The sequence below is a fragment of the Acinonyx jubatus genome, chromosome D3, assembly GCF_027475565.1.
Source record: "Acinonyx jubatus isolate Ajub_Pintada_27869175 chromosome D3, VMU_Ajub_asm_v1.0, whole genome shotgun sequence".
NCBI classification, from domain to species: Eukaryota; Metazoa; Chordata; class Mammalia; order Carnivora; family Felidae; genus Acinonyx; species Acinonyx jubatus.
Genome location: NC_069392.1, coordinates 50,883,991 through 51,028,169, shown reverse-complemented (window position 1 = coordinate 51,028,169; position 144,179 = coordinate 50,883,991). Strand labels below are relative to the sequence as shown.

Genomic DNA, 144,179 nt, shown 5'->3' with positions numbered 1-144,179 from the left:
GATCTATCTGGATCAGTCTGTGTTTCATTCTCAAGAAGGTGTAATGCATACAAAATAACCACAGATCTAGAAGTTATTTGGTGCTTGAACAGTCAGTTTAAAGAGAGTTTGCTGTAGACCCGTGTATACTGGCACCATATAAACCCAATTTTCGACAATGGGCCTTATAGCCATTTGGGAAAATAAAATTGAACTAGGCCAACATAAAACAGTTATTCCAGAAGTTCAAGTCCACTGTGGATGCTTTGAAATGCTTCCAATATTAGCAAATTGCATGCTTTTTGTTGACCTATTTTGAGATGGAAAGATTCAGCTCCTAAAATGCAGGAAAATACTGTTCCTCCACCTTCAAAGTAGGATTGTACCAGAAGCAAAACAGCAATGTGGATTGTTCTTAGAGATCCTCGGGGAAGTTTTTACAGATCACTTTAATAATACATTCAGGTATTGTGTAAGGCCCAAGGTCAGGAAACATTGAAATCTAACGACTAAAAGTATTAAACGAAAAACCCAGATACTTGAATTTCAGTTCCGAGACTCTGCTAAAGCCTTTCTGATACCATAACACTTCTGTGTGTTTTACTTTCTCCATCTGTAAAACAAGCATAATTGCATCCTCATTACGATGCTGCGCAAATGCATGAGGCAATCTGTAAGAAAACACTTCAGACTCTATAGTCAAAAAGTCCCCTAAACTCTACCATAGTGCCACATTTCTGCTATTCTTCTATTTAACCCAAATATCTTTTGTAATTTAAACCCATTTCCTGCTAGACGGTGTTTGGGGGAACCAGAAGACTGGTTTGCCACAGCTTATTTGCAATAAATTTCATCCCAGTGTTTTGGCCACATGTTTTCCTTTCGAACACCAATCGTCTCTACATGGTCCTATGTTAATTTCTTTTTGCATCGTAACTCAAGCCGTGAGTCACCTACGTGACCTCAAGTATTCCCCAAGGGCAAACAGCTCACCACCGCTGATTTACCCCTGTTAAAAAAGAGTGATTTCGCTTTAAGTCGTATCAGCTTTGGCTCTTCCAGCTCTAAATTCTGTGATTCTAATGGTGTGTGTAAAAATTCGAAATGGATTTAGTTTCCTCATTATAAGGGTCTCTGACTCCACCACACACGAAATAAAGGGAAGTTGGAGAAAATCATAGGAAGAGCCTTTATTTTGGGTTTTGATGATGAGCTACTTAGTTGGATGGCTTTCTCTATTAGTTCCTCTGAAGGGCTTCATTTAGTGGAGAATGAGGTAAGATGTTGGAATACGGGAAGTACTTCTGGGCTCCAAAAATAAGCTTCTTAATTTTTTTTGGTGACATATTTTTACGTGTTCTCTGAAGGTAGGTCTCGACTCAGAACATTTGAATGCTCTTTCTCTGTGGGTAAAGATGGTGACACACAGATGGAACTCATTACCTGCAGTGCCACACACAGATCATGAGAAAGTTTAAGGAAGGGCAGGGAAAGTGCTTCCAACTGTTACCATGGTCTTTTTCGCACCCATCATTCAGGCATCCAGACTACTTAGGAATGGCGGTGTATGCAAAGGCAGATTCAGCAGACTTGCATTTAAGGACAGGGTCGGATTGTGGTTTTTATACCAAGAAAAGCAAACTGTAAAAACACATGGGACAATCATGCCATGAATTGTGGTTTCACGAATAACCCTGGCTTCTCAGAAGCCTGTGTGCTAAAGGAGCTTTTAAAACTAGCGGGTACCTGGCTAATCTTCGAGGAGGAAGAAAATTGTCATGAAGCAACCCTACAATGGGATTTGGAAGATGTGGTCATCTGAGCACTGATACAATAGGGGCAAAAGAATCTCAGCGTTCTATATCTGAAAAGACACTAGAGATTTTTCTTTTTCGGTGAACAATGGATTTCTTTTTAGAGAGTAACTGTAAAACAAACTATGACTGTGCCTTCATCCGATACTTTTGCAAGTGTTAAACTACTGTCAGGCACTTCTGTGATGCCTCATACTTTGCACCGTCCTATCCATGTGCCCAAAATACACCCAGCTTTTTCAGCCACAGTTATCTCTTCTACCTACACCCACTCCTCACCGTATAAAGCTTTGGATAATAGGCAGAAATGGACTCACCTAATCCATTTTCTGTGGGACAAATCAGAAGGTGAAGCTCGAATCAAAAGGAAAAGTAGAGGCTTTCTACTCCCTTGAAAACCTCATCTTGGGGTTTAACTAGACGTGGCTCACAATTGAGACTTTAGTTCTGAGGTACACCAGGCAGCAGTGGAGGGAGTGGAGACACTTTCCTCACAGACTTTCTTTCCCTTGGTGCTTTGGTACGATGCAGAGCAACTCGGGGGAAAGCTGAGGAACTTGTGCCTAGGTCATGTCTTACCTCTGCCACTCACTACCTTTCTAACTTTGGAAGGACCAGTCGGATTGCTCAGAACATGAATCCAGAGGGCTAGCGTGAGAACTGATGAAATCGGGTCATATGTGTTCCGGATAGAAAGTAGGCACTCAATAAATAGTAATGATCATCTTATTGTACTGTTCATAAATAATATATGTTATCCAAAGATGTCAATAAGAGTTCTAAATAAACTATACAATACCTAAACCCACATTGCCAAATAATTAAACCCTTGATTTCTAGCTTTGATTATTGTGCCACCTAATTGCTGGGTCCCCAATTGCGCTCCCCAGATCACTCGGGCAGGCTTTCCCTGGTTTTCAGGATAAATAACAAAGTTCTCGGGCAGCCCTAATGTCTTGCACGATGTGGCTTCTTCTCTCTAGCCTCATCTTACCCCACTCTTCCTTCCATCTTGACACTCCAGCCCCACTGTGTTCATCTCTGCGTTGTCTTTAAGAAAGATATTTCTTCTTCTGAAATGGCCACCCTTCTCCTCCTCTCCATAGCCAGAGTTAGTTTCAGCTCACCCTTTGGGATGGTACTCAAATAACATTTCCCCAGGGAAACTCTCCCTGACTTTCCAGGCTCCCCAGAATCATCAGGTCTATAGTCTGTGGTGCATTCCTAGTGTATCAGGTCTGGTCATAGCACTTATCACTACACTTTTTTGACTTACTTTGTTACTAGTTATTTAATAATTATCTCCATTGCTAGAATTTAGCTTCAAGGGGGCAAGGACAAGTTATCTTTCTTCAGCACTTGTAAAATTGTTATAATAGAAGCCTCTACTATGGGAATAAATAGACGATGCAGGAAAAGTGCTTAGTAAGGTGACTTGTACACAGTGTATTCTCACTAAAATAATGTTTCTATGATTGCTGGGATGTGTGATGCAAGTGGGGGCTGAGGGAAGAACCATAAGGATGAGACAACAGAGCCTGGTCATTTACTGACTAGTAATGCCTTATCAGAAGGAAGAGCAGGTGAACTTAATTTTAGAACAAGAATCGCACATAGATTTGAGGAGCAACATCAGAAAAGTACTAGGAGCATGGGTGATCGTCTCATTTATATATCCAGAATAGTGTAATGGAACAATTTTAAAACCTGACACCCGAGGACTGAATGTCAGAGCCACAGACCCAAGTCTGCACCCAGAACCACGTGGACTTTTCTATAGAGAAGATGACCACCCAAAGGGGATCAGTTAACTATGAAAAAAATCCTGTGCTGAAACATACATTCTGAAGTTAACTCAGGTGCTGTGGAATGTTCTCTGAAGAGCTTCACACTTTTCCTGAAGTGGCTTCCAAGTTGCCATTTTCTCTGTTGATGGTGAACTGCCATCAGGAAAAGCTTTTTGCTTTATAGCAAATACTGGTCAAGAAAAGATGTAATGGGCGAAACCCAAAAGGACAAAACACTAAAGAGACATGATGCTCACCCTCTGACCTTAAGCAAAGGCAAATTTTGTCTGATGAAGAAGAGTCAGAGAACTTTACTTTTTCTACTAAAGTTTCTTTTCAGCCGAGGCCATTGAAGAATTCCAAAAACAATCAGCAACAACAAAGAAAAAAAATCTGTAAATACTTTTAAGACTCTAAAAGTGTTTCTAAACATCCTCAGTCTATCATTTCTGAATGGAGATAAAGGTAGAAGAAAACTAACATATCTTTGTAATTATTTATTTATTTTTTAATTTGTTTTAATGTTTATTTATTTTTGAGGGAGAGAAAGAGACAGAGCATGAGTGGGGGAGGGGCAGAAAGAGAGGGAGACACAAAATCTGAAGCAGTCTCCAGGTTCCGAGCTGTCAGCACAGCCCAGCCCTATGTGGGCTCGAACTCACAAGCTGTGTGATCATGACCTGAGCCAAAGTAGGATGTTCAACCGACTGAGCCAACCCAGGTGCCCTATTTTTGAGACAGAGAGCAAACAGGGGAAGGGCAGAGAGAAGGGAAGACAGAGAATCCCAAACAGGCAGCACAGAGCCTGATGCTGGGGCTCAAACTCATGAACCGTGAGATCATGACCTCAGCCAAATCAAGAGTCAGAAGGTTAACCAACTGAGCCACCCAGGCACCCTGAAAACTGACATCTCTTAAACACAAATTATGTGCCTGGTTCTATATAGGTGCTTTCTTTATATTTTTCTTCTTTGTCTTATAATTTTAAATTACTTTGCAAAAATTGTTATTGTTTCTACATCTACTATTTTAAATGACCTCAGTAATTGCTAAGTCTAAAAATAGATGTACCTGGCATTTGGAAACAAGTTCACCCAGCTCCAAAACTTGTGTTCTGAATTTTTTTCCTCCCAAAGGTAATAAAAAATTTCTAAAGTTTCTTCCAAGCCTAAAAGTCTAAAAATATATTTAAGTCATAGCATTAACAATCTTCCTTCTAGCAAAATTTCAACATGGTTAATTGCAACTCTACACATATTGCTTGCTTGCACCTGAAAACCAGAAAGTGGATTGAGAAAAGCCATAAAGATGCTGACTGGACTCACTTTAAATTCATGATTACAAACCTCAAAGGGACTTTGGTTCTGCCAGGCACTCCTGCTCTATATATCTGCTATAGATCTGCTCTATCATTCAATGTTTTCTCATAGGCTCCTCTTTCCTCAAAACTGCACAACCTCTTCTCTTCCTCTCAGTTGTTAATCATGCTTTTCATTAATAGAGAAATTGGAAAACTTCCAGATGCTTCCAATTATATGGTCTACCAAGTCAACTTTGTATGTACGTATTTTGTCTGTCCTCATGATACAATGGATGGGCTGACTGGCATAATCTAATGACAGCACCTCAATTTATGCAATGGATTCCAATATCTCATTAATTTACAGAGTGTGTATGTGTATATATTTCAATTCCCATTATTTAATCTAGTTATGTTCTCTAAATCTGCTGGGAATACTGAATGACAGATATGGAACTATCATTCCAGGCAGATTACAGAGTTAGGCTCCTGAGAGCCTCAGGTCACAAATTTTTATTTTACATGTGTTCCTATTTAAATACACCAGATTTTATATATATATATATATATATATATATATATATATATACATATTTTTTTTTACATATAATTAATTGCATGGTCTTTGAATATATAAAGGAGCTTTGGAGTTCTTTGTGTTATACAGGTTTGTTTGCCAGGGTCCTTGTAAAACAAGCCATTCTCATCAGTGTTGAAACCCTATTCTTCCATGCAACCCTTTTCCCATATGACACTTAGCAGGTATTTTCATTAACTTCTCCCACAGTCTCCTGATCTGTGGACTCTGCCTTGCCTTCCAGTTTAACAGTGTCGTGCCCCATCTCCTTTGGAAATGTGTGAGCCCGCCAGCACTAGCTGAGATGGGTCTCACATTTTCCTGAACCTGGATGTGACTGTAAATTTCTTTGCCTTTCAGCCTCACAATAATATAGTGTACTGCACCTTTTTGAATTAGCTGTCATCTCATGAATCCACAAATTTAGGCATTTTTCCATCTTTACCATAGCTCTAACGTGCACTATGGATGCCATTTCATCACTTTCTAGAGTGCCTCACATACAGTTCCTTGAATTTCCTCTTCCTTTTTTCTGATTGTACCATATTGTTGAGTCATTAACACTGAACTCAGAGCCAATGGCATTATAACTCATGATCAAATAAAACTTAATCTAACACACATATCCATAAGGCATATCATGGCCCTCTTATGCCAAGGAGTTCTAGATAAATGCACTTCAATATTGCACTTGGGGGAATTTTCAACAGGGAAATCATTAACAAAAAGCACAAAAATGCAAAAATGTGGCTCTCAGAAGATGATGAAATGAACGCTTATTTTACAGTATAAGAGCTAAAACAAGAAGGCAGAGTGCTGCCTTGTTTGATCTCAACTGGAAATGTGCACATTAAGTTAGTCAAATTTTTCATCACTCTGCAAGTCTGCAAATGGCTGGGAAGGCATGGATGTTGATATGGAGCTTATAAATAAATTTTAGCAAGTAGGTGAATTTGCAAACACAGAATCTGTGAACAATGAGTATTGACGATATGCATGTACATGTACGTGTACGTATATGTGTGTATGCTCTGAATGTATATATGCTATAGTTATGCATTATAATTAAAATCACAAATATGTGTGTGTATATATATATATATATATATATATATATATATATGCTATAATTAGATAATAATGAAAACAAAAAGTTTGCTTCTGGTTTCCCGCAATTTATTGTCTTATATCTCTGCTCCCTTTGAAATTTTACAGTTTCACTAGCCCTAGTAACTTTTATTTTATTCTTTCTTAAACTATAATATCAAAACTCCACCATCAAGTTCATGCATAGCCTATGTGTTGTGTCCTATAGTCAACACTTAATCCTCATTTTACTCAAACAAGCAGTCTCATTTGATACAGTTGACCATCTCCGCCTTCTTAAAACTCTCTCTTGAAATCACTTTCTGGAGAATATTCTTAGTGGATTCTCCTTCTCTGAGGCCTTCTCCTCTCTAGCAGTGATTTTAAAATTTATGAGTACATACAAATTGAGGTACACAAAGGCTTTTGGGGGTGCCTGAGTGGCTTAGTCAGTTAACCAACTGGCTCTCGATTTCGGTTCAGGTCATTACCTCCTGGTTTGTGAGATGGATCCCTGCAGCGGGCTCTGCACTGACAGCATGGAGCCTGCTTGGGATTCTCTGTCTCCCTCTCTTTCTGCCCCTCTGCTGTTCTCTCCCTCTCTCAAAATAAATAAGTAAATATTAAAAATTAAATTTAAATTAAAATTAAAAAAAGACTTTTCTAAAAGGGTTACAGGCAAATAGTTTTAAGGGAATCATTGCATCCATTCTATCTTTGTCAAGGCCATTTCATGCTGGGCCTGTTTTGTCCCCTTCCACACTCACCTTTCTGTCACTTTGCAAAAGAAAAATGCACCTTTACCTTTCCTGAAATTTGCCTTCGTGTGCTGCCCTAAAAACATCAAGGGTCCATATGGATGCAAATGTTGGTGCTAAGAAAATGAAAAAGTATAATGATTGAGTGACTAATACTTGTGCAAATCAGGGTTCACCAGGTCTCTCCAATCTTTATTTTTAATAAGATTGAAGGAGAACCTACTGAGTTGTTTGCTTAAATCTTATGAGTACCAGGAACCACACACCAACCACATATGGCTTGGACATTGGGGATCAAAATTACCTACTTTATCTCCAGCCTTATCACCAATGTACCAATCTTATGGCTTACATTAACATGGCTTTCTATGCCAATGTTCAAGGAGTTAAAGTCACGTGAAGTTATAGGTTTATTATTTCAAGAGAAACTATTAACAGAGGCAAATAACTTAATTGTTCAATACAGGAATTTCTAGAAGGACTTATCAACTCTTCAACAGAAAACATCAAAAGAAAGTTTAACCTTTATATTCTGGTACCAGTAACTATAAACCTACTACAGGCGTGACCCTTACTCAATGCTAACCAAGTCCCTCTACCATCCTCCTGCCTGAACTAAAACTCTTGCCTTAAATCAAAGTTCAAATTTTCAATAAACTCTGGCCCTATTTTTTTTGCCATGACTGTGAGACACTACTGACATTCTGACTAGGTGGTATTCCCTCTTACCAGGCTAAGCAAGAACGTCAGCTTTGCCTTATCAATAGGTTATGTCGCTGATATTTGGGCATCTGGCATCTAACCATTAAAAACAATCTTTGATTATAGATCACTATTTATTTTTAATTACTTTTTAATCTTAATTCCAGTATAGTTAACATATAGGGTTATATTAGTTTCAGGTGTACGATATAGTGATTCAAAAATTCTATGTTTTTGGCATAAAACTTAGGAGTTTTAAACCCAAGTGGCCCCACTGATTCCCATGCATTTATGTGAGCAAGTCTTTTGGGTGCTTTTATGCACACACACACACACACACACACAATGACAAATATTAATAAAATTGATACTAAACTCTATCTCATTAATAGCTTTATAATCAAAATTTATATTTCTGTTTTTATGTATAATATACTACTAATAATTATAACAATAATTTAATCAGAAAATAATTTTAACATCTAGAACTTTACGGAAATTTTTCAAGTCTTATCTCCCAATGGCTTTAAGACATTACAAACTTACATTTAAAAATACACAAAGATCTTTTTTTGTCAGAGAAATGTTATAGTGGATGACCTTTAAAATTTTTTTAGCATAATACTATATAATATTTGATATATTTTGCAAAAAAAGTAGAATAGAAATAATGAGTTCAAAAAATAAAAATTTCAATTTGTTAAAGAAGCCTCGGTCAGGTATTTTTAGATCAACAAAGTAACCATCAAATTATGTGGTCTTAAAATTACTAAGTATATTTAAAAGGTGACAGAACAGTGTTATTTTAAACTTTTAAAATATCAATATTTATAATACACTAAAATTATATTCTTTATAACAACTTGGGATCATAATGAAAAATTGTGGTGTCAATTTTAAAATATGCAAGGGATACCTAGTTGTTTTGAAATCATTTTATGAAACAGGGCAACAGTTTGAAGCCACTGCTCTGTTCTGCCTCTAAACCTGTTTCCTTCCTGTCTCTTGAGTCTCCTCTGGGAAATCTTATTGAGTCTCATGACATTAAGTAATATTGCTTCATTGAGTAATGCCAGATGTATATCTCCACTCTCCACCCCCAGATTAATATACCAAACCTTACATCTGAAATATCTAATTAGGTGTCAAATGTGCGTCTCTAAACTGAACATATCCCCCAAGCAACCCTTGACTTCTACTCCCAACCTACTGTAATATTTTCCTCTCCATTATTTCCCATCTCTGTAAGTACTAATTAAAAAAAAAAAAAACTGAAGAAAAAAATAACTTGGAGTTGTCATAGATCCATCTTTTTTCCCTTTTTTTGACATCACACATCCAATTCAACGGCTTGCCCTGTGGGCTCTGCTGTGAAAATATATCTGGAATCTGTCCACATCTTCCCATCTTCACCTCCAAAATCTAAGGACGTCCCAATCATTTGCTTCCCTTCCTGATTTCTCTCCAGCCTGATCTTAGCAAATGAATGTGAACTAGTCTCTCTGTTGCTACAATAGTCTTCTCTAGAAAATAGGAACAAAAATCTTTGCCACGTAAGTGAAGTTTTATTATTTTTGTGTTCAAACCCATGAATGCCTTCCCCCTGTACCTCAAGGTCCCAGTTGATGGAGGCTCCCGTATTTTATATCTTATTTCCAATCCTCTGCACCTCTTCCTGTCATTCTAGTCGCACGGTTCTCCCCTGTTTCTGGACCAATCACACTCCACCTTTGCATTGTACCTTTCCTTCTTTCTAAAATGAAAATTCCCCAGCCAGCCGCATGATGTCAGTCTCTCCAGTCATTCAGGTCATCCTGTCACTGACTTCCTGATACATTAGCACAGAGAGGCCCTCCATCTACCACCATCCCTTACCCTGCTATATTGTTCCTTCGTAACACCCATCACTGCCTGGCACAGAAATATTTATTTGCTACTATTTTATTATCTTCTTTTACCTCACACTGGAATATAACCTCCATGAGACCATGACATTTTTTTTGTTTGTTTGTTTAGCAGTCCAGTAAATTCTCAGAATTTGGAACAGTGATCAACAAAGAATGGTACTCAGTAAATATTTGGGTAATACATAAATGGTTATCTTTGTGGCTAAAGCCAAATAAGTAAGAAAATTGATTTCATTTAGGCTAGTACAATAGGGAGGTATGAAAGTCAATATCTGAGCAGTGTGGTTTTACCTTAGATTTTTGTAGAGGAGGAGAAGACAAGCTAAAAGTGGGAATGCTCTTGCAATCAGGAGATGTCTCAGTCAGGTAGCTGAACAGGAAAGGTTTATTCCAGTGTCTAGCTAGCTGCAAGGGAACAAACAGTTCTAATGTCAGCTAATCCTTCTTGAAACACAAAACTGGAAGTGGAAGATCTGTATCTGACATTGCAGGAGGTTCAGGCAAAAGGGGAAAGGTTTATATTTGATGTTGTCACAGGTAAATAAGGGAATTATCTGTGAGTTTCATGGGAATCATGAGAAAGGGTGGACAGAGTGTTACCTATGATATGGAACAAAGGTTCTTTGTGGGAAGGCTTTTCTGGAACACAAAAGCGTAGAGGATCTTTTAATCATCACTGTTCTCTGGGCTCAAATGAAGTGCAATATTGTCACCTATATTATTTTAGTTCCTCCTAAAAATGTTCCGATAAAATAATCTTTATTTGGACATATGGGTATTTTGTTCTGTTGTTCTTCTTGTTTTGTAACTAGTGAAGTTACTTTAATTTTTTTTAATGTTTTTTATTTATTTTTGAGACAGGGGAGACAGAGCATGAACAGGGGAGGGTCAGAGAAAGGGAGACACAGAATCTGAAACAGGCGCCAGGCTCTGAGCCGTCAGCACAGAGCCCGACGCGGGTCTCAAACTCACGGACCGCGAGATCATGACCTGAGCCGAAGTCGGACGCTTAACCCACTGAGCCACCCAGGCGCCCCATGAAGTTACTTTATAACATGCAATATTTTAAATTTCTTTGGGTTTCATAACTTACTACACTTTGGAATAACTCCATGTGTTAGCTTGCTGCTGATACTTTGTATAATTGAAATTTGTATAACCTAAAGAATGCTATGAAAGATGGAGAGTAGGCAGAAACTGAGGCTCAAAGGGATTGTATAACTCCCCAAGGTCATTGAACATGTAAATACTGGATCAAATAAAATCATTCATGTTTGTAGTGATGTAGTTCTTATTACTTCTCTCTTATAGAACAGTCATCATTGGGAAAACAAACAGTAACATGTTTCCGATTCTTGACTTTATAATATATTACTACAATTCCTCTTTTGTGTAAGTGTTAAATAATGATTATACATTATAATATTTATTATAACCTATGTGATCAAATAATATTAGCATTTTGAGACTGCCACAGTTTCCGATATCATTTCCTCCCTCCTATTTTCACCACCATTCTACTACTGTTGTCACTCGGGCAGGAATATGTACTTGGACTTTTAGAATAGGTGACTTTTAATATTTATGGTGTTTGCTGCTGTCCCACACACCCAATAAATAGCAGCTAAATATATCACCGCAGACATCCTACACAGAGTGGTCCAAAGAGCATATGACTAAAATGAATACTAATTGATCTGCTGAACAAAGTGCTGTTTATAATTTGGAGCATTTCTCATAGTGATATTCACCAACTTATTGAATACTTAGTACTATATACCAGTCATAGTGGGAAATAAAACTGGAATGATCCCAAATTACAACATAGGGGAAATAAGTATTTTAGGAATTGCTTGTAGATCATTCTCGGATTTTTCATTGAAAGAAGGAAGAAGGAAAGAAAGAAAGAAAGAAAGAAAGAAAGAAAGAAAGAAAGAAAGAAAGAAAGAAAAAGAAAGGAAGAAAGAAAAAAAGAAAGGAAGGAAGAAAGGAAGAAAGAGAAAAAGCAAGGAAGGAAGGAAGCAAAGGAAGAAAAAAGAGAGAAAGAAAGATAAGGAGGACAGAAATCTTGTTTTGCCTGGTGTTCATTTATTAAGGATTAAGCCAGCCATCACCTTGAATTGTTTTCTTCAGAGATTTATGATGTTTTGGAGCAAACATTTGCTTTTAAGTCTGTCTCCTACTAACTTCTATGGTTACTTAGTGTAGATGCCATGTATTATGCTTTTTTGTTTTATCTCTAAACAGTTGAAGGAAAAGTGAATAAAAAAATATAATAGAGTGGTTCGTTTCTGAGCTTTCAGGTCATTACTATTTCTTTTAGCAATACTATTAAGCTTTTGAAGTATACATTATTTCATTTGTTCCTCCATTTATTTAGTAACACTTAATGAATAATTACTATATGCCAAGTACTGTGTTATATGCCAAATGTAAATAGTTAACAAAATGGTTGTAATGTATATTTTCATGAATTTATAATGTAGAAAAGAAGATTGATATTAAATCAGTGTATCCGCCTACAATAAGCTAGTAAGCATTTGATAGAGTCTCTAATTAATATATATAATATATAATATAATATAATATAATATAATATAATATAATATAATTAAAGCTGTGATAAAATTATATGATTAGAATTAATTTGTGAATATAATTTAAAATTCTGGACAAGGAAGGAGTGCTAAGAACAGAATACCATTAAATCAAAAATAGTTTCTAGTACTATTATAACAATTCTCTCTATAACAAAATACCATTGTATGGGGCGGAAAAATAATTTTACCTTTACCCTTCTAGCTTCTTGGTTGACATCCCCTGTATAAAAGACAGATTAACAAGAGAAAAACAAACAGAAGTTTAAAAACAGTTATACTTCCTGTATACATAGGAGATACCCAGGTAACTTCCTGAAATGGCCCAAACCATCACCTTAAATACCATCTCTAGACAGAGACAAAAGAAGAAGTTGGGGGTGGGGAGAGCTGGTTGTAAGAGGCTATCAGACAAAGAACAGTAAATAAAAGTATGGTTGTTATGCAGGTTGAAATCCATGCTTTCTCCACTGACAAGTTTCTGAAGATTTAGTCCAGATACTCCTTTATGCCAAACAGGCATATTTTGAGGTGGCAAATCCTGTTCCCCTTCACCATCGTTTAGAGTTAAAATCTTTAAGATACTGTTTTCCTTGTACTGAAAATTCTCTGCTTTTATTTACCTTGAAGACTCTTAAAACTAATGTGTATTTGTATATATAATGACTAAAGTAATTTGCCGGAAATATTTAAGTACCTTCGTCTACTTTTTTTCCTCACTGAAAAGTAGAACAGGTGAAATGTCCAGTAGGGTAAGTGCTTGAAGCATAAAATAAATTCACTAAATGGTTATTTAATGACCTTCTCATTCTATTTTAATGTACATTCCTGAAATTTGTTAGATATCACTTTGTTTATATTTCATCTTATATGCCTAGAGAAATTACTTTTGTAATACTTTCAGATTGTGATAATGATTTTTTAATGATAATTCTTTAATGCCAAGACAATGTACCAAAGTAAACACTTTTCAAACCATCTATGCACCAAACATTTTGTCTCTCTTTTATTCCATTGAAAGAATATTAAATGGTCTGAATGGGCATGTGGCAGAATTATATTCCTTTCCTACTATAATAATAACATGCTCAGTTAATGTAATATTAAAGAATCAAGTTTATTCATATATAAGTTTTCTTCCTCAGGTACTTTAACTTTTAATTTTAATGAAATTCCAATCACCTTATGCAGTCGCATTTTAAGATGATCATCACTGTCCAAATATTGCTTCTCATGTATGTTTGTTTATAGCAATTAGTCTGATTTTCTTAAATGCAGTGTAAGATAAACGTATGCAAATAAAGTCTAGAGGGAATAGAATCAAAATTAGTGTTCTTGATTCAGAATGGTCTGTTCAGGGACAGCTTCAGACAAATTGAAAAGTATACATACTCACTTATATCATACCCTTTTAGTATTTGTCCTTCTTCCAAATTATGCAGCATAATTTCTTGTTTTCACCATCATTTGCAATCAGATCAAGGCTCGTAGATATTGTAATTCCTTCCCCAAATAAATGCACTCATGTGTTTTTCCCAGCATAAAAATTAATCAAATTGAAAACTAAATATACTCTAGTTGATTCTGGTAATAGAGTTTCATCTAAATTAGTATACATGCAGGGCGTTTCTTTGCTTTTGTAATCAGGGATATTGAAGTATAATTTACACAATAAAATGTATAATTTAAAGTGTATAAGTCAATGAATATTGACAATGAGAAAATATAGAAACTGGCTCGTCTATTGCACATTATACAATAATCTTTCAGTAAGTAGTAGATATTCACCATCTCAATGTCAATCCAGTTCATATTTCTAACCACTATACTACAAGACTAATGAACATCATGAATCATTTTTCTTCACATTCTCTCTCTAATACTTGCTCCAACCTGTGAAAGAGATACAGCATAACTATGTTAATGGATACATGGGAATCTCTCCTGTGGTCCTATTCTTGAGCTGAATTTTTTCCCATTCCTTTGTTTTCCAGTTTTTGATCTTTAGAACTATATATGAGACTCCAAATCCCATTCTAAATGTATCTATTCTACCCCAGGAGCTAAGTTCCCGTGCTCTTGTGGTATCTCTGTTCTTCCAGAACAGATTCCTGAACATCATCCACACTGTCATTTCATAAGCTTCCATCACTTCATCTTAAGTGAAATCTAGCTTCTCCCGCAATGCACATTCCTGGAAACATTTCTTATTATTGTAGATATGTCAGAGGTGAATAATTAAAGACCTAGATGAAGCCCGGTGATGAGTCTCAACCCATCAGGCACCAATCTGCTGGCCTAGGTGGATTGTATTTGCCAGATTTCCTTTCAGGAGAAGTAATACATATATTTGTAAGGTAGTCTTCCATAAGTCATCTGGGCCAAGAGACACATGCCAGAGCAATGATACCGAGTTGCTTTTCATAGCACATATTGTTATAAGATACTAGTTTTATAAGACATACCCCATTGACTATCCTGAGATAAAGTAGGTAGATAGCATAACCTAACTAGACACAAAATTCCCTCCAAGTTACATATATTTCCTCACTGCAACATAAAGGCAAATAAAAGAGTAATCGATAACAAAATACTGCTTTTCAATGTCAGTTACTTGCACCTTATTAAACAAGAAGACATAATGAAACATCTTGATGCTGGAACTCCCTTATAATGAATACATGCTGGTTTAAAGAAAGTAAAAAAATCAAAAGCTATCTATATAAACAGTAAAGAAAAATCCTGAATAAAAATTGCTATTAGGATGAGTAAAAATTGGCCGGGTTTTGGTTTTCTTTTGTTTTTGTATTTGATGAGAGAAATAAGGAAATGACAGTAGTGGGCATAGGAACGATATATGCCAAGACAAATGACAGTCTGTGAAGGTGGACACAATGAGGAAAAAGCATTCTCTCAAATAAGCTGCCTTTAGACATAAGTTAACGTCAAAATAATTCTGTGGAATGACATAGAATGGGGTGGTAACAAGTGTCACAGAAAAGAAACCATATCTTAAAATATGTATTATTAAGAAATTGGCTAACAGAAAGTTTCCAATTTGGTGGCTTATGTACAATATACTTTACTTGTGGTACAGTCTCGAAGGACATCTTGAAGGATACATCCAGGACAGAGTGGATGGCTTGACCAATGTGAAAAGTGGCTTTCAAGGTGGCAGCAGCATCATTATTTCCCAGCCACCAGCAAGTGGGGAAGGAACATCCAGGATACGGGGCTCCATTATTAAGGAGATAATTCAGAATTGCAGGCACTCTCTCCTCTTCACACCATTGACTCAGACTTAGCCACACGACCCATCTGAGTGAGAATGTGACCACGTGACCAGCTAAGCTATAGGGGGATCTCTTACTCAAAGGAGGGCTTTGTCCCCAAAGCCCACCCTCTGTTGAGACAAACATTCAGTTTCCATTATTTAAAAAGATCTTAGAGAAGGAGAAGAAAAGTAGGAAATTAAAACAACCAAAACAAAAACAAAAAAAAGAATACTGCAAAAACTTTAGAGACATAGATTAGACCCTCTGGGACTATGTCAGTATAGGACTGAAAAGAACCAAAATACCTCTAACAAACAAATAATGTTAATGTGTAATTTTCTCAAATAGTAGTAAGTGACTATAACACATGGTTTAAATCACCTTTAGATCAATGCATTTCATGCACCTCTGCTAAATAAACAGAATTTGTTCTTCTGTTAAAAAAAAAACACTCTTAAGTTTCTTTCTTATACATTTGTGATCGGTTTGGTTGCATTCTGGTATCTATATAATGCATGCAGATGCCCACTTTAATTGAAATATGTAGTTGGAAATGCTCTCATAACAAATTTAGTTCTCTTCAAGGAGTGAGTTATGTAAGTTTTAATTGTGTTTAAAACTTATCATAATTAGATATATTAGATCTTGCTTTGGCTTTCAAAATCATTTTTAATTAATTCTTCCTGAATTATTGGCTAACATGTTTCACCTTCATTTCAAACAGATTAATCATCCGATCTAGTATTGCATGTTCATACAGATTTTTAAATTTAAACATAACTTTTTAAATAGAACACAAATGAGAGCAGTATAGTTCCATTTTTGTATGCTTGATCTTATCCTTATTTAACTGCTGCAAAGATAGAAACTGAAAGTTCTTGGCAAGCAAAGAGTTTTAAAATCGTATATGATTGTTTCTAAATTTACTAATACTCTTTTTATTTTACTTCATAAGAAGGACCTCATTTATCTTTTCACGTACATATTAAAATATGTCACATCATCTCATAATATTTTAACATTGGTATTCAATTTTTATTTGATTAACTAAAACAATTCTACAACGGAATCAATTAGCGAGCAAAATCCTTTTAGGATAATTTTAGGATCAATTGTTCTTTTCTTCATTATCTTTTCACAGTTTATGAAATTTATCATTCAATAGATTACATTAATTATATGAATATCGCTGATAGCAATGTTCTTCAGTTTGTAAACTCTTTAAAATTCTTGGTGACTAGGTGTGATTGACGAAGAGTGAAGCAAATGCTAATGAACTTCACTCCATTTTTAAAATGAGATGTTGAACCCACCTTGCTGACTAACCATACCTGCGGCTCCGTCTGCTTCATCGGCAATGATATTGGAGGCAGGAAATTTTTCACGCAAACCTTAGTACATAAAGGTTATGAAATTTGTCATTTTCGTTATGCTTCTTCTTGTTGGTGTGACAATTCCAGTTCTCCAAGAAGTGAACACCAAAGTAAGATTAGACATTCAAACATTTACTGGGGGAAATGCCTGTGACGAACAAATGGACAGAAACAGAAGGAGGCAGGGAATATCTTCAGAGTGGAGCACAGAGGTCTGACACCTGTGAAGGGGGAAGAAGAAACTTGGACTAGAGAACAGCTTTAACAGAAATTTGAAAGAGCAGGTGCGAGATCCTCAAGATAAGGTCACGCATCGAAAAAGCCCAGTGCCCTGTTGGAATGGATTTGGACCGCTACCCACGCAGTACTTGGCGATGGGACTGCAGCCAGAAACACAGCCTCGGTGTGAACACCACGGTAAATCCAGGGGCTAATGGATTCTGCTGAGGCTGTCGGTGACCGGTGCCCCCTGCAGCAGATCTGAGCAGCACGTTTCCCTGGCCGCCACGTTAGTAATTCTGAAAATCACATTTCTTCTGTGACTTTTTAATTGGTGATAAAGCATACATCTCTAAGCAGCAGGACTTTATTTTTATGCAGGCTGCTTTCATTCACTTCTAAAGAAAAGATGCTTATCCGCTGTTCATTACATAAATGGATCTTTTTTTAACTTTCACCATCTCATTGATTTTTCTTCAATCAGGTTCACTGCTTAATTCAATAGAAGAAAGTAATTTGATTTAGATTTTTCTCCTTTCTTGAACTAATGACCTGCTGCCACTGATAAATTTATTTTTCTCTAATGTTTTTTAGCTTTTGATGCTTTGCTATCATTTTGCTATTCTTTAAGAAATGAGTGTTTTATCATTTTGATTAGAATATGTATAAGCATAGCAGGGACAATATTACAGTTCTCAGACATTACTTTAAATACTGGAAGTATAACTTTGTCAAATACAATGGTGTGTTTCTTTGTAAAATGTACACTTAATCTTAGCCATCCCATAGTTTAATTGGAAAAAGAAAAAAGTGCCAGCAGAGAAAAAGTATCAGCAGAGTAAGTAATTGGTAACCGTGGACTTGTGGGCAAAGCTACAAAACCCAACTTTAAATACTCAACTGAATATTGTCAACATTTTTCCTTCATTTGACGTTATGAAATGAGGCCTAACTAAACACCCACACTCATACACACTCATGTGTATATAATTACCTCGTGTACGTAAAGGTTATGTCACCATGAATACAATGGTCACAAATTATAGATATGTTTAAGTGTGAATTGAACACCACCATTGGTATGTAATTTTTTGGAATGTTAAACAACCCTTGGTAATTTCTAAATAGAAGGAGAGTGTTAAAGTTTTCCCTAACTCACCAGTTATATGATTAAAGAATTTAGTGCCTTTTAAAATCTTGCAAAAACAACTTCAGAAAGTCACAAATACATTTTTTTTTACCCGTAAAGACATTTAAAACTCAGTAGGACAAGGAGTACGTGCTCATTGGGTGACAATCTATCCCATACATTGCAAATTACTATTCATGGCTCCTTCAATCAATTTCAGCAATTCCCTTCAGACTGTGATAGTCAAAAGAATCCTCACCTATGTCCCAAATGCCCCAGAAAATGCCTTCTGAGGAAAGATTCCTCTGAAATACAGAAACTTTTTTCTACATTAGATGATATGCCATGAAGCATGGCCTCAACATTTCTCCCTCCACTTTATTCCAGTCTATTCAACTGCTTTTGTAAAATCATGGTAAATAATTATTTCTAAGGATTCTGTTTGAAGGGACATCTACTTATTGTCCTGTCAAAATACAGAACCTTTTTTGGGGGGTCTGGTTTGTTGTCTATATTGCCTGAAACAAAGAGTGAAGGAAATTGCTCAGTGTATACCCTGGACCCCAGAATTTCAAGTTCATAAACGACTTTAAGAGAGTTGATCCTATGAGGAAGAAATAGCAGATTTTGCTACCCTGAATTCTTGTGGTTTATAGCATAAGGGTTTCTAACTCCAACAGGCTTTTCAGGGTTTTCACTGTAGGACTCCGCCTGGAACAATGGGCTTGGCCACTGGATTTCTCATGTTTTATAGCCTTGCCTGACCAAGAGTGGATAATTATTTCCTTGTCATTATTTCAACATTTATTCCTGAAAACAAAATACAGCCAAGTACAAATGCAATCACGAAAAGAACATAACTAAGAAAACAGAGCAAATAAATATTTTTTTAAGTCTGCTATTTTCCCCAGAGATCAGATCCCAGCTTATATCCTCTCACTGAACAGGAAACACTAATTGTCTTAGCTATAGTTTGTTGCAAACCCCGGACGATCCATTTGGTATGGTTCTAGGAAGCCTCACACCTACCCTGTCCTCAATTCAATGCACTGTTGATCAATCCTCTTGGGCCATGCGAATCTTCTCTGTATCATTCCATTTTTAGGATATGTGCTGTGGAAGTAAGAACCACCTATCCTTTTGGGGAGAACTTCTTTCAGATCCCTCCTTCAGGATGTTTGCTGTTAAAGTCTCTTCTCTGTCAATGAAATATTAAAGTCTCTTCTCTACCTGTGAAAGAGACAGTCTTTTTCAGATTAGCAGTTTATTTTTTCCCTTTAAATGTTTATTTATTTTGAGAGAGAGAGAGAGCAGGAGCAAGTGGAGAGGGGCAGACAGAGATGGAGAGAGAGAATCCCAAGCAGGGTCTGTGCTGTCAGCACAAAGCATAACGTAGGGGCCGATCTCATGAAATGTGAGAGCATGACCCAAACTGAAATCAAGAGTCAGATGCCTAATCGACTGAGCTACCCAGACACCCCTCAGATGATCAGTTTAAATATGTGTCTATAGACACAACAAATCATAAATTTTCCATGGAAATGCATGCAAATATTTTTTTTCCTGAATTTATAGTGGTTAGAGCAGAAATCTCAATGGACACATCTGGATTAGAATCCTATCTGAGTAAGCAGAAGCCAGTTATGTGTCCTCTTTATGCCTTCAGTAGCCTTATGGTAAAATGAGGAAAATACATGTCATAACATGAGCTTGTTTAGATAATGAAATGAAAATGATGTTTAAAGCAATAACTTAGTGCTTGGCCTATATTACAAGTTCAATAAGATTAATTACCATGAAAGTATTATAATACTAGCATTTTCCTTTATATTTTGTATAATAGTATAGCTAATAAGTAATTCAAAAACATTTTAGAGGTTTTAAAACATAAGACTTGATTTCTCTCTTGCTCAACAGTCCAGGGATGGTGATCTACAACAGTGGGCAGTCATTTTGGGGATAGGCTGATGGTAGCTCTTTCAACTTTAAAACGTGACTTTTAAGTTATCTCTGATCATCACCATTCTATTCTCAAGAAGAAGGGCAGGAGTATAGAATTATGACACTATTTTTAAATTCACTTAGCAGAAAGAGGACATATCACTCCCATTCATGTTCTATAGGTGAGAGCTTATCACGTGATTCATCTGTCTGAAAATGTGGCTGACTGGACAATCATGTCACAGCTATAGTTTGTATGAATACAGAGGAGAATAGATTTTGGCGGACATCTGGCCTCCCTGCCATGCCTTTCCTGAAGTTACCAGTGCAATAGAGGTCTTTTCTCCATATTTCAAAAGGGCCTGAGGATTCTCTATCACGAGGGAGTGAAAATAAGGTGATTGGGTTTTTACTTAAGTCTCTAGAATACTGTTTCTTAAATTGAGAGCCAATATGCAAGTGTATCCCAACCTCCTAGAGAACTTATTTAAATTACAGTTTCCAGGCCTCCAGCTCATCCACTGAATCAATGTCTCCAGGGTATGACCTGAACATTTAACTTTTATCAAGAAGACAGGTGATTCCTGGATGCATCCAATTTGAGAATTACTGCCACAAAAATCTAAGGTGGCGCTCAGTTTTAAAGCTGTAGGCAGTTGTGAGTATCAGTTCTCCAAAGACTATTCATTCTTTAACATGATAGGAGTAAGAATTTAAAACAAAAATGAAAACAAAAACTCATGGTGGACCTCTCTCCATGATGCATCTTTATCTTCTAAATGACATTGCTATCCTTCAGATCAAAGACAGTCACTGATGAATTAGCTGTCATAGAGATTTTCTCATTTGGTATCTTAACCTTCTGTATCCATCCCAACTCAGAATTTTAATGTGGTGAATGAGATAAATGTAATAAACAGTCAATTATGGTTAAGAACTATAAGTTAGCTACCACTAAGGGTAACTTTGATTTTACTTAATTATCATATATTTTTCAGTGATCAAAATGTATTTCATTCCTTGATTTAAATCTTTATTAAATATCTTGGTTTGAACAATTCAACTTCATAAAAGCCCTTTTAAGTAAAAGTCTAACTGATAAAATATTATACATATTTATATTTTATTCAGCAGGGTATTTTTTCATCACCGAAATCTTCCAATATAGTTGTTAAATTTGTTTTTTTCCCGTTGCTGTTATATGTTCACATTGAAGATATAACTATTTTAGTAGTGTAGTTTCATGTGTTCCTTGATATCCTGAATAATTTTATTTCGTTACGTTTAGTTTCATGTTTTCAAAGATGCTATTTTTGTTTTTGAAAGCATTTTCTTAACATTGGAGATTTGTCTGGAAATCTCTTCTTGTACTGAGCTAGCAAAAGATTAGGCTTTACCCCCCTCCCCACTTTTTTTTTTTTAGCATAAAGATCAAGCCTTGCTGAAACTTGGTGTGATCTTTTTCACTTTTGATGCTTTTTAGACGCCTAAGGCTAGTGAGCTTCATATCTCAGTTTCCACAGAGAACTCAGATCTGTGAGAATTAGCAAGGGATTAAAGTGATATTTCCCCCTCTGTGCCCTTGCTTCTAGCTACTGTGCTCTTTTACTGCTTAATGTTTCCAGGAGATTTTTAAAATTCACTATTCTCTATTAGGTCCTCAATTTTTCAAATATTCTTATTTGATTTTCTTGACATCAGTTTGGCCAACAATGCCATCAATGTTGGCTTTATTTCCCTCTCTATATATTTGAATGATGTTAAAAGAATAGATGCAATGTGAATCTGTAAACCAAATTCATGTTTATCTGTCAAAAAAACATTGAAATAAGAATGAATTTCTCACCTTCCATTAAAGAAAGCAAATAAATTGTAGCTTACCCAATATTGAGGTTGATTACTCAGTTCTGAGTTTGTTAGGAAGTGATCATTGATTTTACATGGTATAGGTTAAGTAAATTTCCCCATTTGTTATTTACAGGTGCAAAGCACAATCACATACTCAGATGTATGTGCCCATGCTCAAATAAGAAAAGTCAAACTTTCATATTCTGAATAGAATATAATACGTAACTATAAATACTTGATTACAATATTTATATTTAACAGCCACATTTATAATTAAAGCAGAAACAGTCCTAGTGAGAGAATGCATTTTAAGTCTTGAAAGATCTCATTTTTGAAATTTTTAAGAAGTCTTGCCTACTACAAACTATAAGATTTTGCGTATTCAATTCAGTATAGATAAAGGAAATAACAATCTATCCTTATAAATAAATGAATGGGTAATCATGAAAATTCCTTTGCATTTTTGATTCTAGAGGTTATAGGCAAGACAAAACATTAACCAAAGGGTAGACTCATGACCAATGTGATAGAGAAGAAAAGAATTGTGACAATGTTGTTGTGCTTTTGCTGAAATTTATTTGGATTTTAACTCTACAACTTTTTTTTTTTCTTAGAGAGAGAGAGAGAGCAGGGGCGTGAGCAGGGGAGGTATAGAGACAAAGGGAAAGAAAGAATCCCAAGCAGACTCCATGCGCAGCGAGAAGCTGGATTCAGGGCTCTATTTCATGATCCTGGGATTGTGACTTGAGCCAAAATCAAGAGTCAGACACTCAACCAACTGAGCCACCCAGGTGCCCCAACTTTTGACATTGTGTTGATTTTAAGACCAAATCTGATCTATAACTCTGACAGGAAGTATGATCCCATTTTTCATCATTTGCAGTAAATGTGGGAAAACAACTAAGTTCTCGTCCTCCATGCCTTGAGAGGCAAAAGAATGCAAGCTACTGTCCTAAGGCTGTGTACACTATTTCATTTAATTATATTGCCGTTTTAACTCTCTTTAACCAATGAGGATCCTGACTCAAAGGTGACATCATCTGTCTAAGAGCACTTAGTAAATAGAGGAACCAGGAGATGCAAACATACATCCGACCCTGACAGAGGAGACTAAATTTTAGACCTGCTGAGTTACAGCCCAGGGACTCTTGGGATTTATCTCACATTAAACCCAGTGACGACTGGAAAGTCTTATTTACATAGATGATAGGAATGATGAGAATGAAGATTCCAAGGGTGAGATATCTTTACGTTTCTAAATTAAGTGCCCGGTATTGTTTATGGTTCCCTTTTGGCTACAGGTAAGCCCAACACACATACCAGAATTGTTACGTAGGTATCCCTCGCTTTTCGAAAGTTCACATTATTCCACTTTGCTTTCGTGAGAGGCCTACATTAGTATCTGTTTTTGCTAACAGAAAGAAATGCCTAGAGGATTTCTGTTTTTTTCGAAAAGGTGAAAGGCGAAAATAGGCATTCAGGCTTTGTTTTGCAAGGCAGTTCACCCCAAGCAACGAGAGTGGTCCCAACAAGCCCCTTCCTAGGAGCTACACTCAGCATTTCATTCAAGCCTCACAGTTTTGAACTGTGTCTGTGAGCATCTGTGCTTTATATCCATTTGTGTGTGTGTGTGTGTGTGTGTGTGCACCCTCTAGCAAAATGTGACCTAAGGTATTAGAAAAGGCCTAACAGAGGTTATTTTCTGGGTCTAAGAATGCTTAAAAATGCTCAAAAATGTTTCCACATAAATTAATGGTAATTGCTTCTTCACTTCACCCTATTTTGACTTACCAAAGTTTCCATAGGAAAGCTTTTGGATAGCAGAGAAAACTGTATGCCTTTAGGAACAGTTGGATGGGGACACCGGATTATAAAAATAACTTGAGAAAGGGACCCAGTCGGGTGTCTCAAAGGATCTGACAAGATCTTCATTGTCAGCGTGTTGAAGGCTGTGAATTATGCCTTGTGATTCAGGGCCAAAAAGGCTTGCTTATCTGAATGCGTGCTGTCCACAACCTGGTCTTTGGGAAAAAAGAGTTATTGTAGACTTTACTTGCATTTAGGGAAGTGGTTCCTTCTTGATGATGTCTTTCTGCCAATCAGACTCTCTTGTGATAATTGCTAAGACACCAACACCGATGCTCTTTCCAATCAGTCTACTTCTCATTTAGGCCTGCTTGTGTGAGGGTATGCGAGTGTTAATTTACTTACTTAGGCACAAGCCAATTTCTACCTGACTTTCCCATTCTGAGATGACAGAATATATTGATTGAAGTAAATTGCCAACCAAAAGGTAGGTGTGTGCAATTCATAAATACTCTTTGAATGCAGGCAAATTATTCTTACCCTAATTATCATTAAATGATCATAATTATCAGCATCAACCACAGACATACACATTGAACACTTTTTCTGAGTATGGCAGAGCAATTACATGTTCTTACTTTAAAATTAACATATAATCTCTGTTATGGGGGTCTACAATCAATTTGGGGAGATAGTACATACATAAAAATACATTAAACTCTAAAAATAATACTTGTAAGCCTAGTATAGACCCAAAGAAAGATAGGAGTTTAGGGGTGTATTATATTTTTCTAATATAAAGCATTGCCAATCATAAAGTCAGGTGGTCTGGATAGACTTCAGTTTTCTAAAAAAGTGTAAACACGATGGTGTTTAATGAATTGTCAGAGATGTTAGCACAATTTCTCTCTTTAGCTCTAACATATGTGTTGAACAGTAGACAAAAGCAATTAATTGGAAAAAATCAGTCTTATCCCTTTAAAATTTCAATTCTGACAGTTTTAAAGATAATAGTTCCCTTGGATCTAATGAATATTATCCCCATATGTTTTAGGCACTTATTTGCTAGCAAAATCTCATTAGGCAGTGTGAAAAAATTAGCCCCTTATAAAATTACACATCTAAGAGAATTGACAGCTCTTTTGATCCTGCCTGCATTTGCCAGAAACAAAGAAGCAGATCCTGAGTCACAAAACATTATGTGTTTTGAATTACAACAGTGCCGATTTACTCAGGCAGTCTGTAAATTTGGAAAGTCCAGGACCTTAATATAACAGAATCTCCTCTTAGGGCTAACTAGATGAAAAAAAATGGACATTCTTTTAAATTTGGGAATATTTTAGTCACCCAGTGGAATGCTCGGTAGCATGATTTCAGCTGAATGGGCTTGACAGGAATCTGACAAAATCTTGTTATTAAAGAAATGTTAATTTTAAGATTTTGAATCATAAAAAGTTCATAGTAAATTGACATGAAAATTATCAGCGCATCTTAGGTCTGTAGGTTAGGTCTAGTTTATTCCATATTATTTCATGATATATATTTTTGTGTATTTCTGTAGGCATGTTTACAATTTACATTCATCATGTATGTCCAATTAGACTTTAAAAACAGAGGAACTAGGGGGCACCTGAGGGGTTCAGTTGGTTAATCGTCTGACTCTCGATTTAGGCTCAGGTCATGATGTCACCATGCGTCATGAAATAGAACTCCTTGGGGGGGATCTGTGCTGGGTGTGGAGCCTGCTTGAGATTCCCTCTCTCCCTCTCCTTCTGCCCCCTCCCTCCCCTGTGTGCACGTTCTCTCTCAAAACAAAACAGAATAACTGGAACATGTTATATTTTTATCTCAAAAAAACACACAATGAAACTAACTAGTAATACACTCAGCAGTTAACCAGAAAAAAACTCATTGAACAAATGAGGATTAAATTTTCCCACCTAACCAGTAGTCTTAAGGGAGGTGTGGCACAACCAGCCACGCAGAGGCAAACAATGTCATCAGCAACCCAGTCCTCTGAAATTTCTCCTTCACTGACAGTTGTACTCCTTTATACTCATGCTTGTTTCCTCATGTATCAAAATTGTTCCTATAGCCCAGACATCATGTCCACATTCAAAGCAGGACCAAGGGAAAGTTAGGAAACTGCATCTGCCAAATACATACAGATTGTTTTAAAAAAAGGCAAGGAAAAAAAAACTATTTATTAAAGATGGAAAGTTCTTTCCATTCAAATCCAGAATAAAGCCTTATGGTTTTAATTTAAATAAAAAATATTTTCAAGCTTCTTTTATATATTAAAATTACATATGTATTACATATATTTTTTAATGTTTATTTATTTTTGAGAGAGAGAGAGAGAGAGAGAGCTGGGGAGGGGCAGAGAGAGAGGGAGACACAGAATCTGAAGCAGGCTCCAGACTCTGAGCTGTCAGCACAGAGCCCAACGCGGGGCTCGAACCCATGAACTGTAAGATCATGACCTGAGCCGAAGTCAGACGCTTAACCGACTGAGCCACCCAGGCACCCCATATATATACATACATATATATATATATATATATATATATTTTTTTTTTTTTTTTTTTTTAAGAGAGAGAAAGAACAAGCATGAGTGGCCCAGAGCCTGACACAGGGCTTGATCCCATGACGTTGTGATCATGACCTGAACTGAAATCAAGAGTTGGACTCTCAATCAACTGAGTCAACCAGGTGCTTAATATTTTACATTTTTTATATATTTTTGCTCTTTGTTTTTTTGGTTGCTCTAGGGGCCACCACTACAATTTGTACTTGCTGGTTCTGAGCTTAGAGTTTCTCCAAGGCTCAGTAAGAGGAAGGACATATAGATGGGTACCAACTTTTTTCTATACCTGCTATTGGTTTGTGGTTTTTTTGGGTACATCGCCAACATCATTTTAAAACTGTTTTTTTTTAATAGAAATGTCCCTTTTCCAAGATGACTTTGACTATTTGAGGTATTTTGTGGTTCCAAACAAATTTTAGCATAGTTCGTTCTAGTTTGGTGAAAAACGCTGTTGGTATTTTGATAGGGATTGCATTAAATCTATAGATTGCTTTAGGGAATATGGACGTTTTAACAATATTTGTTTTTCCAGTCCATAGGCCTGGACTATCTTTTCATTTGTTTGTGTCATCTTCAATTTTTTTAATCAGTGGCCTATAGTTTTCAGAGTACAAGTCTTTCATCTCTTTGGTTTAAGTTTATTCCTAAGTGTTTTGCTATTTTTGGCACACCCCATGTTTATTGCAGCATTTTTTACAATAGTCAACTTATGGAAGCAGCCTCAGTGTCCATCAATAAATGAATGGATAAAAGAGATGAGGTATATGTATGCAATGAAATATTATTTGGCTATAAAAAAGAATGAAATCTTGCCCTTCACAACAACACGGATGGGGCTAAAGAGCATAATGCTATGCGATCCGAGCCCCTCGGAGAAAGACAAATACCATATGATTTCACTCATATGTGGAATTTAAGAAACAAAACAAACAAAGGGAAAAAAAAGAGATAAACCAAAAACCAGATTCTTAAGCAGAGGGGAGGGGGGCAGGCGATGGAGAAATAGGTGAAGGGGATTAAGAGTGCACTTACCTTGATGAGCCCTGAGTAACGTATGGAATTGTTGAATCACATTATTTTGTACACCTGACACTGATGTAACACTGTATGTTAACTGCACCGAATTAAAACTAAAAAAAGAAATATCCTCAGGTTTTTAATGTGCTAAAGGAATTCTTTCTTATTTTCCAGAGTTGCCATATATTAATTCTTTAACAAGTATCATTTTGTCACTTCACTGGTATATGGGGAGGACAGGTGATAAATATATGCATTTATCATTGGAAATAGAAGTTCCTTCCGTAATTTTCCACATCTCTTAATTCAGTTGAACTTCACAAGTTTATTGAGTACCTATCAAGACCAAAGCACCATATTGGCTTCTAAGGCAAACATACAGATGACTAAGACACGGTCTTTGACAAAAGAGGAACTTTCAATCTAGAAAAGGTTAGAGGAAGGAATCAGTCTCATGCACTATTTACAGTGTTATTAAGGCAACTATTTATGGAACACTAAGGTTGAGAGGAAAATCTTACGTGACCAAAAAGGTCACAATCAAAAAAAAGGGTACAATTTTGAGAGGCAGAATGCTCCAGAGGGACTGTGAGGCATATTTGCTGGGTATGGAAAGTAGGGCAGATGCCAAATACAAAAAACAATACTGGAGGATTAGACAGTAAAATGGCCTAATCTAATGGACTCTGGCAACAAAGTCAAATCTGTATAAAAATTTAGGGAGGTTTAACAAATTTTCTATGTGAGTGCAAAAGTCACTGACAAGGATACAGGAGGGAGGTGAAAATCAACATTTTAATCAGGAAGTAGAGGGGACTTCTGAGTTGCAGTAGGCTATAAAAAATAGTGGTTGAACAGAAATGAGCATTAGCTTCAAAACGTAAAGGCAGAAGACTGGGAGGAATAAAACTAGTCCAATGGGGCGGAGTCTGTTATCGAATCCACAGAAGGAAAGATGGTCCAGACTATTCTCCCAGGTAGCCAAGTGCCATTAACTGTGCACTAGGAAAACCCAAATCAATTTTCATCTATTTCAAGCATAAATCTCAATATGCAAATGTAGTTGAATAACTGAATCTGTAGCATTGATGCCAGGCAAAATATCTTAACTGCTTCCAAAATCTTCTAAAAGTCACGCATTAAAATTCTTTGCCTAAAGCTGTACATCATGTCAGCAACAGATCCAAGGTGAAAATTCACCAGTAGGTCTGCTATACAAGGCTATAAAGTATACATATGTGGTGGTGTTTGTGCATTTGTGTATATGTGCATGTAATTGGTATGTGTGTTTTTCTGCATTTGGTTTTACATATGTTACTTAATGTATATCATGCTGAAAAATATTATTATGCTAATGAATGGTAAATATGTGCAAACAAAATAGGAGCGATAGTAAAATGAGTCTGTCTCCATTGCTGAAAATGCATTTCATCACCTGAGACTCACTTTTAATTGATCCCTTAGGGAGAGTATAATAAGCAGTTATTTACCTGGCTGAAATGAATACTGTGGCAAATCATAGTTTCCGCTATTTCCTCTACAGCTAACACTTCCTTTGTGTTCATTAATGTCTCCCAATTTCATTTACTTATTAGATTTGGTTGTTGACTCACTGCAAGCAATCATTTCTAAACGGATGAATACTGAATTGAAATTGCTCAATTACTAAAGTTTTATCTTTGCTATATTTATAAATGTTTGACTATGGCTGAAAGTAAAATGACTTGTGGATTTCGTACAGGTGAAGAGCTTTATTGGGTTATTGCTGCACAGAATATTTTGCGGTGTCGTGTGGAAAACACTGCAAGTCTATCGGCCAGCAGAGTAAAGACAGCGTAGAAAATAGCAATCGCGGGGAAGGCATACTGTCCAGACCAACCTCTCCCCTGGTCATTTCTAGCTCACGGCTCTGGCTGGGAGATTTATAGTGACAACGCTGTTAATTGTTTTGAATTCTGCAGAGGAAAATGAGCATAATTGCTAATGTTAGTCGTATATGATGCAAATTTATAGATATATCTAGTCACCTTGAATTTTCTATTTCTAGACATTCATTTATCAATGCAATTTCAGAAGGTATGGGGCCCTCTCTATACAGAAGCTTCTTTGTGATTCTTTTGATGTTATACAAGGAGCTCAATCATCGCTACCATGTTTTCCCAACAGAGTGTGCATCTAAGCAAATAACTGACAAAGTCAGGAATTTCAGACACTTCGAGAAAGGAATTAAAAAAATCCCCATTAATAAAAATAGTTCCTGATTTCTTAAATGATAGTTACTGTGAAAATTCAACTCAACACCTAAGTAGAAAAGGGGAAAAAAGCTGTTTACGTGTCCAGAAAAAAAAAGTGTGGTTATTTTTCAATCAACATGTACAAAATGTCTGGAGAATACTGACATATACCTTATTGAGAACAACAGAAATATGTGCCAACTATAAAAAATACCAAGTACCTGCAAAAAATAGACTTCTTGGCAAATGTACTAGAAGTGCAAAGATGGACAGAATGAGGAGAAACGTGAAGTTCATAGATGTAAACTACAAGCAAGTTGGGGAAAGAATACCTCATGAGACAATCAAAAGCCAATAAAAAGTATTTCCGTGTTATCTAATGCAGAACTCCATGTAGGATACACCACTGGGATCTTTGGGTGACTTTGGATAAAAATGTGATACCTGATAGACTGAATTAGAGCTTTGCTTTAGACTTTAATTAGGCGGATATTAGGGAGATCCCCAAATCCAGATTGTTCCAGGAAATGAGCAGCTTGGATATGCAAGATCAAATAGTGGTCAATACTCAGGATGTTTTCACAAAATTGACAAAGTAAATGTGGATTAATCACCAGGACCAGATGGTAATAATCAGAGGGTTTTAAGGAACTCTAGGGTAAAACTGAGGAACAGCTGGCCACGCGCAGCCAATCATTTCAAAGAAACATTGTGCCAGAAGACTATTTGTTTGCAAATATAACTCTTTTAGGGGAAGGCTCAGGGAACTGTAGTTGGCGAGTTTATTTTAGGAAAAGGCAAACATAGTAGATCTATAACAAAGAACAATTGTCACATACTTTCAACCTGTTTATTCTTATTTTAAAAGATCCAAAACTCACACATCTTTAAAATTACTGTCCCTGAACTTTACATTCCGTTATGTAATATTTGTCTGTGTTTGAATATTGAATTACCATTATAAACATAGGTATGTATGCACACCTGTATTTATACTGTGCATAATCTGTTTAGGATCACCAGACATGCTATTGCAGTTGCTGTAACTCAACAAGACGGTCATTATTTCTCTGTGCTTTTGCATCCATCAACCTGGGTAATTGGCATCAAGAATGAAACAGTGACTATGGGGACTAAATAAATAGAAAAATGTGTGAAAATTTAATCCATGGAGTCTAATACATTTTTATTGTCTTTTAATACTCTCATGCTCCTGTTCTCTCCTGTCTACTCCTTACTTGCAATGGAGCGGTTATAATGAGGGATGTACCAGAGAAACATACAATGTACGGAGGGTCCCACTTTCAATTTGTGATCACAAACCTCCAGCAGGGCCCTCAGCCATACCTGGAAACTCTACCTATTTCCTTTCTTAGCATATTTCCTAAATCTCCATAATCCCTTACACACCCTAACCCCAACTGATGGACTTGCCTCTTCTTTTACTGAACAAATAGAACAATGAAAAGAGAATGTATACATTTTTTTTCACTAAAAATCTACCAATTTATCTCTGTGTTTTTTATATGCTCTTTTCCCTCTGTTACAATGGATAAAATATCCCCGTTTCCATTTATGGTTATTTTCTCCACTGCTGTAGTGTACTCTCTCCTTTCTCTCCCATTCCTCGATTTTGCTCCCACAATTACACCTCCCTTGTCTTGCAGCATTCGTATTTTCCTCTCTGTTGGATCAAATGCCTGTCTGGATAAAAATGTACTACAGTGCATCCCATAAAACAAAACAAAAAACTCTTGGGACCATATGCCCCTTTCTGGAAAAATTCCTTAAAAGTATTGTTCTCTATCTGAACTCTCATTTTTCTTGAACTTACCTCAATTAGAATTCATCTTCCTTAGTCTCACTCAACTAAAAATTACTCTTGTCAAGAGATCCAATGATCCCCATGTTGCTAAATCTACTTGTCATCTCCATTCTCTTCTAAAATTCAGTACCATTTTTAGAATACTGGATCACTCCCTCTGTCATGGAAACCTCTCTTCCTTGCATTTGGAGCACTTCATTTTTCCGGTTATCCTTTTGCCTCACTGGTCACTTCTCATCTTCTTTTTCCAAGACCTTCTTTTTCCCTATCTCTAAATAGTGGAGTGACCCAGGGCTCAGGACTCAGATTGATTTTATTTTCTATCTTTGGTTTTTTTACTTCATGACACTCAGTTTTATCTTTTAAGAAATGATGATTATGCTGGTATCTTCAAGATTTATGATTACAGCGTGAGCTTTTCCTCTGAAGCCATACTCACTTGTCCAGTTGCCTATCTGACATTTCCAGATGGGGCCACAACATGCATGTCCAGTGTGAAACTCAGGATTCGTCTCCACAAATCCACACTTCTTAGCCTCTCCTATCTCTGTAAAGGAGATGTCATTTGCTGAGATGCTCAGAACTAAAATTCTGGAGGAAACTTTGGAGGCACCCTCAATTTTTCTTTTTCTCTCATATCCCATTTCTAACCCATCAGCAAGAGCTAGAAGCTCCATTTTCAGAATGCTAAACCCTATAGCCCTCACCAGCTACATCACTGCTAGTTGAGTCAAAGTCACTATGGGTTTTTTAGTCTTTTTTTTTTGCCTAAACTTCTCCTATAATTTACTCTTCCTCTTCTATCTCTGCCCCCCACCTTTTCCAAACTATTCTTCACACAGCAGTCAGGGTGATCTTTAAAAATATATGAATTAAGTTGTGTATCTCTTCTGCTCAAAGCCCTCAAATAGCTTCCTACCACATTTAAAATGAAATCCAACATATAGCCTAACCCCCCCTCTATGACCACCTTTTTGGTTGACTTCTTATGCTTTTTCCCTTGCATATACTGTTCCATTGGCACTGGATATCTTACCGTCTCTAACCTACATCAAGGATTTTGTCTTTGCTTTTCAATCTGTCATAATGTTCATCTCCCAATATCCACCTAGCAAACTGTTTCACTCCACTTCTATATCCGGCTTCCACTAATTCTGGTATTTCTGAGTTATCCAAGTGTCAAAATCAGTATCCCCTCTGTCCCCCCCCCAAAAAAAACCCCTTATAATCATTTTCATTTGTGATGGGGTGATTTTACTAAAGTATTGCTTCAAATCTAATTTGTAAAATTCCTTATGGAAGCAATAAATTTATGATAAATACATGCATATTAATAACAGCACTTGTGGGGGGGGGTCCCTGGGTGGCTCGGGCGGTTGAGCATCTGACTCTTGATCTCAGGTCAAGTCATGATCTCATGGTTCATGAGATTGAGCCTTGCATCTGTATTGTCAGCAGAAAGACAGCTTGGGATTCTGTCTGCATCTCTTTCTCTCTTTCTCAAAATAAATAAATAAACTTTTAAAAAATTAAGAAAAATGTTAAAAAAGTAAAACGGGATTTTTTTTGTAGTGCCCAGAAGCTGGAAGCAACCACATGTTGGTCAGCAGTTGGACAGAAAAACAAAATGCATTATACATATAATGGAATATTATTTGGCCTTGAAAAAGAAGGAAATTCTGACACATGCAACAACATGGATGAATCTTTAGGACATTAAACTAAGTGAAATAAAATAGTCACCAAAAAGACAAATACTGTATGATTTCACTTAGATGAAGTACCTTGAGTAAGTTAGATGTCTAGAAACAGAAAGTAGAATTGTAGTTGCTAGAAGCTAGGGTTGGGCTTGGGGTGAGGAGTTATTTAAAAGATACAGAGTTCTGCCAGATAAAAAATGAATTAATGATGGGACTGTAACAAAACGACGAGTATATCTAATGCCACTGAATTGTACATTTAAACATGGTGAGATGGTAAATTTTATGTTAAGTGTATTTTGTCACAATTAAAACTTAAAGAAAGAAATTTCTAATAAAATAATAGATAATAATTTACATATAGGAGAACTTACAAGTAAACTGCAGCACATGTAAGAACAAACCAAGTAGAGGCTGGGAGTAATGGTGTAATATTTTTCAGCTACATAATATTAGAAAATAACATTACTCAGTTTCATGTGTCTTTCCAAAGATGCCATGAACTCTATATTGGTTTGTGGATGAAGGTGAGAAGGACCATTCCTTCAAGAAGTTCATTTGGTTGTTTCAAGTCTTTGATAAAGGATAGGTCTAAGGCAAAACTGAATCAACCTGAAGGCAGGAAACCTGGTTTCAGTGTGCTTCCTCCCAGTGCAATAATGTTGGGGGAACACATATGTATTATTTTAATAAACTGATGCTTGAGATCCCCCTTGCCTGACATTGATGTCTCTGAATCTGGAGGAAGGCTCATGTTCTGATGGTTACCGGGTCAGGAAATAAAACACAGGGTTCCAACAGTTAAAAAGAGGCTGGACGAGATACATGGGAGACTCAAAGTTGATTCCAACTGCAGTAACTATTAACCAGGTAACAGTCATTTGTTCATAAGTCAATCATGGAGACAAAGAAATGTCAAAGGCAAAAGATGAAAGGTATGGAATGAGGACTTAGTTTTCAAAATGTGCAGAAGGTGAGTGAAATTTATACAATGAGTGTAAATGTAAAGGGAAACCTGGAAACTATTTTCTGTTGCAAGTATTCTTCTGCAATATTTACCTTACATGAGGAGCACCTAAGACATGGTGTATACTTCAGGCTTTTCTTCCTGAGATCTAGAAATCAAAGTTGCAGGAACGTTTTCTATACATAGTTCCCTAACCACAGAAATACTTAGTTTGTATACTTCTTGGCCCAGAAGGGGACACAATTAATTAGAAACATGATGAAGTTGTTAACAAAGGGTGATACATTAAGAAATGTTTCAGGGAACTTCAAAAAGAAAAATTGATAGCCCTAAGATAAGTTTGTTTATTCAGGTATTTAAATGCTGTTCATCATGACAGCATCTGGGTGTTTCACATCTCAGACAAACATCATTACTGGAAAAAAAAAAGGTAATTTCAACAACATAAAGCAAAATAATTGAACAGAATTGTTGCCTGCAGGACTGAATGACCCAAAAACAACAAAAACCTTGAATAATCACAGTGAGGAATAAAAGCAGAAGGTAAACATTTTAAGCAAAATAGAGAAACACTGGATTTAATGGACTTAACTGGTTCCCGATTTAGAGTTCTGACAGATGACTTCAAAATATGATTCCCAAATACTTGGTAAACTTGACTAAATAAAAAATACTACTGTCTCAGTTTATTTCAAATTTGCCATTATCCTGTTATTTATGAGTGCCTCATATCTGGATCACAGCATAAGATATTTAAAATTTTTTTTAATGTTCATTTACTTTTGAGAGACAAAGAGAGACAGAGTGTGAGTGGGCGAGGGGCAGAAAGAGAGGGAGACACAGAATCCGAAGCAGGCTCCAGGCTCCAAGCTGTCAGCACAGAGCCCGACGCGGGGCTCAAACTCACAAACTGTGAGATCATGACCTGAGCGAAGTCGGATACTTAACCAACTGAGCCACCCAGGTGCCCCCAGCACAAGATTATTTTAAAACAGAGTTTCTTTCCCCTTGAATCTGTCTTTTAAGACATTGCCATACTAATCTGCCAAGGAATACCTTTCCATTAATGGAATTAAATTTGGTCAACCTTCCTTAAAGAACCTGACCCAAATTTCCTTGTCCTATGTTTTAGAATTGTAATCCATGTTAACTAAGGCCCTCACTTTGTATAAAAACCATTCTGGGTCTAAAATTTTGTCCACTTTTGGAGCTCTAATCCATCTCTCTCTGTCTCTCTCTCTCTCTCTCTCCCCCCTTCTCTCACCCTCTCTCCCTCCCTTTCTCTCTCTCTCTCTCATCAATTTGTTTAAACTAAAAAAAACTTACAAAAACAGTTCACCCCTTTTTTACCCTCTTCCCCAACCCATGTCTCTGGCAACCAGCAATCTGTTCTCTGAATTTGTGGGCTTGGTTTTTGTTTATCTGTTTATTTTTAGATTCCACATATAATAGAGCTCAGGCAGTACTTATCTTATTTCTGTCTGACTTATTTCACTTCACATGATACCTTCAAGGCCCATCCATACTATTGCAAATGATAAGATTTTATTCTTTTTAAATAAATTTTTAAATGTTTATTTATTTTGAGAGAGAGAGAGAGAGAGAGAGAGAGAGAGAGAGAGAGAGAGAGAAATCAGGGGAGGGGCAGAGAGAGAGGGAGACAACAGAATCTGAAGCAGGCTCCAGGATCTGAGGTGTCAGCACACATGCCTATGCTCAAATTCACAAACCGTGAGATCATGACCTGAGCTGAAGTTGGACACTTAAGCAATTGAGCCACCCAGGCGCCCCAATTTTATTCTTTTCTATGGTCAAACAATGTTCCACTGTACATATACCCCACAATTTCTTTATCCTTCCATCCAATGATGATACTTAGGTTGTTTTCATATCTTGACTACAATACATAATGTTACAATGAATATGAAATGCATATATCTTTTCAAGTTAGTGTTTTTATCATCTTCACATAAATACCCAGATAAGGAATTGCTGGATCGTATGGTGTTTCTGTTTTTAATTCTTTGAGGACCCTCCACACTGATTTCCAAAGTGGCTGTACCAATTTACATTCTCACATCAACAGTGTACAAGGATTTCCTTTTCCCTACATCCTTGCCAACACTTATTATTTCTAGTCTTTTTGGTAATAGCTATTCTAACAGGTGTGAGGTGATATCTCATTGTGATTTTGACTCATATTCCCTGATGATTAATGATACAGAGAATCTTTTCATGTACCTGTTGGCCATCTGTTTGTCTTCTTTGAAAAAATGTCTATTCAGACCTTCTGCCCATTTTTTAGTAAGATTGTTTTGCTATTGAGCTGTTTGAAGTTTTTAATATATATTTTGGATTTAGCCCATTATCAGGTATACTATTTGCAAATATTTTCTTCCAGTCAGTAGGTCACCATTTCATTTTGCTGATGGTTTCCTTTGCTGTGTAGAGCTTTTTGGTTTGATTCAGTCCCACTTGTTTATCTTTGCTTTTTTTTTTTTTTTTTTTTTTTTTGCTTTTGGTGTCAGATTCAAAAGTCATGTCAAGGAGCTTACTGTTTATGTTTCCTTCTCAGAGCTTGATATCATGTTTGTGCTCAAGTCTTTAATCTATTTTGAGTTAATTTTTGTATATGGTGTAAGATGGTGGGCCAGTTCCATTCTTTTGTATGTCACAGTCCAATTTTCCCAACAGCATTTGTTGAAGAGACTGTCCTTTCCTCATTGTATGTTCTTGGCTCCTTTGTCATAAATTAGCTGTCGTATATGTGTGGGTTTATTTCTGGGCTCTCTATTCTGTTCCACTGATCTACATGTCTGTTTTTATGCCAAAAGCATACTGTTTTAGTTACTACAGCTTTGTAACATAGTTTGAAATCTAGGTGCATGATGCCTCCAGCTTTGTTCTTCCTTCTCAAGAACAAAAGCCTAGATTATTCAGGGTTTTTTTAATGGTTCCATACAAATTTGAGGAGTGTTCTGTTTCCGTGAAAAATGTCATTGAGACTTTGATATGAATTGCACAGATTCTGTAGATTGTTTTGAGTAGTATGGACATTTTAACAAAGTTAACTTTTCCAATCCATGAGCATAGAATATCTGTCCATTGATTTGTGTCTTCTTCAATATCTTGCATTAATTTCTTGTGGTTTTCAATATACATCTTTTACATCCTTGGTTAAATTTATTCCCAGGTATTTTACTCTTTTTGATGCAATTGCAAATGGGATTATTTTCTTAATTTCTCTTTCTTATATTTCATAATTAGTGTATAGAAATGCCACAGATTTTTGTGTATTGATTTTGTATCCTGCAACTTTTTCGAGTTCATCTGTTAGTTCTAACATATTTTGATGGAGTCTTAAGATTTTTCTCTATATAACATGTCATCTGTAAATAGTTACAGTTTTACTTCTTCCTTTCCAATCAGAGGTCTTTTTTGTTTTCTTCTTGTCTGATTGCTCTGGCTAGGACTTCCAATACCTTGTTGAATAAAAGTGTTTAGAATGAGCATTTTTTCCCGATCTTACAAAACAAAACAAAACAAAACAAAACAAAACAAACCTTCAGTTTTTCACCATTGAGTATGATATTAGCTATGGGGTTGTCATATATGGCCTTTATTATGTTGAGGTATACTCCCTCTGTACGTGTTTTGTTGAGAGTTTTTATCATGAATGGGACGTTGAATTTTGTCAATGCTTTTTCTGCATCTGTTGAGATGCTCATATGATTTTTATCCTTCATTTTGTTAATGGGGTTTATTAAATTGATTTCTAAATGTTGAAATATTCTTGAATCCTTGGAATAAATCCCACTTATTATAGTGTATGATCCTTTTAATGTATTGTTGAACTTGATTTCCTAATATTATTTTAGGTTTATTGTTTTATTTTAGGAGAGAGAGAAAGTGCCTGTGTGTGTGAGCAGAGTAGGGTCAGTGGGGACAGAGAGAGGGAGAATCCCAAGCAGGCTTGACAGGGCGAACTCACGAACCACGAGATCATGACCTGGGCTAAAATCAAGAGTCAATGCTTAACCAACAGCCACTTAGGTGCCCCTGATTTGCTATTATTTTGTAGAGAATTTTTGCATCTATTTTCATAGGGATATTGGCCTGTAATTTCCTTTTCTCGTGGCATCCTTGTCTGGTGTTGGTGTCAGGGTAATGCTGGCCTCCTGAATTGAGTTTGGAAGAGTCTCCTCAGCTTCTATTTTTTGGAAGAAGAGTTTGAGAAGGAATGGTGTAAATGTTTGATAGAATTCACCAGTGAAGTTATCTGTTCACAGTCTTTGATGTGAGGTTTTTAGTTACTGATTCAAAGCCTTTAGTTTAAAAGCTGTTAGTTCACTACTTTGCAGAGACATTTTTCTCTTGATTGCTTTATAATAACACATTCCAATTGCTTAAATATTGTTGTCTCCACTTCTCCTTTTCTTGTCCTCCAATCCCTCCTTTGGCACACACACAAAGCTCTCTTGTAACTGTTCAGTTTAACACTTCTATAATTTTTTTCGTTTTCCTTTCTTAGTGTTTGTTTTGTTTTATTTTGGTAATCACCTTAACCTGTAGTTCTGCTTTCCCGATACTGTTCTAATTTAAGACATACTTGGATGATAAACATTTTCCATAACATTTCCATGTCTTCATCTTTCTGAACACCTCCTCTTGGCTGATCCCAACCTAACCTTTATTACAAAAACGAGTTTAAGGTGCAGTTGTTCATAATCCTCCAACAATTTTGACCCCCGCTGAATTTATGTTATATTTATTTGTGAAATGCTGCTTTTTTTATTATTATTATAAGTGTTTCCTTCTCATTGTCTACAGTGAAAAACTTCCATTTCAGGAAGGAAGGAAAAAAGAAAGAAAGAAGGAAAAAAAGAAAGAAAGAAAGAAAGAAAGAAAGAAAAGAAAACATTTAGATCTTAAGGCCAAAATACTATCTTTTATACTTTTTAACATGGCAAAGCACAACAAATGTGATGATATCATAGATTCTCAAATATTTGCTAAATTATGAATTAGTATAATCTCTGTATATAATATTAATTCTATTTTTTATAAACAAATATGCTTCTAATAAATTCCCTGGATCAGTGTTAGTATAAGACATTCTGTGAACTTCTCTCTACAGATACTATTTTCTATCTGTAATGTAAAACCTAAATGGAGTGAGGTGAAGTAGTGTTTGATTGTTACCTACTTATGTTTATGCTTATATTTTACTTCATATTTTTATTTATGCCTGCATAGACATGGAAATATCAAATAATATGGCACTAATATTAAGTAAACTGAAGAAGTAACTATTATCCAGCTATGAATATAAGAATATTCATTGAAAGTTCCTTAAAGACCAAAATACCTCAAAGTAGAAAAATCATTCAACTGACTTCCAAGAAGCAAGAATATGGTGTGTTTCAGAAAACAGCAACGAGGGCAACAACAACAAAAAATGTGTCTACACACACACACACACACACACACACACACACGTGCGCGTGCAACTTGTTTTTTGAGGCCAACAAAGTTTTACAGTTTACAGCACATGGATTACTATGTCATACCATTTCATTGTTTTTCCTCTACACTGATCCAAAATACCAGTATTTCTCACAACACAGATGAGAAGATTCTACCTTAAATATTTTTAGCATTTTGTTTTAAGAACTATATATATATATATATATATATATATATATATACACACATATAGTATATATATATGTGTGTGTGTATGTGTATGTGTGTGTGTGTGTGTATATGCACATATCACCATGAACTCAAGCAGCTGAAGTGCCTTTATTTTCAGATGATTTTTTAATTTCAAAGAAGCATTAGGATCATATATAAAAGTATTTTCTTCACCAAGTTAATTGTAAGTGACTTATATCTGGAAAGGGGGTGTGGTGCACTCCCATTAGTTCAGTCTTAAAGAGCTGTTTTGTTGTTGTTGTTTTTAATGTGGCAGATTAAAACCATTATGTGCCATCAAAGCAAATTGATCTCTTTTCCTTTTTATAGGATGTAATAGTGAGGCACATTTCTGAGTGTGAAAATAGAACAAACTTTCCTCACTCATGTTTCATAAACTCTGCTTGGAGCCATGTAATGCCTGCTGTTTTTTCATAACCATGGATTTGTAGATTCAAAAGTTCAAAATGGTTTATTCTTTTATCAGAAAAATCAATCATACAATTTATTTGCTGCCAGAAGTTTGCAATTAGATCTCATTCACTACCACATGGTTGAAGAAGTCGATAGATGGGTGTGTTAGAAACTGTGTTCAACAAACATTAAAAAGATATCAGCTCATCGCCAAGCAGTGAGTCTTAAACTGAATTGAACAAATACTCTGAACAAAGAAGTTAAAAAAATCTATTTCTCTTTTCGATTCTTAAAACAAACTGCTAAAAGTATTTAAGGTAGAATCCTCTCAGCTATGTGGTGAGAAATACTGATATTTTGGATCAGTGGTAGAGAAAAGAAAAAGTGGAATCATATGACACAGTACTCAATGTGCTATAGTCTTTAAAATTTTGTTGGCCTAGGAAAACAAGTTGCATGTAAGAAGGTACATAATGAGATGATTTTGATTGCAAAGAGATTCAGAATCATAATAATAAGGTATATTTTACATATTTTCCCTGTGGGGTTTGCTTTACTTATAAACTCATCCAAACTATAACCTCAAGAGTTTTAAGTCCTTTTCCTTTTCTTTTCTGATTAGGAAAGTAACAGCAGCAACAACAACAACAACAAAACTCTGAAATGATGTTCCCCAAGTTTCAACCATCTTAGTGGTACTTAGTACTCTTTTGGTGATGGAGTGTTGAATAATACTTATTTTTTTCCTTTTGCTCTTTTGTATTTGCCACATTTCCTCATATTTGTTTTAAGTCTATTTTAATGAAGTAAAACATTGTAGATAAAGCTAAAGTTACCAGTGTCCTTCCCTTGTACCCTGTTGTGCTAGAAACAATGCTTAACACACATTGTATAAATTTCCAGTACATCTCCTGGTTTTGTGTGTGTATATGTGTGTGTGCGTGTGTGCGTGTGTGCGTGTGCGTGTGTGTGAGAGAGTGCAATATATAATATTACTTTATGTGAGTTTCATTCAAATATTGAGCATAATATTGCAATTTCCTTTTTTCATCATTTTGCCCTCTATGATAACGGTATATGCTATGCAGTTCATTCCTTTCCTTCTATATATAGTATTGCACCATAGAGTAGATAACACATCTTATCTATCTGTAAGTGTGTTGATGGACATATAAAATTATTTACAATTATTTCTTATTATAGAAAGAACTAAAATGGAAATCCTTGTACACATATTTTAGTGCACCTGTGCACCAATGTTTAAAATATTTTATATGTAGAATAGAATGGCTGGTTTGAAAGACATATAATTAATTCACAACTGGCTTTTGCCAAATTTTTCCCAAATTATTGTAACATTTTATACTCTCATAAATATGCATGACAATTTGCCCCAAACTCCTTCCAATATGTAATATCAAATTTAAAGGATTTGATCAATATAAGTAATATTATTTTCTTTGTAAACTGGCACTTCTCAGATTATTTAAAAAATGTTTGGGGCTTATTATATTTTTATTGGGCTCTTGGAATCCTCTTCAGTGAATTGCTTTACATTAAATCTTGTCATTTTTTTCCTATTGGGATTTATGTTTTTTTCTTATTGAACACAAAAATGCTAATGGATAAAAATCATTTATCTGTTACAGAGCAGCATTATTGTGTCTTAGTCTGCCTTAGCTTACTTTTTGACTTTTTCTTATGGTGACTTTATTCATGCAGAAGTTCATAGTTTTGATATAACCAAATTAATCAAACTGTATTTTATAAAATTTATTTATGTATTGGATTTAAGAAATCTTTCACTACCATATATGGGGCATATTCTCCTACATTCTCTTCTAATATTAAAAAATTTTTTTCTATGTTTATTTATTTTTGAGAGAGAGAGACAGAGCGTGAGCGGGGAAGGGGCAGAGAGAGGAGACACAAAATCCAAAGCAGGCTCCCGGCTGTCAGCACAGAGCCCGACACGGAGTTTGAACTCACAAACTGTGAGATCATGACCGAGCTAAAGCCGGATGCTTAACTGACTGAGCCACCCAGGCACCTCATTCTCTTGTAATATTTTTAAGTTGTATTTTTCCCAAGTTATTTCCACCATCTGGAATTATTTTATATAATATAAGGACCAAATGTTTTGTGCATCTTTTATGCCAAGACAATCATTCTAACATCGTTTACTTAATAGTGTTACCTTAGCCACTGATTTGTAAAGTTCTCTCTACCAAAATCCTGTAGTTGCTTGGGCCTATTTCTAGGTTTCTATTCTATTCCACTTGTGTATTTTCTTTCTAATCCTGAATCACATTTATAACAAGCTGTGATATCTGACAAAAAGGAACCTTTTATTCTTCTGTTTTACTCTTTACCCCAGAATTATCTTGCTATTTTTGCTCATTCTCATAAAGTTGAAAATGTTTGTCCAAGATCCACAAGGCACCCCTTTTGAGATTTTCATTGTAATTGCATTGCACTGATAAATTTGACTTCTGTGCCACATAAAGTCTGCCATTCGTGAACTTGTTATACACTTTCATCTATTCAGAGCATCTTTTGTTCTGCGACAGGTCATAATCTTTGATTCCATAAAGAACTTGTACATGTGTGCCAACTATCTCCCCCTAAATATTTTAGTTTATGTTGGAATTGCAAATAGATAATTTTTACTACCACATTTTTTTAGTTATTTGGTAATTGCTGATCTAATATACAACAAATTTGCTGAATATTCTAGTTAGCTCTAATAATTGATAGATTCTCTTTGGTTTTCCTGGAGACAAACAGAGTCCACAAATAACTGTGTATTGTGTTCCTTTAAGATATTTTGCCTCGTGTTTCTGTCAAGTTCAATGTGAAACAATTGGGATTTAGAAGTCATCTTTGTCTTTGTTCAAATTTGTGACTCTTTTATGTGATTTTTTTTAAGTTTGGTATATAACTTTCATCAGGTTAAGAGAACTCCCTGCTGTTTGTAATTTGATGAGAATTTAAAAGATGGATTAATTACTAATCCCATTAAACATTTTGATGGACCTCTCTGGTGGTCATCAGATCAACCAGAATTTGAAATTCAGTTTTTGATTCATATTCTGATTGGAACATCAACATTACATTATCATTAGAATTGTTTTAAAAATACACTTCCCAGTTGAATAAAATATAAGTTTATTTTTACGAGGTTATGACAAATAGAAAATTTTAAATACCCGTAGAGGAGCACAGTAAATATCAACTGGAGTCAGTTCCCCATGGTTGTGCATTATCTTGAATTTTCCCCAGAAATAGAAATTTTTAAAAAAAGCAGTTGCCAAATACATCAAAGAACACCAATCTTCTGCAACTAGCTGCATGACTTGAAGTCTTAATACTGTATTGGTCATAATTGATGCAATGGGGCTATTACTTTATTAGGATCTCTATAATTGTCTATCAATCACCAGTAGTCGTTAGCCTTTCTCACACACCAGACTACACTGTTAAAGAAGGAATTTGTGGGCATAAATACCTCGATGTCTAACATATTCTTAATTAAACCTGAAATTTCTTGATGGCTCCAAGTATTCTACATTGTTTTAGATTAATTCTAATTAGTCTTTAATTCTAAAGTTTTCAATCTTAATGCCCATTTAAAACATGACGATGAATAGGTTTGTGTGAGGTTCTGTTCCTCAGCAGTTTGGCTTCTCATTCTTACGTAGTATCTCAATAAGCACCCTGGTAGGCTGAAGCAACAAATATTCGTAGCTTTTGAAAACAAATTCCTCGGGGCGCCTGGGGGTCTTAGTTGGTTAAGCGTCTGACTTTGGCTCCAGTCATGATCTCACAATTCGTGGGTTTGAGCCCCTCGTCAGGCTCTGTGCTGACAGCTCAGAGCTTGGAGCCTTCTTCAGATTCTGTGTGTCTGTCTCTGTCCCTCCCCCCATTCATGCTGTCTGTCTCTTTCCCTCTCAAAAATAAATAAGCATTAAAAGTAATAATAAAAAATAAAATAAAATCCTTTTCTGAAACATACTTTCACTTGTAAACCTGAATAATCATGTCATAATCATAATCATATCTAATTTAGTTACATTGACCTTTAACCTTTTTTAATTCTTTGATGTTTTAATTTTATTTTTGGGAGAGAGCGACAGAGTACAAACAGGGAGGGGCAGAGAGAGAGGGAGACACAATCTGAAGCAGGCGCCAGGCTCTGAGCTGTCGGTGCAGAGCTTGACCGGCTCGAACCCAGGGACTGTGAGGTCATGACCTGAGCTGAAGTTGGACAGCCACCGACTGAGCCACCCAGGCGCCCGACCTTTAACTGTTTATCAGTATATTTAGATTATGACAACATGTTGTGCGCTGATGTCCAGCAATCCCTGTAGATGTATCTTCACCACCCTGGGTGACTTTTCTTAAACCTATACACATGACCATGATTTCCCTAGCATTTGCACGGAAAACATGGCTATTGTATTTCTCCGAATCATAGTTCTCTCCTTAATCTCACGCATTTTTAATCAGCATTGGTCCCAGAGACTCTAGATTTCTCTTTGGGTCATTACTAGATTATTAATAGTCATAAAACCTAGGATAATTTGAAAGAATTTGATATGGTCCTTTTCTAGTTTGATTTGAGGGCTTGATGAAGTAGCCAGAAAATCTACTCACTTATATTGATCCATTAAAATGTTAGTGGCTACCCCAGCTATCACCTTCTTTTTGGGGGTAATTTGTAAATGAATTATCTGAACATTTCCATCCAGTTTAATCATCCATAGGTTTTCTTCATCCTTCTTATTTTAATTGTTTCTTTTTTTTTTTTTTTATGAATAATGCTAACCTTTTTTCCTTCACTTAACCTCATTTGTGGGAGCTGAGTTGGTAGATTCCCATAAACCTTCCTCATTTAATTGTGCTCACAGTACCAGCTGCTACGGTAACAGGGTGGGATCATTGACAGGACCTAGAGAACTTCAGTGAACATGCTCACATAGGTTTTTATTAAAGGTACCATATAGCAGGTAAACAGAGAGAGGTCCAGAAACTCCAGGCACAGCTCCCAGCATCCTTTCTCAGTTGCACAGGATGCTTTGTCTCCAGATTGTTAACCAACAAGATACACAGAAAGATACCTTAGCCTCAAGGAAGCTATGGTGCAAAGCCAAGGAGAGTCTTCTATACCTCCCTGGTCCTAAAACTAGACTGGGGAACTGGTTAAACTAGGTGCAAAGAATCAGTCATAGCCCTGTATCAGACACGAGCCACAAGTTCATCATGTCCTTATACAAGTTGTCTATGATTTATGTTATCTCTTCTTATTTCATTTGAAAAATAATTACAATAGAATAAAAGAACATGGTCTATATGATTGATTTTTTGAAAGATTTTCAGACTTGTCTTAAAGCCTGAAGATTGTTTTATTTTCTCATAAATGTGTGCTTGAGAAGGAAATGGATTCTATAATTGCTAGAAGTAGGTAGCATAGAAATATGTCTTTTCAACCAATTTGTCAATTAAGTTTTTCAAGCCTTTTAAAACCCTATTAATTATTTTGTCCATGTCACCTATCAGTTAGTGAGGTAGGGATATTAGAGGGATTTTATCGTGTTAGATTGGTCGATACCTACATGCATTTATGTCAAGTTTTCCTTATATATTTGAAGATGCATTATTATGTTCACCCATGTTATACAGTTTTTAATCACACCGGTGAATTTAGGTTTCTCTTAAAACTATACTGTTACTACTTTTCTCTAAAGTATATTTTATATGATATTAGCACCAGTACAATTTTTAAGTTGTTCTTATCTTGGCATATTTTTTCTAACATTTTATTTTCAATATTTCTGTGGTTTTTATATTTATTTTTTATAAAATTATATAACTATATTTTTAAAAAGTTAATATTAGAATATCTATCGTCTAACTGACAATATAGATTATTTATTTGAATTATTTCCTCTATCTTCTGCTTTTTATTTACCATGACTTTTTCTGTTTTCTTTAACTTTCTTTCACTGCATTCTTTCCCCCACCCCCTTACTGTTTTGAAAGTTACATACATAGTGCTTATTCTTTTTTCAGAAGCACAGTCCTGCAAAAAATAAAGCTAATCAAAGTTTCTACTTTCCTCAGATCACTTTAAATCTGACCACTTTCTCCTGTTATAAATGCTGTTTTGAGGAGCTACTTTCCAAAGGGATGTATGCGCCATTGTCTGGAAGGACCTCTTCTCTTAATGGTTATAGAATCCAATTCTATTCAGATTTAATTTTCAATGAATACTTCATGAGATCCCACCTGTGTAAACCTGAATATAAAATGGTCACATTAATGACCCGAGTGTTCGTTGTTATGTAAGTAGCTTTTGATGACGATTCACTGTGCCTTTATCTGTTCTGTACTCTAATATACACATCTCATATCACTCTATCTGTGTGTATATTTCTCATAAGAATGTCCCTTTCTTTTCTCCTCTATCAGCTCCTTTATAGTTTGTGAGACAGTGCAATAACTTCGTATGCAATATAAGTTTTTTTTTTCAAATTTTTCACTTTTAAACATTGCTGTATATAGTAGGTAATAATACATTTAAAAAGTTGAAATAAAATTTGTATACCAAGATGCTAATATTACCTTCTAGTTAGTAGTCATATTGCCTTCATTTCATTGATTTGTTTATTCACGGTAACCTATTGAATTATGATACATATAGTGATAAGCTCGCAACAGTATTTTAACACTAAAATGTATTCAACATGAGCTATTTCAGGAAAAAATAAAATGCAAACCTGTAAGCAGAAGTCTATGTTTTTAATAATTAAAATGTAAATGAAATATATTTGAAGGTATGTTCTCATAAATCAATAAAAACACTATGCTAACAGCTATAGTTTTGAAATGAATATAGTTTTTCCCAGTTTTGAAACAAATGCTTTAAAAATGATATTTATCAGTAGTGTATCAAGAATCCTTTTTTTCAAAGATCAATTTTGTTTTGCACTATTTTGGTTTACTTGATAAACAATTAATATTCTTCGCATGAATAACATTCTTTCTCAAGAAAAGTCAGAATTGAATTTTTTAGCTCAAATGTAATTTGAAGTCTAAATTATTCTTTAAAAAACAAATGCATTAACTTATTGCTATACTTTATTTCAGGACTCATGAAACTTAATTTTGCCTTTGAGGATTACCTTGTTTTTGCTCAGGGTTCTGAAAATCTGAAATTTGGTAAAAACCCTCTCTAATTGTGGCTTTTAAATCAAAATTTATTTTTCACAATATTTGTGAAATTTTATGTCTTTTCCATTTCTAGATTTCTAGATTATAATATTGAGCCCTCAATTGTATTTTTGAAGTACCTCACTGATAAGAACCATCCTATATTAACTTGAATTTTTGAAACAGGTTTACTCATAAGAGAGTCAAATGATTCTATCATTCCTAATTGGCAGTTTATGACCTAACTTATTGCCTCTATGGTCTAAAATCTGACTAATCATGTAGGATATGTTCTACTTAAGAAGTTGAAGATTGATACCTCAATTCATTATAAGTAAAAGCAAAATAAAGAATTTTCAAAAATATTAATTGTGTCGTGTACAATATTAAAATCAAAGAAATGTATATCTCTGCCTTTGCCTTCAATATATTTACAATTTTGCCAGGAAGGTAAGTACTAAGTATATAAAAAGTTAAATAATAATAGAAAGATAAAAAAAATAAAACACTTAACAGCAGTAAATGTCATTTGATTAGTCAACAAGGGAGTGATATAGACAAAACTGGCATTAGTTCAAAGGAAGAAAAAACTTAAAAACAAAATCCTTTAAGGATGATTATGCCCTGAAACTAAAAGTTATTTGCATGTCTAGATACTTTGAGGATAATGAAAGGCAATTTAGTCTAGCTAAAAGATAATACTAGCCTTTGTCTGGTAACTGGTAATGAAACAACTTAGCTTGAAATGTACAACTCATCAATTATTGATGTATGAATATTCCCATCTTTCAACTTGTGAACTGAATTAGTTTTGGTTCATTAACACTACCCAAAAGTCATCTATTTTAATATGCATTTGGGTGATCATATTTGAATTGTAAATACTTCCATTCATTTTTTTCCTTTCCTATCTTAGCTTTTGTGTAAATCAATTTACTAGCAAAATAAAGAGAAGTTTCTTCTGCACCACACAGCCATGAGAGAGGTAGGCTCAAATCATAACCACTTTATATGAGTGCTTTAAAAATATTACAACAGTTATATCTCCTGAAAAACATAAGGAATTAGTTAAACTCTTACATAGTTGTATATATGTAAACACAGTTAAAGAGGATGTTTTAATATACTTGAGCATAAGTGCAGTACTTGAGATTTAATCCAAAATATAAGATACTCCAGACAATCCTTCCTATACTAATCTAATCTATGCATAGATTAGATCTATTGTTTTGTTTTAGGAAAAGCTATATGAAAGAGAGGGGTACATGTAGAAATCAAGATCTACAAGGGTTAGGTAACTAGTCTACAGGTATGGAGCTATTGGATTACAAACTCAGCTCTCTATGACTCCAAATTGTATGGTCTGATTATTGTACAATACAACATTATTATAGTATGTTGGTCTCTCTTGGAAGTAGATTCCCAGGTGGAGTTAAGTTTGCAGGGAATATCTTTAAGATCAACATTTGCGAAAAGGAAGCAGGGTTGGATAGATAAAGAAATCAATCGGCAATGCAAACCCAACAATAATTTTTTTCCAAGATCCTGGGGAACTCTGGAGTTGAAATGCACTATCAGAATCATTCCATGTTGGGAAGAAACGGATGGGCCTTTAGAACCACATCTATCAGCTCTGGGCCACTCAGCAAAGGTGTGATGTGACAGAAATTTGGGTACTTGCAGTGAGAGATGAAGTGGAGGAGAAAGCTGTTCTTTGCCACTGAGATGATGCCTGAAGTTATTGACAGCTGAAGACTCTCTGTCAGCACTTTATCCATCTGAAGCAATCTTTCCTGAAAGAGGATCTAGATTAAATATTTCTGTATCCACTACAATCTCTGTCTTGCACGGCCCAGCTCCATATCTTTGTGGTCAGAATGCCCATCCTCTGCTGGTCTTGATGCCTTATCTAGTAGCATGACTTCGACACTTATTTCTGAGGAATCTGAGCCTCTGAGTATCTTTGCTGTTTTCAGGCACCTGCCAGCCAAAATTAAATGAGGAAGTATGTCATTTAAGAGTCATTTAGGAGTCACCCAACTGGATTACCTGGCTGCACGTGTATTCTTTCCTGACCTCATTGTGGAAAAGTATCCTGATGATAAAGGTTTAGTGCTTCTGCCAAAATAGTGACTGCGTTCTTACTGGTCCATGGATTCAGGAAGCCTGAAATACCCAGATGGTAGCATTAGCTTATAGTTCAAGGACTCATGCTGTGGGGTATGAGTGCCAAATTAGCTCCCCTCTTGCATAATAATATCTTTAACCCAGAGTTACAAGATTGGGAAACACAAATTCACCCAATTCACCCACTGAGAATAAATTGTTATTATTTTATTGTATTTTATTATTTTATTTTAATTTTTAAATTTTATTTAATAATCTTTATACCCAACGTGGGGATTAAACACATGACCCCAAGATCAAGAGTCGCATGCTCTTCTGACTGAGCCAGCCAGGTGTCTATGGATGATGGCGTTTTAAACTCGTGCTTCTCCTCTGAGCTAGGATTTTGATTATTTGTTTAACAGACTATTCCAAGCAGATTTTGGGTGGCATAGTGTGTGATATGACAGTAAACAGAAAGATCATCAGCCCACTCTCATGTCTCCTTTACTGTAAAATGAGGTCCTGCAGCCAGAAAAGGAAGGGGTTCCAATACAGGCAACCTTCCACCAAGTGAATAATTATTATCAAGGAATGGTACCTTATCAGGGTACAGCATTGATCTCAGTTGTTGGCAGGTTGAACCTTTGCCATCCTCGGGAGCTATATCAGCCATGGGTAAGCAAGACCTCTTGCCTATGTGTCTGTACATAATCTCCATCTCTGCCAACATGGCCACTTTGTCCATAAACCCATTGTATTAGCAATAGGGTGGACAATGACAAAAGATGAATGATTTCAACTAATTGAGTGATTTTGTCTATATGGTTGATCGGTGCCTCTTCCATGAAAAATTATTTCTGATAGGCATTAACATATGGTACAAAGATCCCTATTCTCCCATTTTCACTTGTACCTCTATGATCCTCTACCCCAGACCTTTTTATCTCTTTTTATCTCAGGTTTCTGACCAAGCCATTCCCCACTGCCGATAAATCAGGGTACTTCTCATTCTACATAAAATGGCTAACAGTTGTACCTCCCAAAGATGTTTGGGAGCTTTTGGTAAGATTTTTCACAAGTTTGTTTTACAGCCACTAATGTGTGAGGTTATAGCACAGCTAGTGTTCATTTTCTGCTTGAACCCATATACCAGGTCAATCCCTCTACAAGCCAAGCTTGGATTTTTTTTTTCCTTTTTCATTATCTGTATCAAAAGATTGTTGATATGGCTTTAAGATGAGCTGAGGTTGAAGCACAGTCAAAGCAAGGACAGAAGGCATGGGCTTCCTGCTCGTGTTTGTGCCCTTTAAGAGGGAACAAACTGGCTTGTATCCTCTTAGAACCCTCTTGGAACCTATCTCATGAAAGGTAGTTCTATATCCATGGTCATGTGTCCTATCTCTATTAGGACACAATAGCATGTCAGGACTTGTTTTAAACAATAAAGAATAAAATTCTCCACTGGAGGTGACATAGTTTTTATCCTAATACCAGAAGTTGACCTTTTGATTTTCTTACTGGGACTTGCCAGACTTGCCATAAACTCCACACAACAGTTTTTCTCAACACTGGTATTTATTTTTTTAATTTTTTTAAAATTTATTTTTGAGAGAGAGACAGAGTCTGAGCAGGGGAAGGTTAGAGAGAGACGGAGATACAGAATCCAAAGCAGGCTCCAGGCTCTGAGCTGTCAGCACAGATCGCCACACAGGGCTTTAACTCAGGAACCATGAGATCATGACCTGAGTTGAAGTTGGATGCTCAACTGACTGAGTTGCCCAGGTGCCCCAACACTGATATTTCTAATTGCTCAGGATCTGTTGGGGTATATCACTTAAGTGGCTGGACATGTTCTCCAATCCATTTCTGTTCTAAGACCTATCAAAGCTCGTAGCCTTTCACATCACACAGTGTATGGCAGGTGTGGTATTCCTAGGTATGGCAAATACCAGCTGTGGAACACAAAGAAACATAATGGGGGTTATGTTTCTTTTGTCATGGTGTGAGGTGCAAGATGAAATTATTTATATTTGGTTCTGAATGGGGTATTCTGGCCTCCCCTTAACCACTAAAAACTTTGCTGTTATGGCAGACACATAAAAATTTGCAGTGGTTACACTCTACTTTCATTTTTCTTTTCTTTTCCTTTTTTTTTTTTTTTGACAGGAAGCAGGATTTATTGGTAGGCATGAATGGGGAGATGCAGTGCTGAGGTTCTCATGAGTGCGGAGCCCACCATTTGTCCAAGGGGTCACTGATTAGGGATGTATTTGACCCCACAACCATCTGGGATGAGCTGCTTTTCAGCCACCATGTCTTCAAATTTGTCTGCATTAAACTTAGTAAAGCCCCATTTCATGGAAATGTGGATCTTCTGGCAGCCAGGGAACTTGAACTTGGCCCTCTGTAGGGCCTCAATCGCATGCTCCTTGTTCTGCAACTTGGTACAGATGGACATGATGACTTGGCCAGTGTGGACCCTGGCCATTGTGCACTGGGGCTTTCCAAAAGCACCCCACATACCTGTCTGGAGCCTGTCCACTCCAGCACAGGATAGTATCTTTTTGATACAGATGGCATGGAAGGGGTGGAGTTGCACTCGGATGTGAAACCATCTTTGCCACAGATTTTCACCATGTACTTTTTGGCGCAAATATAGGCAGCATCCAGGGCTTCAGAGGAAATCTACGCATTCATTTGACACCATGTGGCCACATAGTGGGAACTCATCCACTTTGGCCTTCTTCCACCCCCGGTCAAAAATGTGGGTCTTGGCATCAGGGAGGCCTCTGCCGAAGCAAGACATTGGATACAACTTGTTCTTACAATACCAGTAACACTGGGTGGGGCAGTGGCCCGTGGCAACACCGAGATCTTCAGTGGTGCATGGAAGGAAAAGAGCTTACTCTCCTTTCTAGATATTTTTCCAAGGTCTCCAACATACTATATCTTTCTTGATCACAGACCTAGTTAACGTGATGTCATTATTATAGATACGTATAATGTTCTGTGGAACATCCAAACTATATTATATTCTGACTATAGTACGACAAAGGTAAGGAGAATAAATGTATAATGTTGTTTGTTTATAAATGTAGTTTCTGATCCTTTATGAAAAAAATAACAAACAATACAATCACCAAACTCATAGCCACATACTAATTGAGCGATAGTGCTCCATGAATACTTTCATGTTTCAATACCTTCTGGGCTTCATAAAGCAGACATGTTTAGGAAGCTAGAGATTCTATTTTACTCCTGTGATTTAGAGACGTATCTCTCCCAAGCAGATTTATTTGTTTATATTCAAAGGGTTGTACAAATCTAGGTATCTTTCACTTCCTTTTCCTCAATGTTCAATAATCTATATAATTGTCTATAGAAGCCTTTTGGATAAGACTGGTGGTATCGTTACCACATGGCTTCTAATGTTTCAACCATTCCCATTCTTATCTGGGAATCCACTTATAGAATCTCCTCTACTATCAGCTGTGGCTTATAGAAAACAGCCAACACTGAGTTTCTTAGTAAATGCCCCTTATAGTTCATTCTCTTTGACCTTAGGAAATGGTCCATTCCTTTATGTGGTGATTAATTATTTTTCTGGTTTTCTAGCCTTACATACTGAAAACCCTCAGTGAATCCATTAAAAAGACAACTTTCAAAAGAAACCAAACAGCTTTGGATCCCTTCTTCCACCCTTTGCCATGGTAATTATGGCATTTGTAAGTATTTTTAAAATTTATTTTATTTATTTTGGAAGAGAGAGTAAGACTACAATTGGGGGAGGGGCAGACAGAGAGGGAGAGAGAGCGAATCCCAAGCAGGCCCTACACTGTCAGGAGGGAGCCCAACGCAGGGCTTGAACCCACAAACCACAAGATCATGACCTGAGCTGAAACCAAAAGCTGGATGCTTAACTGACTGAGCCACCCAAGTGCCCCAATTATATATTTCTACCTTACTCTGCATGGGTATTTTCTTTTTTTCTGCTTCTAGCAACCATCTTAATAGATCATCCCCACCATCTCTTTGATTTCTTGCCAGGTAGTTAAATCCTGTATATCAGAAGAATGCTCCCAATAGTTTCACTTGTCCAATCTCTTGTTTTTGCCCCCTTAATCAATTAGAACATAATTATGAGGGAGCATATCCTGCCAGGACATGTTGGCTTGATCTTGCAGCTTCTTTGGAATAGTCCTTTTCCTGTGTTACAGAACCAACACATTTTGGATTGGGTCATGCTGCTCTAAATTAGTCTTAGTAAATACTAGATCCATATGTAGTAAACAGGAGGAGTGATGGCAGATCCCAAGGGAGGATTGTGTTGCCTTTTGTTGTAGTGGTAGAGGTAGCAATCAGGGGAAGGAGAGAGAGTTCTGAATTAACTTCCCAGAAGTCTGGAGAGCAAACTGAAGGTTGACGGAGGGGAGGTGAGTGGGGGGGATGGGCTAAATAGGTGATGAGCATTAAAGAGGGTACTTGTTGGGATGAGCACTGGGCATTATATGTAAATGATGAACCACTAAATTCTCCTGAAACCAATACTACACTATATGTTAACTAAATTTAATCTAAATAAAAATAAACCAGTAAACAAACAAACAAAAAACTAAAGAAATTTAAAAAATAAGGAAGAGAGAACAGGTCACTTCCATAGGCTCAGAGAGTTCAAGAAAATCTAAGGATTCAACATTGTGGTAGAGATTGATCCAGATAATCCTATCCCACATATTTGCTGTCCATTCTTTCTCAACCAAGACCATGGTTTTGGCATAACTCATCTGTTTTACATTTCTTGGACCTTGGTAGTTCTTGCTGGTAAGCAGCTTCCTCTGCTTTTCTCTTGAAGATTATGCTACCAAGGAGACCCTCTGGATTCCATAGGTGGCTTTCAGTTGCCTACTAATCAGTTAGCTTTTTGTTATCTTTTTTTTTAATCTAGAATATCAATGGAATTTAATAAAAATCATACAATTTCATTGTCTTTATAATTACTGTTTTATTCATACTTTCCAAACCTGATATATCACACCCATTATTTCAATCTTCCACCAGTATATGATGCCAATTCAGCGAAGAAAGTATTAAGCATTCTATTGTGATACCTAAGTCAATAAGGTAGCACACCTCCATCACCAACATAATAAAGAAATTCCCCTCTGTTGGCTTAAAATACATCAGTTTCCCCGTAAAGAGAAGGTTACAATAGAAACATTACTTTCCTAGTTGTGAAAAATCAAGTAATTGCTCTCTACTCCCACTTTAGTCTGTCATGGGCCTTTTGCTTTATAAGTGCCATGTGAAACTCTTAGCTAACAATTGTTAACATGGCCTATAATTCTTTTCTGAATTATCCAGATACTTGTCTTAATTCCCCTATCCCCTCCCAGAATGTGGAGATGCAAAGTAGAACATGGACAGTATCCTAGATATTTGCAAACAATATCCCATAGTTCATTTGCAAATTGGTTTGTATGGGAATTGCCTCAATAGTTTAAGCCTTTGTCCTACTTAGAAAGATTCCAAATAATAGGTTTATTGTATTTGCTTATTTGTTTTTAACTTGAATTATGCAAACAGTTGTTTCAATTTTTCTTCTCACCTATTGAAAAACCACAGGAGACCTTATTACAAATAATCATTTATTAACTATCTGTTTACTATGGGAATTGAAGTCTTGGGCTTTGAAAATATGTCATAAATTATAACTGCTAATATGAAAATGAACATAAAAGTACACTTAAATTTTTTTTTAATTTTGTTTTACATTTATTTCTTTTTGAAAGAGAGACAGAATGTGAGTGTGGGAGGGGCAGAGAGGGAAGGAGACACAGAATCGGAAGCAGGTTCCAGGCTCTGAGCTGTCAGCACAGAGCCCGATGCAAGGCTAGAACCCATGAACTGTGAGATCATAACCTGAGCCGAAGTTGGTTGCTTAACCAACTGAACCACCCAGGAACCCGTCACTTTTAAAAATATTTCAATAAAAATAAAAATGGTGCCCATATATTATTTCCATTAAGGTGTTTTGTTATAATAGCATGGATAAAAAATTGGCTAATTACAAAACAGTCATCATTTGTCCATGGCACGGAGTCACTTTAAATACATGATACAGGGTCAATATAAGGAAAAGATTTATTTTGCTTTGTTCTTTTTTGAAGGATGACAAGTTAGGAAACAGAAAACTTCCTTAAATACAAAAATAAATTCCAAGAGCTTTTATTAAGTTTAAAACACAAAACAACATATGCACATGATATGTATAAGTTTTGCCTTCAATTGTATGTTTTTCAGATGACAATGCTACATCTTCTCAAATACATAGCTCAAATTGCCCTAATGTAAAAATTTTAAAGTGGCCTCACAAAGACTTCCAGTTCAATCCGAGATGGAGTAAGAGGAACCACATTGCATGAAACAACGAAAAATCATGGCACTTATGTATGTTACAATGACTTTCAAGATATTCTACGTCATACAAAATGGCTAATGATCTCTAAAATGTGAGAAACGAGGTGAGCTCTGTGATTGTCACATCTTACTGCTGGAGGAATTTTTCAGACTGTTGTTCTTTTCAGACTGTTGTTTTTCAGACTGTTGTTGGACCCTCAGCCAGAGTCCAGGGTCTCCCTAGGTTGAGAGTCCAGGGAAATCAAGGTGGCTGTAATTTGCAGCTCAGGGTAACTGCCAAGAAAGACCTACATAAAGAGGGAAAACCTAGAGACCTTCAGAAGATCCATCTGAAATATTGGGTTGAGAAGAGATCAACTAATGCATATGAGGAAAATACTAAAGACAAGAAAGAGAGAATTTAGTAAAAGGTACTTGGGACATCAAAATAACAGGGAATATTGCCTGTTCCAAGCAGTCAGAGTAGAAAGATTTATAATTTGTGAAGCATTATTTAGCATACTAATAGTGTTTAAATATTGGTTTGATCTTACATAACAAAACTTATAGGAAAAACCTGAAGGGAACAAACTGATTTCAAATCACATGACTTTGTCAAAGAACACAGTTCAATAAAATTTTTAATAATATGAAAAGATTCAGCATCCATCATACACAATGTTGAGCTGTCAAACAAAAATTTTCACATATGCAAAGAAATAAGTAAATGCTATCCATAATGAGAAAGGTTAATTAATCTCTCTAAACTGAATTAGACATGATAAAGATGATAAAATTAGTGAAAAAAGACATTAAAACAGTTATTATGCTTGTTTTCCATAGGTTAAAGAAGGTAGAGAAAAAATGGTGCATGTAAAATCAATAAATAGAAGATATAGAAAAAGGCGCAAACTGAACTTCTAGAGATTCAGATATGATATTTAAGATGAAAATGATCTGGATGTCATTAGTAGTAGATTAGACCATGCAGAAAAATGTTTAATGAACTTGAAGTAATGGCAATAAGGCCTATTCAAAATGAAGAGAGACAGAAAGAACAGAGTTTCAGTGAACTATGGGGCAAATCGAGAAGTTAAATTTATATTAAATTGAAATGCCTGAATCAGAAGTGGAAAAATTATTTGAAGAGGTAAAGACTGACATTTCCCCCCAAACTTGGTGACAACTATCAGCCCACAGATCCAAGAAATTAAATGAACCTAAGCACAAAGAATATACCAGTGCACATAATAAAATTATTTACCACCAGAGATAAAGAAATATTAAAATTCCAAGAGAAATGACACACATTACATACCAATGAACAAAGATAAAGATAAGAGTAGATTTTTTTTTATTTTGTCAGAAACAATACAAGCTAGAAGAAAAATGGGAGAAAAAAAAGCTTTAAAGTATTTAAAGAAAAGAATTTTCAATGTAGGTAACTTTACAAACCAAAAATATCTTTCAAAGTTAAAGGCTTTTTCAGATATACATAAGTGAAATTATTTGACATTTATAGACCTACACTGTAAGAGATGTTAACAAAAGTTCTTCGGGGCACCTGGCTGGCTCAGTGTGTTAAGTATCTGACTCCTGGTTTCGGCTCAAGTCATGATCTCACAGCTTTGTGTGTTCAAGCCCCACACCAGGTTCTGTGCTGGCAGTAGGGAGCCTGCTTGGGGTTCTCTCTCTCTCCCCTTCTCACACTGCCCCTCCCCCACTCATGCTGTCTCTGTCTCTCTCAAAACAAATAACTAAACTTAAAAAAAAAAAGTTCTTCAAGCAAAAGGGATGGATGGCAGATGAAAAGCTGGATGGACAAAACAGGATAAACAGAACTAGAAATGGTAGGCATGAATTTTTCTTATTTTTTAAAATATCTAAAAACAGAATCAATTTTTTAAAGCAAACATAGCAACATATTGTGGTGTTTATAGGCTAGAGGGAAGTAAAATGTAAGAAAATAATAGCACAAATTTGAGGAGGATGAAATAGGAAAATACTATTATAAGACTCTATATACATTAAACAGTATAGTATAATCTAAAGGTGTATTGTGATATGGTAAAGATGTATACTATAAATCCTAAAGAAACCACTAATGTAACAAATAAAGAGCTGTAGCTCACACATGAAAGAAAGAGATCAGATAAAAATAATAACTATATAATTAATTTGATGGAAAGCAGAAAAAGAAAAGAGAAACAAAGAAGACATAAGAGGAAAATAGCAAGATGGTAATTTTACACCAAGACATATCAACAATAACGTTAAAGATAAATGATCTAAACACATCAATTAAAAAGCAAAAATTCTCAGACTGCCCCCCCCTTCCTCTCTCCCTCTCTCTGGAGCCTGCTTCAGCTCCTCTGCCCTCCGTTCTGTCTGTCCCTCCCTCTCTCTTTCTCTCTCTCTTTGTCTCTCTCTCAAAGATAAAAAAAAAAAAAAAAACATTTAAAAATCACTATCTCGTTGCAGCACAAAATCCACCAGTGTGTTTCACATTATGATTCTCAATCATCTACTAAAATTCTCATGTTTTAGAAATATTACTTAAGACCAAATGCTTAAAAGAACTCCCCCATTACTAAAAATATAAATAAGATTGATTACATGGCTATCCAAGCTCTGCATACACTTTGACCTATATTGCTAAAATCATAGAGGCCAAGAAGTGAAAATGGTTTAACTTCTAACATTGGCCTCAGTGTTCCTCTTCAGTTCATTATAGAGTTGTCCAAGTATGGTCTGCTTAATTTCCTCCATACTTTGCCAGGCTGAATACATTTAATTAAAATCCTTTTACTTAATAAATGAAGACAGTATGGTGACTCATCTAAGAAATAAAGCCCTTGTACAAATTTGATCATTAGGAGCAAGCTCTGGGCTCTGAATTCATCTGGTTTCTGTCTCAACTTCATTTTGCCTGCCTTCCTTAAGTTTTAGTTTATTTTCACAGCAAGAATATGTCTATACAGAGAAATGTTAAGTATATTTCTGTGATGATTTTTCCTTTTCCCCCAATTCCAGTATCTATATGGGGGGAAAAATCACTAAATCAATAACAATCAAGTAAGACGATACATCTGAAAGTATACAAAGGCAGGCATTATCAATAGTATTAGTATTCGTTGCTACTGTTACTGTTACTATTATTTCTGAGAAATGGAGAATAGAAAAAAAAGGGCGGAAGGGAAATAAGAAAAGAGAGAAAAGGAAGAAAAGGAAGAAAAAGTATCATTGGCTACCTTCACTATCCTAATTTTTGTGTTGAGGGATTTTAATCTTCTATTCTAGAAACCAAGGTAGCATTATGAGTACTCAAACAGCCTTCCCTCTTTCTGGAGTTGCCAGATTTAACAAAGAAAAATCCAGGACATCTAGGTAAATTTGAAATTAAGAGAAACAATAAGTGATTGTTTTCATAAAAGTGTTTCATGTCTCATGCAATATTTGAGACTTATAGTGAAAATTATTTGTTGTTTATCTAAAATTCAATTTAATTATGCATCCTGCATTTTATCTGGCAACTCTAGCCTTTACTCCTATATGTTTCACCTTCAAATGATATGTGCCCCTAGTAAAGCATGTAAGAGTAACTTTCGTGACACATATAATCCAGTTTCATAGGGGTGCAAACTTCCTCTCACCAGCTAAGTATGGAAGCAAAACTTCCTACATTTTTTTGTTTGGCAAATAGCCAACTTGAAGGGATAAAAGACTAAAGAGGAACAGAAGCATAAGGAGCTGAGCAGGGGAGTGTCTTCGCAGAGATCATAAAAACAAAGTGAACTGGGTGAAAATTAAGAAAGTATATGGCTTGGGATATAAGAAGGCAGAACATGGACCAAGGGGCTGTAGCAATGGCTCAAACTCGTCCCATTACACACAGGACTGTATGCGAGCAAGTGGGTGAAATCAATAAATTGAAAAACTACCTCTGCTGAATCAAACATTCTATTGAGTCATAACATGTGTTTACTAACATTAGCATGGGTAAATGCACCCCTCTTTTAAAATAGCCAATTTGGACTCCAACATCTTTTTCAATCTTCTAATGTTACCAAATGTAAATATTTAAGAAATGAAAAGTGTACTGATAATTCTGCTTGTGCTACCAGATATAATTCATGCACCAGAGCCTGAATGGTTGAGAATTCTCTTTTCTTTGTTCTTTAAGTATAGCTTTTATCTCAGATCTGCACAAGTCCTACTCATTCAGCCAATTATTTCCAAATGTTATACGTGTTACTTGATCTTTAGTAGAAAGAGCAGCGAACTAAAAAATCAGGAATCAGGATACTCATCTTCTCTTCTACCTTAAACTTGGTCAACAGTCACTCAGCTCCTCTGTGACTCATTTTCGTACTCGGATAATGCAAATTAATAAGACCTCTGCCTTACCGCATAAGATTCTTAAGGAACTTAATGATCTTTTAATGTGTTGGAGTATAGAATAAAAACTAGTATTCCAGACTCATCTCAGACAGCAAGAGGCTATAGGAAGTTAGTAGCCATTTTATGTCAGCTAGTGAAATAGTAGGTTTGCCAACAATTTAGTTGAAATGAAGACTAGGTAGGGTAACCCTGTAATTTATTGTTCAAACTGGAAGATTTGGGTAGTAAAAGGGCTATTCATAATAATCCTGGTCAGCAGAAATAAATGGGGATTATCACAAGCAATTGAGCTACATGGTCACTCTAGGTCTGGGGGCCTAGTCTTACATTTACATTTACAAAGACTCTGCAGCATTTTTACTGAGATTGCATTTTTGTTTTGTGTGATGGAGAAGAGTGGAGTGATAGAGATTTGGAGGTACACAGGGATTCCCAAAGAAAGGAAAACTGTTCAGGGATTGGTATGTAAATTTAATTACAGAAGAATGGATTTCAAAAACCTAGTAAAGATCTGAAGAATTACATACCTGTAACTCTAAAAGAGAAGAAATATTGTAAAACACATAATTATCATATTCCGGCAACATCTAAAACTAATGAAGAAGTAAAAAAGCGTGAGTAATTTTGTAGTCATTTTAAAAATGATATTTAAGATGGAAATAAGTGATTTTATTTATTTGTTTGTTTATTTATTTATTTATTTATTTAATTTTTATTTCATTTTTGAGAGTGAGAGAGACAGAAGATGAGCAGGGGAGGGCAGAGAGGGAGACACAGAACATGAAGTAGGCTCCAGACTCTGAGCTTGTCCGCACAGAGCCTGATGCAGGGCTCGAACTGACAAACCACGAGATCGTGACCTGAGCTGAAGTCAGACATTCAACCCACTGAGTCACCCAGGCACCCCCTTGATGATTATATTTATATTCCAGACTGCCTTATGAACCAAACATCATAATATGGACATACATATTTTTAAAGTTCGATAAGGAGAAAAACTTGCAAAAATCTTCAAAAGATAATACACTTTGTAAGCTGGTAAAGGAAAATGCTACACTATAATAATGAAAAAGAAGATTATCTTACATTATGTTATCGTATTTAATCAGTCTGACTAATGAAATATATATTTTATGCAATAGCTTAGAAAAATTAAGTAACCAATTAAACTCAAAAAACTAGTAAGTGACAAAACTAAGAATCAGCTTAATTCTCCTTGACACAAAACAGATGCTATGAATAAGCCCCAAAACCAAACCTCACATTGTGATATTTGATGGATATATATATTGTGCAAAATCATACAATATAATCCTATATAGAATTGAGAATTAATGAAATACTGTGAAATACTCCAGCACCCAAAATATGGTTGAATCTCTCAAAACCAATATTGAACAAAAGAAGCCAGAGATAAACATAGTGTATGATCCTATTTATATAAAGTTCAAATATAGGCATCACTAAGCTATAATGATGAACAATTCTTAATTAGGTGGTAAGAGTATATGGGGAAAAATAAGTGATAATCACAAAATTTAGAGTAATAAACTTTTTGAGGAAGGAGGATTCATAGTTGTAAGCCTCTGAGGTGCTGGAAATGTTCCTTATCTTCATGTAGGTTTTGAATATACAGTGTGTGCTTTGGGAAATTATTAAACTATATTTATGCTTTATGTACTTTTCTGTATGTATAGTATATAATAATTCAAAGTTACATAGTTAATAATTTATGGATATTTCTATGTCAATAAATTTTTTTAAGTTCCTTGGAGAATTACATTTGTAGAAATATATAATGTCAGAGCTGACTCTAAAAGAAATAGAAAACCCAAAAAAATCATAACCATTTAAGCAAAATACATCTAAATTTTAGTTGTCCCTAAATGGCTATATAGGATGTTCTCCTAAGTATTTAACAGGCAGATAAATTAAATTTATACAAACTCCTTTAGAATAGAGAAAAATAGAAAATCACTTCCAAAGTACTTTATGAGAATAATAAAAACCTAATTTCAAAACCAAGTAAGGACCAATAAAGAGGGAGGGGATTACATGGTTACCCCACTCCTGAACATAGAATACCCCAAACAAAGAATTAGCAAATACAGATTTTTAAAAAGATAATATACCATGATAAAGTTGTTTATTCCAGGAATGCAAGCTTAACCAAATATGCAGATATAAAATTTCACAAAATCCAACATTTTATAGCTGAAAATATTTAACAAACTAGAAATAATATAGAACTTCTTAACAAAATTCAACAAGCAAGGCATACAAAAGAATTTTAAAACTAAGAAATAGACAGGAATTCCTTATAGGAAGTCAACAATAACATTAGAAATAATAATAAAATGCCGAAACTATTAGTAAAAAAGCAATCAAGACGTGAATGCTTGCTATTATCAATTCTTTTAAACAGTTTAACTGTATTGGTGCCTACATATTTTAGCTAGGTAGGAAAAAATAGAGAGGAGTATAAAAATAGGAAAAGAATAGTGTAAAAATTGGAAAGACAAAAAAACCTGTCAATATTTGCAGATGAACAGATTGTTTACACAGAAAATTTCCCCCCCAATTATTTAAACATTATTTGAATTAGAAAATTTAGCAAGCTTGATGGATTAAACAATCAGTAGTCAAAATAAATTGCATATATATATATATATACATATATATATGAAAATCAGATAAAATACTCAATTACAGAAGAATGTTCACAAACCACAAAACACATGCAAGAATCAATTTTATATCTATATACTAACAATGAAAGTAAAAACACAGTACTACCTTCATTCACTTTAGAGAAAATGGAGAATTTATAATAGACAACAAAATGTGGAATCCAGATGCTGAAAATTACAAAATATTGATGACAGAAATCAAATAGACTTAAATAAATGGAGTCACTTATCAAGTCCACAGAATGGAAGAGTCAGTATAGTAAAGATATTGAGTATCCTCAAATTGTTCTATAGATTGAATGCAATTCCATTACAATTTTTACAGAGGTATTTTGCAAATATAAACACTTACTCTAAAGTGCATGTGGCAAAGTATAGGTCCTAGAATAATTAAAATAATCTTGAAAAAGAGGGGTAAAATGGAAGGATTACTCTACTTTACATGAAGCTCTACTATGTGCCTAAAGAGGTCAGGGGACTGTGACACTGGTGTCGAAATGAAAACATAAAGAAATGACACAAAATAGGAAATTCAATAATAAATCCGCACAGATGTGTCCAACTAGTTTTTGACTAAGATGAAAAGTAGTAAAAGAATAGCCTTTTGAATAAATGGTGTGGGAGCAACGGAACACACATAGGTCAGAAAGTGAATCTCATGCTTAATACAAAAATAACCCAAAATGAACCATAAGGCTAAATGTCAAGCTATAAAATTTTGTTAAAGTTCCTCATACGTAAACATAGGAACCTTTGTACTTTTGTAGTAGCCAGAGTTTTCCTGAGACATAGAACAAATAGAGGTGGGGGACAGAGCAAGAGGAATGGAGAGAGAGAAAGAGATGTATTTTAAGGAATTAGCTCACATGGTTGTGGAGGCTGGCAAGTCCAAGATCTGTAGGACAAGTCCACAGGCTGCAGGCATGAGTTGTAGCTTGAGGTTGAAGGTAGTGTGCCATCTGAGTAGCCTCCTCCTTAGGGGAGATCAGTTTTTTACTGAAGTCTTTCAACTAATCGGTTGACGATGCCCACATGCACTGTGGATAGTAACCTTCTTTACTGAAAATCTATTGATTAAATTGGAATGTCATAGAAAAAAATAAACCACACATGCCTTCTCAGCAATATCCAGACGAATTTGACCAAATATCTGGGTACTGTGACCGAGCCAGGTTGACACATAATATAAGCCACTACAATTTCCCTCCTTAAATGTAGTTTAGATGTCAAGACTAATGATGCTACATACATGCATAAAGAAATTATAAAGTTTTATACTCACATAATGAGGCTTTCTGTGCATTTCAGGGAAGGCTTCCATGCAGGACTAAAATGGCTAGAAGTGACAAGGAGGGACTACTCACTCGGGATGTATTATGTTAGCAAATTGTTCTGGGGTGCAGATTCTCACACATGGGCCAGGCAAGGTGATGTTTGATTTGAAATTTCAGTGCCAAAGGAGGGAACATGTGGTCTTTTTAAATGGCTCATCCAGACGTGGGGCGTAGGGAGAAAGGGATGTTGTGGGGTCTCAAAATTGTCAACATTCAAACATCAAAAATGGAGCCATCCTCTTTATTACAAATTTGTTAGGGGGAGAAAAAAAACAGGAGAAACTCATCAAGATCAAGAGTTCAGACACAGAGTTCTTAGACTTGACACCAAAATCATGATCCATAACAAGAAAAATTGATAAATTGGGCTACATCAAAATTAAAAACTTTTGCTCTTCAAAGCCCTGTTATCAGAGTAAAAGGATAAGCTATAACTGGGAGGAAAAAATTGCAAACCACGTATCTGACAGAGGACTAGTATTTAAAATATATACACTCTCTCAAAACTCAATAAAGACAAAAATCCAACTATAAAATAGATAGGAGATACGAAGAGACATTTCAGTGGAGAGACTATGCAGATGATAAGAAGTGCATGAAAAGATGTTCAACTCTTAGCCGTTCAGGGAATGAAAATTAAAACCACACTGAGACGTCACTAGATTCCTATCAGAATGGCTAAAATAAAAAATGGTGCCAGCTGCAAATGTTGGTGAGGGTGTAGAGATACTGGAATCACTCATACTTTGCTACTGGGAATGTAAAATGGTACAGTCCCTGGGAAAGTTTTGGCAGTTTCTTATAAAATTAAACATGCAACTATTATAACTCCAGAGATTTATATACTATATGATTCTATTTATATAATATTTTGAAGTTACAAAATTATAAAAATGGAAGAACATGTTAGTGGTTGGCCAAAGTTATGAGTTAGATGTGGCTGCGAAATGCTGACACGGGGATCCTTTATGGTGAGGTATCTTGACTGCTCTGTATTGTGACTTTATCAATGTCAATATCCTGGTTATAATATCATATTATAGTTTTCTATAGGATGTTCCCATCAGGGATAATTTGGCAAAAACCACATGAAATCTTTATTATTTCATACAAGAGCATGTGAGTCCGTAATCATCTCAATAGAAAATGTGTAATTAAAAACAAGTACATTTACAGTAGCTAAAAACAATAATAAGTCTTAGATGAAGTTCAAAATCTTGACAGGAAAAAAATAACATATTATTCAAAATTTCAAAGTACAACAAGTGGACAGTTACGTCACATTTTAAACAGGAAGACTCAATATTATAAACATTGGATACAAAATTACTTCCAAGATGACTTTAATAGACTTATTTTTATAAGATATGACAAGCTGATTCTCAAATATGTATGCAATGCAAAGGGTAAACCTTGTATTTCTCAAGATAATATATTTGGAAGGATTTAGCTCTGCCATTTACCAGTTAATACATACAGATAATGTTTCTATTTTTAAGCTTAGTGATAGGCACATAAGAATTTTTTTCATTATTCTTCCTTAAACTATGTTTACGTTATATCTTTTCATATATATGTACTACACAATAATTTTAAAGCATGTAACAAAGTAAAAAATATATTGTACACAAATGTGTGTGCATACACGTAGCTGCATAGGTACACACATGAAAATAAATATCTCTGTATATAAGGATTGCTTGTGAATTTATTTTTGTTTGGATTTTCAATTTTTCTACAGAAATTGTGTATTAGTTGTGTCATAAATGAATACTTTGCATTGAAAGAAGAAGTTAAAATTAGAAATTTCTGTAATTGCTTCAAGAGAAAGAACCAAATTATTGGTTTGCCTAGGTCTTGAACTGCATTTGCATCTCCTTTTTAATGCGTTTATTTTTCTGCCAGTGAGCATTTAGCCTACTCACAGTAGTGTCATTGAATGACAAGTTTGTTGAGGGACAAGATTGCTGGGGCTTGCCTTGCCTAAGGTCACATAGCAGATCTGTGTTCTAATGAGAATGAAACTCCAATTCTTTAGATCTGACATGCAGAACCCTCGCTTCAAGCATCTTTTAAGAATTTTCTGATGGTTATTACTAACATAGAACAAAAATTTATTAGTGGAGTGAAGTCCTCATTGCCCTTCTGCGTATAACACTGGATTTATCCCCTATCTCTGCCTCCGGGAGTTGGTAACTCACCTCAACTCTTTTCCCTTTTCACCCATTCTGCCATTCCCCATACCCATCTACCCAAGCAAATCGCTGAATTCATTGTTTCTTCTTAGTTGGGGGCAGGAGATAATTAAACTGCTCTGTCTATTGAATTTAATTTGTTCTTCAGTTTATTCAATTTGGTTTAAAATATAGTAAGACATAGTGTAGACTTACAATCTGAGTAATTATTGTGATATAGATGATTATAATTTTCTATTGTAAATACTTAGCATTCTGTGAATACCTGGTTTTAAAGTATGCCAATTGATATTGATTTAAATAAAGTCATTTTAAAAAATTTCTCTATACATTTTCCCACACAACTATACATACATATTTTTAAATTTTTCATTATATAATACAGTAATTCATATTATTTTATTAGGAACACTGTTTTTAAGTACATTTTTTGTGTTATTATTTATTTTTTAATTTTCTTTACAAAAGTCATCAATATCTTTTCAGTTAGTGGTTATTTAGAAATGAATTTAGTCCTGAATTATGCTGAGAGATCTTCCATTGTTATTTCACTTTATCTGAGTACATCCCATCCTAGCTTGCTTGGGGGAAAATCAAACTGAGGCTCCAATCACCAGAGGCAGCCCTAAAATTATGAACAAACAATAAAATTGGCATTCCTGATTCCCATCAACATCATGCAGCTGTGTAGATAAATAAATCATATGGGGTAAATGTTTCCGTTCCATCTATTTGGAGTATACTCTTATAGACTAGCCTTACTATGCAAAAATAGTTATTGCTGTCTTATGTCTTCATTTTCATCAACATCATCATCATCATCATCACCATCATCATCATATCTTATTCAGATGAGTTGATTAGAAAAACTCTAATGAGTTACAGGATTTGATATCATGCAAATGTACTTTTTCACTAGTTGATGAGTTTATTCTCATCTTTCGCTTAAGAATACAAACTCATAACAAGGGTGAATCAAGCCAATGCATATGTAATGATGTAGAAATAGTTCCATTCTATGTATGTGTGTATGTGTGCCTGCAGTTGTCTTTTTTTTTCTATAACTCTCTTTTCAATAAAATATGCTGTGAGCTTTTTCTACTCATAGCCCAAAAAACAAAAAACAAAAAACAAAAAAAACCAAATCTGTAGCCTGATTATTGAAGAATCTTGACATTGTTTTAATCCTGGTTTAAAATGATACTTGGAATGGATTTTGAAGAAATAATTTAAGAAACATTTTATGCCTATGTAATCATCAAATTCGGTAAGAATTTCCATTTGGCAGGTTAAAGAACTAATATGACATCAATATAAACAGATTGTTGTATATCTCATACCTTGATGTCTTCAGAATAATCAAAATTCCTTTGAATACAAAAATCCTCTTATTAAAAGCATTAATATTACATATACTGCACACAGATAAAATTTACATCAAAGCACTTCACAATGGAGGTGGTAGAGAGTCTGAATTAAATATATGGAGGAAGTTATCTTAAATAATAATCATTTCAAAGTAATAACCTGTCTAAAAATGACAGCTTCGTGCTTTTGCATTTGGTATTCAGCAAGCAGTTTGCCTGTCAAAACTGCCAATGCTGACTGATAAATGTTCAAAATACTCTACTGGAATATTGACAAACCCTCAACTTGTGTGCATTATGGAGATAAGAAGACTGAATTTATATTTACTCTAACTCATAGCCCAGCCCTGAACTTCACAAAACAGAAAAGCTTTGTTAATAATTTCTCAGGATGATGAGCATTATGTTTGTGAATGAGGATACATGCACATACACACACACGCATGCACACACCCAGACACCACTCCATCATTTTTATCACAAAAGCATGTGGCGCTGTATCAGTCAGGGCTCTATCAGAGAAACAGAAGCTGCAAGATATTTACAGGAAGAGATTTATTGCGGGGGATAAACTTATGAGATTGTAGGGGCTGGAGAAGCAAGTCTGAAATCCATAGGGCAAGCCTCCAGGAAGGGCGGGCAGGAACACTTAGACCCAAGAATGGCTATCCACAGGTCAAATTTCTTAAGGAAAACTGCGGTTTTACTTGTAACTGATTGAATCAGGCCCATGCAGTTTATCTAGGATAATCTCCCTTACTTGAAGCCAACTAATTATTTAATCATGTCTACAAAATCTCTAGGTTAGCATTTGATTAAATAACTGGGTATTGAAACATAAAACTAACCATTAGGTGCAGAGTTCAATGATACGGTGTGTCTTACTGCCCTGAACACTGTCAGAAATTCAAATATTTAAGGTAATTTCATTATAAATACATCCTCATGTTGGCTTCAAATGCTAAATGTGTGAGTGTGCTGGCCATTTAAAATTTTATTAGTGTCCAGTGAATACCACATTCTCTGCGTTAAAACCATTGCAGTCAAAACTCTTGAATTTTCTCAATTTCCTTGCTGTACGGTGAGAATCTGTAACGCTATTTACAATATTATTTGCATACTGTGTTCATAAAGCACTAAGTTTATACCATGATGTCTTTTCACTTTATCTCCCCTGGTCTGTACGCTTTACCATCATGCTTTCCATATTGCTCTACTCTGATGTGTTTAAAGCATTAAATATAATAATTATTAACTAGCACATGAAGTAGCTTTTATCATTTTTAAAGTTTATTTATTTATTTTGGGAGAGTGTGAGCAGGGGAGGCAGGGGACAGGCAGAGAGAGAGGGAAAGGGAGAATCCCAAGCAGGCTCCATACTGTCAGTGAAGAGCCCAACACAGGACTTGGTCTCACGAACTGTGAGATCATGACCTGAGCCAAAATCAGGAGTCGGACGCTTAACCAACTGAGCCACCTAGGCTCTCCAGAACTAGTTTCTATCTTATTTGTCTTAATATAATCAGATTATTGTGCATTCTTAGAGTGCCACATAGGTCTCCATATCTTCATTTCTTCATTTACTTTATAAAAACATTCATTAAACAAGGAAACATGAAGGATTTAAGTGAGAGAATGATTAAAGTAATGAGATCATGGTTAGATACAGAAGGAAATGTAGGTACAAGTGGATTTATTAAGTTTAGAAACAGAAGGTGGTAAGATGAGAGAAAAGTAATGTATCATAGTATTCAAGAGTGAAATATAGAATCAGAACTACTTTGCTTTGAATTACCAATTTGCCACCTAGCAACTGGTTTTGAGCAAGTTATGTAACGTATTTGTGCCTCTATTTCTTCATCTGTGAATGGGCTTAATAATACCTGCAACTCATTTATTCAAAAAATATTTAATAGAGCGTAATATGTGAGTAAGGTACTACCTTATTCATTGGATACACAATAGTGAATGAGTTGGATAATGGATACAAGGAGCTCATACTTTGCTCCACAGGGTTAATACCTAAGGAAATAGTGTCTGTAAAGTACTTTATTATGCCTGACACACAGAAAATAACCAAAGAATGAAAATTTTTGTTATTGTAATTATATTTAATAGTGGTATCATGTATGCAATAGGGTACTCCAGAAAAACAGAACCAATAGGGGATCCTATATACTTATAATATACACAAAGAGATTTATTATTTATTATCACATAGTTATGGAGACTGAGAAGTTCCATGATCCGTCATCTGCAAGCTGGAGATCCAAGAGAGCTGACAGTATAGTTTGAAAGGCTGCAAGCCAGAGAGCCAATGGTACAGCCACTGGTCTGAATCTGACGGCTGAAAACCAGAAGCTCCAAGGGCAGAAGATTGATGTTATAGCTCATGCAGTTAGGCAAAGCGTGAATTCAACCTTCCCTCACATTTTTGTTCTACTTAAATCCTGAATGGATTGTTTGATTCCCACCCACATGGAGGAGGACCTTCTGCTTTATTCAGTCCACTGATTCAAATGCTAATCTCTTCTGGAATCACTCTCAGAGACACATTAAGAAGCATTGTTTAATCAACTACCTGGGCATCCCCTGGCTCAGGCAAGTTGACATATAAAATTAACCAACCCAATATATTTGTGAAATTATCGCATGAGATAGCTGGAAAACGTGATCAGAGTGAAATACAGAAAATGGTAATATAGTCTTGAAATTTTATTGAGGTATCATTCAGTTAGAAGATTTCAAGGAATGTGAGACTACACTATTAGAAATGTACTATATTGGATCTTAATTTATCAACTAATCGTGATAGACAATGGAGTCCATAGGAAGAGTTTAGGAAAGTGTTTAATTAAAAGAAATGGTACATATACTCAGGAAATAAACACTAGAGACCTTCCAATCATAAGACCAATAAAAAAATCACTAATACTTGTAATAATATGGAAATTCTAGGCTCTGGAAAAGAACAAGACAGAATCAATTTAAATATTGAAAAGTGGGAGACAACTTATCATTATGTATAGGTCATTCACATATTCATTGAACAAGTATCTCCTAAGGACATGACATGTCTTTAGGAGCACCTAAAGAGTTTTCTGAGAAAGTGACGTTCAGGAATAGAATTAAAAATGAATAAAAATTGTTTTGGGGAAGAGGAGGACAAAGTATGTTTCAACAAAGAGAAAAGGTAAAAGAAAGAGAGAAAATAAAATGTATAGGGCCATGAAAGTGTTTGTAATATAAGACTTTTTATGTTCATTATGTTTGGAAGATAATTCTCCCAGAGCACCTGTATTTTTGAACAGTTACTTATGTAAGTACTGAGAGCTTTTGTTTTGGACTATTTCTTCTAGGATGTTTGTATAGCAAAAAGTCTTGGAAGATGGAAATAGTATCCTCCTCCCGAACAGAAGACAGGTCTGTTTGCTATCATACATAAGAAAGAGAATATCTCCCTTTGGGACAAATTTTGGATGGGTTTACTTGCAGCTGACTACAAAATTAAAAAAAAAAAAAAAGAAAGGAGTTTCCTAAGATTCAGGTTCCTCAGCTGTTGTTTTAGCTTGTTCAGGCTGCCAAAACAAAATACCATAAACTAGGTGTATTAAACACCAAGGATTTATTTCTCACAGTTCTTTTAGTTGGGAATCCCAAGATCAAGGTGCCAGCAAAGAAGGTCATCCCAAAATCTCTTTTCTTTGCTTACAGGAACCTTCCACCTCTCTATGTGTTCGCATGACGTCTTTGTGTGCATGCAGGAGAGAGAGAGAGAGAGAAAGAGGGAGAGAGAGAGAGAGAGAGAGAGAGAGAGAGAGAGAGAGAATATGAACTTTGGTGTCTCTTAAGAACACTAAACCTTTTAGATTAGGGCCCCACCTTTCGAACTTCATTTAACCTTAATTATTTTCTTAGATGTCCTATATCCAATTATAGTAACATGGAGTGTTATGGCTTCAACATATGTATTGATAAGGGGTAGGGGGTACCCAAACATTCAGTGGATAACAACTATGATGCAAACTGCATGTTCAGCACCTACCTGGGCTGATTTGTGGGCTTGGGTTGGGCTGGGAGGGGAAACAACACACCCATTAAGTTGATTCTACTTGCTGTGCTGTGAGTAATAAAAGTTCTGGTCTCTTACCCAAGAGTCTCATCTTCTGTCTACATCTGTTAAACTGTAACCAGCTAATTTACCTTGCAAGTAGGATGAAATCTCAGACCTTTCAGGGTTCTTGACTCCTGGCAGAAGCAACCTTCTCTGTAGCACTAAGACTCTAAACCAACAGAGCCCAGATTTATAAATACAGAGGCAACAAATTTACTAATACGTTTATTGAATTGTCCCTCCAAATGAATCCATTTTGTCATACCCATGTAAACTGGCTATTAGGGTAGCAGCTGCATATGTTGCAGCTTTTTCAAAGCATGAACTACATCATTTTGAAAACATACTAACCTCACAAAATACTGGTGTCTGGATTCTACTGAATATAGGGCCAGCTACATCTGAGTGATTGAGTCTATCCTAAGGCCAGTGAACATCACAAACATCAATCCATTGTCTTAGTTTTCTGCTCTGAAATATGTGCTTATTTGAATAAGACAGAGATGTCAGGAAGGGAAGGCAAATCAAAACCTACAAAAAAGGGGGATTAATTCTTTCTCATAGTACCTGATAATAAGTACCTGATTATATACACACACACACAAATATAAAATATATCAGATGTCTATAGATATGTCAGATGTCTATCTATTTATGTATATCTATGGATAAAGATATAGATATCAGATATATATTTAGATACATGTGTATCTGATACCTGTTTACATAGAGGCCCTCCAGAATATCAGGACTCAGAGTTAATCATGACTTTGGCATGTTGGGTAGTAGTTAAAAGCAGTCCAGCTTTGATGAGCACAGTCTAACCGAGGACCCATGAAAATGCTCCATCCCTGCAAATATGGCTACTTCATTCATGAACTAATTGAGCAAATAATGGCATGACGTAGAAAAAAACCTGATATCCACAGGTGAGTTAATCTTTTTTATCTACTTATTGAAAACTTCGTTTCCAACAGACTTGTGTTAAATAAATTACATGGACTGAAAATTTATCACACTCCAGACCCATTCCAAGAAATCTGTCCATGTAACTCTTTCTTAGAACTCCTTGTTACCTATCCTCATGTATGTTTTTTTTCCAAGCCCCTGAACATCTCCTAGTTAGTCACCACTCACAAATGAGATTATATCTCCTTCCAGGCATCTCCACCAGAAATCTCCTTTCTGGGAAGATATATGCTTCTTCCAGGAAAAATAAACCACAAAACCTACCTCCTGAAGTTCTCTCCCTTTGAAGAATTTCCTTCCCTGCTTTTCCTTCAAGGTCCCATGTGCCTGGAGCTATAATGCTATAGCAGTCTCCTAGCATATTATCTGTTAACCAGGCTTGTTCTTTTTCTCCTTAGTGAATTAGTCATAGGGAAATTCCTATGAGAATAAGATGGGGATTGTGAAAATGGGCAGAGGAGTGAGAGCAGGTGCATTGAGAGTGTAGGCCACATTTGAGTACAATTTGCCAAGCCTTAGGTTCCAACAAGAAGCAAGTCCTCCAGATGCCACTTTTACCTGATGATAGTGGGCTGCTGGTCATTCTTGAGTTAACTAGGGCTAACAATTCTGATAACATCCAATTAATTATTGGCATCTTAGGTCACTTTGTCACCTGGTATTCAATCATGTGGTTTCTAGTAGAGACTAAAAGTAAACCAAACCTGTTTTCTGAAAGGATAGTGGTATTGACAAGTAAATTTCTCCAACTCTTAAAAGGATTCTCTATGATCTGTCTACCCTAGGTAATATTTTTTTTCCTTTTTCCTTAAAGGTCCGTATGGTAGATATGTTAGGCATGTGTCCCTTTTGGTCTTAGTCACAACAGCTCAATTTGGCCATTGTAGAACATGCAAAAGGAGTCAAAGACAATATGTAAGTAAATGGGCATAGTGATATTCCAATAAGACTTTATGAAATCGGACAGATGCCTCACAGGCTGTGGTTTATTGAGCCCTGCTCTTATCTGGGCTTGTCACTAATTCCATAGAGCATTCCACTCTTCCACGAAATCTTAAGCATCTTGGATCTTCTGGTTCATAGAGCCAAGTACACAGATGGTAGTATTGTGGCTTGGAGAAGATGGAGAGCCTTCTCTTGCCTTAGATTTTATTCAAAGCTAGTAGCCACTGAGATTATTTAACGAATTTTTTAGAACCAAATGTTTTGTCCCAAAGCCAGAGGGACCTTGTAAAAGCGTTGTGTATCTTTCTTAGGTCTAATGAGTATATTTCACTTTAGAGTGGATTTTCCAAATGCCCTGGAACATCAGAAACACTGGAAGTTTACAGAGTTGCAGACCTATTTGTTCATGGGATTTATTTTTATATGCAATGGCATAAGATTGTATTGTAAGTCAACTGAAACTTCCTATTTATTAGATTCTATTAATATGGCATTATTGATATAGTAGACCATGGGTTGGCAATTTTTTTTCTCTCTAAAGCACCGGAGAATAAATATCTTAGGGTTTGTGGGTCACATTTAGTTCCTGTCACATGGTCATGTGTGTGTGTGTGTGTGTGTGTGTGTGTGTTTATAACTCTTTACAAATATGATTCTTAATTCACAGGCCCTACAAAAGCAGGTAGTAGCCTGAATTTGGCTAATAGACCAGAGCTTACCAATCCCTTCAGTAGCCCAATTTCATTTACTTTGAGATTTGGGGATGATCAGGTCTCTGTAAAATTGAATTATTGCATGGATCACTACAGTTGATTTAGCTCTAAAGCATAAGAACAAAGATACAATGCTATCTCTGTTGACTGAATGCAAACCACTTCTGTGTTCTTTCCCTTGTGGTAATAGAAACAAATGTAACAGAGACAAAGGCCTTTGCTGATTTCTTACCATAAAGACACAACAGGAAGAATAGACAACACTATTGCATTTAGTTTTTGTTTACATTCTTAATAACCAACTGTCATTCTCCAGGATACATCTGTCTTCTGCACAAAAGGGAGTTAAGTGGAGACAGTGATAGGAAACATGTCTTTGTCATCTTTCAAATCTTTGATGTCTGTGTTATACACGGCAATCCCCTGCCCCCTCGCCAAGTATTAATTTTGATTTATTATTTTGGAAGGGAAGAAGAATTCCAGGGATTCCTAATTGACACTTCTTGTCCCAACATCTCTTAATTCTGTAGGGATTCTGATCATTGTTGACTCTATCCATTTATCCTCAGACATCTGTAAGATCACATTATCTTTGTCATCCGGGATGATATTGTGGATCTTCCAAAGTTAGAGCATTAGTTCAGAATCAGTATTCAGTCATCTTCAAATAGTATGGCATTTTCCTTAGTACACAGTAAACCCAGAAAATAGCCACAAAAGAAGGTTAGGAAAGAAATTTACAGTACCTTTTTATTATATTAACAGAGTTTCCTTACTCAAGTGTAAGGATTGGATTTTATGATCTGATACAAGTTTGGGAATTGGGTATCTGGGCATGGCTATTGTGGTGGCTCACATCGGATCTCTGACTGGCACACATGAAATATTTCCAGGAACTTTCTGAGTAGCCATAAAATGTATTGCTAAGGGCACCATGATCAATAAGTAACCACCAAAGATTTATCTGTTTCAGACCATTCTGGTGCTGAGTAGGGTAAATAAATATATATTCATCCTATAAATTAGAGCTGCTGCTTGAATGCTTACAGCATCACTATCAAAAATAAATATCCATTTCACTAGCAGTATCTCCCCTTACCCCCTTGGCCTACAGAAATTAGTCATACACTTCTCAAAGACTCTCTTCTTATCCCATCTATATATTTCTGAAAATCATGGTGAAGCATCTTTCTCATGGACTTTACCATAGGACCTAGACAGGGGGTGGGTGTGAAGGTAGATTGACCCACAATATCTCTGAAGTTATTTTTCCCCTCCCTCATTCAGTATCATAAAAATAGCTTCCACAATTATTCTCCAGATTTATGTTGATACTATTTAGCAAAATCTTGTAATACTTGTGATTAGTAACCCTGTCTTGTAGCTTTAACTCTGTAATTGATCTCTTGAAATATACTGACATCTAATTAACACTAGGTTGAAAGCTAATGAGCACCTAACTGGGAGGGACAAATGAGGTGAAATTACTTTGTTCTGTAAGGTAACTAACTGTCTCCTGGAAAGACATTATGGAATCTTTAAGCAAGGCAGGCATGGCCTCTGCAGGTTGAAGAGAAGGTTGCTGATTCTCATGGATGGAAGTGTCTGCAGGATTGCTACTTAGTATCCTGCTAGTCTGCAACTGAGCTGAGAATAACATTGCTGGAGTCATAATTATGTGAACACTGCATATTTATTTAGCCAAAATTATGGAATACATATTCTAGAAAGATGAGAGAAGAATGTAAGAAAAGTCAATCTCCATCTTTTCTGGTATAAAGTTAATAATATCTACATCTGAAATGTGAAAAATAATATAATATTATATTTAGAAATGAGATTTAGAAATGAGAAAATACAAAAGGAAACCACTAAAAGAGTTGAAATTGGTAGTCTCTGAGGAATAGAAATCCAGGGTAAGGCAGATGATCATGATCTGAGTTGTGAGGGCTGTAATGCTATTTGACTATTTAAAACCAGGTATGTATGCTATGTTCACACAAATTAAAAATGTGTGTGTGTGCATGTGTGTGTGTGTGTGTGTGTGTGTGTGTGTGTAAATACATTAATTATCTAGGACTGCCTAACAAAATACCACAGATTAGGTTCTGCTAAACAACATAACTTTATTTCCCTACAGTTTTAAAGGTGGCAGTCCAAGATCGAGGTATTGGCAGATTTAAAGTCTCCTGATGTTTCTCTCCTTGGCTTGAATATGGCACCTTCTCCTTATATTCTCACATAGTCTTTTCTTTCTATGATGGTTTTTTGTATGTCCAGTTTTCCTCCTCTTGTAAAGACAACAGTCAGATTGGATTAGGGATTACCCTAATGGGATATTTTTAACTTAATTAACCTCTTTAAAGGTAAAGTATGATCTCTAAATACAGCCACATTCTGAAGTACTTGGAGGTCTGGGCTTCAATATATGAATTTTGAGAGATGCTCCAGTCCATAATATAATATATATTATATTACCACATAATTATAATATATATATATATATATATATTATGTGTGAGTGTAAGTATATATATCTCCTCTCTCTACCTCTCTTTCTTCTTTTTCTGAGAGGGAGAAAGAGAGAGAGAGAGAGGCTTTAAACCATGACAACCTTCAACGCCAATCCATGGTTTTAAGAAAGTAATCTAATTTTCATATATATTTTCTTGTCTGGAAATACAGGTTTTGGTGGGTTGTATAATATGCCTTTTATGAAGCTGCTAGCCCCAATAACTGTGAGTAGTAAGTTCTCTGAGCATTCACTGAACTTTGCACAACCCGATAATATGCATGTATTCATGCTGCCATGCATTCAACAGTTATTGAATATTAGTTATATTTCAGGCACTTTTCCTAGGAAGAGAATATGAATATAAAGTATAGCTAAGGCTTCAGCAATTTATACTTAATGAAGGAAACACAAATGTAAACAAAAAGTGAGACAAATTTGTGATTGCTGTGAGGAAACCTCCACAGCATGCTAAGAAAGTGTAAAAGTGCCGAAGGTCAATTCTACCTGTTGGGTTGGGGAGGGGAGGCAGACTCAATGAAAGTTTTACGACAAGAATGATGTGTAACTTGGTGCTTCACTGTTAAGTAAGAGTTTACATGGGGCGCCTGGGTGGCTCAGTGGGTTAAGCCTCTGACTTCAGCTCAGGTCATGATCTCAGAGTTTGTGGGTTCAAGCTGCGCTGACAGCTCAAAGCCTGGAGCCTGCTTCCGATTCTGTGTCTCCCTCCCTCTCTGCCCCTCGTGCACTTGTGCTCTCTCAAAAATAAATAAATGTTAAAAAAAAATAACTCAAAATGAACAAAAGACCTAAAGGTAAGAACTAAAACTATTAAAGTCTTAGAAAACAAGATGGGGGGAAAAAACTAACTAAATAGCAGTTTACAATAGGAAAGAACTGCATTCTTGGTAGTGCAAAACAGCAAAGCAAAACAAATAAGGAATAATAAGAATGGTCCATTCAGAAAAATGAAAAGAATGGATTTAACTGGAATAGAGGGCAAAGGGGGGCTGTCAGGAGATTACACCCTACCAAGTACATTTTCCTGCCATTATTTTATTTGGCACTGATAACATCACCATGAATAAGTACTCTTATTTGCTCCATGTTATGAATGAGAAAAATAAGTTTCTAAACGTGAAATCCATTGTTCAGTGTCACCCTTATAACAAGGGACAGACCCCACAACTGAATCCGAGCACCTTTTTTTTTTTTTTCTTTAGGTCAAGATCATTGTGCTTACTAACTGATTTGGTAGTCATTAGAACTTAATGGGCCATCTTCCTAATACATTATGAGGCCAGGATGATATAAGTGAAGCATCCTTCACATCTAATATTATTCATCTTTTCTGGAAACATTTGTTAATGTGGATAGCTGTCAAAATATTTAAAGTTTTCATGCACACAAGAAGCCAACCAAACTAGATCCATGAAACTTGGTTGCATTCATTAAGGACTATTTATTATGTTAAAAAGTTGTGCTGTTGACAACTGAAATAACTATTAGTCTCTAAATGTTATGCCTATCCTATACCTTATAGGAACATCCCAATTCCCAGTTCTTTATGTCTCTTTCTGAGTTAAATAGACCGAATCTCTGACTGTCCTGAATTTTTATCTCTCCCCGAGACAAATAGACCCAATGCATGCTTATTTTATTTATCTCTGCATTTCCTGAGATTCAGGACCTGTGTAGAGAGTGACAACTCCATAGCAGGACCACCAGAATTTCATCTCTCCAGAGGGCACTGTCCAATTTCAGTGGTGCAAAGGCAGCGGGGTGAGGGTTCCCACTGGGAAGGTAATAATATAAATTATAGGTTATATAGATTTTTGCACAAAAGTGCTAAAAATGTCAGCTTCAGTATGAAAGCAATTTATTTGTTTTTTTTAATAGCGACCGTTTCCCAATCTTTTTGCAAAAGGCAGTAATTTCACCACTTAAAAATAATTTGGAGGAACAAGAACAAAATCAGACAAAAGAAGACAATGGCATAAGCATTAAGGTCTAAAAGTTTGGAAATTAACCATTAGAATCTCTTTTTCCAATCTCTTAATTATATTTTTAACTTCTATTTCATTGTCATTGTAGAGTAGCTTCGAAGAAGTTCTAGGAGTTTTAGGCTTCAGATTAATAACATTTCAGATAATTAACAGAAGAACAAAGTAGCTTAATAGCTTTGGAGGCATGAGGCCTATAGAAAGAAAAAAACAGCTTTTTAGTTGAAATTGCTTTGGGGTCACATTAGTATTTAATCAATGGGTGAGGGTTCATGGTAATATGGTAAGGCTAACTCGTTCAACAGGCACATAGACTCTGCTTTAGAAGTACATATTTCAATAGCAGATAATGCTTTAAAATTTGAAAGCAATTTCCAGGAGCTTCCTTTATTTCAAAACTAGAGACATGGATTGAAACATAGTGAAAATTAGTCCTACTTTAATGAACCTACAGTAAGAGTCCATTAATTCGGAATCTTAGGCTCTGTAATTGATTAAAAAAAAAAACTTTAACCGCCTAGATATGTAATACCATAAACTTTAGTTTCACTCAAAAAATTAAATAATACTCTTATTTAAAGTAGCTGACCAACTGTACTATGCTGTCCCTAAGGGGAAGGAAGTGGATTCCTTCTCAGGTCTCTGCTTCAGTACCTTTAATAGCTTCAGAAATGACAGAGAGGCAGGCATGCTGATATGCATATAACATATTCCCTTCTGCTCTGCAAGTGACTTGATGACACTGTGGATTGCTTTGAAACATTTAAAGACCTTTCTTTTCCACTCACCTTTGGGGCCAGCCAGTTGGGGGTTTTACATCTTCTTCTGTCCTCCTCTCTCACATGAGCATTGTGGCCTCTTGTACCCGCGAGGAACGTCATTTTAAATGTAATTACTGTGTCCCAAAGCAGTTAGCAATAACAGATTCGTTATGTATTTACTTGTTCACTATACTTGTTCGCTGTTTATCTTCCCCACTGGAATGTAAGCTTCCAGAGAGAAGGAAGCTTTCTCTATCGTTTGTTTGCCTTTTTGTTTCTGCACTGATGAATCGTCAGTACCTGGGAGAAATCCTAGTATATAGTAGGTACCCCATCCATTTTTATAGAACAAATAAATGTTTCAATAAATAAATGGATTTAGATCTTTGTTTTGTCCCAATATCTTTGACAAAAGTCATGGCCGTTGATTATGTCTGTCCTTTCTGGCATGAGAGTATATATTCTTGTGAAATCTGGGTCTGGAAATGTCCTTTTTGCACATGGAGCAAATTTTATGTTTTATAAACAGCATCTTAGATCTGATCAGAGCACCACATTATCTTATCCTCTCTCCAATATCTTATTCTCTCTCCAATATTGAGGCCAGTGTTCCTCCCCGACTTTTCTAGTTAGTTTCTGTCTGCCTAATGCTTCTTCATACCTCTAACTGCTTCCACTCACCCTAGTTCCTACCCCTTAGGCAAATGTGGGATAGGAATCTGGAAGTTCGCCTTAATCCCAGGCCGGTGTCTTGGGACATCTAACATTCTTGCCTGGTCCCTGAAGCTGTTGATCTCCCAAGAATTATCTTTGTTTTGGCATTATGGTAAATCAGTGCTCTTGGCAATGATCTGGTCTTTCACCTGACATTAAATGTTACTGCTGCCCAGAATGCTCAACTTTAAGCTTTTTGGTCATTGATACCTTCCTTACTGGATTAGATCTAAATTCCCACATGCTGGTTTGTGTTTGGTTGATTGGCTTTCATTCTTACAGACTGGCTTAGATCCTCTGGAAACACAAGCAGTTTGACACAGGGGCATTTCGCTATTTATCGACCATGATGCCATTAGAAAAAAAGTTGCATCTGAGGGTTAAGAACAGTCTGTCTTGGATAAATATAAAATAAGCAATATCCTATATTGTATGATTTAAAGGATGCAGTAGGAAACGAACATGATCCTCAAATCTACCCCATTAAAAGCACACCTTGACTAAAATAGTAATTACTTATTTCTGTGATTAGCATGTGTACATGTATTCCTCTGTTACCACAAAATTATAAGTTAGCATATTAAAACTCATCTCTGACCATGTTATGTTCTTCGTTAGAAATCTTTCTTAAAAAAAAAAAATCAACTGAGTAAATTTAAAGATCTAATTGGCTTTATTTAATGATTCATGATTGGGCAGCATACATCAAGCAAATAGAAAAACCTGTGGAAAATAGAACACTTTTGGGCAGAAGAAGGTGGGGCAAGAAAGTTATTCTAGCAAAGAATTGACTGTTTCAGGCAAGGTCAACCTTTATGGCCAGAACACCTTGTACCTTGTCTTCGCTTTTCTTCGGTGATAATGATAGTCACCCAATTAGACACAAATACCTACGTAAATCATAGTACATATAAACTTTCACAATTTTATGATTACCTAAATTAGATATGTCCCCCATCACAAAAAGACCTCACTGCAGCACACATCTGTGCAAGGAATTTAGAGCAACGTTTTATTTCAGTCTAGAAGATTTTCTTCCAGAATATGCACAAAAGCTAACTACCCCGTGGCTTGAACGGGCTAATGCAACAACCCCTGCAAGCGAATCCTTGAGCTGTGCTACCTTAGTAGGAGTGGTTTGTGCCCAAAGGGCAGATCTGTTGGGACATCTCTAACAATCTCTGTCTGTGGTTATCATTGTCCTTGGGCCTCTGAAAGCCTAGATGGTTGGTGTATAATTAAGTAATGCCTGTTTAAAAAAAAAAAAAAAGTTTATTTATTTTGAGAGAGAGAGGGGGCGTGAGCAGGTGAGGGGCAGAGAGAAAGGGAGAGAGAGAGAATCCCAAGCAGGCTCCACACCATCCCCAGTGTGGAGCCTGACATGGGTCTCAAAGCCACAAACTGAGAGATCATGATCTGAGCCAAAATAAAAAATCTGATGCTTAACCAACTTAAGCCACCCAGAAGCCCCAATTAGGTAATGCCTCTTAAGTTACTTAATTGTGCCCCTAACTATTTACAAACAAACTGAGACACCTCATTGGTCAACGCCCCCTGAATTTACATTGTTGAGTTAGAAAGGTTCATAATTCAAGATTTCCTTTAAAGAGTGGATTGATTTAGGCAAGGTCACTTTCCTTTGGGGGAAAGTGGGAGTCTGTTAGGCAGATTTCCTTGCTCATGTTGACCAGGAAATTCCAGACTGACTGGTTAAGCTTACACTCCTGGGAGTAAATGTTGAACATGTGCAGGAAAGTTGAAATTGCAGTTAGTCTTGGTTTGGTGGTGTGGGCCTTAGCCAAGGACTCCATTTTGGTTCTGTTGTCTCTTTTTTAATACCTTCAATGATCTTCTGTTGCTCATTAATTAAAATTCAACCTCTTTGGACTCAAGCAGAGCATTCTACCAATCTGTGCCATTCTCCTGCTCTTCATTTACCAGGTACCCTAACCAACCTGCAACACTCCCTCTCCCCATATACATTCAGAGTGTGCCTGCTCTCATTTTTTGCCCCTACTCTCCACTTAGTCTGGCAAACTCTCCGTTCAGTCTCTATATAACCCCCCAAAATTGGGTAAAACATCAGGTTTTGGGATGAAAGACCTGGGAGTAAAACGATCTTTGTCACTTGGCGCCTGGGTGCCTCAGTTAAGTGTCCAACTTCGACTCATGTCATGATCTCATGGTTCCTGGGTTCGAGCCCCAGGCTGGGCTCTGTGCTGACAGCTCAGAGCCTGGAGCCTGCTTCAGATCTTGTGTCTCCCCCTCTCTCTGCCCCAACCCCACTTGTGCTCTGTCTCTCTCTGTCTCTCCAAAATGAATAAATGTTAAAAACAAAAACAAAAACAAAACAAAACAAAAAACAGACAAGAAAAACTATCTCTGTCATCAAATACCTGCGTGAGTGTGAGCAAGTGTCACTTCATCTGAATTTATTTTTAAATCTTTATTGATTTAATCAACTGAGCCACCCAGGCACCCACCCCCTTTTTAAATCTTTAAATGGAAGAAATAATATTTACTCTACAGGGTCGGTGCAAAATGAATAATATAGGTAAGGTAGGTAGCTCAATGCCTGATATAAATATCCACTACCCAACTTCCTAAATATAGCTTAAATGTCAAGCAGTCTTTGCTCTTCCTCATGAAAGTTATGTAGAGGAAAAAGCACAGCCTTTGGGTGCAGAAAGTAGTGCCATAATTCTTGGCTTTGGTATGTACCTGCTGTGTGCCTTGGACAAGTGCTTACATTGCAATATTTACATTATTTGCTTATGTGTGGAAAGTGGGAGTCAGTACTTTACATTATCTAATTTAACACTGAATGTTCCTTTTCTCTCTTTCTTTGAACATGCAGTAGCACTTTGATCATACATTTCTTATGACATTTGAAAGGTTCTCCTTTGTGAATTGGTCTTATTATACTAAAAATATCTTACCTTTCTTTAGGGTAGGAACTGAGCCTTTATTATTTATCTTAATAGTTTTCTTTAATATTTATGTTATAGATATTTTTGTGTACATATAGATATGTGAGATGAGTAATACGTAACAATTATGAATAGCCTGTTTCTAGAATTACTTCATCAGAGTAGGGGAGAGTGTCTAAAATTCTGTCCAGAAGAGTGAACAAATTAAGTCTTGACGTCAGAAGAACAAGGAGGGCAATGAAGGATGGTATTCCCACAAGGGAACTCTAGGGGGAGTTAAGAGGCACAGTGTCTTGAAGAAGGACAAAAACAACACAGGAGAAAAGGGTGGTCAAGGTAAGATACACGATAGAAAAGGATACCTTGCACTTCTGTTGTCCTTAGCTAGCTGACTAGCTGAAGCATTAGCCCTTTCTCCCCCTACTCTACTCTCCACCAAAATGCCTTTGCTCTTTTGCTCAATCTCAAGGGGCTAGTTTGTGTCATTGGTTGAGACTCCCCAAAGCAGACCCTGAGACGAGAATTGACAGGTGGGATATTTATTCAGAAAATGCTGACAGGGAGTAGGTAAAGCAGGACAGGGGAGGGTATGAAATGGAAAATCTAAATGAGGTCCCATCGCAGGCAAAGTCCTGCGAAGGGTGGCTTCAGCCTGATCTTACAAGGGATTTCTGAAAAGTAAGTTATGCCTCACTGTTCTGGCCTGATTCCCAGGTGCTTCTTGATCTTTGTATAAGACAGGCAAAGGAGGTTCTGGTAGCCTAAGGACAGTTCTCTGGAAAAGAATTGCACATGCTGAATTTTGGAAATAAAGGCACAAAATGTGACCACCCCCCCCACCCCAAGCCCACCTCCATACACAAGGGGAAAAAGACATCCAAGACTCTCTGAGCAGAGCACTGACCTTGTCCGTATACCAGCTAAGGTGAGCAAGAGCTGGGGCACCATTACCACTTAGAGTCTGCGGTGGAAATGTAGAATTCTTAAATGCTTACCTTTTGCTCCTCCCTCATGACTACTCTGAGAATTTGAATGGATAGCCTCCACAACCCGAAACACCAAAGAGAAGACTAGGGAACTCTTAGGAGGAATGCTTTAGAAACTGAAATAAAATAAGGTTTTATTAAGCTGAGAGAATTCAGATGGTCACTATTTTACTTAGCTTTGAAATCGGGCATTTTATAATCAGAGTTCCTGGAATGCTGGGACACTTACTTTGGATTTTTGCTTCAGAGCTGTAAGATTCTATTCAACATGTGACCCCCTCATGCATAGATAAGCCATAGTGTTTGGTCTGAAATATCAGTGCAACTTCCAAAGTTGCTGCACGTATTTCAAGGAACAGAGGGCTGAGTACGTGTCCATTCCATAGACCCCGTTCCTATATTCTTACTCCATTACTTAGAAGAAAGGATGTACTGTGTGCAGAAGTGGGAGCAAACTGCGTTAGTGCCCTCAGCAGTAGAACAAGCCCTGGTGAGTTAACACAAACAGGAATGCTCCAGAGAAACCAAAGTTAGCTGTATTGCGGGTCTTTTCTCTGTGCCTTAATTTTGAAGCAGAGCATTAGACTTGACATTTTTCAGCTGATAGGTATTTTTCTAGATATTCTTTGGGGATTTCAAAGTAGGCTAAAAGACTTTTTGAAGGATGGGGAAATGAAGCTTTTGTATTTGTTATTTCCATTGCAGCTATTACTGAGAAAACTAGCTCCATGTCAAGAGAATAGAACAAACAACAAGAGATTACTTTCCTGGGTCTCAAACCAGACTTCTGACAATGTGTTGTGCTGTGTATCACCCCGCACCCCCCAAAAGTTTCATTTTTTCTTAAATAGCAGTAGCCAAAATTAGCTATGGAAATCACTTAATAACATCGTTTTCACAAAAACATGTGATGTCAAAGATCAGCTTTCATTTAGGCAGGCAGGTAGCTTGTAACTCTCTAAAGCTGGATCTTTTCATGAGAACAAAATGACAAACTCCTTAAAACAATCAGTGCCATGTATTATGAAAAAGCAAGATATGCAATATTCCTGGTACAGTTAGAATCAGCCTAAGCAGAGTGAATCCTCCTAACACCTGAAAGTGAGAGATAAGATCATGCATGAACCAAAAAAACAACGTGTTTTAGGTGTTTTAGCCGTTGGCTAAAAATCCCACATGAATCATATAAATAGGTCCCCCTGTGGACCAATTGTTCCCAAATCAACTAAAAGAAAATGGTATCTCCCTTTATGCTTATGACTTAGGGACACAGTTTCAACACTCAGTTACCTCTGTATCCTTTTTTCTTAGCAAATTGTTTGGGAAATCACACTTGTCAGATACTAGCAAAGGAAAGTATTCTCCTTCACCATAAAGAGCTCACAGCACAAAGCCACATGGGTAGAGAGATTGCACAAGCTATCTCATTTCCTCTCCAAGGGAGGAGTATAGAGGTGTGAAGACATTTATAATTCTTATATTATGAGACTTGCAGGTGCATATACATTTATAATGGTCATATTTTCCTGATATATTGACACTCTTATCTTTATGACATGTCCCTCTTTTTTCTCTAGGAGTATTTCTCCCAAGAAATCCAAGTCTATTTTCTGTGATATTAATGTAGTCGCTCCGTTATTTTATAGATTCTATATGTAGCATATTTTTTTCTATATTTTCAACCTATTTGTGTCTTTGAATATAAAGTGTATATTTGTAGATAGTATATAGGAAAGCTGTGCTTTTTATCCAATCTAATAATCCCTGCTTTGTGATTGAAATGACTAATCTATTCACATTTAATGTAAACTGATATGGTTAGGTTTACATCTGTCATTCTAGTATTGATTTTCTATAGATCTCCTGTTTTTTAGCTCTGTTTTTTCATTACTGCCTTATTTGGTGTTACATAAATACTTCTAAGTGTGCTGTGTTAATTCCTCTGTAGATTTTTTAAACTATATTTTTGAGTTATTTACTTAATGGCTGTTTTACAGATGATCCTAAACACACTCGATTTTTATGTTTCACTTTTTTGTTTCTTTCTCAGCTCCTTTTGTACTGTGTTCTTTTGTGTAAAACAAATATTTTTGAGCACCACTATAATTTTTCTGTTGATTTAAAGTATTTTTGAATTATTTAACAATAAAGAAAAAATATTTAAGAAAAGATTACATAGAAATTATAGAGTTTAAAATTTAAGTAGCCAAAACAAACAAACAAACAAAAAACCAATCCATTCGAAGTGCTGAACAGCAGATATAAGATAGTAGGGGAGTAAATCAGTGACTTTGAAGTTTGATCAACAGATATTATCTAATCTCAAGAAAGATGACAAAGCAACATTAAACATAGGAAGGGGCATGTAATGTAAGTGTCATAAAGAAGGAAAGGGAACGAAAAAATATTTGAAGACATAGTGGCTGTAAATTTCACAAATTTGATGAAAAAGGTTAATATATAGATAGATAGAATCTCAACAAATCCTAAGCAGTATAAATCCGAAGAGAATCGTACCTAGGCTCATTATTACAGAAGTAGCTTTAGAGTATGAGTTTGCATATTTTTTTGTTAAATTTATTGCTAAATAATTTATCTGTTTTTGATGGTATTCTACATGGAATTATTTTCCTAGTTTTGTTTCTGAATTGTTCATTGCTAGTGTATAGGAACAGACATTTTATTTATTTATATTTTATCTATGACTTTACTGAACTTATTAATTCTAATAATTGTATGTGTATGTGTGTGTGCGTGTCTGTGTATGTGTCTGTGAGTATTCCTTAGCATCTTTTGTATATAAGATTTTGCCATCTGCAAATAGAAATAGTTTCAGTTCTTCCATTCCAATCTGGAGACCTTTTATTTCTTTTTCTTGCCAAACTGCACACCATTTTACTTTCAGTTTTCTATATTTCATGTTTTTTTTTCCTTCTGTTTCTCCTTTACTCTTTTCTTGAGAGAAGAGAGAGAAAGAACAAGGAGGGAAGGTGCAGAGGGAGAGGGAGGGAGAGAGAGAGAGAGAGAGAGAGAGAGAGAGAGAGGGAGAGAGAGAGAGAGAATCTTAAGCAGGCTCCATGATCAACATGAAATCATGACCTGAGCCGAAATCAAGAGTCAGAAGTTTAACTGAGCCACCCAGGCACCCCATCTCCTTTACTGCTTTCTTTTGCATTTCATGCATATCTTCTAGTGTAAAATTTTAATTATTTAATGATTTTTATATGTTTTTTGAGTTATCTTCTTAATGGTTATTCTATGGTTTACCATATACAACTTAACATCAGAATCTATTTCAGATTTATACTAACTCTGTACCCCTACCAATATTGTTATACATATTACATTCATAAATATTAAAAACCCGATGACAAATTTTCAGAATTATTACTTTATATAATTTTAATCTTTTAAAGAAGACGAGAGAAGAAATAGCAAGCACATATTTATAGAGTTTATTATATTAAACTTCTTAATTATCCTCTCTGCCTCTCCTCATTTGTTCCTATTTTTACTTCATTACAACTATTTTCTCTTTCACATCTTTTGTTCTTTTATTTCACATTTTGGTTCAATTCCAACTTAAAAAATATTTACTGTACAAATGAATAGGTAAAATCATTTCACTTAGGAATAAAAAACAACAGTACAAGTGAAGATATTAAGTCATTTTACTTGGTAACATCTTTGAAATAATTATAGAATAATTATATATATATATGTAGCTATGAAATAATAATGTATTATTATATTCAAAGCCAACATCTAACATAATTTAGCTTGTACTCATGGGGCACAATCCCAGTGAAGGAGGGACCTGAGACAAGGAATAGGTATTAGACTCATTTTTGTCTGTATTCAATTGAGCACTTTATATAAACCATTATAGTCAGTTATGTACACTTCACTCTAAGAGTAGTAAGGTTAGTAAATATTTCAAAGGGATGGTAAATATATAAATGATGTCCTAAATAAGGAGTTCTAGGGACATGTATGGAACTAATATGGAAAAGATCATGATTTCAATAATTTGAAGAAATGGCAACATGGAAGAAATTTTGGATCTCTTTTTATATCCCTAAGGAGATAGAAGGGGAACTAAAGGAGGAAGCTGTGGGGTCCAAGTTTCAGTTCAGAAAGAGAGAGGGTGTCTTTAACATACAAAGATAAATATTAGATGAGATAATTGGTTTCTATCACTAGAGGTATTTAAGCATGGATTAATTGAAAAATTAATTAAAATTTGCAGAATAATTAAAGAACCTAAGCAAAAGCTAAACAACCTATCTTTGAAAAATGCTAAAACTAGGGGAGCCTGGGAGACACAGCCAGTTAAGCTTCCAACTTCAGCTCAGTTCATGATCTCACAGTTCATGAGTTTGAGCCCCGCGTTAGGCTCTTTGCTGTCAACGCTGAGCCCGCTTCAGATCCTCTGTCTCCTTTCTTGCCCCCGCCCCCCCGCTTGCTCTCTCTCTCAAAGATAAATAAACTGAAAAAAAAAAAAAAACATGCTAGAATTAGAACAGGTGATGGCATCTGGGAAGCAATCCCTTCATGGCTGCTTTCCACTTGTGGAACACTGCTCAAGATTCAAAAGCTCTTAAAAAGAGTCTCTTTGGTATTTGATTTACATATTTTATTTGAGCATAGTTTGATCACTTTAACTGACAGTCTCCAAGATGTCAGGCCATGAGGTGTTTTTCCCAAAGGAAAATTAAGGGTTTGTATATCAACCAACAGAGTGATACAGAGATTTTATGTTAATTCAGTTATTCTCTATGATATTACTTCATCTGGTAATATTGCTATTGCAATTTGTTTTTGTCTTTTGTCTTAATTATTGGCAGCAAAACATTACTGATAAAATGTTTAGCATTTTGTTTGAGGTCTATTGGAAAGAATGCATTTTTTTCCTCCTAATGTTTACTCTCATGTGGAAGCAACTCCACTATTGTATAACTTCTAGTCTTTCCAAACTTTTATCTGTATATTAAGCTGGAAAGAGAAATTAGCAGGTGTAAGTCAGTTATTTTTTCGTCCCTTTTTCTCCATGGAGTGAACTGCCTGTAGGAAGAAAGCATTCTTCTCTTCTTGCTGTAAGTTTTTCAGAGCCAAGCCCCCGTACTGCCCTGACCTTAACAAAACACAGGTCTTAGATGGTCTCAGCCACATACAAGTTCCAAGAGAAGCAAATGTCAGTTTGTGTCCCTTTATCAAACGCGTGGGGTCTTACAGTAAAATCTCTTTAAGCTTGATCTTGAACTACGCAAGCTCTACTTTCCCTAAGCAAAAGTGGCTGAGATAAATATTTGGCTTTGGGGAAAAGTTGTCCTATTAAACAGTAGAAGTATATCAGTATTTGTTGCTAATAAGTTACATTTCAGTTACTTGGGAAGCAGACATTTTAAACTGGTAGTGGTGTTACGAATTGAATTTTGTGTTCCCCCTCTCAAATTCCTATGTGGAAGCCCTATCCCCCATTGTGGCTGTATTTGGAGATGACGTTTCTGAGGAAGTAGCTCAAGTAAGGTTAACAAGATCATAAAGTTGAGGCCATGATCTGATAGGATTGGATAGGCTTGGTATCCTGATAAGAAGAGGCTCATTCTCTGTCTCTGTCTCTGTCTCTATTCCTCTCTGCACATGCACCAAGGAAAGGGAAAGTGAGGACACAAAGTGAAGGTATCATCTGCAAGCCAGGAAGAGAATCTTCACCAGAAACCAACTCAGCTAAATTATGATTTGGGACTTCTAGCCTCCAGAACTGTGAGAGAATACATTTCTTTTGTTTAAGCCATCCAGTCCCTGCTATTTTATTATGGTAGCCCAAGGGGACTAATGCAGTGGGCAAAAGCCTTAGGCCACTAGAGGAGGGCTAATAGATCTCACTCACAAGACTCAGTGGAGGTTGGTTATCAGAATCTTCAGAGATAGAGAGGGGGTGATTTACTTGATTAGTCAGATCCTACGGCACCTTTTCCAATATGCTGCCTGCTTAAAATTCTGTTATATTCCTAAAGTAATGTTGGGCATATATTCTCAAAAAAAAAAATCCCAAACCCCAAACCCTCAAAAATGAAAAAAATGAAAACTTCTATCCAATATCTTTCAGTGTCTAGGAAGTATCTGAAATGTTTTCTTCCTCAACTCAGTCTCAGTGCTCGTTTAATGAAAGCCAGGATTTGAGGTAAAAGTTTTGTAACCGCCTAACACATGTTAGGAGTGAGAATGAAAATTTATAACAAAGAACTTCAGACAAACCAAAGTAAGAAACTCAGGACACATTTTTTTCATCATAGTTTTTTCTTGCTTCTTTTTTTTTTTAACTTAAAATTTTTTTTTAACGTTTATTCATTTTAGAGACAGAGAGAGACAGAGCATGAACGGGGGAGGGGCAGAGAGAGAGGGAGACACAGAATCGGAAACAGGCTCCAGGCTCCGAGCCATCAGCCCAGAGCCCGATGCGGGGCTCGAACTCACGGACCGCGAGATCATGACCTGAGCTGAAGTCGGTCCCAACCGACTGAGCCACCCAAGTGACCCATTTTTTTCTTTGTTTTAAATTTTTTTCATCATAATTTTTTCTTAGGTGTGTGTGTGTGTGTGTGTGTGTGTGTGTGTGTGATGATGTGAAGTTGATATGTGAATTATAATTTGTTACAGTCACTTTTGACCAGGTAGCAGTTATGATATTTTCATTACTTGTACGTAGACAGGTTTAGCCACAGCTGCATATTCTTCTTTTAAAGAAAATTATGTGCAATGTTGTTACAATACATGTTAAGTTTCATTGCCATTTAAAATATCTTTAAAGGGGCTCCTGGTGGCTCAGTCGGTTAAGCGGCCGACTTCGGCTCAGGTCATGATCTCGCGGTCCGTGAGTTCGAGCCCTGCCTCGGGCTCTGTGCTGACAGCTCAGAGCCTGGAGCCTGTTTCAGATTCTGTGTCTCCTTCTGTCTCTGCTCCTCCCCTGTTCATGCTCTGTCTCTCTCTGTCTCAAAAATAAATAAACGTTAAAAAAAATTTTTTTTAATAAATAAATAAATAGATAAATAAATAAATAAAATAAAATATCTTTAAAGAGGGGCGCTTGGGTGACTCAGTCAGCTGAGTGTCTGACTTCAGCTCAGGTCATGATCCCACTGTTTGTGGGTTCGAGCCCTGCATTGAGCTTTGTGCTGACAGCGTGGAGCCTGCTTTGCATCCTCTGTCCCCCTCTCTATCTGCCCTTCCCCCACTCATGCTCTCTCTCAAAAACGAATAAACATTAAAAACATTAAAAAAGTAAGTAAAATAAAATATCTTTAACGAATTACTCCATGATTTGGCATTAAATGAAGTTACTGTGTATTCAGGAAGGCATGAAAAGTGATCAATGGGGAGTAAGTTTGATACTCATGGAACATTTACCATTAGAGAAATGAGCAAAATTCCTCATTTTCTTGCAGTCAACAACCAAATGTTTATAGGATCTTAGAAAGATGCCCTCAAGTTATTTAACTTTTGTTGTTGAGTTTGGTAGTAGAATACTGTTCACCAAAATGCAGCTGAGTGATGGTGAGTGTCATTGCCAAATGCCCAGAACAGATGAAAAGTTAAGGTGCCTGCTTTGTGCATCAACGAAGACTATTGTTAAAACACTGAGTCATTTTTTAATCGGTAGCTTTTTTTTTTCCTGAATGATGGTATAAATGATAAAATAAGGGTCCATCTTACAATTAATGGTTTAAGAGAGATGAAATACAATGAAATGAACCCCACCAAAGCATTATGTGGTTCAAATGTTATTCTCTTGGTGATGGTTTGCTGTAGTGTTATTTGTGACTAGACCTTTTTTTAAATCCTTTTGAAAGATAATATTCTTTTTGAGAAAAGCCATGGCATGGCTTTTGCTTATTAAATTTGACACCTGTTTTTGTGTCAAAAACACAAACATATGGTTTTTTAACCACATATATTCCTCACATATGAAAAAATAATCTATGAACAGTCAGTACACTTTTGCAAGGTTAAACCAAATCCTGAGGACATGTGCAGTTTATTCTTGTAATTTCTTCATTCAAAAAGATACCTTGAATAATTTCGTGTTTGAATTGGCTCCATAAATATAATTGCCATAAAATAGGTCATATGTACTATTGCTTCAGGCAGTTAAGCCTGCGATTTATTGTTGTGTGAGTCTCAGTATCTAATCTATCTTTGTTTCAGAGCTCATTCAGCCATATGTTCATTTAGGTGCATTTATAGTCGCAATCCAGTATACTTTTAGGGGGTTGTTGGGAAACAAAGTTTTACTTGGCAGTGAAAGGCAATCAAGAGATAGTCCAACTGTTGATTACACTGTTAGGTGGATATTGGATTATCTAGAGGGAACTTCTATTTTTACAAAGATGAAAAAACAGACCTGTTTCATTTCAAAATGTGGTTAGAGGAAAGACACCCCCACTCCCACCAACACACATACAGCCAAAAAAACACAAAAAAAAGCTCTGCTGGGGGCACCTGGGTGGCTCAGTGGGTTAGGTGTCTGACTTTGCCTCAGGTCATGATCTCACGGCTCACGAGTTCAAGCCCCACATTGGTCTCTGTGCTGATAGCATGGAGCCTGCTTCAGATTCTATCTCCCTCTTTTTATGCACCCCCCCCTCCACTCTCTCTCCCTCTCTCTCTCTCTCTCAGAAACAAATACAATTTAAAAAAAACATTAAAACAAAATAAAGAAAGCTCTGCTGGAAATATCTATGACCTCAGTTGTGGTGATGGTATCACAGGTATTGGCATATGTCCAATCTCATCAAATTATACACATTAAATATGTGCAGTTCTTTGTATATTGATTATATATCAATAAATCTATTGAAAAGGACCTATTATCCTCTTCTGTTTTAATATACAGGGAGCATAAGCTGATCATTTTTGTTAACTTAATGTCATTTTTGTTTTTAGTTTTATGGAATATTCTTTCTGCCCTCCACTTGAATAAATCTGTTAAAGTACAATCTTAGTTGAGATTCGAAACGTCAGTGACTGAGAGTGTACTAAGAAACAGAAGTCTATTTTTGGAAGCCTTTTTCCTTGTTAAACATGAAAAAAGGAACTTGGCAGTCGGCACAGGCCTTGATTAAATACAGCTCAGATTCAATAAGGAAAGAAAACCTTTACTTGATGAAATTCTTCTATAAAGGTATTTCCTTTCTTGGATTACTAAAGAATTGTGATTTTATTTTTCAGCCATATAGTTAGGATGTAATTTGATTCCTTTGGGAACTATTGTGATCCTCTCCATGAATTCTGTAATATCTTCAGAAATTTTATTTATTTTTTTTTAAAAACTGAAGGTGAAGCAAAGGAATTAATTAAGGTATTATAATTTATCGCCTGACTAAATTTTTAGGGATAACATTTCTTTTTTGTTTCTATTTTTCTTATGTTTTTATAAGCACACATTCATATAGTTCCACAAAACTTAGCATATAATTATTCTCATGTACTTAGTAATTTATTAAAAGAATGTGTGGGTTTACGTTTGGAACTACTATTACTATGAAGAAGTCAATATCACACATATCGGTATCACCTTTGGCACATAACTAATTGTATGGGAATATAGTTCCTATCCGAGAGTTAACTGAAAATCTGCTGGAAGACTGTAGTACTTTGGAAATGGTGAGTCCAGAGTCAAAGAAACTTAAGTAACTACAAGCATGGACCTTCAAATCAGAGAAGACATCTCTCCCTAGAATATTAGCCTTACCAGACATATTCTTTTCTTGTTTGTTTTCACATCTCAGACTAGGAGGACAATTCCTTCACAACCATCCCCTCCCCACCACATCTAGGATATTTTAACCTGTAGTGTGTTTCTGCAGCTTGGTATCCTCCACCTGTCATGATACATATCTTGCTTAATTATAAATACTTGTCTATTTTTGCATATCATCTTCAGTTGGTAACCTCTGTTTGGACAGGGACTGTGCCCGTATTGATTTTCACTTTCTAAGTACCATAATGTCTGGTAACTTGAAATTGGGTATGTATTTACTAAATGTGTGACTCAAACGAGTGAATTCATTATCTAAAATTTCTTGCTCTCCAAAGCAAAGAATCATGTCTCATATATCTTGGTAGCTCTTGCTCAGGTGTTTTTTTGTTTTGTTTTTTTGTCTTTTGTTTTTTGCTAAGTGAAAGGTCAATAACAGGATCACGATGATAATCCTCTTACTGTTTTAAAACCCTATGAAACAACAGAATAAACTCATACCTCAACAAAACAAGAAAGGATACCATGTTGAGGATTTCTAGAAAGCAGGTAATGTTAGATACATTGAGAAACAATTCTGGAAAAAAAAAATCATAAGCAAGAGCAGAATGTGCTTAAGTAGAGAAAGTTTGGGAGAGCTCAAAGGCTAAAGGGAGAGTCACAGGAGCCACGTGGAGCCACTTTGTTTGAGCAGCCTCACAACCTGCCTTTTTGTGAGCTTAGCTGACCAGAGCATTTGGCCAAAGGCTAAAGCAGTGAGTTAGACGCTTGGACTAAGTTGGAAGGCCGTGCTCCCAGGGACCACTAACCACCTTGAGGGGGGCCTGTCAACACCCAGAAGACCAGATAGTACCTTCATCATCCATAACTCTCAACTGCTGAACAGGTATTTTCAAAAACAAAAATAAACAGGCAATAAATCTCTGAGTTAGAGCAAAACATCAAGGAAGTAAGATACCAAACAAACAAGAAACAAACAAATAAAGGAAGAATTAACAACTAAGGCAATGGAGTTCCTAAAGCCAATGGCACAAATACGGATAGCAAAGTCATAAAATGCAAAAAAAAAAAAAAAAAAATCTTACATTCAAGAGATCTTGAAAATTTTAAGTCTATTATAAAAGTAAAACAAATATTCCACGTGGTAGGCAGAAATTCAAAATGAGCCTTCTGCCCATGGTTTCTCTCTCTAATTTTAGGGACTGTGATTATGTTATATTGTATGGCAAAGAGAACTTTGTCAGTGCAATTAAGGTTACTAAGCAGTTAGTTTTGAGTTAATCAAAAAGAAGATTATCTAAGTGGTTATAGTTTGATCATATGAGCCCTTTAAAAACTTTTTTTTCTCTGACTGGAGGCAGCAGAGCAAGTCAGAGGAATTGCGTGAAACATGAAGAAGGCTCAATGCACCTTTGGTAGCTTGAATAGGTAGGAAGTTATGTGGAGAAGATTAGAAAGCTGACTCTGGGGGCTTATACAGGCCACAATTGATGCCGACAGGGAAACAGGGACCTCAGGCAGATAGCTACAAGGAACTGGATTTTGATGACACCTTGCATGAACTTTAAAGGGGATTCTTCCTGAGAACTTCCAAATAAGAGCTTACCTGCCTTGGTTTCAGCCCTGTGAGGTCCTAAGCAGAGAAACTAGTTAAGCCAACTTGCACTTTTGACCTTCAGAACTCTGGGAATAGTAAATAGATATTGTTCAAAGATGCTAAATGTTGGTTAAAAGAACAAAACAAACAAACAAATAAAAAAAGCTAACACATTCCACAAACATCTTGTCAGTGGTATTTTGTTAACAAGACTGGTTCTTTTATTATTACCTTACCTGTTGACATCATATCATCTATTCCTTATTAGATTTATGGAAAATGGGTCTGCATTTCTTCTAGAGGTGAATGGAAAAGGATTTGTTATTTTATTAGTTTTTAGTAATTATCACTAAGTAAACATACTTAGGCACCTCCTACTAAAATAAATCAACCAAAAATTTATAAGAATGTGAAAATCTATTGTAGTGAAAATCTACTGTAATCTTCCTTGACATCACTATATTTTCCTAAATAAATCACTTATGACTATGCCTGTTGACATAGTAATTTATTTACTTCAAATTAATTTTCTTATTTTTCAGATTATTTCTTCACCTCACCTTACCCCATTAACTGCTAAGAATACTTGTCTTTTTCTTTCTTCTTCTGGGGGTCATGACTTATGAACATTATGACTATGTATGAATTGATAGACAAGAATTTGGAAACAAAAACAAAAACAAAAGCCTTTTGTTGATTATGAATACATAGACTCCTTTAGTAGCCTGGAGGGAAAAATGATCAGAGTTACAGTGTACTTTTCTTGATTATTTCTCTCTTTCCATCATATCACACTTTTTTTTCCCCCAACAAATATGTCATAGTACTTTCTCATCTTCATATCTTCAATAACAGTCATTTGAGTTCTAAATATACATTTCTTAAGAACATTTTAACTTTTATTTCTTGTGACTAACTCAGTCCTAATATGTTTAAATAATCTTCTCATTTCTTACCATTTTTCACAAGTATGAAGTCTATGGCCTGGCAGTTTTAACACCTTAAAGCCGTGCTTAAAAACCTACTCTTTATTTTATTTTCAGTAGACATTAATCATGATATCATTTGACTACTTTGAATTATTTTTAAATGCCTTTCTTACAAATGTTACATTTAGGCCTTATCTCTTCATATGTGGAAATTGGAAATATTCTGGACAGTTGTGCCAAACTCTGTTTCATTCTCCTATCAATTTATCCCGCGTAAATGCCACCAGGATAATATTAAAAAGCGTCTTTAATCATGTTGCCTCCTTGCTCACAAAACTACTCAGACTTCTTGTTGTCTAAACAATATTAAAATTCTTAGGTCTGCAAGTCAAAAGTTTCTATAGTCTAATCTCTACTGCCCTTCCAATTGTATCTAAATTTTCCCTTTTGAACACTCTAATACAATAAAATTATAATTTATTAAATCCTGCCCACTGATTTCATCTTGTGTTTATTAGATATTGATTCAGTTTCTAAGATGATTTCTGCACAATATGTGTCCTAGAAAATTTCCTTCCTTCTTCCAAAATCTATTTCAAATTTTATCTAATCCAATAAAGTCTTCCTGACTATCCCAGGTGAAAATGACATTGTTCTATTTTAATATTCAATTATTTCTTTAAAAAGTTTATTTATTTATTTATTTTGACACACACACACACACACACACACACACACAGATAGCATGAATGGGGAAGGGACAAAAAGAGAGGAAGAGACAATCCCAAGCAGGCTCTGCATAGTGCTTGATCTCATCAACCGTGAGATCATGACCTGAGCCAAGATCAAGGGTCGACCTAAACTGAGATCAAGTGGCTTAACTGACTGAGCCACCCAGGCACCCCTCAATGATTTTTGAATAAAGTTTTACAAATAAACTTGGTCCCCAATTTCCACATTAGATTTCAGAGAATGTAATTTTTCATTAGATAATTCAATATATTTCTTTTTTTTTATTATGTTTCTTTATTTTTGAGAGGCAGAGAGAGAGAGAGAGACAGAGCATGAGCGGGGGAGGGACAGAAAGAGAGACAGAGGCACAGAACCCAAAGCAGGGTCCAGGCTATGAGCTGTCAGCCCAGAGCCTGACATGGGGCTTGAACCCACAAATAGTGAGATCATGACCTGAGCCAAAGTCAGACACTCAACCGACTGAGCCACCTAGGAGCCCCAAATAATTCAATATATTTCTTACACAATTGAATCAAAAAGTAACTAGAAACAAGGGAGGGATAGTAGGAACATTTCTCATGAATTTGGAAACTAAATTTTTTATTATTTATGAAGAATAGGTATTTCGGTGGACTGTAATTGACGAAGTGGTTACTGGTCTCTGTACAAGGACCAATATCAGATGAGCATTCAGGCTGAACATCTCTCTTTTCTCCAAAGGGAGAGATTCTTCAAGTCAGCATTAAAGGTCAATGACAATGATGGTTAGTGTGACCTGCTCTTCATATCTTATCAATTCTATGGCCAAAACTCAAGTATTTAGCATTCAGAATAAATTCATTAACAATATGTTAAATTAAATATCAGTGGCAGTAACAGTATACCTGAAATGATTTTGCCATGAATCATGAAAATCTAGAGAAAAATCAGCTGAAATATGTTTTAGATCAAATATTGCCAGGTCATTATACCAAAAATTATTGTGGCAAAACCGAAAGACATTCTATGCCCTCAATAGTTGAAAAGAAAATATATTAGGGCTCCTTAAGATGTTGTAATTTATATTTATACACACACATGCACCTGTACGCATTTGTTTGTTTACTTTTTATCCAAATATGCACCAAAATTTATCTAAAGATATCCTACACTTTATATTTTGTTTCCTAAGTGACTGAAAATGTATCTTAAATTCAACCTGAGACTTAGTGGCTGTATGTGTGTTCAAGAAAATCTTTTCCAGGGCCTACTATCTTGGCTTATAGACTTTTCATCTTTGAAACTTCAATAATGTCATATAATGAGTTTCCTTGCTCTCAGTTTTGCCACTCTCTAACCTTTACCTTATACAGGTATAGAATTTTTCTAAAGGACAAGTCTTGTCATTTTATTCCCCATTAAGTGGTTTCTATGTGATTAGAGAAGAAATCAAATTCCCTACCTTGGCATACAAGGTATTTCAAGAACCAGCTTTTGCATTCTTGTTGAGAACAGTATCCCACACCATAAATATTGAGAGCTTCCCTGTGCTTTCCCTCACTGTTGCCTCCTTCTGTGGAATGTACAAGCTCTGCTCTCACCCTCCCTCTCTCCTCCTCTTCCTGACCTATGTGTCTGGCAAGAACCTGCTGGTCTTTTAAGGCACCACATTCCAGAAAAATATATGATGAATTTTATTCCCAAAAGAAAATTCGCCATATCTTTCTCTATAAATCTCACATACACTGTATTTATAATATCTTATAATTTATTATTTTATAATTTACTCCCTATCCTACATAACTGCTGTAAGGTCATGATATAGAATCCGTAACATATTTACAGTTACCACTACACGAAAGTTAGTAAAAAATGAACAATGAATGAATATATTTATCCGTATAAGAAAATTTACATGTGGACATAACCATTACTCAGAGGAACATTGTGGATGTCTTGATGATTAGCAGTAGCCAATCAAATACCAACAAAATTATATAGATGTGACTATTCATTATGAGGAAAAAATATACTACTGAATAGTACTGAAAACAATACTGAAATACCAACATTCCTATAGCATTTCCAATATGCCAGGCATGATATATGCACTTTATGTGTATTGACTCATTGAGGTCTCTAAACTCTATTTAGTTCCTTGGAGATAAAATTCTGTGGCATTCACCATTTTAGACTCAGTACTTTGAATAGTGCATGACCATGGTGGATGCTAACCATGTAAATAAATTCTATTAGCATTTTTGGAGGAATATAAAAATATGTTGCTAATGAGTCTTCAATACGTTACTATAAATTAAATTCTGTCTTATTTTAAAAAATTTTTAATGTTATTTATTTTTGATAGACAGAGAGAACACAAAGTTGGGGGGAGGAGAAAAGAGAGAGGGAGACACAGAATCTGAAGCAGGCTCCAGGATCTGAGCTGTCAGCACAGACCCCCTATGGGGCTTGAACCCACAAACCATGAGATCATGATGTGAACTGAAGTCGGTCACCCAACTGACTGAGCCACCAAGATGCACCAAATTCTATCTTATTGAAGTTTTGTGCTTACGTTTCTAGTACAATGTAGCCCAATGTAAAATACTTTTTGAAATATTTTAGAGAACAAATGTAATTCTTCATTCATTTTTAAAGTTATAATTAATATAGTCTTATCACAAAGATGTACTTGGTTCAAAAGATACCTCATGTTTTGAACATCCTAACTTTCACAAATGGGAAAGCAATACTTTTTGTTTTAATATTTTATGGAATCACTTATTTTATTATGTTTCACTTTATCCTTATTTGCATACATGTTTTCTTGTTAGATTGTTGGTTCCTGTGGGTTAGACTCTAGTTGCCAGACTATGTACCACCCCTGTTTTTATCCACACAAGAAAATAGAGGTGTAATATGATAAGCAACAGGAGCTAGTGGAAAGGAGAGACTATAAAGTTGAGTACTGAGATACAGTCCCAGTTCTGCCAGGAGGTAGTTCTGCTGTGTTAAATAACTCTCTGTTTTTTCTGGGATTCACTTTATTCTTATGCATAAGGTGTAGGATTAAATCATATCAAATTTCTCTCTAGTTTTAACATTCTATTATCCAATAACATACTTAATTATTATGCTAAACCTAGTCATATCTGTGAATGAATCCAGGCTATATGGACGAGAACTTGGAATTCTTTAAAAAAAAAAAGTTTCTATATCAAAATAAATTAGATACATAGGGAACCAGCTAAAGATATGTTACCCAGCTTCCCTTTCTGTTGCTAGTTCTGGCCTGGTGACCATGTTTTGGCCAATGAGATATTAATAGAAGCAATGTATTTATTTTCCAATATATCCCACTAAAAGGAATGGACATACCCTTCACTTTCCTTTTATTCCTTCCTGCTAAATAAGATACACACTTGGTGGTGAATTATGCAGAAAAAAACACTTGACACCCAAGAAGATTTCATTCACACATGGAAAGACCTGGGTTCCTAGCCCTATTTAACCACTGTATCAAGCCTGGACTGCTTATATAATCTATTACACAAAGGAAGATAAATAAATTCTGCCATACTGCTGTAGTTCCAGATAGATTGTCATTACTAAAGTAAATCAGCAGTTGTGCAGCTAATAAAATGGCATATGAAAAAAATTCTTTTCTGTAGGCAAGCACAACAAGAAGCAATTTGGATTTATGTGCCAGAGACAGCAATATACATTCACTGTGCTGTCACAGGCCTACGTCAGCTCTTCAGCTCTTTGGTATCCTATAGTCTAGAGGACCTTGATCTTCTTGATATATCGCAGAATATCTTTTGTGCTACTCACTTATTTTGAAGATACTATGCCAGACAGATATGGTGTTCAGAGAGCAGTAAACATTCTAGAAGCCCCAGTAGGATTCATGTATGCCTGAGAATAGGAGATAAATTCTATAAATGTTAGGGGCCTGCCACATTGGTAGAGTTGCTCAGAATCTATGGTTCTTTATCATAGCAGAATATCCTTTCTTCAGTGAGAGGTAAGTTGTCCCATCACCAGGAGAGTCACCATGCTTCATGGTGTCTTTGAATTTTAACGGCAACTCACACCACATTTTGGTATGATACTTCATTCAATACTTTTACAGGGTAACCCATAAAACTGTTAGTTTGAGAGTCCAGAGTAACGTATTCAGTAGGTCTAGCCTGCTGTTTAAGGCCTCACAACCCAGTAGACTGGAGTTGCCATATCACAGTCTGCAGGCCAAATCTGGCCCATCTGCTTTTGTGTAGCCTATGAACTAAGATGAGTTTTTTTTATTATCAAATAGTTGAAAATACCAAAAGAAGAAGAAAATTTTATGACATGAAAATTACATGAAATCCAAATTTTCATGTCCATAAAGCCACTTTTATTGGCATGCTACAACTAAGACGGAGAGTTGAGGCAGAGATTGGATATCCCATGAAGCCTAAATATTCACTCTCTGTACCTTTATAGAGAAAGTTGCCACGCCCTCAAGTAGAAAAACAACAACAAAAACAAAGAAAAAACAAAACAAAACAGGGACTTGCCATGGAGACTCTGGCAGACCTCAAGACAAAAACCATGACTCAGATTCTGAGTTTTATACCAAGGCCATGCTCTCTTTTTCCAGGAATAAAAGTTGTCATGGGTTCAACATCAGGAAGTCCCCTCACTCAAGTAATCTACCTATTTCTACTATAAAATGTCTCACCTGCCAACCTCAGAGGCCATTTGAAAAACTGCTCCTGGAGTGTTTCTTAGAATCCAAACTCCTAATAATAAAGTGCCATGTAAAATGTGACCTAAAATGCCCAGGATGATTTGGGCACTATCTAAGTCACCAAATAATAAAATTGGGGATATTTTTCCAACATCTGCTGAAAACTGGAGATGAAGTGTGTAAGAACATAACAAAGCCAGACCAGAAGGAGAAAGTACACTACACAAGTGGATACCTCAGACAGGCACAGTAACTGTTCCTTCTGCTTTACTGCCTTGCCTTCCTATCACTACTGAAGCTGCACAAGGAGTTCCCTGTGATCACCTTATGTCAGAGGAAAAGCATACACCTGCACAGGGTGTTGACATTACCTGGAAGTGGATGGTTGCTGCATTATAGCTCCACTCAGGGAAGACCTGAAAGTTACAATAAAGGGAAATCCTCCCAGTGGACAGAACTTGGGGCCGAGGATCAGTTTGTCCCCTTCATGTGGAAGGAGAGACTGTCTGAGAAAAATACCTAAGCTAGCTGATGGGTTGGAAGGTGGATCAAAGCTTTGCCACGAACATAATTTGCCAGATTGGTGATGAGTCTGGGTAATAAGTAACTGAATGGACTTCTGCGTATAGGCACCTATGTTGAAGATAATTGGGTTCAGTGTAGATGACCATCAGAAAAGATCCATTCATCATGTAGCATATGCCAGAAACCGAAAGCCACTATATGATGTTATCATCACTAAAATACTAGATACATAGAATGTAGAAACTAAGGGGTTAGAGGTGAGACTGTTCTTACTATTACGCAAAGTAGCTCATGGGAAAAATTTTTGCTTCTTTTCTCTGTGACTTTGATTTTAGTGGCTTTAGAAGTCTTAATGTCCAAGGAAGAAATGCTTGTGCCAGGAAACACAGTAACACTCCTTTAAATAAGAAACTGAAATTGCTCTCTGTACTTTTCATGCCATGCAGAAAAAGGGTCACTCTCCTGGTGAGGTGATTGATCTTCATTATCAAGGAGAAAATTGATGGCTGCTACACAATGGGATAAGGAAGACAATGTCTGGAACCAGAAGATTCACTGGCTTTTAGTACCTTTTCGTGCCCCTGTACTCAGTAATAGTCAATGGAACAGTTTAGTGGTCTAATAAAGACAGAGCCAGAAAAGATTCCGATCCCAGGGATGGGGGTTTTGGCCACCCCGTTTGGTAAAGAATCTTATCTATTTTAGGTAATTGCAGAGGGTAAGAGGGGCCTTAAAAGGATAATTGTGAGAAATAAGCTCACCGACCCAATCAGAGGAGGGGTGCAGAACACAGTGAAGGGAGGCTTTAATCAACATTCTTGCAAGAGCCGGTGTCTGACTGATGGACACACTCTGGGCAGTTACAGCAGACAATTTATCTCCTAGAGTGCAAGTCCCTCCCCTGGTTCCTCATTGGCTGAGTGCTACAGAGGTTACAGCCTTACCTGGACATTGCCTATGCCCATGTAATGCAAAAAGTAGTCTGATTGGAACAAATGTACATCCCCTGAGGTGACACGGAGGCTTTCAGTCCCTCCTCCCTGTGTTCTTTGGTGCATGCTCATTGCAAAGTCCATGAAAATAAGCCCGCAAAACTTAGAGGCAAAGAAGAACCAGGAAGTGGAGTGTCTAAGGGTTTGGGACTCCGCTGGGGTGTAGGGGAAGCGGTGGTTCCGACATATTTCGAATAGGTTGTAAACTTACAATTAAGTAGACAGCACAGCTTTTATTTGGTATCTCTGAAAAGGAATCATCTCCCTTACTTCTCACATATTGAAAGATGGAAGTTTCAGAAATATGACTGTTAAAGGCAAGTTTTATATTAATTGTTTCTTTTCCTCCTCCTTTTATTAAGAAATGGTGGTGGCTGGGGTGCCTGGAGTGTCTAGATGGCTCAGTCTGTTAAGCTTCTGATTCTTGATTTTGGCTCAGGTCATGATCTCAAGGTTCATGTGTCAAGTTCATCGTAGGGCTCTGCACTGTCAGAGACTGAGATTCTCTCTCTCCTCCTCTCTCTACCCCTCCCCCTCTCTAAAAATAAATAAACTTAAAAAACGATTTCACAAAAGACAATGGCAGTGGCCAAAGTTTTATATTTTATGTGGGAGTATATCTGTAGTGCTATCATCTGTGATTAAATATGATAAAATGAAATAAATATATTGTATGGGTACACAAATTTTTCATCCAGAAAAAGAACAAGAATAGATATTGCAAAGCAAAAGAGGTGGGTGATGCTGGATATTTTTGTTTGCTTATCCAGATCTCTTCCTCACCCTTCCCACCCTATTCTGCTTCCTGAGAAGTTAACTATATAGACTGCATCAAAGAGCTCCTTTACCCCAGGGCTGGGTGTGACCAATGGGAAGCATCTGCAAAAGATGTGATGGAAAGAGGAAGTTGAGATTGGGGTATGTATTCCTCAGACTCCTGCAAAGCCCATTAAACACTGTAGCTGCTCGCTCAGAGCCCCTTCTTACTACTGTAGTTACATTTTCCGGGTTCTAGTAATTGCTTTATCCTCTTGCCTCTTCTGATCTGAGTCTTAGCAGCTCGCATCTCTTGCTAGCTCTGATGTGCTTCAGTCAACTTTCCTGGTGTTCCTTACCTGCCCACATTTGGTAAATAGTTCTTTCCTCAATATTTCCTCAGATATATTTCAAATATATGTCTTGAAATCTATTTCCTGTGGAAGTGATAGAAGCACAGGTAGGCAAAATATTAAATGTTAGATATTATTTTTTCTTCTACCTCTTAAGTCTGAGACTTTAAAAGGTCCAGGTAAAAATAGATATCACTGTCTTAGAAAATGTCACCAATATCATATTCCCTTAAGGCAATTCAGTCCTGGTTTTGATGAGAAGGTAATATATGAATAAACGGATCTTCTTTGTCTTTTTGTCTTTTTCTTTAGAAAAAAACGACCTTTAGAAGCAGTGCACTGGAATATAAATGCAAACTGCCTTTAAACATTTCTGACAAGCTTAGTGTACTTGAAACCTCTATTGCTGTGTAAAAACAAGTTTATGTTTTGTTAATGCCTACTTGACAGTTACTAATAATTATAGTCCCTTCCATATAGCTTTGGTTTTTATTATTTTGTGTATTTTTATGTTAGTTGTGAAAAAATTTAAATACTTTACCCAAATGATGAAATTTTATATGAATGAGAAATGCATTATGACATTGGAAAATGAAAAATGAATAATCTAAGCTTAATTATAGATGCAGATCACCCTTCTCAGCTGTCCTCAGTGAAATGGACTAAGTGATAAACACCATCAATGAATATATCCAATGAATAGTTAACTAGCAAATAATACTGCATGTCATAGTAATCTGTGTCAACGCTTGAATCATTTCAACAAGGTATCACTATAAACTTACAATTTTGTAAAATTACTTCTGTGTTTCCTTATTGCCTCGTGTTGGTCTTACATCTTCAAGCAATGTCAGTAAACACTTTTTAACCCGAAATCTCTACGTAACACACCGTTATGGTTCTACCATATGGTTTCAAAGACAGAAGAGTTTGCTCACAAATGTCATTAAGTCATGTTACTCTATGTGTATAACTTCAGCATGGTTTTATACATCTATATTTATTTATATTTGAAAATATCAATTGGTAAATATATGGGATGTTGTCTAAAATATGCCATGTAATTAAAATATATCATAATTAAATTCTAAAAGAGTCACCATAATGATCAACGGTCCTTATTAAAACTGTTCTATTTGGAATCTTTTGGAGATCAGGTAGGTAGGTGGCATTCAAGAGTGATTTGTCATGTTCATATTGCACTTCTGTGTGAAATTTGCCTCTATGAAATACAAAAATAGAGCTGAAAGAATCTTCCGAAGTATTTATGAAAAGAGATTAAGACAAGAGAGAGATAATAAAGCTCAATCAATTAATTAAACTTAGGAAACTCAATCAACATACTGCTTTCAGGGGAAGGAATGTTATTATAATTTTTTTTTTTTTTTTACATAAAAATACTTCAAATTTCAAGTGAAATTTCCTGCCCCCATACCCAATAGCTAGATTTGATTGTCTCCATCCCCTCCTCCCCAAGCCTCCAATATCCCATCTACTACTTTTGGGCATTCAAAACTCTTGAAGCCACAGAAAGTAGGAAGATGGCCCGTTTCATGGGACTCTACTTTCCTTGTGACTCTAAGTTCTCTTTGTGCTAAATTGGTTCCGTTTCTGGGTCATCTTATGAGTTGTTTTTACTGCTAGGATTGTTATATTCAACCAATAGACATCCAGAATTTTAAGTTTGAAATTCAGATAAAAACAAATACTTTTTTAGCCTAAGTGTGTCCCATGCAATATTTGGGACTGATTTGTTGTTCATCTCATTGTTTATTTGATACGTCTAACTGGGTGTTCTGTATTTGATCTGACTACTCTCCTTATTACTCTTCAATGGAATTCAGCTTCTTGCATTAGTTCTGCTCTCTCTTGCCTCTCCACAGCAATGAGATTCTTTCCATGTAAAACACTTTATAAGAGTTTAAAACAACAACAACAACAACAACAGCAACAAAACTTTCCAAAAATGTTTTGGGAGAGATACAGGACAAACATATAAACAATAGGAGATGTTTTAAAAGACAGTTTATAAGGGTACCTGGGTGGCTCAATGGGTTAAATGTCCATCTCTTGATTTACACTCAGGTCATGATCTCACAGTTTGTGAGTTTGAGCCCTGTGTTGGGATCTGCACTGACTGTGCATAGCCTGCTTGGTATTTTCTCTCTCTCTCTCTCTCTCTCTCTCTCTCTCTCTCAAAATAAATAAATAATAACTTTTAAAAAAACACACAATTTATATTTCTTCTGATAATAGAATAAAATGGAAAAAGCTTTTCCAAAGGGGTTATAGAAAATGAAGCCATGAGGACATTGAGGAAGCAGGAGTAATGCATGTCTTCTGTCTCAAATTCTCAGAAGTTTTACTGAACACGGCTAAAAACCAAGGCACCCACTATACGTTAAAATGGACATAAATGGACTTTGTGCCTAACACTAGCCCTAGCAACCAATCACATATAGATTAGTATTAACTGTAGCTATACCAACACCAATCACATTTCATTCAAAACAACACCCACAAATTTCCTGCTTTCTTTTCAAAATTTCTAACCTCCTGTGTCTCTCTGGAGCTCACTTTCAAGACTGATGGAATCTGTGTCTCCCGATTGCAATCCCTAAGACCTCAAATAAACACACATATTTTATTATGCAGCTTGCAGTTTGGCCTTTCATTGGTTGACACTTCCCTACATAAAAGCAAAGTTCACTGGTTTTTGTCATCAAAGTATGAATTTTTAAAAATTTTTTTTTTGTTTATTTTTGACAGAGAGAGAGACAGAGACAGAGCATTAGCAGGGGAGGGGCAGAGAGAGAGGCTCCAGGCTCTGAGCTGTCAGCACAGAGCCCGATGCAGGGCTCAAACTTACAGACCGCGAGATCATGACCTGAGCCGAAGTCGGACACTCAACCGACTGAGCCACCCCGGCGCCCCATCAAAATATGCATTTTTAATTGGTATTGATCAACTCTGATTACAAGAAAACAGAGAGATTTTTAAGTGAATTTTGACTAAATTAAAATTTTCTTAATGTTTATTTATTTTTGAGAAAGAGAGTGAGAGAGACAGAGCATGAGCAGGGGAAGGAGCAGAGAAAGAGGGAGACACAGAATCTGAAGCAGACTCCAGGGTCCACACTGTCAGGACAGAGTCCGACACAGGGCTTGAACTCAGGAACCCTGAGATCATAACCTAAGCTGAAGTCAGATGCTTAACTGACTCAGCCACCCAGGCGTCCTGACTAAATCTAAAAGGTCTGTATCCTTATTTCTTCATGTAGAACGTGAAAAGATTGACTTTATGAATAGGCAGGTAGATGTATCTATTTATCTGTTTAAGTTTAGAATTGCATTAAGATTTTTGGGCCATCTTATGTATATTGATTTTGAGAAATAATAATTTTCTTTGTTATTAAGCAAGGAAGCAGAATAGATGAGATAAGGAAACTAGACTGATGGGTTTAGAAAATATTAATATGGAAAAGGCTAAAATTAGCTCCTGGCCTGATTTCCGCCCCCCTCCCCGCCCCAGGATATCCTACCTCTAGTCTTCCTACCTCTATGGACCAGTGAAATAAGCCTAGACTTTGTAATTGAGGAGACCAATTCAACATTTTGTTAGTTTTACAAATTTTTGTACTTTTTAACTTTTTCTGAGCTTTTTTTGATTTTTAAAGCTTGATATTTTCTTCAGGAATATAATTTTTTTTTGATGTTTATTTATTTATTGAGAGAGAGAGAGAGAATAGGAGAGGGGCAGAGAGAGAGGGAGAGAAAGAATCCCAAGCAGGCTCCAAACTGTCAGCACAGAGCCCATTGTGGGGCTCAATCTGAAGAACCTTGAGATCATAACCTGAGCTGAGATGGAGTTGGACACTTAACCAACTGAGCCGCCCAGGCAACCCTTGCTTCAGGAATTCGATCAAAGTTTTGTCTCTGATGTGATGTCACAATCCTATATAAAATAGCAAACCAAATGTATACTTTTTTTTTCCATAGCACTTACCATGATTTCTCACATCATATACTATTCATGCATATACTGACATATACATTCATATACCAACTTGTTTCTTATTATTGCCTATCTGCTGAGGCCAGAAGGTAGCTTCCAGACTGACCAGGATTTTGCCTGTTTACTTCTTTGCTAGATCCCCAGCACATCACACAGTTCCTAGCACATAAAAGGACACACTATATACATGACGACTGAAAGGGGAATTTTCCTTATTTCCATGTATACATAAGGGGCTAAACCAAATTCCAGGTGTTTCTAAAGCTTTAAAAATGTACTGGATATAGAGAGTTTGGATAGTATCTGGCTTATGGTATGCAGGATATGAATGATTAATTTTATTGTCACTAACACAGTACACAATCCCTGACATGTAGTAGTAAATCAATGGGTTTTAATACTCTTTCCTTCCTTCTCAATTTCTTTGATTTATCTCCTGTGTTGAATTCCTAGCTTTTCTCTCTTACCCTGAACAGAATCATGGAAATGTAAGAAAATACCAAGAACAATAAAAAACCTAAATATACAAAATACTAATAATAATGTTTGTTGTTTGAATTATATGTATAATTAAATTAAAATGTTTGGCAACAATAGAATTAAAAGTAGGAGGGAGTCTATGATGCCACATGATTTAAAAATTTTAGCATCTTGAGGGTAGTAGTGAAAGTACTCATTTTATAGCAAATCTTACTAAGACAAAGATTCACGTTCTGTCTCTTGAGTAATAAAGGAGTAAAAAGAAGTCTGCCACTAAAAGTCTCACAGGGAAGAAACATAAATTTAAAATAGCTTGATCAATCCAAAATAAGCAAGAAAGAAGAGAAAAAATTCTAGTTCAATAAATATACATAAATCCAAATATAGAAATAACCCTAGTAATTCTAAGGAAAATAAATAATCAAATAAAATATGATCACTCTGGATTAAAAAATAGAATCTCAATATAGGTGGTTTTATAAAGACACATCTGAAATTAAAAAGCACACAGTACTGGGGTGCCCGGATGACCCAGTCAGTTAAGAGTATGACTGTTGATTTTGGCTCAGGTCATGATCTCACAGTTCGTGAGTTTGAGCCCCGCATCAGGCTCTGTGCAGCCTGCTTGGGATTCTCTCCCTCTCCCTCTCTCTCTGTTTCTCCCCTACTTGTGTTCTCTCTCTCAAAGTAAACAAACAAACTATAAATTAAAAAAAAAAAAGTATATGTTGTTCTTTATCGTTAAGTCTGTTTTTTGGTTTGCTTCTCTCTCTTTTTTCTCCTCTACTTGTTTGTTTTGATTCTTAAATTACAGATGAGCAGATTAATATGGGATTTATCTTTCTCTGACTGACTTGTTTCACTTAGCACAGTACTCTCTAGGCCCACCCACATCATTGCAAAATTCACTGGGTGTTGTTGTATGGAAGCACTGAATCACTGTATAGTATACCTAAAACTAGTATTACATTGTGTGTTAACTGACTGGAATTTAAATTTAAAAAATCTTAAAAAAGCACACAGTGTATTTCAAAAGTATGGGAACTATACTGAATTAAACAAAACAGCAGTAAACCAGTTGGTATAGCTATGCTAACATCAAAGATGACTTTAAGGCAGATAGAATTACCAGAGCTGAAGAAAGATACTCCACCATGATGATAGGGCCAATCAGTCAGAATCATCAATTCAAAATTTGCATGCATATACTAACATACGTTCATACTATGTCAAGAAAAAAGTTGATAGAACTAAAAGGGAAATAGAAACTACTACAAATCTGTGGAAACTATTCACATATTTCTCTTGGTAATAGAGCAAAAATATAAAAACAAAACAGTAAAGATATAGAAGATGAGATGACATATTTAAAAAAAAATTGAACCTAATTGACAAAGAATGCCACCAATAACAACTGAAGAATATCTATTCTTTCCCAGTGTGCTTGAAACACCAAAATTTTGGCGCAGGTCGCGATCTCACAGTTCGGGAGATCAGGCTGTACACTGACATTCTCTCTCTAGATAGAAGAAGAAGGGGAAGGAGAAGACAGTAATTTGGCCACAGTAGAGGTTCCTACACTAGGAACCAATAATAAAAGGATCACTAGAAAATCCTCAAATGCCTAAAAAACATCAAACCCTTCTAAATAACCTGGGTCTAAAAGAAATCACAATGGAAATTATAAGTATTTTGAACTATAAAATGAAAGTGACACTTGGTGAACTTTCTGGATACAATGAACATATAATTTGAGAAAAAAATGTCATGTGTCAATGAGCATGTTAGAAACAATCTAAGTAGCCATCTCTCAAAGTTATAAAAAGACATCTAGCAATTCCATGTTTCGAGCAAAGATCAGAAAGTCTAAGACACTTGGAAATGTACTTAAATGTATGTGTATGCGTTTTAAAATATTAAAGGACGAATTCGAAGCAGCCCTAGACTTAAGGGAACAAAGTTCCCAAGAAGGCAAACCTTTTGGAGATGTGTGGCAACACTGTGCAGTTTCTTTTTTCCTCCTGTCTGAGTAGGGTATAAGTCACGCGCAAAGAAAGACATAGCACCCAAGAGTCTGGAAAGCATCAGAGTGTTGGCAAGTCTCCTAGGGACAGAATAACAAAAAAGGAACACAAATTAGGGTACTGGGGATCAGGTTCTACCGGAAAAAAAGAGAGACGAAGAAAAGAGTCAGACACTTCAGTTTTCCCATGTTTGATAATTGAGTTATTCTGAAGTCAGAGACCGGTCTAGAAAGCCAAGATGGCATCCTATACAAACTAAGGACTTCCAGTTTCTGGTTCTGCATGGAAGGAGGGTGGAAGTCACCACTGCCCATCGTGACAAGTAAAAAGCTGCACAGACTGAACTGTCCACGATGCCTCTTGGGTCCATGAGAGAGGGGAGGACCCAGGCAAGCCAGTGCCCCCAAGTTTGGAGAGAGACAGGCAAATGTCAGGAGTCAGGACTTCCTGGAGCACAGATTCAGGACCTGAGAGTGGGAGCCAGTGCAGCAGATTGGAAAACCTGAGCTGTAACTGACAAACTGCTGGAAGCTTTGAGCAGACAATTTTGAGAGTTAAAGACTCCGGGGGAATCCTGTCATAGGAGTGTTCCCACAAGAATTTCCTCCAAGAGCCTGAGTATCAGAGAAAATCCCCTTGGGCTTCAGGCAGGGGGACAGTAAAAAAGGAACCGTTTTCAAATATGCCAGAGAACTCTTCTTAACAAGGCCTGCCCACAAGGAAACTAGTTAAGGGTAGCCTAACCTGCTGGGGAATTATCAGAGTCTCACTGATCTGGGGAAGAGAACTACTAAGCCCCACCCACTCTAGCCATGCTTTCCTACCTAATCAGGGAGTAAAAAACCCGAGAAACAGTTGGGAAGTTCATAGTCCAGAGTCACAGATTGGCTAAAAGACTGAGCCCTAAAGATAGGACTGTAGAACCTGCCCCTCCCCCACACCTCACCACCATATTATTAAAGGTCCATTTATAGCATTTCCTTTTCTGAAGTACATCATATTGAGCTTTCAAGAAAAAATTTACAAGGTATACCAAAAGGCAACAAACAAGCAAACAAACCACAATTTGAAGAGACAGAGGAGCATCAGAACCAGACCAGACAGGGATGCTGCAATTATCAGACCAGGAATTTAAAAACAATTATGATTCATATGCTAAGGGCTCTAATGGCTACAGAAGACAGCATGCAGGAACAGATGGGCAATGTAAACAGAGAGATGGAAATCATAAGAAGGAATCAAAAAGAAATGCTAGAGATAAAAGCAAACAAACAAAAAACATTGTAACAGAAATGAAGGATAACTTTGATGGGCTTATTAGCTGGTGAAACCTGGTTGAGCAATGTGGATGGAGTTTTCAGCAGTTGATTAGCTATGAAGAATTAAGAGGTAAAAGTTCAGAAATCAATGGAGAAAGAGGACACTTTAAAGACCAAGCATCTAAGGTAGAACGTCTCAAAGACTGTGACCTAGTAGCAGGTGGAGGAGACCAGGACTGGAAGTCTTACCAAAGTAACAACTTACATTCAAGCCGAGTCAGTGCTTAATTGGAGTAAGGTGGCCAGCTTCCTTGTTATTTGTTTAGCAAAGCAGAGAGTAAACCTCCTAGAGAAAAGGTAGTCTGATTTAGATGCTTTAAAAATGCTTTTAGTTTAATGTCTGGTATTGCTCAAAACATTAACAAAACATGCCAAGAGAAAGACTAAATGACTGAAAGTCAATAGAAAAGAATGAAAACAGACCCATTGGTAATAAAACAGCTTTTAGAATTATCAGGCAAGGATATTAAAGAGAAAAATGGAGGCATATATGGGGAAGAGAGATAAAATATGGAGAATTTCTCAAAAAATTGGAATTTATATAAACTCATCAAATTAAAATACTAGTATTGAAAAATTCAATAAGTGAGTATCGAGAACTCTGATCAACAGAAAATATACAGATTTTAATACAGAAAGGAAAATTGAATATACCAAGAAGTATGTGTGTGTATGTGTGTGGGTGCACACACGTATATCAATGAAATAACGAATGTATCTATAACAGCGTTCCTAGAAGGACACAGAAAATTAAGCTGTAGCAATTTTTCAAGATATAATAGCAACCTGGGATTTTCCAAGACCAATGACAAATTTCAACTCAGATATCCAAGAAATCTACGATTCCAACCATTAAGGAATAAAAGCAAATTGTGACTAGGCGTACCCTGGACCAGCTTCTGAGAGCCAAAGACAGATAATATTTTGAAACCAGAAAGAGAAAGAGAAAAAAGATATATTAACCTTAAAATATCAACATACAACACCATCAACTATCTTTTAAACAAAAATTATCACAACCAGAGGAAAATATAATGCAGTCATTAGAGTGCTAAATAAAAATAGTTGCCAAACTATAATTCTATGCTCAGAAAAAAATTCTTAAAAAAAAAGAAAAGCAAAAAAGCAGAACTATGCTTAAAAATTAAAAAAAAAATACCAAAGGAAATTCTCAGATAGAAAAAAACATGATCTCAGTCAGGAACAGAGAAATAAGAAGCAAAAAAAAGTTAATTTGCCAAAATAAAAACAGGATTAAAAAAAACCCACAAGTGTCCTGTATCTATTAAAGAAATTGAATTTGTATTTTTACATATTCTTATAAAACATTACCAGCCCTATACAGTTTTAGTGATGATTTAGTCAAACCTTTAAGGTACAAGTAACACTAATATTTTAAAATGTTATTTTGGAGAATGGAGAAATGGAGAATACTTCTTACCTCGTTGTATGAGGCCAGCATAATTTTGAAAACAAAATCTGATGAGGACATTAAAAGGTATAAAATTAGAGGCCAAGCTCTCTTATGAACACAAATGCAAAATCCTGAGTACAGTGTAAGCAAATAGAATCCAATAATATATAAAACTTGATTATATACCATAACTACTTTGCATTTCTTACATCAAATTCTGGGTTAGGTGTCAATAATATCCCAACATAATTAACCACAGTGACAAGCATATTGAAGGAAAAAGAAATATAATCATCTTAATACGTGTAAAAATATTTGCTAAAATTTCATGCCATTTATATTTTTAAAAATAAACTTAGCATTCAAGAAGTATGAAAAACTTCCTTAACCTGATTATTGTATCTACAAAAATTAACTAATATATAATTTCTAGTGAAATTTCTCAAAGGCTGGACCAAAAAGACACAGGCACTCACTACCATTAATCAACATTCCACTGGAGGATCAATCTACATTAATAGTATTACCATTTACAATAGTATTTACTATTTACAATAGTATTAAAAAGTCACAGGGGCGCCTGGGTGGCGCAGTCGGTTAAGCGTCCGACTTCAGCCAGGTCACAATCTCGCGGTCCGTAGGTTCGAGCCCCGAGTCAGGCTCTGGGCTGATGGCTCAGAGCCTGAAGCCTGTTTCTGATTCTGTGTCTCCCTCTCTCTCTGCCCCTCCCCCGTTCATGCTCTGTCTCTCTCTGTCCCAAAAATAAATAAACGTTGAAAAAGTCACAAAGACTTAACAATATATCTAATGAAAGATGGGCAAAGCCTCTTTCTACAAATCTGCCCATTTTTATTAGAGAAATTTTACAAGGCCTAAATAAGAGAAAGCATGGACTGCAATCATTATTTGAAAGATTCAGTGTTGTAAAGATATCAATCTCCCTAAAATGATCAGTAAATTCCACAGTCTCAAACTTAATTTTATATCTAGAACATAGAAGAACTACAAATCAGTTACTACATGGCCAAAAACAAAATAGGAAAATAGGTTAAAGATTTGGACAGGTACTTTGCAAAAGAGTCAATAAACATAAGAAAGGGTGTCAGGAAATGCAAAGTAAAAGCCTAACTAAACATATTATCTCATTTCCATTAAGGTGGGTAAGCTTTGTTTTTGTTTTATTTTTCGTGGTATCTATAACCAGTTGCTGTTGGAAGTACAAACTGATATAACCACTTTGAAAATCTGTTTAAATTTTAAGTTTAAATATTAAACATTCACGTATATCCTGACCCAGTAATCTATTACTAGGAATACACTCCCAAAATTGTGCATATATGTTCACCAAAAGGCATGCATAAGGATATTTATAGCAATACTATTTGAAAGGACCCCAAAATGGAAATAACCCTAATGCCTATTAATAATAGGATAATGACATTATGTGTTCATTTAATGGAATATTAGAAATCAATGAGCATGAATAAACCACTGAATGGATTCTTCTCAAAATATAACATTGAATGTAGCAAGATCATCACAAAAAATCATACCCTGTATAATTCCATTTTCATGACGTTGAAAACTAGCAAAACTAAGTGATAACAAAAGTCAGAAAAGTGTTTTTTTGAAGGGAGATAGTGACTGTAAAAGGGATAATGGAGGATATCTGATAATGTTCTATTTCTTGATCTGACTGTTGATTATAGGAGTCTGTTCAGTCATGAAAATAGTTGATCTGTACAGGTATTTTTGCACTTGTCTATATATATGTATATATACATATATATAATTATTATATGTCATGCTATATGTATACGCTTTGTATTATATGTATTACGCTTTGATAAAAGCCTTACTTAAAAAATAGCACAACCTCTTCCGTCTTTGGCTGTCTTACATCTCTTAATATCCAAATGATGAGACTGTCAAGTCCTCGTCTAATGAAACCATAGTCATTGCCATCTTTTACTAATGTTTCTTGCTTCCAATATTATTGAAATGTACATTAGTTCCTTAAATTAGCACTCCTTCTAAGGAGAAACTCATTATAATCATTGTTTTGCTCTTAAATCAGACACAGTACACAGTAACATCTCTCTCCAGATCTGCAGTGGAAAATTTTTCTGTGACAGCTTTTCCATTAATAAATTCTGAAAAAGAAAGTTTCCACTCTCGAATTTTCTTGGCATCAGTGTATTACAGGATCTGAGATGGTTGTAAACTGCTGGCACTATGGGAAAACAGCATCATAACTATTTGTAAAAATGGATTTTCTAGTTATACCTGCTAGCCCACAGTAAGTAGGAGGCATTCTCACAGATATCTGGCCATCCAATTCGGCAGTTTATTTTTCCCCATGTAAGAAAGATAGAAGTACAGCTACCCCAGAGGAATTGGTATGGCCTCTGCTTTTGGAAATGGCCTATTTCTTTGTCCATAGCTATGAGAATGTGTCCAATTCCTTTGTGTCCAATTCCTTTGTGAGATTTTAGCAACTTTGAGAAAATTTCGCAAGTGAGTGATGAAGTCTCTTGTCATTTCTCCTCAAAATATACCCTCACCTTCCTCACCTATGTGGTCTGAAATTGAACTCAAATTCAGGTTCTATCTCACAAAGCAAAAATCTACAGAGGTATGAAAAGATCATGAAATGTGACTATGAATTCCAATAATCACTTGGTCTTTCCCATAGGAAGTGAAAGAAATTAGAGAAAATTAGATTTTACTGAGCTAATGAGGCACACAGGAAAAGGTCTGGTTTTGCTTTCACTTTTTTCATTGAAGCAAGCAATGTGAGATGGCAGCTAATTTTGCATTCACTTTCCTCTATTTAAGTCATAAATCAGATAAATGTAAAAGTTCAACCGAAAATCCGGTATGTCAAAAAGGATGGGGAGGAAGATTTAGCATTTACTGGGCAACTATTATTAACATATTATGCGTAATCTTCACAATAATCTTATGAAATAAATATTATTGTGATTTTATAGATCAGTAAACTAGCGTCAGTGGCCCACCATCTCCAAGTTCACAAAGCTATTATATCACAGGAAAAAAAGTCCATATTCTTATCATGCTAACCATGTGGCCTTTACCACCATGGGGACTTCAACTCTAATTTATGGTAGAAATCATTTTAATTCATGCCAAATCTTATTCTATTTGGGAGCACATGGCAGCTTATTTTTTGGAAAATGTGTGGACTATTTTCAGATTATATCATGGGCTTTGGATTTTCTAAATAGCAGAAAATACATGTAAAAAATTAATTTGCACCTACACACCTGGAATGCAATTAGAAAAGATGTCTACAATAATGTTTATATTTTCCAGGGGATTTGCTGAACAGGAAGGAAAAAACACTGAAGTAAAAATCTAGTAACAAAGCATCGTATCATGAACCAGATAGCTATCTTATGCAATGTAGTCCATCACTTAAGGAGATATATAATGTAGGTAATGATTAAAATCATGGATTTCAATATCAAGAAAACCTGTGAATTACCATATGTCATGAAATCTAAGACATTATTGACTATGAGAACTAACAATACATTATAATGAAGGAAAGAATGCTATCAAATAATTTTAAGACACTTTTGATTGTCTGATGCATCCTTACTTCAGAGGTGTTAAATTTGAAAAAAAAAATATATATGTAGATTTAATGACATGAGGAAGCTATGTTATATAAACTATAAATGTTATGGTGGCTGAAACAAAATACAAATGTATTCCTCACTAATGTGTGTAATGGGTGTTCCTCACTGTGGCTGCTTCCCTCTGAGAACTGACTCAGGGATCCAGAATTTTTCCATGTTGAGTCTGGTCCATCTTTAACATATGATTTCTAGGGTCCTTGTGCTTATATACATAAAGATGGTGGAAGAGAATAAAGAACCTGGGGGACTATGCCTGAAAACTGTGTATGAAACAGGCTGGGAATGAAATTTATCACCAGTACTCCCATTTCATGGCTAGAACTCAGTCACGATGCCACAAAGTAAGCATCCAAAGTAAAAGAAAAGTGAAAGAAAAGGAATCAAGTTTGGTGCAGAGTCAAGCTCTACTGAGACCTGCGAAGTTAGACTCCTCATGCTCACCAGTGTCCATGGCTCTCCCCACTCACAGACACACGCATTCCTCTTTCCCATCCCCCTTTTGTTTGAACGGATCACTGAATGAAAACATCAAGGACAGCTGTCCTAAAGAGATACCCAGATCCACAGTGGCCTTGTTATGTACAAGATTCTAGTGTTAATTGTTTTAATGCATCTAAGAACTGAATACAGTGCCTGGCATATAGCAGTTAATCCATAAATAAAATTTATTATCCTTATTTTTATAAAATCATTACCAACTTTTGAATGTGGAATCTTTATTCCGATTATACTTACATCATGTGTAAATATGTAAATAATTATCTTCACATTAGACTTGCAAACTAGTGTTTGCCTCAATTACTTCATCTTTTAAAGTCACTGAAAAAAATAAATCCATTGTCATAGTCTTCAGATAGAATTAAGGTGCTTACCCTACGATCTAGCACTTGCACTACTGGGTATTTACCCACCATATAAAAAAAAAGCTGATCAAAGGGATACATGCACCTGGATTTTTATAGCAACATTAATAGCCAACTAATGGAAAGAGCCCAAATGTCCATTGGCTGATGAATGGATAAAGAGGTGTGTGTGTTTTTATACAGACACACACGCACACACACACACACACACACATACACACATACAATGGAATATTGCTCAGCCATTAAAGAATGAAACCTTGCCATTTGCCATGACATGGATGAGCTAGAAAGTATTATGCTGAGCAAAATAAGTCAGTCAGAGAAAGACAGATACCATATGTGGAATTTAGGGATAAAAACAGGTGAACATAGCGGGGGGGGGGGGGAAGAGAGAAAGAGAGAGAGGCAAACCACGGAATGGACTCTTGACTATGGAGAATAAGCTAGGGTGGAGAGGAGGTGGCCAGGGCACAATGGGTTGAATAGGTGATGGGAAACTGGGGAGGGTGCTTACTGTGGTGAGCACTGGGTGTTGTGTGTAGGTGATGAATCACGGGATCCTGCACCTGAAACTAATATTATGCTGTATGTGAACTAACTGGAATTTAAATAAAAACTTGGAAGAAAAAAATAAAGAATTAAGGTGCTTAGAACCCTTCATAGGGTAGTACACAAAGATGATCTGTTTACAGAAGCCAGGAAGAATGCTAGCAGTTGTGACCTCTCTACCTGGGGTTATGTGAGAGTTCTGGTGTTTGAATTAGGATGGGCACAAATTGACAAAAGTTCAGTCTTCAGTGACTCCAGAAAGCTTGTCCTAATCTCAAATCTTTCTAAAGTTTTTGGGGTCCATGAAAAAACAATGAATTTGCACCAGGAAGATGGCAATAGTTTTGGGCTCGAATATGCCTAGACTCCACTTCCATTGTGAGACCACCACTCTGCATTTTTAGGAGCCTAAAAGGAACCACAGGCCCCTCATTTTATATATAAAGCCAAGAGGCACTTGGATTTATGTGAAATTGTGCTAAGGGGGTGAGATGAGATTAATATTTATCTTACCTCACGTGAAACTGAAGGGATGTCATAATCTAGAATGAGTTAAAATAAACGTACAATTTAAGGGAAAAATATGAAGAAAGGACACATTTTGATGTCATTCTGGACAAAACTGAATGCATGCATGGGGTAATAGAATGAGTGGGACAAAATGAGAATTTAGGGCCAAAGCATAATTCTGTCTGCCTATGGTCCATTCTTTTTGTTTTGCTTTGTTTCCTGGCCATTCTTCTTCTTCTTCTTTTTTCTTAAGATATAATTGATATTGTCTAAGGGATCCATTCTTAGAGCAAAAGTACAAGTTTTCAACTTCCCAAAGTGCAGAATAGATGTTATCCAAAGCTAAATTATTATTCAAAAATAATTTCAGTTGATAAAATTCATTGTATAGCCAGGCGTATTTTTGGGTGAATGACTATAAATACAGATTACCCATCTGCTGTTGTCTTTGAAAAATTCACTGCTTCTTATTCTCATTTTATCTCTTCTTTGCTCTCATGCTGTCATTAGCTTCAAAGTGAGGACCATACACAGTACAGACATGCAGGGGATACAGAAGCTGATGTAAATCAGGGCCACTGTGGACTGATTTTGGATGCAGCTGTTACTCAATTTTACAACATACACTCACTGTACTTTTGTGTTTTTCTAAATTATCAAAGTCAGTAATTTAACTGATTCCTGTAAGACAGTTCAAAATATCTTCTCTTTCAATTATTTGAACATTTTACTGGAGTAATTTTGACTCCAGTGAAATTATTCTCACTTTTAAAAGTAAACAAGGGGTGCCTCGGTGGCTCAGTGGGTTGAGTGTCAGACTTCAACCCAGGTCGTGATCTGCGTTTCATGGGTTTGAGCCCTGCATTGGGCTCTGTGCTGACAGCTTGGAGCCTGGAGTCTGCTTCGGATTTCATGTGTGTGTCTCTTTCTCTGCCCCTCCCCTGCTTGCACTCTGTCGCTCTGTCTCCCAAAAATGAATAAATATTTAAAAAATTCAAAAATAAAAATAAAAGTAATCAATGTTTTAAGTAACATTAAATATGAATGTTATTGAGATTGATTAGAATAAAAATATTTTATTCTTTATTGTTTATAATTTTTTCCTATAAAACATTATTTTAAATTTTCTAAAAGATGTCTATACTCTGAAGATGAAATAATTACTTTATAATTTTTATAAGGATGTTAGTTTCCATAACTACCAAATATAAGATATTCAGATGTGGAAAAATGGCCCATATCATATATGTGATAAGTTTTACTATTGTATATTTAAAACTTATTCTTGAGGCTTATCATCTCAGACATGTAAAGCATGAAATTGTTAACTATAGAGATAAGTTTTTAGCATGCAAATGTTAAGTTCTGTCTTGAAACTAATTCTTTTTCTTTATATGTTTATGACAAAATATATGATAAAAGTATAAAGCTTAATATTTGAAGCCCTTCCTAAAGCAAATAATTAAAATCACATTGAAATGATTACCTGAAAAGGTATTCATTCTTTCTTCACATACTGTCGGAGTTATCTGTGTTAAAAAAAATGAAACTGAGTAAATTTTAAAGATCTTATTGACTTTATATATAAGGATTTATGAATCTGGCAACATCCCATCTTAGCAGTTAGAAAAGAGTCTTTGAACTGTACAAAATAAAAGCCTTTTATAGGCAGAAGAGAACCAGACTAGGAGGTTATACTTAACAAAAAGTAGATTGGTCCTGGTAAGATCACTTTCTTTTAGGGCATTCAGGGTGTATCAGACATATTACCTCACTAGGTTTGATTAGGTATCTCCTAACTCAGTGGTTTAAGGTTCCATTTCTGAAACTGTAAATTAAATTAAGTCTCTTAGTTTGGAGACCATGGGGCTTAGCATAAGTGACTCCACTGCAGTCCTGTTGACATTTTTTACATCTGCAAGGTACTGTTTGCTCAAATATTCCTGTTTTGGCTTACATTTATTATGCTCTCTATGTCAAATACTTAGCATTGGTTTTTTGTTAACTGAGGATGTTGTGTTAAAATTTCAAATCTAGATCTATCCTGAGTAGTTTGCAAACCATTAAAAATTGTTTAGTAAACTAATGAAAGCTCATTTCCTGAGGTATCTCTAGTGAAAACAAACAAACACTTCTCTTAACCCATTGTAGGACAAACTGACTCCAAATATTTTATTGAATATTTTTAAATTTTTATTTTAATTTCTGTACAAGGGTCAGTGAAGGTAACTTGCTTGTAATCCTCTTAAATTTTTCTTTTTTTTCTTTGCTGTTCTTTTCTTTTTTTCTTTCTTTTTCTTTTCTTTTCTTTTCTTTTCTTTTCTTTTCTTTTCTTTTCTTTTCTTTCTTTCTCTTTGCCTTTTCATTCTTTTTCCCTATCATCCTCTATGGCAAATTTTGAGTCTATGGCAAGAAAAAAAATATGAATCCAGAGGCAAATTTTTGTCCATGAATTTCAAAAGCTATCTAAAAGCAAAGATGTCCTACTTAAAAACTTAAAGTGAAACCAAATTAAAATACAAAATTAAATTAAATTACAAATTAAAATATAAAAACTGACATTAAAATCTTTATTGCAAAAGTAAGGATTTTGTTTTTTAATTTTCACTGAATATCCTTCATGTATCTTTGGAATGATGACCTTAAAAACAATTACACATTTTTGTTTTTATTCCCAAGGGCTACTTGCCAACCATATTATACTTTCCGAGTTGGATCTCAATTTGTGGCTGCCCTTTAATCACTGAAGGTCCCTTTTTATCATGTCTGTACTAATTGGTGTTAAAACACTTGACAATCTATTGTGATTTGTTTCCTTAGCTTGCATCTCTTTCCCTACTCAATGATTAATAGAGATGTTAAATAAGATTATAACCTAATAACAATGCCCTTCCTTCACTGCCTGAATCTCTCCTCAACTAGATAGCAATATGTTGTTGTTTTTTTTAAGTTTATTCATTTATTTTGAGAGAGAGAGAGCAAGAGAGCCCATGTCCAGGCATCTGCACACGTGCACAGCAGTGACGAGGGGAGAGGCAGAGATAGAGGGAGAGAGAGAGAGACAGAGAGAGAATCCCAGGGACTGACAGTGCAGGGCCCAACGCAGGGCTTAAACTCAAGAACTGTGAGGTCATGACCTGAGCCAAAGTCAAGTTAGAGGCTTGAGGGATTGAGCCACCCACGTGCCCCAGCAATATGCTTTTTCAATGGAAGCAAAATATGGTTTCAGTCCAGTGTCCTGTGGAGAATTAGACTGGATAATTTGCAGATTTATGGTCTCCCTTCAGTCTAAGATATCTATAACTTGAGGTTGTCATTTTAATTAATTGACAACAGTTTATGTTAGTATTTTAATGAAATCAAATGTGAGCCTTATTTCTAAAAAGGAATTTCACACACACACACACACACACACACACACACAACATATGCACATGCACACACACACATGCACCCCTTAGGTTATAGATATTTAAAAAACTAATTTACAAATTTCAATTTATACTTTTCAGTTTCTTGAAGACATCTTAAAGTGGATTTACTCCAAAAAGTGGGCTTCAATTAACCTCATCTCAGAATGATTCTTGTACCATTTTGGGGAACAGTTTCATTGAGATGAGATTCATGCATCATAAAATTCACCCTTTTAAAATACATAATTCAGAGGTTTTTCGTATTTGCCATTGTGCAACCATCAGCCACTACCCTGAGCTGTATATTTTCATATGCTGTTGTTACAACATTTTTGATGTTACTTGACTGTGTTATTTATTGTAGCTTAAATATTTACTTCCTAGTTATTTTATATAGACACTTTTTTCTTGACATGATTGCAAGTTCATTTTGGCTGGACATACATGCTTATAACACAATATTTAATTGGATGTTTTGAGTGTAGCAACGAGGTAAAATGGATTGCAACTTCAAAATGAATATGCATCAGATCACATCAGGCTGATTTTATTTTATTTTATTATTATTTTTTTAATGTTTTATTTATTTTTGAGAGACAGCAGAGGAGGGAGGGGCAGAGAGAGAACCCAAGCAGGCTCTGCATTGACAGCACTGTCAGTGCAAAGCCTGACGTGGGGCTCAATCCCAGGAACCCTGAGATCATGACCTGAGCTGAAATCAAGAGCTAGATGCTTAACTGACTGAGCCACCCAGGTGCCCCCATTGGGCTGATCTTATAAAGGAAATACTTAAAATTCCTTTTGCAACTCATTTTCTCATGTCCCTTTGCTGTCCTTAGATCCTGGCAGATTGGGTCTTTATCTAGGTCTCTGTGCCTTAGAGATTGCACTGGTTTGAATAGTGTCCTCACCCCTAAATTCGTCTATCCGGAACCTCAGGATGCAATCTTATTCATAAATAAGGTCTTTGCTAATGTAATCAAGTTAAAGATGAGGTCATACTGAAATAGGGTGGCTCCCAAATGCAATATATCTGGTGTTCTTATAACAAGAAGCAGATTGGGGCACAGAGACAGAGAAGGCCATGTGAAGACACAGGCAGAGACTTGTGTAAGGTATGTACCAGACAGGGAACATCAAGGATTACCAGCAATCACTGTAAGCTAGAAGAAGCAAAATTTCCATGCTAGAGCCTTCACAGGGAGCATGCCCCTGCTGACACGTTGATTTCAGGCTTCTAGGTTGTAGAACTGGTAGAATACATTTCTGATATTTAAAAAAATTTTTTTAATGTTTATTTTATTTTTCGAGACAGAGAGAGACACAACATGAGTGGGGGAGGGGCAGAGAGTGGGAGACAGAATCCGAAGCAGACTCCAGGCTCTGAGCTGTCAGCACAGAGCTGGGTGCGGGGCTTGCATGGGTCAACTGTGAGATCGTGACCTGAGCCGAAGCCCGACACTCAACTGACTGAGGCACCCAGGCACCCCACATTTCTGATATTTTAAATGACACATTTTGTGGTACTTTGTTTATAGAAGCCCCAGGGAACAATACAGGGTCTCAACACTTGGGAACGCCATCCTCAAACTCTTTAAAGTTCCTCTCTGTTGTCCAGGTCTAGTATCCATGGGCAGCAGGATGGATAATACATCGTGATGTATAAATGATAAAACTAGGATTAAATACACGGTATTAGGGAAATTTTGAGGTAAGAAGATAGATATTGATTTTAAATGAACATTTTTCAAAGACCAGAGCATTTTGTTAAATAACGGTATTGCTACCTTTTTCTTTGGATGGAAGATATGAAATTAACCAGGAATGGTGTGTTTGACAAAAGAATGATGCGAAAAGATAATGTCTGAACTGGAAGATCTGAAGAAGAAAAAATGGGGCCTGAATACTATATTTAGTATTCACATGCTGTGATTGGACAATTAACAAAAATATAAGTTCTCTTTCTTATATTTCTTAAATACAGAAAGAGATATTCTAAATCTTCATTCATGAATGATTATATATCACATGGACACATGTGATATAGATATATATATATATCCATATATATACATATATATTTATAATCAAATGGTTTTATAGACACAATCCCCACAGAAACTATTGACTCAAGGACCCACACAGACTAGGAATGGCCCAGCCACACCTATATAAAATACTAAAAACGAGGAAGAAGCACAATTTGTAAAGAGGATTGTCTGAAGAAATTTGTTCTCTAACACTTGCCTGCCCTTTCAAACTTCTAACAAAAACAAGGGGAATAAGTAAGATGTTCTTTTTCTCTTCAAGATAAGAGGTCCAGCTTCCATGGGATAAATAAAAGAGCTTAATATATATCCTTTGGATTTTGGAGAGCATACTCATATCTGACATGTAGCTGAGGAGTCTGAAGACAAGAGGCTGTTTCCATTGGCCTGAGGCAGCAGGAAAGATATAGACATAGAGATAGAGAGAAAGGGGAGGGGGGGGGCGGGGACAAGGCTTTGTCAGGAAGTAACTGAACTTCCACTGAATATAAGAGCTACATGGGAATCATTTAAGTCTTTCAGGTCTTAACAGAAGAGAAGCTGGAGGCTGACTGTTGATCATCTGATCCCAAGTATGAAGGGCAATCACAAACAAATAAGCATCAAAAAACCACATACATCCTGTTCTGGAATAATAGCCATGAAAGACCAACAGCATTGTTAAATTCTCTGAAGACCATAGGAATAAATGCCCCAGGGGAGAAAGTGGGATTTAAGTTTTGGTCAGACCCTGAGGTCACAAATGCGATTTAAAAATAGCAATCAATAATGAACTTTCTCGCACCCTTACCACCGCTCCCTCCCCAGGCTCTTACCAAGAATGTGAAAATGACATTTTGTAGTAAAAGGGAAATAAGCATGAAAAAAAAAATCAACAATCACTTCGCACATATTAAACCACATCTTGGTGGGGCGGGGGGGGGGGGGGGGAGTCTTCATACTGTTAAGCATTTGCAACTTAAAATGAGAGTTTAAAAAGCTTAAAATAAGAAAAATCTCATAGTGATCCACAATGTTGAGGCACTGCCTGGTGTCATCATGTGGCATAAGGCAGACTACTCTTCATGAAAAGATTTAAAAAGTATGTGTGCGATGGGGAAATGAACTCCTTCTGGTTGCCTTCCATGAGTTTTGTTAATTAAGGATGTCAGTCAAAATGTTTTATCTAATAGAGCAGAGGCTGTGCTATGATGATATATAGCATGATACAAGCCATGATATGTAGGGGTACATGGAAGGAGGAAACCAGAATTTTCTCTAAAGCTTTTATAATGCATTTTCTTACTTTCTAGCTTCAGTTTCATAGCTGAATACTTTAAGTTCTTCCTGAAGAATCTCTAAACAACCTTGACCTGATGTCTTTTCATCCACTTGCCCTACAAGCATCCAGCCTTGGGGAAATCTTGCTGCCTGTGTTCGCTTTGTCTGTACATAGACTTTTGAGACTGTGGAGAAAATCACACACCTGAGCCAACTGGTGACACTACGCATTCATGGTTGCCTGTTTGATCAGTGTTCTAACAGTGATTTCAACTGAATTATGTTTCACCAGGCAATGTTCTTTCTCATTCTGACAAGAAATATTTTATCTTCTGTACTTCCTTTCTTTTCTTCCATGATTCCCTTTATTCCCAATAGATGATCAAGCCCCCTATTTCACAAAGGAAATAAACCTCTCTGAGAAGTAACGTCCAATTCCGGCTCTCCACAAGCCAGCAAACTTATCTGCATCTACACATACCTGTTTCTTTCATTAACATGAAGTTCTTTCACCAAAGGCAAACCTATATCTGTTCCTATGTTTTAAGCCTTGTCTTATCCAAACTCTTTGGGACCTAACACTATTTATTAACTCACATTCTTCTAGAATATCAAACTGTACCTTTTATCCAGGAAACTTCCCTATTTTCTCAAGAGTTTTTTCAAATACCAACAAACACAGAAAATAGAAAAAGGAAAAAGTAAGCTGTTTCATGTTTTTAAAAAAAGTAATGATAACACACATACATGAATACCAGCAAAAGGGAACAGAGATAAATATAAAATAGAAACAGATACTCATTTATTGCTGGGGGCAGTAGGCAATGATTCAACCTCCATTGGGTGACATTTTGGGCAATATCTTTCATATTTGTAAAAGTGTATATCCTTTTTCCTATAATCCTAATCTGAAAATTATCCCATGAAGATATTTGTGCATACGTAAATGGAATATGCACAAGTTTATTTATTGCAATATTGCCAGTGATAAAAAATGTGAGTCAAATCAACTCACTGCTCAAAACGTAAAATGGATCTGCATTTCACTCAAAGAATATACCCAAGTACTGTCAGTGGCTGCTCTTTGATCTTTATTTCATCATCTACTATTGTCCTTTGACCTACTATGCTCCAGGCACATGGACTTTCTTGCTGTTCTGCCAACATGTCAGGCATGTGCTGGAATAAGTTCTTTCCTTTTGATTGGAACACTGTTTCCATATTATCTGCCTCTTGCATCTAGAATGTAAAGTCCATGAAGGTTTTAATCTTTACCAGTTTTGTACACGGATACAGGTCTGAAATAATCCTAGTACATAGTAGGCACTTAATAAATGTGTGCTGCATTAATGAATAAATCTGGATCTCCATTAAAGCTGGGTGTGAGGGTATAATATAGTAAATCCATAAAATATAATACCATGCACTACAAAAAAGACAAATAATGATTATGTTTTCTTTGTTCTGTAGAATACGTGTAAGGCATATGTTAAATCACGCACACACACACACACACACACACACACACACAAGATGCAAAGGGATACAGTATGCCATATTTGTATAAAACGTAGAAAAAAGAAAATACTGGTTCATAGTGGTTTACACTTTGTATAGGCAGAAATGCGTTAAGATAACTAAAAATTTTAGAATTGTTCTCACACCCATTGTTTTGAACTCCATCACATGGCCACACCTGATTGCCCTGGGAGCTGGTAAATATAGACCAGCTGAACAGTCTTGAATCCAGATCTTCACTAAGGTGGAAGAAGAGAATGAGCTTTTAGAGACTGAAAGTGTCCTCTGTGGTGTTTAAGAAAATATCATATATATCCATATTGACCACAGAATACAGATATTCTGATTTCTCCCAGAATTTCTAAACTCAGGTCTTTTTTTGTTTTTTTCAGTCCTATACTTGAAAGGCAACTGCTACTTAAATGCTTAAGTTATGCCAAGTGCTAAAAGTTTCCCCTTGTCTTATCTCTTCCTTTGAATTATTCATAGAAATCTGCAATGGTGTTACTGTTAGTATCTCCAAAATGCCTGCCCCAGCCTTTATGCAATCCTTTCCACAAACGTGCCTTTCCTCAGTTTTCGAATTTCACAACCTTTGAATATCTTTGTCTATTTCAATAACAGCCAAATATTCCTTCCTGCCTCTTCCTGAATCCTAGGAACCTTATATATAAAGTAGGATATATGTTTCTGGTGTCTCATTTTCTCCAATTGCTTTTCTAGTCACTTCCAGCCCTAACATAAATCTGGCTGTTTCTTGAGCAAACTTCCTTGTCTGCATGCTTCTTAAGTAACAGAGGGTCAGGAAATGGAATAGATGCTCTCCTCGTTCCCCATTGTCACTTTCAAGTTGTTTCTCCTCGTTTCTCTTTCCAAAAATCTTAGATCCTTTGACATCTGACAAAATCCCCATCATCAGCCTACATCCTGGTCCCACAACTTTATTCATGGAAGATCTTAGCTCCTGCCCCACTGTTTTTGTCTGTGACTCTGCCCCATGTGGGTGTTCCTTTTGACATCTTGACATCTCAGGGTTTTGATCAGTCTATCAATCAGAGTCCTTATAAGAAACATTATCACCCCTTATGGTTCACAGGGAGAGATTTTGATGAGAGGACAACTTATATAAAGGAAGACAGTTACAGGAAAAATGGTGAAAGAACCTGAGAACAATCAAATAAAAACAAAACGAAAATAGAAAAAGCAGCAAACAAACATCAAGAATCCAATACGAAAGAATGAATGAAAGAGAAAAATAAAGAGAGATTATCTAAGCAAAGATTGGGATTTCAATCCTGCCGTTTATCAGTTACCCATTGTGATTATTTCATGAATAAGTCTCCGTGATACAATTCTGGTCTTCACTTGACCGATACAGGATTTCCTTCTAAATATGATGTGTCCTAAATTCCCCTGGCAGTGGGCTCTTTGCAAGTTCTACTGGAGGGCAGAAGGGGGTCTGGCAAATAGGCAGGTGTACCATAGCTGTTTGTGAAATGACTTATTGAATAAACGAGTGAATGGATCGTGAACAAGACACCCTGATTCACTTGTGTGTTTAAATCTGTAGTTCATAAAACTGTTTCAAAGACAGCACCTTTTAAAGGAAATTACCCCACATATCTCAGTGCTAGACTGCTATTACACTGTCCCAAACTAAATAAATGTGTTCACCCACATATCCTGTATAACCCAGATGTCACAGACCACAAATCTGTGACAAAGGCAGTATGCCCCTTTAATCACTAAGCTATGAGAGATCAAGAATCTTTAAGCCTCTTTGCTAGAAATTACTTCTCAAAGAGCACTAAAAAAAAAAAAAAGACTCACTAATCTTTTAACCACAGTCAGTTCTGTTTTTCTTCATTTCTAGCTCCCACTTACCCATTTCAGCTGCCTCAGTATCTTTGCACTTGCTCACACCTCCCCCTGGAGTGTTTTTATGCAGGATCTTTGAAACAGTGACCCTATTCACTATTTAGGTTAAGGCTCAAATAATACCTTTCAGAGAAGACTCACCACACGTCTTTAACTCCTTTCCATCCTGTTACTGTATTATAGAAGATCAGAGTATTGTGGGTTTTTTTAATAAAGCATATTATATTTGAAAGAACTGATTTTCTGTTTACCTATTTAAAGTTTTCAATATTTAAAGTTTTACTTACTTAGGGTGCTCCTTCCCTTACTAAATTATAAACTCCCCATAAGGAAGAATGCCGTTTGTATTTACTACTGAATTTCCACAGTGTAAAGAGTCTGTGTGTTCCCTTTAAACATCATCTATAGGTTGTTTCTATCATATATATGACTTGAGATCACAATTATAAAATTCATTAATAATCTGCACTCACTATATATTTCATAGCATATGATAAATATGTATATAGACAATGGTATTGCCAAAAAAGTTGTATTGAAATAATACTACTTTTCTTTACATGCAGGTAAAGACTATTTATTGACAAGTTACAGTTACAAGGGTTATTTAGGCAACTATGTTCTTTATTTGAAAAAAAGATTTTAGAATAGCCTTTTAAAAACATTGACTTGTCTTTAGATTTGCTAGTACGGAAGTATTAGATGCTTTCTAACTTTTACTTGTTATTATTGCCAAAGTTTGAGCTCTCATTCAAACACATATCTCCACTGGGTATGGAATGAAGACATCTTGTGCGTTTACACTCAGGACATGAAGAGTGGAGATTGTCATTTGATTGATATTTATTAAAATGACAAAGAGGCAAATTCTATGTACCTTCTTAAAAACTACGTGCTTTTTTTTTAATGCTTATTTTTGAGAGAGAGAGAGTACAAGCAGGGGAAGGGCAGAGAGAGGGAGACACAGAATTCGAAGCAGGCTCCAGGCCGTGAGCTATCAGCAGGGAGCCCCATGCGGTGCTGGAACGCACAGACAGCGAGATCATGATCTGAGCCGAAGTTGGCTGCTTAACCAACTGAGCCACCCAGACGCCCCAAACTATGAGTTGTTAATAGGGAAGCATAACTGTCCAACAGTAGAATGCACATTTGGACCTACTGATTTTCTGGCATCCAACATAGTTGCATTTTGTATCATCTCTGTTTCTCATGTTTGATATAATGATATTTGTTTACTCATTTACCCTATTAATGACAAGTTCCAGGGAATAATACCATGTCTTTTTTTTTTTTTTTTTTTTTGGCTAAGCACTTCAAGTTGTTGTGGCTGATAAAATATGATATCCTCAGATGCTTTAATGAACTCCACTCATGACTCTGTCTCTGAAGGACTGGCCCCTAATACTCTGTAATCCATGAAGGACTCCTGTACAGCATTATGGGGCACTTAGGTCCAGAATATCAATAAAATCTGAAAAGGGGAATGTATGTTTGCTTTATGTCTCAGATTTCTGAGATGTCCCATCAGAACCATTTTTTATTTTCTCTTCATGGTACTATATAACATTTTACCTTCAGGGCTGCTTGCATTTTCATGCCAAACCTCTCCTTAAAAATTTTACTAACCTAGAGATTTAAGAAGGGAAATAAAATGGACTAGTAAAGATTGGCTTTGTGGTCCATATCCATTTCTTAGTGATAAGATTTAGACGAAGGAATTTCTATGATGTCAGAATAGAGTAGAGATTGTCAACTACTCACAAAGAAATACAAATAGCCATAAAAGAGAATAAATCTCTGTATAACACTATTACATGAGTCCTTTCAGCATAGATACGGAGGTTTCTTTATATTTAATATCTTCCAAGTTCTTCTGATACTTATTTCAAAAACTATGGGAAAATGAATTATCAATATTCTGGCTGTGCTGTAGTTATTCTAGAATCTGCCAGACTCCCTCTAGTAGGAATCAAAATTTTACTTGACTGATGAGCTTGGTTGAGACTTTGCTGAAACCTGATCTGGTAAAAATGATGTAAGCAACTTCTCTTTAAGATAGTTGAGGCAGTAACATAGTCATTGAAGCAGTTCAATTCTGGAATTAAATTGGTGGTTTGAACTAGACCATCAAGTTCAATTCCAGCTCTGGTAACACATGGGTCTGTCCATAATATTACACATAACCCATGGAACTTCATGATACACACTGCTAATAGAGGCCAAAGCTAATGCAATTTGAGACTTGAACAGAGAACATATCAGTAGCTTGCTGTTACTTCAGGCTTATAAATACTTGGAACTCTCAGTAAACTTTTAATAAAATTTCCAAATCACTAAAAGCTTGAATGTATGTAGTAATTTTATAGTCTTTTGTTCTCTCTCTCTTCTTAGATAAGTACTTACAGGAATTTTGCTGATTAGCCAGGATACTATAAGTCTGAGGAGAAGTCTACAAAAAAAATGCTAAATCAGGAAGGACTTAAAAAAAAAACAAGTTGAAATGTTTTTATTTAGAAGAATAGGAAAAGCTATTGAACATTTTACCCTGAAAATGGTTTTACTAAGTGTCCATTTTGGTTCAAATATAAAGCTTATTGAAATGCCTATGCAACATACCCAAAATCAATTTATCAAGTGGCTATCTTATCCTTCTGGGCAACATACATCTCAGTACCTCTGAATAAAGTTATCAAGCAATCTTGGTTAAATCACTGCCAACAAAAGGTTTATATTTTTCTATCAAATTTTCATTATACATATATGAAAATCATTTTGTTCGTGTTTAATAGACAAAAATAATTTAAACAAATAGAAAGGTTTTTTTGCTTCAAGTTAAACTTGGTACATAAATTTAATTTAATTTTTAATGTTTATTTATATTTGAGAGAGAAAGAAAGAGAGAGAGAGAAAGCATGAGCAAGGGATGGGCAGAGAAAGAGGGAGGCACAGAATCCAAAGCAGGCTCCAGGCCCTAAGCTGTCAGCACAGAGCCCAACGTGGGGATCAAACTCATGAACCATGAGATCGTTACAAACTCACGAACCTGCGAGATCATGACCTGAGCCGAAGTTGGACACCCACCAACTGAGCCACCCAGGTGCCCCAGTACATAAATTTTAAAAGTAAAAGTAGTTTATAAGTTGGAACATTGATTTGCATACAAAAATTTCTGACACTTGCTGAGGGTCTGACTCTGTGAACATCTTATAGTTAGAGAGTTATGCTGGAAATTTGTGAAGTATTTTCTTCTTTCTTTTATTATTGGGATAAGATTGTTTATACAGTTACAGTACCTGAACATTCCAGGTAACAATCACCTGTGTTTAACCACAACCTTTCTACCGTGCTCAGAGAACTGTGGGTCAGGAGTCTGAATATGTATGGTAGGGATGATTTATCTCCAGGTCTGGGGCCTCTGCTTGAAAATCTCAGCTCCAGAGGGGTGACTCGAAGCACCAGGAACTGGAATCATATGGAGGCTATGTTATGTGCATGTTTCTTTGGCACATGGATCGAGTGCCTCAAAGCTTGGGTTCAGATGAGTCGGCTGACCCGGGCTCCCACCTGAGTCTTTTCCGCATGGCTCAGGCTTCCTCAAAGTATGACAATCACACGTCTTACGTCTTGTCCCTGGAGCCTAAGAGCAAGTGTTCCACAGAACAAAGCGAAGGACACGTGAACTTAGCCTTGAAATCTCAGAGTCACTTCCTCCATATTCTTTTTGTCAAAGCAATTACAAACCCACTGTAAGATATAAGGAGAAGGGGCCCTTCCTGCATTAAGATGATTGTCAGCAAATGTGTAGTCATGTTTTAAAAGCAACACCCTCTGGTATCTAAGAAATTATGCTTTCAATTAGTCCCCTAGTCTATTTATTGATTTCTAATAAATATTCATAAACTTTTATTTAACTGAAGTTAAACATATACATAACATTTAAACTTATCAGAAGGTTTTGAAATTGTAATCTGATCTCATTACTAACTTAATTGAAGTGTGCAGCACAACATGGGGAGAAGTTCACTCTCATTACTAAGTCTCATAGGTGGAACACTGGAATTATGAAAGAAGCCTCTTGGTATCTTGCCAGAATCTTCTCTTTCAGAAAGCTTTTTAAGCTTAATTTGTCTTTCAATTCTAGCCTTTCAAATTTAATAGTCCCATCAAAAGTTTTAGAGATAGTGAAACCTTTCAAATAAGCCAACTCATAATTTGTAATGGCAACAAAGACAATTGAGATCTCCAAAGTTAAAGTTTTATCTTATATTGCCCCCCTCCTTTGGAAATAAATACGTTTTCGAGAACTAAGATGGTAAGTTATGTCGTATATCATATCGCTTGTTTTTAGGTTTACGTTATTACCTGTGTCACATGTATGGGTCTATGCATTAATAGAAATGGAGAAGGACAAAAAGGGAGGTAAAGTAGAAGTAATGTAACAGTAATCATTTTGGGTGGGAAAGTGCACTGGAAAGAAAAATAAACTCGCTCTATGGAAGGAATTCTGGGTGAAGGAAAGAGAAACACTTTCATAATCACCACCAGGAGATGTCTGGCCAGAGGTAGCAGTGTACTGGGTACCTAAAGAAGTGAAAAGACAAGACTGAAGTAACCAGAACTAAATGGCCTTTATACTTAAATTCTATGACACTAAATGTTAGGAACTGTCTTATGTTGTATTTGGTGAAGGGGAATGAAATTACATTACAAATGCATGCCCAACACTATCCTGGACTAAGAAGCTACAAGTAGTACATGAAGTTATGCTTTCATCCTTACGATTGGGGAAGATGGAAGCTCGTGCTAGGATGTTGGTAAAGTTCTTTATTACCCAGATCAATTACAAGCAATACACCGACTCCTCCCATAGTTTGTTAAATTAGGCTACAATGACTACAAAAGACATTTTCAAATGCTTCACATATAATTTGGAATGCAAATACTGAGAGTGCCTGGCTGTATTAATTATAATACATATTTATCTCTGTTTCTTCAGTTAAGTCCCTAATACTTAATTCTCTAAAATATATCCCCTAAATTTATACCATGAAAAATGCATAACTTTCTAGACCACGGATTCCACATGATTTAAGTACATTGCCAGCTAAAAATATGTGGAATCCGTAGCAGACACAGCAATGTGCTGCCCAAATCCTGCTTCATGGAAGGATCAATGACCAATTGCTGGGAATGATAGCGTCAGTGACTGATCCATTCTGAGAAGACATGCCCTTTCAAGGATGTCTATAGTCGCTGTCTGATGACAGTGAGGTATGATATCTTGGCCACTTGGGACAAACCTGGTGGGTCACTTAGCATCCAGCAGCTCTCACTGGGTTCAAGCAAAGCTGATCCTAGGCCTCCATCACAGCTGAACTTCTTCTTTTGCCCACTCCTGCTTCCTTTCTCTCCCTTCCCCCAGGGTTGATTTCAACCAAGGTCACTCGCTGATAAATGTCTTGCATGTTAAGTTTTACCACAGAGCTGTTCTAGAAAACTTAACCTTCAGTAGAATCTTAAAAATTAAGGCTAATCAAACCTGAATATAAACTATCAGAATACACTTAAACTTCTAAGATATGCAAAAACACACTCTACTAGAAAAAGAGTAACTTATTTTCTCTGGGAAAGAGTTTCTCCTCCAATTGATTATGTCATTTTGAATTAAAATAACCCGCTTGCTGATAATAGAAAATGTCAGTGTCAATGTCAGTACACATTTCAAAAGCATGCTTGGAATAATGTATTGAGTGGAGGCTTGATAAATGTACATTGACTTGCCAGATAATGCTGCTGCCATATAATATAATGGTAAATAAAGTTGTCCGAAATGCCATAAAATATATGATAGTTTTCCTTTAAAAAAGTGAAGCGGAGTACACAAGCTTTAACGACAACAAAAACACTCTCAGAAAACTTTCTTTAATGTAAACAAACTTCAACTCTCATAAAGACAACTAGTAGGTTATAGATTCTTTTCAATGGCTTAAGATGAAAAAGAGCAGACTAATCTGGAAACTATAATGGGAATAATTGGCCAAGACAAATAAAAGGCAGCCATTTCTCTTTGTGAAGTAGAAGATGGCAGTTTTATCATTTACCTGCTTTTCATGTTTCTTCTTAGTTCAGTATTTTGTGTATTTTGGAGTATATGTGGTTTTAAGATAGGTTTTTCATTTGTCCAGCCTTTATTCTTATACTGACATACTACACAAATCATTTCCTTGTAGTTATCTTTGTGTTTTATTCATGATTTTTTCTTCCTTACCAAAATGTAAACACATTCCTGAACACATGAAGACTTTTATCATAAGAACATTATTCTTGAAAATGGGAAATACTTTTTGGAAGTCACTAGATAAAAAATGAAAGCTTGTTTTCCTTGCTATAGTAAGCAATTACTATATGCATTTTAACCTATAAAATATGGTTGCCAGGGCATCTTTATTATATTGCTAAAAAATACACATTTATGTGCTCCTTTATTGAAATATAGACTTTTATTTAAAACCTTGTATTGTTTATTTATACATTATATGTATATGCATATACATATAGAATGCATTTTACGCTAATGTAATAAATAATTTTACTAAAACAAATATAAATTTTAATTATATATAACAGAGAAGAATAAAGTCAGTTAAAATATATTGGATCAGGGGCGCCTGGGTGGCTCAGTCGGTTAAGCGTCCAACTTTGGCTTAGGTCATGATTTCACCAGTTGTGGGTTCGAGCCTTGCGTTCAGCTCTGTGTTGACAGCTTGGAGCCTGAAGCCTGCTTCAGATTCTGTCTCCCTCTTCTCTCTGCCCCTCCCCAGCTCTCTCTCTCTCTCTCTTTCTATATATTGAAAATAAATAAACATTTAAAAAATTTTTTAAAAAGATGTGTGATCAAATAGCACATGCCTACACCAGAAAACATTTTGAAAGAGGGGGTCCATTCACTCTAACTGGTTCTCAAGTTAGACCATGGTAAGAACTCCTGAAAAAAAAATCATGAACCAATTCACTACTAGTATATGCAACACATGGATAAAGAAGAAAATGTAACCATATGTCTTAAAGGAAAACCTCCTACAACATGAATGAACAGGCTCGATTTCACTATGTTATAAAAAAATGGACCATGTTATCATAAGTTAGTATTCTTTTTGTTTTTCATAAGACATCTGTTGAGTAATTTCTAACTACCAGTCTGCTAGCAAAAAACTCTGCTTTCAAAACACTCAAAGTCTATGGGTGAGAAATGAAAGATTCTTAATTTTAAAATGGGCACATTTAAAAAATTTAATGTATTATTAGAGTTATTCATGGTTGGTATAACAAATAAAAGCAAAAATGGAGTATTTAAAGTAAAAATTGAAGTCATACCTTAATCAAAGATAAAATCTATAAATATTTATGGGCTATTGGGCATATTTTCTTGGGACAATTATACTCCCTTTCCGCGTGAATAGCATTGACTTTTCATGTTTTTATCTAAAATGATTCATTGCTGCACTGTATTCCATTTCTTCTAGCCTATTCAGGAAACTTATACAACTTCCCCACTTGAACACTTGCCCACACGTTATTTATAACTCTGTATTGGTGTCCAATTCCCATCCACATTAGCACCCAAAGAATCTGTTACTACTTCTTATTAATGTAATGGCACTCTAGCCAGGCAAGGGTTAACTTGCCTCCAGTTAACACACGTCTTACTTGCTGACCTAAGGCCCTTGATTTGTAGCAGAACTAATTTACTTTCTTTGAGATTTGCAGACCACTGGCTTTGAGGAGTAAAGAATCAGAACCGCCTCAGCTTTCTGATTGTTTAGCAATTTTTTTTAGCAAAATGTTTTTCTGTCTTTTAGGTTACATAAGTGATTTTACGGACCCCCCCTTTGTGTATCTGTAGAAAGAACTTGCTCTCCTTTGCAGAAAGAACAGAGTACTTCTGCACGTCTCAGAACAAGAACTTGCCTCCCTTGCACAAGCACCGAGCACTGAGATAACTATTATAGCTGGCATTATTGCCATAAATGGGGCAGACAGCTGCACTCGCTTTCCTGATTAACTAGCCTCAAACCCTTTAAAAATCCCTGGTTCGTGCCCACAAAAACAGACACATAGATCAGTGGAACACAGTAGAAAACCCAGAAATGGACCCACAACTATATGGTCAACTCATCTTCAACAAAGCAGGAAAAAATATCCAATGGAAAAAAGACAGTCTCTTCAACAAATGGTGTTGGGAAAACTGGGCAGTGACATGCAGAAAAATGAACGTGGGCCACTTTCTTGCACCATGCACAAAAATAAATTCAAAATGGATAAATACCTAAATGTGAGACAGGAAAGCATCAAAATCCTACAGGAGAACACAGGCAACAACCTGTTTGACCTCGGCTGTACCAGCTTCTTACTAGACATGTCACCAGAGGCAAGGGAAACAAAAGCAAAAGTGAACTATTGGGACTTCAGCAAGATAAAAACTCCTGCACTGCAAAGGAAACAATAAACAAAATAAAAACTAAAAAGGCAACCTACAGAATGAGAGAACACATTTGCAAATGACATATCTGATAAAGAGTTAGTATCCAAAATGTAAGAAGTTGTCAAACTGAATACCCCCCAAAAACAAATAATTCAATTAAGAAATGGGAAGAAGATGGAGCCTGCATGGTTCATTCTACCGAGCATCTGACTGTTGATTTCAGCTCAGGTCATAATTCCAAGGTTGTGAGATTGAGCCCCTTGTCAGACTCTGTGCTGGGGGTGGAGCCTGCTTTATGATTCTCCTCTTTCTCCTTCTGCTCCTCTTCCCCACTAGTGCTCTCTTTTTCTCTCTCTCTCTAATATATCTATCTACACACACACACACACACACACACACACACACATATTTGAAACAAAAAGAAGTGGGAAGAAGACATGAATAGACATTCCAAAAAAGATATCCAGATGGCTAACAGACACATGAAAAGATGCTCAACAACACTCATCATCAGGGAAATACAAATCAAAACCACAATGAGATACCACCTCATACCTGACAAAATGGCTAAAATTAACAACTCAGGCAACAACACATTTTGGTTAGGATGTGGAGAATGGGAACACTTTTGCTCTTTGGTGGGAATGCAAACTGTGCAGCCGCTCTGGAAAACAGTATGTAGGTTCCTCAAAAAGTTAAAAATACAACTACTACGATCCAGCAATTGCACTACTAAGTATATACCCAAAGGATACAATAATACTGATTGGAAAGGACACATATACCCAATGTTTATGGCAGCATTATCACTACTAGCCAAATTATGGAAAGAGCCCAAATGTCCATTGACTAATAGATAAAGAAGGTGTAGTATATATACACAATGGAATATTACTCAGCCATCAAAAAGAATGAAATCTTGTCATTTGCAATGATGTGGATGGAGCTAGAGTATATTATGCTAAGCGAAACAAGTCAGTCAAAGACAAATACCATATGATTTCACTCATGTAGAATTTAAGAAACAAAACAGATGGACACAGGGGGAGGGGGAAGAAAGAAAGAGAGGGAGGCAAACCATAAGAAACTCTTAACAATAGAGAACAAACTAAGGGCTGATGCGGGGGGGAGGTTGGTAGGGGATGGGTTATATGGATGATAAGTATTAAGGAGAACACTCGTTGTGATGAGCCCTGGATGTCATACATACGTAAGAGATGAATCACTAAATTCTACTCCTGAAACCAATATGTTAACTAATTAAAATTTAAATAAAAAGTTGAAACAAAAACCAAACAAAAACATTTTAAAAAGTACCAATTAGATAGATAGATAGATAGATAGATAATAAGAGTGAAAAACAAATTCCTGAGTCAGGCAGGAACCTTGAAGTTGGTTTTTGTACCAGAGCCTGCCTTCTCCCCAGGTTGCTGGTCTCCTGAAAAAAGTTCATGTTCCTTCCCAATTAAAACTCGTCTCTTCAGTAATGAACTTTTAGGTGATGGGCAGCTGAACTTGAGTTCAATAACATTAATAAACAGCAACAGTCTCTAGATGCCACTGCCTCCGCTGAACATTACTCTTTATTTGCTTTATTTTTAAACTGTGAACTGCCAGAAAGCTGTCTATAGGCACTGTATCCAATTTGTCTTTTCCTTTTCTCATTTAATCCAATCAGAATCTCACTCCACCACCCACCAAAAGTGCTCTTGTCAAGATTATCGATTACCTCTATGCTTTTAATTCAACGAGCAATTCTCAGTCCTCAGACTTTCTTAATAGCAATCGACAAAGGTTGATCACTCCCTTTTCCCTGGCATACTTTCTTCCCATGACTCAAGGACACCATCCTTTCTTGGATTTCCTCCTACCCCATTGTGTATTTTTTGCTCTGTTTCACTGGATGGTTTCTTTTTTCTCTTCAGTCACTTAAAGTAGGTATGACCCAGGGCTAAGTCTTTGCTTTCCTTTCATTTTTTATCTAAAATGTTATCCAATGATATCATCGTAGAGCCTCACACAAATCTCATTTCTATCCCAACTATTCCCAAATTCATGCATTTAGTGCAGATCTCTTTCCTGAACTTCAGACTCCTACATCCATCTGTGGACCTCATGTATATACATCATATATATATAAAATTAAAGACGACAAGTTAGGGGATACAACCAAACTTTATTGAACACTTCATTAAGCAGGTAGTCTTTACTCTCAAGAGTATGGAGAACAACAAAGTAGGGAAAAGGACTGCAAGCTTTTATAGAAAGAGGCAAGCATGAAACAAGGAGGAAGTACTCAGCCTGAGTTAATTGGCTGGGATTGCATATCTGACTATATTTAGAAAGATCAAGAAACAAGGAAATGAATATAAAGCTCAGAGGCGGCTGCCATGGGCTAACTTTATGTACTGCATTTCTGGTCAAGTAGAACTTTTACAAGGACACAAAAGTTATCTAAGATTTTGCTATCATGGTGCCCTTGGCAGGAGAGTTTCCATTTTAGGCCTGGAAATTTATTTCAACAACATATAAATATCCTTAGGGTTAACCCTTCACGTTTCTATTTCTCCTCCCTCCTACCTCTGATCTGTTGTAAGATTCTGTTGGATCTACCCTCACATTCATACAAAACATAATTACTTATCTTTATCTCCACTTATACTAAGCCACCATCATTTTTCCCAGTCACCACTGCCAAGCCCCTGTCATCTTTTTAAAGACTCCAGCTTGTCTTTCCTAAATTATTAAACTTGTCTCTTAACAGATCTCTTTATTTCTTCCTTTTCCACCCACAGTCTATTTTCATCATTGCACGTCTTCTCTGAACTGTTAAAAATTGCAATTGACTTGTTCCAGCCCTTTCCATCCCCATTTCCTGCTTCAATTTTCTTTATAACACTTACATGTTGTGAAACACTGTATCTTTATTTATTTGGCTATCTTTATATTCATCATAAAATACAGGCTTCAGGGTGAGGGCAATTTTTGTGTGTGTCCCATAGTGTATTCCAAAGTTCACATGGTGCGTGGTTAATAATAGTTGGTTAATACATACCTGTTAAATTAGTGAAGGTGACTATTGTCTAGTGGATGAAACATGAACTCTGTGTGCAGAGGCATATGCAGCAAGAAATCAAACAACTCATCCCAGGGTCCTTCAGTTTCTTAGGAATTTGAGGTATGTGATACCATAGAAGATGCGGAAGACGCAGGATGTGGAAAGGACAGTTGTTGGAATCTTGTTTTGGGATTAGTTAATGGCTCTATCCTCACTCCTGCAGAGAAAAACAATTCAACAAAGACTCCCCTACCACCTCAAGTTGAAAGTTTCATTCTTTGAAATAAAAACACTCCATGTGTTGGAAAAGTTGAAGGAAGGACTGAGGCCATGGACTAAAAATAAAGAAACTTAAATGGAAGTCTATATAGTAAATATAGACACTTCAAATGCTTTCTTCCCTCTCTTAGTTTCTAGAATGCTGGAAGCCAATCTAAAACGCCCAGGCAGTACATTAGAGATTTCTTCTCTGGAAAAATGGTGGCCAGAGAAAAAAGACGTATACAGTCTAAGGCCAAGGAAAAAAAGTCCCCTCCCTAGTCAACAAAACCTAACCAAACATATGGAGACAAAAATGGTATTTTACAGGCTCCCTCTTAAAAATTAATGGACCCTCAAGGATATTTGAGGAAATCAGAGAAATTTAAAAAACAAAATAAGCAAATAAAAACAGGAACATAGAGGAAATAGAAATGAAGGGAAGCAGAATAGGGTAGGGAAAGAAAGTTAAGCAGAGAGATCAGCTTCAGCCTGACCCCAGGGAAGATCCAGAACAAGAGCTGTAGCAGAACATAGCTTCCTTGAGACAAGGGTTTGCACTGCTTGGCTAGCCCATCATTCCGTGGGGACATAACTCCTCGGATGAGGCTGCTTTCATTGGTGAAAAGCAATCTTCCTACCAGCAGCTAGAAAATTGTGCACAATCCCAGAGAAAAAAACCTAGGCAGGGCAACAGGTGTATTTGTTTTGTTTTGTTTTGATAAATATTTTAGTAAATTTTGCCATTTTTAGACATGTGGTTAAAATGGTAAAATAAGTAATTTTAGCACAGAGGAATTTTAAATGGTTTGAGAACACTTCATTAAAAAGTTATTCGAGCTAGCTTCATATAGTTATAAATACTAAATAACTCATGTATAATAAGGTGTTTTGTAAATGATAATAGCTCCACTTTGTTATAAAGAAATAATTTGGGATGGCGTGAGAAAAAACATACTGTTATTGATAAGAATTATGGCTTATATTAGCCAAGATCATTGCTTTCTAAATTTTCAGATTTTGAGAGAATTCTAAATCAAAGATCTTGGGCTTATTATTTTGTTTTAATTTAAAGTCTTTTATCTCTGTACTGGGATAAAGACAGATGTCTAGCAATATACGTTGACAGAAACTTCAAATTGCTGAGGAAAAGATTGTATTGACTTCAAAGAATATTTTATTCTTAATTATATAATAATGTTGCAAATCTTTGAAAGACTTAGCTCAGAATAAGCCTCTTTTTTCAGTGTAAAATGAGCTATAATATTTTAGATAAAATAAGGACACTTAAGTATAATTAAGGGAAGTAATATTTTTAAAAGGTGCTGGCATCATTTTTTTTTCTTAAAAAATAGTGGAAAAAAAGGTTTATTTGAGAAAACACTTTTGTGAATAATATATTCCTTCTTATCTAGAATAAAAATTCTCCTTAGTCTGGACCTTTCAGAATTTGAATTGTTTTTCTCAAGACTTGTCTTCAAAAATCATTTCAATTCCTTCCCATCACTGAAGTCAATGACAATGCACTTGCTCTCACAGTTTAGAAATGTCCTATCATTTGTTAAAAATTCCCCAAACTGTGAATATTTTGTAAACATTTGAGGTGAAAAAAAATACATCACAAAATGCACATTTTTCATTTTTCCTGACAACTATTGTTCAATTTTAATGATTTACGATCACATTTTAAAGCACATTGCTAAATGAGCTGTTGCATTTATGTTTTGAAAAACATAAGCTCTACATGATATCTGATCTCATTACTGCTTGCTGTCACTAAAATCATAGACAGTAAAATTTTTTAAAGACTGTCATTCTTTTCAGATAAATATAAAGATATTTAGCAAAAACTGTTGGTGTGGACTACATGAGAGGCTGGTATAAAAAATGAGCTATTGCCCAGGAAAGTTGGTGTGTTTAGGCTCATTCAAATCTAGAAGAAAACTTTCCATGAGTTGGAAAGCACAAAGTAAATAATTGATTTAACTTCTTCCCACACCAACGTGGTACAGTTCATATTACCAATGCTTCCAATGGCGATGAGCATCTTAAAAAAACTAAAACATTTTATCTATGTAACTGATAAGTATGGAATAGTCTGTAAAAAGCACGGTTTTATTTATATATATATATATATATATATATACACACACACATATATATATACACATATAT

General features: G+C 36.0%; 1 pseudogene; it reads right to left on the bottom strand.

Annotated features, from left to right (window-relative positions):
* Positions 1-52,068: 52,068 nt before the first annotated feature.
* LOC106983816 (60S ribosomal protein L10-like) lies at positions 52,069-129,241 on the bottom strand (annotated as a pseudogene).
* Positions 129,242-144,179: the final 14,938 nt, after the last annotated feature.